The 144,179-nt window shown below is 39.2% G+C and overlaps 1 protein-coding gene and 3 long non-coding RNA genes across 7 annotated transcripts; 3 read left to right on the top strand and 1 right to left on the bottom strand.

Annotated features, from left to right (window-relative positions):
• Window positions 1-35,802: 35,802 nt before the first annotated feature.
• Window positions 35,803-103,622, bottom strand: kcnj10a (potassium inwardly rectifying channel subfamily J member 10a). Its single transcript, XM_023966268.2, has 6 exons — window positions 102,999-103,622; window positions 74,537-74,929; window positions 68,683-68,894; window positions 57,892-58,023; window positions 56,485-56,662; window positions 35,803-38,074 (listed from the first exon to the last, which is right to left on the bottom strand). The coding sequence occupies exons 2-6, from the start codon at window positions 74,919-74,921 to the stop codon at window positions 37,674-37,676; spliced, it is 1,308 nt and encodes a 435-aa protein (XP_023822036.1). The 5' UTR covers window positions 74,922-74,929; window positions 102,999-103,622; the 3' UTR covers window positions 35,803-37,673.
• On the top strand, window positions 78,502-83,435 carry LOC144987297 (uncharacterized). Of its 2 annotated transcripts, XR_013651175.1 has the most exons (3): window positions 78,502-78,664; window positions 78,771-78,855; window positions 83,070-83,435. It is a non-coding gene; the product is annotated as an uncharacterized LOC144987297 (long non-coding RNA). The 2 variants fall into 2 exon arrangements; XR_013651176.1 differs by lacking the exon at window positions 78,771-78,855.
• On the top strand, window positions 79,475-81,760 carry LOC144987298 (uncharacterized). 2 transcript variants are annotated; one of them, XR_013651178.1, is made up of 3 exons: window positions 79,475-80,492; window positions 80,871-80,924; window positions 81,565-81,760. It is a non-coding gene; the product is annotated as an uncharacterized LOC144987298 (long non-coding RNA). The 2 variants fall into 2 exon arrangements; XR_013651177.1 differs by having other exon boundaries at window positions 79,475-80,924.
• A 7,492-nt stretch (window positions 103,623-111,114) lies between the features above and the next one.
• On the top strand, window positions 111,115-112,994 carry LOC144987299 (uncharacterized). 2 transcript variants are annotated; one of them, XR_013651180.1, is made up of 4 exons: window positions 111,115-112,201; window positions 112,350-112,427; window positions 112,508-112,667; window positions 112,850-112,994. It is a non-coding gene; the product is annotated as an uncharacterized LOC144987299 (long non-coding RNA). The 2 variants fall into 2 exon arrangements; XR_013651179.1 differs by having other exon boundaries at window positions 111,127-112,427.
• Window positions 112,995-144,179: the final 31,185 nt, after the last annotated feature.

Here is a 144,179-nt window from a genome sequence, read left to right on the forward strand (position 1 = left end):
AGCCAAAAGTGTCAAAAAAGCATTTTGGTTGAAATTCTGACTGTTTTGACTATTCAACTTGAAATGTGACCAAAAAACAACACTTTTTTGAACTACAAATGAGATCTTTGGCTTTTGAGTCCATTTTGTATTTAAAAATCATTTTGTCACTAAAAAGAGCCAAAAGTGTCAAAAAAGCATTTTGAATCAAATTCTGACTGTTTTGACTATTCAACTTGAAATGTGACCAAAACACAACACTTTTTTGAACTTCAAAAGACATCTTTGCCTTTTGAGTGCATTTTGTATTTAAAAATCATTTTGTCACTAAAAAGAGCCAAAAGTGTCAAAAAAGCATTTTGGTTGAAATTCTGACTGTTTTCGCTTTGCAACTTGAAATGTGACCAAGACACCACACTTTTTTGAACTACGAATGACATCTTTGCATTTTGAGTGCATTTTGTATTTAAAAATCATTTTGTCACTAAATAGAAGCCAAAAGTGTCAAAGAAGCATTTTGAATCAAATTATGACTGTTTTGACTTTTCAACTTGAAATGTGACCAAAAAACAACACTTTTTTGAACTACAAATGAGATCTATGCCTTTTGAGTGCATTTTGTATTTAAAAATCATTTTGTCACTAAAAAGAGCCAAAAGTGTCAAAAAAGCATTTTGGTTGAAATTCTGACTGTTTTCACTTTGCAACTTGAAATGTGACCAAAAAACAACACTTTTTTGAACTACAAATGACATCTTTGCCTTTCGAGTGCATTTTGTATTTAAAAATCATTTTGTCACTAAAAAGAGCCAAAAGTGTCAAAAAAGCATTTTGACTCAAATTCTGACTTTTTTGACTATTCAACTTGAAATGTGACCAAGACACCACACTTTTTTGAACTACAAATGAAATCTATGCCTTTTGAGTGCATTTTGTATTTAAAAATCATTTTGTCACTAAATAGAAGCCAAAAGTGTCAAAAAAGCATTTTGACTCAAATTATGACTGTTTTGACTTTTCAACTTGAAATGTGACCAAGACACCACACTTTTTTGAACTACAAATGAAATCTATGCCTTTTGAGTGCATTTTGTATTTAAAAATCATTTTGTCACTAAAAAGAGCCAAAAGTGTCAAAAAAGCATTTTGGTTGAAATTCTGACTGTTTTCACTTTGCAACTTGAAATGTGACCAAAAAACAACACTTTTTTGAACTTCAAATGACATCTTTGCCTTTCGAGTGCATTTTGTATTTAAAAATCATTTTGTCACTAAAAAGAGCCAAAAGTGTCAAAAAAGCATTTTGACTCAAATTCTGACTTTTTTGACTATTCAACTTGAAATGTGACCAAGACACCACACTTTTTTGATCTACAAATGAGATCTTTGCCTTTTGAGTGCATTTTGTATTTAAAAATCATTTTGTCACTAAATAGAAGCCAAAAGTGTCAAAAAAGCATTTTGACTCAAATTATGACTGTTTTGACTATTCAACTTGAAATGTGACCAAAAAACAACACTTTTCTGAACTACAAATGAGATCTTTGCCTTTTGAGTCCATTTTGTATTTAAAAATCATTTTGTCACTAAAAAGAGCCAAACGTGTCAAAAAAGCATTTTGACTGAAATTATGACTGTTTTGACTTTTCAACTTGAAATGTGACAAAAAAACAACAATTTTTTGAACTACAAATGACATATTTGCCTTTTGAGTGCATTTTGTATTTAAAAATCATTTTGTCACTAAATAGAAGCCAAAAGTGTCAAAAAAGCATTTTGACTCAAATTATGACTGTTTTGACTTTTCAACTTGAAATGTGACCAAGACACCACACTTTTTTGAACTACAAATGAAATCTATGCCTTTTGAGTGCATTTTGTATTTAAAAATCATTTTGTCACTAAAAAGAGCCAAAAGTGTCAAAAAAGCATTTTGGTTGAAATTCTGACTGTTTTCACTTTGCAACTTGAAATGTGACCAAAAAACAACACTTTTTTGAACTTCAAATGACATCTTTGCCTTTCGAGTGCATTTTGTATTTAAAAATCATTTTGTCACTAAAAAGAGCCAAAAGTGTCAAAAAAGCATTTTGACTCAAATTCTGACTTTTTTGACTATTCAACTTGAAATGTGACCAAGACACCACACTTTTTTGATCTACAAATGAGATCTTTGCCTTTTGAGTGCATTTTGTATTTAAAAATCATTTTGACACTAAAAAGAGCCAAAAGTGTCAAAAAAGCATTTTGGTTGAAATTCTGACTGTTTTGACTATTCAACTTGAAATGTGACCAAAGAAACAATACTTTTTTGAACTACAAATGAGATCTTTGCCTATTGAGTGTATTTTGTTTTTAGAAATCATTTTGTCACTAAATAGAAGCCAAAAGTGTCAAAAAAGCATTTTGACTCAAATTCTGACTGTTTTGACTTTTCAACTTGAAATGTGACCAAAAAACAACACTTTTCTGAACTACAAATGAGATCTTTGCCTTTTGAGTCCATTTTGTATTTAAAAATCATTTTGTTACTAAAAAGAGCCAAACGTGTCAAAAAAGCATTTTGACTGAAATTATGACTGTTTTGACTATTCAACTTGAAATGTGACCAAGACACCACACTTTTTTGATCTACAAATGAGATCTTTGCATTTTGAGTGCATTTTGTATTTAAAAATCATTTTGTCACTAAATAGAAGCCAAAAGTGTCAAAGAAGCATTTTGAATCAAATTATGACTGTTTTGACTTTTCAACTTGAAATGTGACCAAGACACCACACTTTTCTGAACTACAAATGAGATCTTTGCCTTTTGAGTCCATTTTGTATTTAAAAATCATTTTGTTACTAAAAAGAGCCAAACGTGTCAAAAAAGCATTTTGACTGAAATTATGACTGTTTTGACTATTCAACTTGAAATGTGACCAAAAAACAACACTTTTTTGAACTATAAATGAGATCTATGCCTTTTGAGTGCATTTTGTATTTAAAAATCATTTTGTCACTAAAAAGAGCCAAAAGTGTCAAAAAAGCATTTTGGTTGAAATTCTGACTGTTTTGACTATTCAACTTGAAATGTGACCAAAAAACAACACTTTTTTGAACTACAAATGAGATCTTTGGCTTTTGAGTCCATTTTGTATTTAAAAATCATTTTGTCACTAAAAAGAGCCAAAAGTGTCAAAAAAGCATTTTGAATCAAATTCTGACTGTTTTGACTATTCAACTTGAAATGTGACCAAAACACAACACTTTTTTGAACTTCAAAAGACATCTTTGCCTTTTGAGTGCATTTTGTATTTAAAAATCATTTTGTCACTAAAAAGAGCCAAAAGTGTCAAAAAAGCATTTTGGTTGAAATTCTGACTGTTTTCGCTTTGCAACTTGAAATGTGACCAAGACACCACACTTTTTTGAACTACGAATGACATCTTTGCATTTTGAGTGCATTTTGTATTTAAAAATCATTTTGTCACTAAATAGAAGCCAAAAGTGTCAAAGAAGCATTTTGAATCAAATTATGACTGTTTTGACTTTTCAACTTGAAATGTGACCAAAAAACAACACTTTTTTGAACTACAAATGAGATCTATGCCTTTTGAGTGCATTTTGTATTTAAAAATCATTTTGTCACTAAAAAGAGCCAAAAGTGTCAAAAAAGCATTTTGGTTGAAATTCTGACTGTTTTCACTTTGCAACTTGAAATGTGACCAAAAAACAACACTTTTTTGAACTTCAAATGACATCTTTGCCTTTCGAGTGCATTTTGTATTTAAAAATCATTTTGACACTAAAAAGAGCCAAAAGTGTCAAAAAAGCATTTTGGTTGAAATTCTGACTGTTTTCGCTTTGCAACTTGAAATGTGACCAAGACACCACACTTTTTTGAACTACGAATGACATTTTTGCATTTTGAGTGCATTTTGTATTTAAAAATCATTTTGTCACTAAATAGAAGCCAAAAGTGTCAAAGAAGCATTTTGAATCAAATTATTACTGTTTTGACTTTTCAACTTGAAATGTGACCAAAAAACAACACTTTTTTGAACTACAAATGAGATATTTGCCTTTTGAGTGCATTTTGTATTTAAAAATCATTTTGTCACTAAAAAGAGCCAAAAGTGTCAAAAAAGCATTTTGGTTGAAATTCTGACTGTTTTCACTTTGCAACTTGAAATGTGACCAAAAAACAACACTTTTTTGAACTACAAATGAGATCTTTGCCTTTTGAGTGCATTTTGTATTTAAAAATCATTTTGTCACTAAAAAGAGCCAAAAGTGTCAAAAAAGCATTTTGACTCAGATTCTGACTGTTTTCACTTTGCAACTTGAAATGTGAGCAAAAAACAACACTTTTTTGAACTACAAATGACATCTTTGCCTATTGAGTGTATTTTGTTTTTAGAAATCATTTTGTCACTAAATAGAAGCCAAAAGAGTCAAAAAAGCATTTTGACTCAAATTCTGACTGTTTTCACTTTGCAACTTGAAATGTGACAAAAAACAACACTTTTCTGAACTACAAATGAGATCTTTGCCTTTTGAGTCCATTTTGTATTTAAAAATCATTTTGTCACTAAAAAGAAGCCCAAAAGTGTCAAAAAAGCATTTTGACTCAAATTATGACTGTTTTGACTTTTCAACTTGAAATGTGACAAAAAAACAACACTTTTTTGAACTACAAATGACATATTTGCCTTTTGAGTGCATTTTGTATTTAAAAATCATTTTGTCACTAAATAGAAGCCAAAAGTGTCAAAAAAGCATTTTGACTCAAATTATGACTGTTTTGACTTTTCAACTTGAAATGTGACCAAGACACCACACTTTTTTGAACTACAAATGAAATCTATGCCTTTTGAGTGCATTTTGTATTTAAAAATCATTTTGTCACTAAAAAGAGCCAAAAGTGTCAAAAAAGCATTTTGGTTGAAATTCTGACTGTTTTCACTTTGCAACTTGAAATGTGACCAAAAAACAACACTTTTTTGAACTTCAAATGACATCTTTGCCTTTCGAGTGCATTTTGTATTTAAAAATCATTTTGTCACTAAAAAGAGCCAAAAGTGTCAAAAAAGCATTTTGACTCAAATTCTGACTTTTTTGACTATTCAACTTGAAATGTGACCAAGACACCACACTTTTTTGATCTACAAATGAGATCTTTGCCTTTTGAGTGCATTTTGTATTTAAAAATCATTTTGAAACTAAAAAGAGCCAAAAGTGTCAAAAAAGCATTTTGGTTGAAATTCTGACTGTTTTGACTATTCAACTTGAAATGTGACCAAAGAAACAATACTTTTTTGAACTACAAATGAGATCTTTGCCTATTGAGTGTATTTTGTTTTTAGAAATCATTTTGTCACTAAATAGAAGCCAAAAGTGTCAAAAAAGCATTTTGACTCAAATTCTGACTGTTTTGACTTTTCAACTTGAAATGTGACCAAAAAACAACACTTTTTTGAACTATAAATGAGATCTTTGCCTTTTGAGTGCATTTTGTATTAAGAAATCATTTTGTCACTAAATAGAAGCCAAAAGTGTCAAAAAAGCAGTTTGACTCAAATTCTGACTGTTTTGACTTTTCAACTTGAAATGTGACAAAAAAACAACACTTTTCTGAACTACAAATGAGATCTTTGCCTTTTGAGTCCATTTTGTATTTAAAAATCATTTTGTCACTAAAAAGAGCCAAACGTGTCAAAAAAGCATTTTGACTGAAATTATGACTGTTTTGACTATTCAACTTGAAATGTGACCAAAAAACAACACTTTTTTGAACTATAAATGAGATCTATGCCTTTTGAGTGCATTTTGTATTTAAAAATCATTTTGTCACTAAAAAGAGCCAAAAGTGTCAAAAAAGCATTTTGGTTGAAATTCTGACTGTTTTGACTATTCAACTTGAAATGTGACCAAAAAACAACACTTTTTTGAACTACAAATGAGATCTTTGGCTTTTGAGTCCATTTTGTATTTAAAAATCATTTTGTCACTAAAAAGAGCCAAAAGTGTCAAAAAAGCATTTTGAATCAAATTCTGACTGTTTTGACTATTCAACTTGAAATGTGACCAAAACACAACACTTTTTTGAACTTCAAAAGACATCTTTGCCTTTTGAGTGCATTTTGTATTTAAAAATCATTTTGTCACTAAAAAGAGCCAAAAGTGTCAAAAAAGCTTTTTGGTTGAAATTCTGACTGTTTTCACTTTGCAACTTGAAATGAAAAAAACAACACTTTTTTGAACTACAAATGAAATCTATGCCTATTGAGTGTATTTTGTTTTTAGAAATCATTTTGTCACTAAATAGAAGCCAAAAGAGTCAAAAAAGCATTTTGACTCAAATTCTGACTGTTTTCACTTTGCAACTTGAAATGTGACCAAAAAACAACACTTTTTTGAACTACAAATGAAATCTATGCCTTTTGAGTGCATTTTGTATTTAAAAATCATTTTGTCACTAAAAAGAGCCAAAAGTGTCAAAAAAGCATTTTGACTGAAATTATGACTGTTTTGACTATTCAACTTGAAATATGACCAAAAAACAACACTTTTTTGAACTATAAATGAGATCTATGCCTTTTGAGTGCATTTTGTATTTAAAAATCATTTTGTCACCAAAAAGAGCCAAAAGTGTCAAAAAAGCATTTTGGTTGAAATTCTGACTGTTTTCACTTTGCAACTTGAAATGTGACCAAAAAACAACACTTTTTTGAACTTCAAATGACATCTTTGCCTTACGAGTGCATTTTGTATTTAAAAATCATTTTGTCACTAAAAAGAGCCAAAAGTGTCAAAAAAGCATTTTGACTCAAATTCTGACTTTTTTGACTATTCAACTTGAAATGTGACCAAAAAACAACACTTTTCTGAACTACAAATGAGATCTTTGCCTTTTGAGTCCATTTTGTATTTAAAAATCATTTTGTCACTAAAAAGAGCCAAACGTGTCAAAAAAGCATTTTGACTGAAATTATGACTGTTTTGACTTTTCAACTTGAAATGTGACAAAAAAACAACAATTTTTTGAACTACAAATGACATATTTGCCTTTTGAGTGCATTTTGTATTTAAAAATAATTTTGTCACTAAATAGAAGCCAAAAGTGTCAAAAAAGTATTTTGACTCAAATTATGACTGTTTTGACTTTTCAACTTGAAATGTGACCAAAAAACAACACTTTTTTGAACTACAAATGAGATCATTGCCTTTTGAGTGCATTTTGTATTTAAAAATCATTTTGTCACTAAAAAGAGCCAAAAGTGTCAAAAAAGCATTTTGGTTGAAATTCTGACTGTTTTCACTTTGCAACTTGAAATGTGACCAAAAAACAACACTTTTTTGAACTACAAATGACATCTTTGCCTATTGAGTGTATTTTGTTTTTAGAAATCATTTTGTCACTAAATAGAAGCCAAAAGAGTCAAAAAAGCATTTTGACTCAAATTCTGACTGTTTTGACTTTTCAACTTGAAATGTGACCAAAAAACAACACTTTTTTGAACTATAAATGAGATCTTTGCCTTTTGAGTGCATTTTGTATTTAGAAATCATTTTGTCACTAAATAGAAGCCAAAAGTGTCAAAAAAGCAGTTTGACTCAAATTCTGACTGTTTTGACTTTTCAACTTGAAATGTGACAAAAAAACAACACTTTTCTGAACTACAAATGAGATCTTTGCCTTTTGAGTCCATTTTGTATTTAAAAATCATTTTGTCACTAAAAAGAGCCAAACGTGTCAAAAAAGCATTTTGACTGAAATTATGACTGTTTTGACTATTCAACTTGAAATGTGACCAAAAAACAACACTTTTTTGAACTATAAATGAGATCTATGCCTTTTGAGTGCATTTTGTATTTAAAAATCATTTTGTCACTAAAAAGAGCCAAAAGTGTCAAAAAAGCATTTTGGTTGAAATTCTGACTGTTTTGACTATTCAACTTGAAATGTGACCAAAAAACAACACTTTTTTGAACTACAAATGAGATCTTTAGCTTTTGAGTCCATTTTGTATTTAAAAATCATTTTGTCACTAAAAAGAGCCAAAAGTGTCAAAAAAGCATTTTGAATCAAATTCTGACTGTTTTGACTATTCAACTTGAAATGTGACCAAAACACAACACTTTTTTGAACTTCAAAAGACATCTTTGCCTTTTGAGTGCATTTTGTATTTAAAAATCATTTTGTCACTAAAAAGAGCCAAAAGTGTCAAAAAAGCATTTTGGTTGAAATTCTGACTGTTTTCGCTTTGCAACTTGAAATGTGACCAAGACACCACACTTTTTTGAACTACGAATGACATCTTTGCATTTTGAGTGCATTTTGTATTTAAAAATCATTTTGTCACTAAATAGAAGCCAAAAGTGTCAAAGAAGCATTTTGAATCAAATTATGACTGTTTTGACTTCTCAACTTGAAATGTGACCAAAAAAAAACACTTTTTTGAACTACAAATGAGATCTTTGCCTTTTGAGTGCATTTTGTATTTAAAAATCATTTTGTCACTAAAAAGAGCCAAAAGTGTCAAAAAAGCTTTTTGGTTGAAATTCTGATTGTTTTCACTTTGCAACTTGAAATGTGACCAAAAAACAACACTTTTTTGAACTACAAATGAGATCTTTGCCTTTTGAGTGCATTTTGTATTTAAAAATCATTTTGTCACTAAAAAGAGCCAAAAGTGTCAAAAAAGCATTTTGACTCAAATTCTGACTGTTTTCACTTTGCAACTTGAAATGTGAGCAAAAAACAACACTTTTTTGAACTACAAATGACATCTTTGCCTATTGAGTGTATTTTGTTTTTAGAAATCATTTTGTCACTAAATAGAAGCCAAAAGAGTCAAAAAAGCATTTTGACTCAAATTCTGACTGTTTTCACTTTGCAACTTGAAATGTGACCAAAAAACAACACTTTTTTGAACTACAAATGAAATCTATGCCTTTTGAGTGCATTTTGTATTTAAAAATCATTTTGTCACTAAAAAGAGCCAAAAGTGTCAAAAAAGCATTTTGACTGAAATTATGACTGTTTTGACTATTCAACTTGAAATGTGACCAAAAAACAACACTTTTTTGAACTATAAATGAGATCATTGCCTTTTGAGTGCATTTTGTATTTAAAAATCATTTTGTCACTAAAAAGAGCCAAAAGTGTCAAAAAAGCATTTTGGTTGAAATTCTGACTGTTTTGACTATTCAACTTGAAATGTGACCAAAAAACAACACTTTTTTGAACTACAAATGAGATCTTTGGCTTTTGAGTCCATTTTGTATTTAAAAATCATTTTGTCACTAAAAAGAGCCAAAAGTGTCAAAAAAGCATTTTGGTTGAAATTCTGACTGTTTTCGCTTTGCAACTTGAAATGTGACCAAGACACCACACTTTTTTGAACTACGAATGACATCTTTGCATTTTGAGTGCATTTTGTATTTAAAAATCATTTTGTCACTAAATAGAAGCCAAAAGTGTCAAAGAAGCATTTTGAATCAAATTATGACTGTTTTGACTTTTCAACTTGAAATGTGACCAAAAAACAACACTTTTTTGAACTACAAATGAGATCTTTGCCTTTTGAGTGCATTTTGTATTTAAAAATCATTTTGTCACCAAAAAGAGCCAAAAGTGTCAAAAAAGCATTTTGGTTGAAATTCTGACTGTTTTCACTTTGCAACTTGAAATGTGACCAAAAAACAACACTTTTTTGAACTACAAATGAGATCTTTGCCTTTTGAGTGCATTTTGTATTTAAAAATCATTTTGTCACTAAAAAGAGCCAAAAGTGTCAAAAAAGCATTTTGACTCAAATTCTGACTTTTCTGACTATTCAACTTGAAATGTGACCAAGACACCACACTTTTTTGATCTACAAATGAGATCTTTTCCTTTTGAGTGCATTTTGTATTTAAAAATCATTTTGACACTAAAAAGAGCCAAAAGTGTCAAAAAAGCATTTTGGTTGAAATTCTGACTGTTTTGACTATTCAACTTGAAATGTGACCAAAAAACAACACTTTTCTGAACTACAAATGAGATCTTTGCCTTTTGAGTCCATTTTGTATTTAAAAATCATTTTGTCACTAAAAAGAGCCAAACGTGTCAAAAAAGCATTTTGACTGAAATTATGACTGTTTTGACTTTTCAACTTGAAATGTGACAAAAAAACAACACTTTTTTGAACTACAAATGACATATTTGCCTTTTGAGTGCATTTTGTATTTAAAAATCATTTTGTCACTAAATAGAAGCCAAAAGTGTCAAAAAAGCATTTTGACTCAAATTATGACTGTTTTGACTTTTCAACTTGAAATGTGACCAAGACACCACACTTTTTTGAACTACAAATGAAATCTATGCCTTTTGAGTGCATTTTGTATTTAAAAATCATTTTGTCACTAAAAAGAGCCAAAAGTGTCAAAAAAGCATTTTGGTTGAAATTCTGACTGTTTTCACTTTGCAACTTGAAATGTGACCAAAAAACAACACTTTTTTGAACTTCAAATGACATCTTTGCCTTTCGAGTGCATTTTGTATTTAAAAATCATTTTGTCACTAAAAAGAGCCAAAAGTGTCAAAAAAGCATTTTGACTCAAATTCTGACTTTTTTGACTATTCAACTTGAAATGTGACCAAAAAACAACACTTTTCTGAACTACAAATGAGATCTTTGCCTTTTGAGTCCATTTTGTATTTAAAAATCATTTTGTCACTAAAAAGAGCCAAACGTGTCAAAAAAGCATTTTGACTGAAATTATGACTGTTTTGACTTTTCAACTTGAAATGTGACAAAAAAACAACAATTTTTTTAACTACAAATGACATATTTGCCTTTTGAGTGCATTTTGTATTTAAAAATCATTTTGTCACTAAATAGAAGCCAAAAGTGTCAAAAAAGCATTTTGACTCAAATTATGACTGTTTTGACTTTTCAACTTGAAATGTGACCAAAAAACAACACTTTTTTGAACTACAAATGAGATCATTGCCTTTTGAGTGCATTTTGTATTTAAAAATCATTTTGTCACTAAAAAGAGCCAAAAGTGTCAAAAAAGCATTTTGGTTGAAATTCTGACTGTTTTCACTTTGCAACTTGAAATGTGACCAAAAAACAACACTTTTTTGAACTTCAAATGACATCTTTGCCTTTCGAGTGCATTTTGTATTTAAAAATCATTTTGTCACTAAAAAGAGCCAAAAGTGTCAAAAAAGCATTTTGACTCAAATTCTGACTTTTTTTGACTATTCAACTTGAAATGTGACCAAGACACCACACTTTTTTGATCTACAAATGAGATCTTTGCCTTTTGAGTGCATTTTGTATTTAAAAATCATTTTGACACTAAAAAGAGCCAAAAGTGTCAAAAAAGCATTTTGGTTGAAATTCTGACTGTTTTGACTATTCAACTTGAAATGTGACCAAAGAAACAATACTTTTTTGAACTACAAATGAGATCTTTGCCTATTGAGTGTATTTTGTTTTTAGAAAACATTTTGTCACTAAATAGAAGCCAAAAGTGTCAAAAAAGCATTTTGACTCAAATTCTGACTGTTTTGACTTTTCAACTTGAAATGTGACCAAAAAACAACACTTTTTTGAACTATAAATGAGATCTTTGCCTTTTGAGTGCATTTTGTATTAAGAAATCATTTTGTCACTAAATAGAAGCCAAAAGTGTCAAAAAAGCAGTTTGACTCAAATTCTGACTGTTTTGACTTTTCAACTTGAAATGTGACAAAAAAACAACACTTTTCTGAACTACAAATGAGATCTTTGCCTTTTGAGTCCATTTTGTATTTAAAAATCATTTTGTTACTAAAAAGAGCCAAACGTGTCAAAAAAGCATTTTGACTGAAATTATGACTGTTTTGACTATTCAACTTGAAATGTGACCAAAAAACAACACTTTTTTGAACTATAAATGAGATCTATGCCTTTTGAGTGCATTTTGTATTTAAAAATCATTTTGTCACTAAAAAGAGCCAAAAGTGTCAAAAAAGCATTTTGGTTGAAATTCTGACTGTTTTGACTATTCAACTTGAAATGTGACCAAAAAACAACACTTTTTTGAACTACAAATGAGATCTTTGGCTTTTGAGTCCATTTTGTATTTAAAAATCATTTTGTCACTAAAAAGAGCCAAAAGTGTCAAAAAAGCATTTTGAATCAAATTCTGACTGTTTTGACTATTCAACTTGAAATGTGACCAAAACACAACACTTTTTTGAACTTCAAAAGACATCTTTGCCTTTTGAGTGCATTTTGTATTTAAAAATCATTTTGTCACTAAAAAGAGCCAAAAGTGTCAAAAAAGCATTTTGGTTGAAATTCTGACTGTTTTCGCTTTGCAACTTGAAATGTGACCAAGACACCACACTTTTTTGAACTACGAATGACATCTTTGCATTTTGAGTGCATTTTGTATTTAAAAATCATTTTGTCACTAAATAGAAGCCAAAAGTGTCAAAGAAGCATTTTGAATCAAATTATGACTGTTTTGACTTTTCAACTTGAAATGTGACCAAAAAACAACACTTTTTTGAACTACAAATGAGATCTATGCCTTTTGAGTGCATTTTGTATTTAAAAATCATTTTGTCACTAAAAAGAGCCAAAAGTGTCAAAAAAGCATTTTGGTTGAAATTCTGACTGTTTTCACTTTGCAACTTGAAATGTGACCAAAAAACAACACTTTTTTGAACTACAAATGACATCTTTGCCTTTCGAGTGCATTTTGTATTTAAAAATCATTTTGTCACTAAAAAGAGCCAAAAGTGTCAAAAAAGCATTTTGACTCAAATTCTGACTTTTTTGACTATTCAACTTGAAATGTGACCAAGACACCACACTTTTTTGAACTACAAATGAAATCTATGCCTTTTGAGTGCATTTTGTATTTAAAAATCATTTTGTCACTAAATAGAAGCCAAAAGTGTCAAAAAAGCATTTTGACTCAAATTATGACTGTTTTGACTTTTCAACTTGAAATGTGACCAAGACACCACACTTTTTTGAACTACAAATGAAATCTATGCCTTTTGAGTGCATTTTGTATTTAAAAATCATTTTGTCACTAAATAGAAGCCAAAAGTGTCAAAAAAGCATTTTGGTTGAAATTCTGACTGTTTTCACTTTTCAACTTGAAATGTGACCAAAAAACAACACTTTTTTGAACTATAAATGAGATCTATGCCTTTTGAGTGCATTTTGTATTTAAAAATCATTTTGTCACTAAATAGAAGCCAAAAGTGTCAAAAAAGCATTTTGGTTGAAATTCTGACTGTTTTGACTATTCAACTTGAAATGTGACCAAACAACAACACTTTTTTGAACTACAAATGAGATCTTTGGCTTTTGAGTCCATTTTGTATTTAAAAATCATTTTGTCACTAAAAAGAAGCCAAAAGTGTCAAAAAAGCATTTTGAATCAAATTCTGACTGTTTTGACTATTCAACTTGAAATGTGACCAAGACACCACACTTTTTTGAACTACGAATGACATCTTTGCATTTTGAGTGCATTTTGTATTTAAAAATCATTTTGTCACTAAATAGAAGCCAAAAGTGTCAAAGAAGCATTTTGAATCAAATTATGACTGTTTTGACTTTTCAACTTGAAATGTGACCAAAAAACAACACTTTTTTGAACTACATATGAGATCTTTGCCTTTTGAGTGCATTTTGTATTTAAAAATCATTTTGTCACTAAAAAGAGCCAAAAGTGTCAAAAAAGCATTTTGACTCAAATTCTGACTTTTTTTGACTATTCAACTTGAAATGTGACCAAGACACCACACTTTTTTGATCTACAAATGAGATCTTTGCCTTTTGAGTGCATTTTGTATTTAAAAATCATTTTGACACTAAAAAGAGCCAAAAGTGTCAAAAAAGCATTTTGGTTGAAATTCTGACTGTTTTGACTATTCAACTTGAAATGTGACCAAAGAAACAATACTTTTTTGAACTACAAATGAGATCTTTGCCTATTGAGTGTATTTTGTTTTTAGAAAACATTTTGTCACTAAATAGAAGCCAAAAGTGTCAAAAAAGCATTTTGACTCAAATTCTGACTGTTTTGACTTTTCAACTTGAAATGTGACCAAAAAACAACACTTTTTTGAACTATAAATGAGATCTTTGCCTTTTGAGTGCATTTTGTATTAAGAAATCATTTTGTCACTAAATAGAAGCCAAAAGTGTCAAAAAAGCAGTTTGACTCAAATTCTGACTGTTTTGACTTTTCAACTTGAAATGTGACAAAAAAACAACACTTTTCTGAACTACAAATGAGATCTTTGCCTTTTGAGTCCATTTTGTATTTAAAAATCATTTTGTTACTAAAAAGAGCCAAACGTGTCAAAAAAGCATTTTGACTGAAATTATGACTGTTTTGACTATTCAACTTGAAATGTGACCAAAAAACAACACTTTTTTGAACTATAAATGAGATCTATGCCTTTTGAGTGCATTTTGTATTTAAAAATCATTTTGTCACTAAAAAGAGCCAAAAGTGTCAAAAAAGCATTTTGGTTGAAATTCTGACTGTTTTGACTATTCAACTTGAAATGTGACCAAAAAACAACACTTTTTTGAACTACAAATGAGATCTTTGGCTTTTGAGTCCATTTTGTATTTAAAAATCATTTTGTCACTAAAAAGAGCCAAAAGTGTCAAAAAAGCATTTTGAATCAAATTCTGACTGTTTTGACTATTCAACTTGAAATGTGACCAAAACACAACACTTTTTTGAACTTCAAAAGACATCTTTGCCTTTTGAGTGCATTTTGTATTTAAAAATCATTTTGTCACTAAAAAGAGCCAAAAGTGTCAAAAAAGCATTTTGGTTGAAATTCTGACTGTTTTCGCTTTGCAACTTGAAATGTGACCAAGACACCACACTTTTTTGAACTACGAATGACATCTTTGCATTTTGAGTGCATTTTGTATTTAAAAATCATTTTGTCACTAAATAGAAGCCAAAAGTGTCAAAGAAGCATTTTGAATCAAATTATGACTGTTTTGACTTTTCAACTTGAAATGTGACCAAAAAACAACACTTTTTTGAACTACAAATGAGATCTATGCCTTTTGAGTGCATTTTGTATTTAAAAATCATTTTGTCACTAAAAAGAGCCAAAAGTGTCAAAAAAGCATTTTGGTTGAAATTCTGACTGTTTTCACTTTGCAACTTGAAATGTGACCAAAAAACAACACTTTTTTGAACTACAAATGACATCTTTGCCTTTCGAGTGCATTTTGTATTTAAAAATCATTTTGTCACTAAAAAGAGCCAAAAGTGTCAAAAAAGCATTTTGACTCAAATTCTGACTTTTTTGACTATTCAACTTGAAATGTGACCAAGACACCACACTTTTTTGAACTACAAATGAAATCTATGCCTTTTGAGTGCATTTTGTATTTAAAAATCATTTTGTCACTAAATAGAAGCCAAAAGTGTCAAAAAAGCATTTTGACTCAAATTATGACTGTTTTGACTTTTCAACTTGAAATGTGACCAAGACACCACACTTTTTTGAACTACAAATGAAATCTATGCCTTTTGAGTGCATTTTGTATTTAAAAATCATTTTGTCACTAAATAGAAGCCAAAAGTGTCAAAAAAGCATTTTGGTTGAAATTCTGACTGTTTTCACTTTTCAACTTGAAATGTGACCAAAAAACAACACTTTTTTGAACTATAAATGAGATCTATGCCTTTTGAGTGCATTTTGTATTTAAAAATCATTTTGTCACTAAATAGAAGCCAAAAGTGTCAAAAAAGCATTTTGGTTGAAATTCTGACTGTTTTGACTATTCAACTTGAAATGTGACCAAACAACAACACTTTTTTGAACTACAAATGAGATCTTTGGCTTTTGAGTCCATTTTGTATTTAAAAATCATTTTGTCACTAAAAAGAAGCCAAAAGTGTCAAAAAAGCATTTTGAATCAAATTCTGACTGTTTTGACTATTCAACTTGAAATGTGACCAAGACACCACACTTTTTTGAACTACGAATGACATCTTTGCATTTTGAGTGCATTTTGTATTTAAAAATCATTTTGTCACTAAATAGAAGCCAAAAGTGTCAAAGAAGCATTTTGAATCAAATTATGACTGTTTTGACTTTTCAACTTGAAATGTGACCAAAAAACAACACTTTTTTGAACTACATATGAGATCTTTGCCTTTTGAGTGCATTTTGTATTTAAAAATCATTTTGTCACTAAAAAGAGACAAAAGTGTCAAAAAAGCATTTTGAATCAAATTATGACTGTTTTGACTTTTCAACTTGAAATGTGAGCAAAAAACAACACTTTTTTGAACTACAAATGACATCTTTGCCTATTGAGTGTATTTTGTTTTTAGAAATCATTTTGTCACTAAATAGAAGCCAAAAGAGTCAAAAAAGCATTTTGACTCAAATTCTGACTGTTTTCACTTTGCAACTTGAAATGTGACCAAAAAACAACACTTTTTTGAACTACAAATGAAATCTATGCCTTTTGAGTGCATTTTGTATTTAAAAATCATTTTGTCACTAAAAAGAGCAAAAAGTGTCAAAAAAGCATTTTGGTTGAAATTCTGACTGTTTTCACTTTGCAACTTGAAATGTGACCAAAAAACAACACTTTTTTGAACTACAAATGAGATCTTTGCCTTTTGAGTGCATTTTGTATTTAAAAATCATTTTGTCACTAAAAAGAGCCAAAAGTGACAAAAAAGCATTTTGACTCAAATTCTGACTGTTTTCACTTTGCAACTTGAAATGTGACCAAAAAACAACACTTTTTTGAACTACAAATGACATCTTTGCCTATTGAGTGTATTTTGTTTTTAGAAATCATTTTGTCACTAAATAGAAGCCAAAAGAGTCAAAAAAGCATTTTGACTCAAATTCTGACTGTTTTCACTTTGCAACTTGAAATGTGACCAAAAAACAACACTTTTTTGAACTACAAATGACATCTTTGCCTTTTGAGTGCATTTTGTATTTAAAAATCATTTTGTCACTAAATAGAAGCCAAAAGTGTCAAAAAAGCATTTTGACTCAAATTATGACTGTTTTGACTTTTCAACTTGAAATGTGACCAAGACACCACACTTTTTTGAACTACAAATGAGATCTTTGCCTTTTGAGTGCATTTTGTATTTAAAAATCATTTTGACACTAAAAAGAGCCAAAAGTGTCAAAAAAGCATTTTGACTCAAATTCTGACTTTTTTGACTATTCAACTTGAAATGTGACCAAGACACCACACTTTTTTGAACTACAAATGAGATCTTTGCCTTTTGAGTGCATTTTGTATTTAAAAATCGTTTTGTCACTAAAAAGAGCCAAAAGTGTCAAAAAAGCATTTTGGTTGAAATTCTGACTGTTTTCACTTTGCAACTTGAAATATGACCAAAAAACAACACTTTTTTGAACTACAAATGAGATCTTTGCCTTTTGAGTGCATTTTGTATTTAAAAATCATTTTGTCACTAAAAAGAGCCAAAAGTGTCAAAAAAGCATTTTGACTCAAATTCTGACTGTTTTCACTTTGCAACTTGAAATATGACCAAAAAACAACACTTTTTTGAACTACAAATGACATCTTTGCCTATTGAGTGTATTTTGTTTTTAGAAATCATTTGGCACTAAATAGAAGCCAAAAGAGTCAAAAAAGCATTTTGACTCAAATTCTGACTGTTTTCACTTTGCAACTTGAAATGTGACCAAAAAACAACACTTTTTTGAACTACAAATGAGATCTTTGCCTATTGAGTGTATTTTGTTTTTAGAAATCATTTTGTCACTAAATAGAAGCCAAAAGTGTCAAAAAAGCATTTTGACTCAAATTATGACTGTTTTGACTTTTCAACTTGAAATGTGACCAAAAAACAACACTTTTTTGAACTATAAATGAGATCTATGCCTTTGAGTGCATTTTGTATTTAAAAATCATTTTGTCACTAAATAGAAGCCAAAAGTGTCAAAAAAGCATTTTGGTTGAAATTCTGACTGTTTTGACTATTCAACTTGAAATGTGACCAAACAACAACACTTTTTTGAACTACAAATGAGATCTTTGGCTTTTGAGTCCATTTTGTATTTAAAAATCATTTTGTCACTAAAAAGAAGCCAAAAGTGTCAAAAAAGCATTTTGAATCAAATTCTGACTGTTTTGACTATTCAACTTGAAATGTGACCAAAACACAACACTTTTTTGAACTTCAAAAGACATCTTTGCCTTTTGAGTGCATTTTGTATTTAAAAATCATTTTGTCACTAAAAAGAGCCAAAAGTGTCAAAAAAGCATTTTGGTTGAAATTCTGACTGTTTTCGCTTTGCAACTTGAAATGTGACCAAGACACCACACTTTTTTGAACTACGAATGACATCTTTGCATTTTGAGTGCATTTTGTATTTAAAAATCATTTTGTCACTAAATAGAAGCCAAAAGTGTCAAAGAAGCATTTTGAATCAAATTATGACTGTTTTGACTTTGCAACTTGAAATGTGACCAAAAAACAACACTTTTTTGAACTTCAAATGACAACTTTGCCTTTCGAGTGCATTTTGTATTTAAAAATCATTTTGTCACTAAAAAGAGCCAAAAGTGTCAAAAAAGCATTTTGACTCAAATTCTGACTTTTTTGACTATTCAACTTGAAATGTGACCAAGACACCACACTTTTTTGATCTACAAATGAGATCTTTGCCTTTTGAGTGCATTTTGTATTTAAAAATCATTTTGACACCAAAAAGAGCCAAAAGTGTCAAAAAAGCATTTTGGTTGAAATTCTGACTGTTTTGACTATTCAACTTGAAATGTGACCAAAGAAACAATACTTTTTTGAACTATAAATGAGATCTATGCCTTTTGAGTGCATTTTGTATTTAAAAATCATTTTGTCACTAAATAGAAGCCAAAAGTGTCAAAAAAGCATTTTGGTTGAAATTCTGACTGTTTTGACTATTCAACTTGAAATGTGACCAAACAACAACACTTTTTTGAACTACAAATGAGATCTTTGGCTTTTGAGTCCATTTTGTATTTAAAAATCATTTTGTCACTAAAAAGAAGCCAAAAGTGTCAAAAAAGCATTTTGAATCAAATTCTGACTGTTTTGACTATTCAACTTGAAATGTGACCAAAACACAACACTTTTTTGAACTTCAAAAGACATCTTTGCCTTTTGAGTGCATTTTGTATTTAAAAATCATTTTGTCACTAAAAAGAGCCAAAAGTGTCAAAAAAGCATTTTGACTCAAATTCTGACTGTTTTCACTTTGCAACTTGAAATGTGACCAAAAAACAACACTTTTTTGAACTACAAATGAGATCTTTGCCTATTGAGTGTATTTTGTTTTTAGAAATCATTTTGTCACTAAATAGAAGCCAAAAGAGTCAAAAAAGCATTTTGACTCAAATTCTGACTGTTTTCACTTTGCAACTTGAAATGTGACCAAAAAACAACACTTTTTTGAACTACAAATGAAATCTATGCCTTTTGAGTGCATTTTGTATTTAAAAATCATTTTGTCACTAAAAAGAGCAAAAAGTGTCAAAAAAGCATTTTGGTTGAAATTCTGACTGTTTTCACTTTGCAACTTGAAATGTGACCAAAAAACAACACTTTTTTGAACTACAAATGAGATCTTTGCCTTTTGAGTGCATTTTGTATTTAAAAATCATTTTGTCACTAAAAAGAGCCAAAAGTGACAAAAAAGCATTTTGACTCAAACTCTGACTGTTTTCACTTTGCAACTTGAAATGTGACCAAAAAACAACACTTTTTTGAACTACAAATGACATCTTTGCCTATTGAGTGTATTTTGTTTTTAGAAATCATTTTGTCACTAAATAGAAGCCAAAAGAGTCAAAAAAGCATTTTGACTCAAATTCTGACTGTTTTCACTTTGCAACTTGAAATGTGACCAAAAAACAACACTTTTTTGAACTACAAATGACATCTTTGCCTTTTGAGTGCATTTTGTATTTAAAAATCATTTTGTCACTAAATAGAAGCCAAAAGTGTCAAAAAAGCATTTTGACTCAAATTATGACTGTTTTGACTTTTCAACTTGAAATGTGACCAAGACACCACACTTTTTTGAACTACAAATGAGATCTTTGCCTTTTGAGTGCATTTTGTATTTAAAAATCATTTTGACACTAAAAAGAGCCAAAAGTGTCAAAAAAGCATTTTGACTCAAATTCTGACTTTTTTGACTATTCAACTTGAAATGTGACCAAGACACCACACTTTTTTGAACTACAAATGAGATCTTTGCCTTTTGAGTGCATTTTGTATTTAAAAATCATTTTGTCACTAAAAAGAGCCAAAAGTGTCAAAAAAGCATTTTGGTTGAAATTCTGACTGTTTTCACTTTGCAACTTGAAATATGACCAAAAAACAACACTTTTTTGAACTACAAATGAGATCTTTGCCTTTTGAGTGCATTTTGTATTTAAAAATCATTTTGTCACTAAAAAGAGCCAAAAGTGTCAAAAAAGCATTTTGACTCAAATTCTGACTGTTTTCACTTTGCAACTTGAAATGTGACCAAAAAACAACACTTTTTTGAACTACAAATGACATCTTTGCCTATTGAGTGTATTTTGTTTTTAGAAATCATTTGGCACTAAATAGAAGCCAAAAGAGTCAAAAAAGCATTTTGACTCAAATTCTGACTGTTTTCACTTTGCAACTTGAAATGTGACCAAAAAACAACACTTTTTTGAACTACAAATGACATCTTTGCCTTTTGAGTGCATTTTGTATTTAAAAATCATTTTGTCACTAAATAGAAGCCAAAAGTGTCAAAAAAGCATTTTGACTCAAATTATGACTGTTTTGACTTTTCAACTTGAAATGTGACCAAGACACCACACTTTTTTGAACTACAAATGAGATCTTTGCCTTTTGAGTGCATTTTGTATTTAAAAATCATTTTGACACTAAAAAGAGCCAAAAGTGTCAAAAAAGCATTTTGGTTGAAATTCTGACTGTTTTGACTATTCAACTTGAAATGTGACGAAAGAAACAATACTTTTTTGAACTACAAATGAGATCTTTGCCTATTGAGTGTATTTTGTTTTTAGAAATCCTTTTGTCACTAAATAGAAGCCAAAAGTGTCAAAAAAGCATTTTGACTCAAATTATGACTGTTTTGACTTTTCAACTTGAAATGTGACCAAAAAACAACACTTTTTTGAACTATAAATGAGATCTTTGGCTTTTGAGTGCATTTTGTATTTAAAAATCATTTTGTGACTAAAAAGAGCCAAAAGTGTCAAAAAAGCATTTTGGTTGAAATTCTGACTGTTTTGACTATTCAACTTGAAATGTGACCAAAAAACAACACTTTTTTGAACTACAAATGAGATCATTGCCTTTTGAGTGCATTTTGTATTTAAAAATCATTTTGTCACTAAAAAGAAGCCAAAAGTGTCAAAAAAGCATTTTGACTCAAATTCTGACTTTTTTGACTATTCAACTTGAAATGTGACCAAAAAACAACACTTTTTTGAACTACAAATGAGATCTTTGCCTTTTGAGTGCATTTTGTATTTAAAAATCATTTTGTCACTAAAAAGAGCCAAAAGTGTCAAAAAAGCATTTTGAATCAAATTATGACTGTTTTGACTTTTCAACTTGAAATGTGAGCAAAAAACAACACTTTTTTGAACTACAAATGACATCTTTGCCTATTGAGTGTATTTTGTTTTTAGAAATCATTTTGTCACTAAATAGAAGCCAAAAGAGTCAAAAAAGCATTTTGACTCAAATTCTGACTGTTTTCACTTTGCAACTTGAAATGTGACCAAAAAACAACACTTTTTTGAACTACAAATGAAATCTATGCTTTTTGAGTGCATTTTGTATTTAAAAATCATTTTGTCACTAAAAAGAGCAAAAAGTGTCAAAAAAACATTTTGGTTGAAATTATGACTGTTTTGACTATTTAACTTGAAATGTGACCAAAGAAACAATACTTTTTTGAACTACAAATGAGATCTTTGCCTATTGAGTGTATTTTGTTTTTAGAAATCATTTTGTCACTAAATAGAAGCCAAAAGTGTCAAAAAAGCATTTTGACTCAAATTATGACTGTTTTGACTTTTCAACTTGAAATGTGACCAAAAAACAACACCTTTTTGAACTATAAATGAGATCTTTGCCTTTTGAGTGCATTTTGTATTTAGAAATCATTTTGTCACTAAATAGAAGCCAAAAGTGTCAAAAAAGCATTTTGACTCAAATTCTGACTGTTTTGACTTTTCAACTTGAAATGTGACAAGAAAACAACACTTTTCTGAACTACAAATGAGATATTTGCCTTTTGAGTCCATTTTGTATTAAAAAATCATTTTGTCACTAAAAAGAGCCAAAAGTGTCAAAAAAGCATTTTGACTGAAATTATGACTGTTTTGACTATTCAACTTGAAATGTGACCAAAAAACAACACTTTTTTGAACTATAAATGAGATCTATGCCTTTTGAGTGCATTTTGTATTTAAAAATCATTTTGTCACTAAATAGAAGCCAAAAGTGTCAAAAAAGCATTTTGGTTGAAATTCTGACTGTTTTGACTATTCAACTTGAAATGTGACCAAAAAACAACACTTTTTTGAACTACAAATGAGATCTTTGGCTTTTGAGTCCATTTTGTATTTAAAAATCATTTTGTCACTAAAAAGAGCCAAAAGTGTCAAAAAAGCATTTTGAATCAAATTCTGACTGTTTTGACTATTCAACTTGAAATGTGACCAAAACACAACACTTTTTTGAACTTCAAAAGACATCTTTGCCTTTTGAGTGCATTTTGTATTTAAAAATCATTTTGTCACTAAAAAGAGCCAAAAGTGTCAAAAAAGCATTTTGGTTGAAATTCTGACTGTTTTCGCTTTGCAACTTGAAATGTGACCAAGACACCACACTTTTTTGAACTACGAATGACATCTTTGCATTTTGAGTCCATTTTGTATTAAAAAATCATTTTGTCACTAAAAAGAGCCAAAAGTGTCAAAAAAGCATTTTGACTGAAATTATGACTGTTTTGACTATTCAACTTGAAATGTGACCAAAAAACAACACTTTTTTGAACTATAAATGAGATCTATGCCTTTTGAGTGCATTTTGTATTTAAAAATCATTTTGTCACTAAATAGAAGCCAAAAGTGTCAAAAAAGCATTTTGGTTGAAATTCTGACTGTTTTGACTATTCAACTTGAAATGTGACCAAAAAACAACACTTTTTTGAACTACAAATGAGATCTTTGGCTTTTGAGTCCATTTTGTATTTAAAAATCATTTTGTCACTAAAAAGAGCCAAAAGTGTCAATAAAGCATTTTGAATCAAATTCTGACTGTTTTGACTATTCAACTTGAAATGTGACCAAAAAACAACACTTTTTTGAACTACATATGAGATCTTTGCCTTTTGAGTGCATTTTGTATTTAAAAATCATTTTGTCACTAAAAAGAGCCAAAAGTGTCAAAAAAGCATTTTGAATCAAATTATGACTGTTTTGACTTTTCAACTTGAAATGTGAGCAAAAAACAACACTTTTTTGAACTACAAATGACATCTTTGCCTATTGAGTGTATTTTGTTTTTAGAAATCATTTTGTCACTAAATAGAAGCCAAAAGAGTCAAAAAAGCATTTTGACTCAAATTCTGACTGTTTTCACTTTGCAACTTGAAATGTGACCAAAAAACAACACTTTTTTGAACTACAAATGAAATCTATGCCTTTTGAGTGCATTTTGTATTTAAAAATCATTTTGTCACTAAAAAAAGCAAAAAGTGTCAAAAAAGCATTTTGGTTGAAATTCTGACTGTTTTCACTTTGCAACTTGAAATGTGACCAAAAAACAACACTTTTTTGAACTACAAATGAGATCTTTGCCTTTTGAGTGCATTTTGTATTTAAAAATCATTTTGTCAATAAAAAGAGCCAAAAGTGTCAAAAAAGCATTTTGACTCAAATTCTGACTGTTTTCACTTTGCAACTTGAAATGTGACCAAAAAACAACACTTTTTTGAACTACAAATGAAATCTATGCCTTTTGAGTGCATTTTGTATTTAAAAATCATTTTGTCACTAAAAAGAGCAAAAAGTGTCAAAAAAGCATTTTGGTTGAAATTCTGACTGTTTTCACTTTGCAACTTGAAATGTGACCAAAAAACAACACTTTTTTGAACTACAAATGACATCTTTGCCTTTTGAGTGCATTTTGTATTTAAAAATCATTTTGTCACTAAATAGAAGCCAAAAGTGTCAAAAAAGCATTTTGACTCAAGTTATGACTGTTTTGACTTTTCAACTTGAAATGTGACCAAGACACCACACTTTTTTGAACTACAAATGAGATCTTTGCCTTTTGAGTGCATTTTGTATTTAAAAATCATTTTGACACTAAAAAGAGCCAAAAGTGTCAAAAAAGCATTTCGACTCAAATTCTGACTTTTTTGACTATTCAACTTGAAATGTGACCAAGACACCACACTTTTTTGAACTACAAATGAGATCTTTGCCTTTTGAGTGCATTTTGTATTTAAAAATCATTTTGTCACTAAAAAGAGCCAAAAGTGTCAAAAAAGCATTTTGGTTGAAATTCTGACTGTTTTCACTTTGCAACTTGAAATATGACCAAAAAACAACACTTTTTTGAACTACAAATGAGATCTTTGCCTTTTGAGTGCATTTTGTATTTAAAAATCATTTTGTCACTAAAAAGAGCCAAAAGTGTCAAAAAAGCATTTTGACTCAAATTCTGACTGTTTTCACTTTGCAACTTGAAATGTGACCAAAAAACAACACTTTTTTGAACTACAAATGACATCTTTGCCTATTGAGTGTATTTTGTTTTTAGAAATCATTTTGTCACTAAATAGAAGCCAAAAGAGTCAAAAAAGCATTTTGACTCAAATTCTGACTGTTTTCACTTTAAACTTGAAATGTGACCAAAAAACAACACTTTTTTGAACTACAAATGACATCTTTGCCTTTTGAGTGCATTTTGTATTTAAAAATCATTTTGTCACTAAATAGAAGCCAAAAGTGTCAAAAAAGCATTTTGACTCAAATTATGACTGTTTTGACTTTTCAACTTGAAATGTGACCAAGACACCACACTTTTTTGAACTACAAATGAGATCTTTGCCTTTTGAGTGCATTTTGTATTTAAAAATCATTTTGACACTAAAAAGAGCCAAAAGTGTCAAAAAAGCATTTTGGTTGAAATTCTGACTGTTTTGACTATTCAACTTGAAATGTGACCAAAAAACAACACTTTTTTGAACTACAAATGAGATCTTTGCCTTTTGAGTGCATTTTGTATTTAAAAATCATTTTGTCAATAAAAAGAGCCAAAAGTGTCAAAAAAGCATTTTGACTCAAATTCTGACTGTTTTCACTTTGCAACTTGAAATGTGACCAAAAAACAACACTTTTTTGAACTACAAATGACATCTTTGCCTATTGAGTGTATTTTGTTTTTAGAAATCATTTTGTCACTAAATAGAAGCCAAAAGAGTCAAAAAAGCATTTTGACTCAAATTCTGACTGTTTTCACTTTGCAACTTGAAATGTGACCAAAAAACAACACTTTTTTGAACTACAAATGACATCTTTGCCTTTTGAGTGCATTTTGTATTTAAAAATCATTTTGTCACTAAATAGAAGCCAAAAGTGTCAAAAAAGCATTTTGACTCAAGTTATGACTGTTTTGACTTTTCAACTTGAAATGTGACCAAGACACCACACTTTTTTGAACTACAAATGAGATCTTTGCCTTTTGAGTGCATTTTGTATTTAAAAATCATTTTGACACTAAAAAGAGCCAAAAGTGTCAAAAAAGCATTTTGACTCAAATTCTGACTTTTTTGACTATTCAACTTGAAATGTGACCAAGACACCACACTTTTTTGAACTACAAATGAGATCTTTGCCTTTTGAGTGCATTTTGTATTTAAAAATCATTTTGTCACTAAAAAGAGCCAAAAGTGTCAAAAAAGCATTTTGGTTGAAATTCTGACTGTTTTCACTTTGCAACTTGAAATATGACCAAAAAACAACACTTTTTTGAACTACAAATGAGATCTTTGCCTTTTGAGTGCATTTTGTATTTAAAAATCATTTTGTCACTAAAAAGAGCCAAAAGTGTCAAAAAAGCATTTTGACTCAAATTCTGACTGTTTTCACTTTGCAACTTGAAATGTGACCAAAAAACAACACTTTTTTGAACTACAAATGACATCTTTGCCTATTGAGTGTATTTTGTTTTTAGAAATCATTTTGTCACTAAATAGAAGCCAAAAGAGTCAAAAAAGCATTTTGACTCAAATTCTGACTGTTTTCACTTTGCAACTTGAAATGTGACCAAAAAACAACACTTTTTTGAACTACAAATGACATCTTTGCCTTTTGAGTGCATTTTGTATTTAAAAATCATTTTGTCACTAAATAGAAGCCAAAAGTGTCAAAAAAGCATTTTGACTCAAATTATGACTGTTTTGACTTTTCAACTTGAAATGTGACCAAGACACCACACTTTTTTGAACTACAAATGAGATCTTTGCCTTTTGAGTGCATTTTGTATTTAAAAATCATTTTGACACTAAAAAGAGCCAAAAGTGTCAAAAAAGCATTTTGGTTGAAATTCTGACTGTTTTGACTATTCAACTTGAAATGTGACCAAAGAAACAATACTTTTTTGAACTACAAATGAGATCTTTGCCTATTGAGTGTATTTTGTTTTTAGAAATCATTTTGTCACTAAATAGAAGCCAAAAGTGTCAAAAAAGCATTTTGACTCAAATTATGACTGTTTTGACTTTTCAACTTGAAATGTGACCAAAAAACAACACTTTTTTGAACTATAAAGGAGATCTTTGCCTTTTGAGTGCATTTTGTATTTAAAAATCATTTTGTGACTAAAAAGAGCCAAAAGTGTCAAAAAACATTTTGGTTGAAATTCTGACTGTTTTGACTATTCAACTTGAAATGTGACCAAAAAACAACACTTTTTTGAACTACAAATGAGATCATTGCCTTTTGAGTGCATTTTGTATTTAAAAATCATTTTGTCACTAAAAAGAAGCCAAAAGTGTCAAAAAAGCATTTTGACTCAAATTCTGACTTTTTTGACTATTCAACTTGAAATGTGACCAAAAAACAACACTTTTTTGAACTACAAATGAGATCTTTGCCTTTTGAGTGCATTTTGTATTTAAAAATCATTTTGTCACTTAAAAGAGCCAAAAGTGTCAAAAAAGCATTTTGGTTGAAATTCTGACTGTTTTGACTATTCAACTTGAAATGTGACCAAAGAAACAATACTTTTTTGAACTACAAATGAGATCTTTGCCTATTGAGTGTATTTTGTTTTTAGAAATCATTTTGTCACTAAAAAGAGCCAAAAGTGTCAAAAAAGCATTTTGAATCAAATTATGACTGTTTTGACTTTTCAACTTGAAATGTGACCAAAAAACAGCACTTTTTTGAACTACAAATGAGATCTTTGCCTTTTGAGTGCATTTTGTATTTAAAAATCATTTTGTCACTAAAAAGAGCCAAAAGTGTCAAAAAAGCATTTTGAATCAAATTATGACTGTTTTGACTTTTCAACTTGAAATGTGAGCAAAAAACAACACTTTTTTGAACTACAAATGACATCTTTGCCTATTGAGTGTATTTTGTTTTTAGAAATCATTTTGTCACTAAATAGAAGCCAAAAGAGTCAAAAAAGCATTTTGACTCAAATTCTGACTGTTTTCACTTTGCAACTTGAAATGTGACCAAAAAACAACACTTTTTTGAACTACAAATGAAATCTATGCTTTTTGAGTGCATTTTGTATTTAAAAATCATTTTGGCACTAAAAAGAGCAAAAAGTGTCAAAAAAACATTTTGGTTGAAATTCTGACTGTTTTCACTTTGCAACTTGAAATGTGACCAAAAAAACAACACTTTTTTGAACTACAAATGAGATCTTTGCCTTTTGAGTGCATTTTGTATTTAAAAATCATTTTGTCACTAAAAAGAGCCAAAAGTGTCAAAAAAGCATTTTGACTCAAATTCTGACTGTTTTCACTTTGCAACTTGAAATGTGACCAAAAAACAACACTTTTTTGAACTACAAATGACATCTTTGCCTATTGAGTGTATTTTGTTTTTAGAAATCATTTTGTCACTAAATAGAAGCCAAAAGAGTCAAAAAAGCATTTTGACTCAAATTCTGACTGTTTTCACTTTGCAACTTGAAATGTGACCAAAAAACAACACTTTTTTGAACTACAAATGACATCTTTGCCTTTTGAGTGCATTTTGTATTTAAAAATCATTTTGTCACTAAATAGAAGCCAAAAGTGTCAAAAAAGCATTTTGACTCAAATTATGACTGTTTTGACTTTTCAACTTGAAATGTGACCAAGACACCACACTTTTTTGAACTACAAATGAGATCTTTGCCTTTTGAGTGCATTTTGTATTTAAAAATCATTTTGACACTAAAAAGAGCCAAAAGTGTCAAAAAAGCATTTTGACTCAAATTCTGACTTTTTTGACTATTCAACTTGAAATGTGACCAAGACACCACACTTTTTTGAACTACAAATGAGATCTTTGCCTTTTGAGTGCATTTTGTATTTAAAAATCATTTTGTCACTAAAAAGAGCCAAAAGTGTCAAAAAAGCATTTTGGTTGAAATTCTGACTGTTTTCACTTTGCAACTTGAAATATGACCAAAAAACAACACTTTTTTGAACTACAAATGAGATCTTTGCCTTTTGAGTGCATTTTGTATTTAAAAATCATTTTGTCACTAAAAAGAGCCAAAAGTGTCAAAAAAGCATTTTGACTCAAATTCTGACTGTTTTCACTTTGCAACTTGAAATGTGACCAAAAAACAACACTTTTTTGAACTACAAATGACATCTTTGCCTATTGAGTGTATTTTGTTTTTAGAAATCATTTTGTCACTAAATAGAAGCCAAAAGAGTCAAAAAAGCATTTTGACTCAAATTCTGACTGTTTTCACTTTGCAACTTGAAATGTGACCAAAAAACAACACTTTTTTGAACTACAAATGAGATCTTTGCCTTTTGAGTGCATTTTGTATTTAAAAATCATTTTGTCACTAAAAAGAGCCAAAAGTGTCAAAAAAGCATTTTGACTCAAATTATGACTGTTTTGACTTTTCAACTTGAAATGTGACCAAGACACCACACTTTTTTGAACTACAAATGAGATCTTTGCCTTTTGAGTGCATTTTGTATTTAAAAATCATTTTGACACTAAAAAGAGCCAAAAGTGTCAAAAAAGCATTTTGGTTGAAATTCTGACTGTTTTGACTATTCAACTTGAAATGTGACCAAAGAAACAATACTTTTTTGAACTACAAATGAGATCTTTGCCTATTGAGTGTATTTTGTTTTTAGAAATCATTTTGTCACTAAATAGAAGCCAAAAGTGTCAAAAAAGCATTTTGACTCAAATTATGACTGTTTTGACTTTTCAACTTGAAATGTGACCAAAAAACAACACTTTTTTGAACTATAAATGAGATTTTTGCCTTTTGAGTGCATTTTGTATTTAAAAATCATTTTGTGACTAAAAAGAGCCAAAAGTGTCAAAAAAGCATTTTGGTTGAAATTCTGACTGTTTTGACTATTCAACTTGAAATGTGACCAAAAAACAACACTTTTTTGAACTACAAATGAGATCATTGCCTTTTGAGTGCATTTTGTATTTAAAAATCATTTTGTCACTAAAAAGAAGCCAAAAGTGTCAAAAAAGCATTTTGACTCAAATTCTGACTTTTTTGACTATTCAACTTGAAATGAGACCAAAAAACAACACTTTTTTGAACTACAAATGAGATCTTTGCCTTTTGAGTGCATTTTGTATTTAAAAATCATTTTGTCACTAAAAAGAGCCAAAAGTGTCAAAAAAGCATTTTGGTTGAAATTCTGACTGTTTTGACTATTCAACTTGAAATGTGACCAAAGAAACAATACTTTTTTGAACTACAAATGAGATCTTTGCCTATTGAGTGTATTTTGTTTTTAGAAATCATTTTGTCACAAAAAGAGCCAAAAGTGTCAAAAAAGCATTTTGACTCAAATTATGACTGTTTTGACTTTTCAACTTGAAATGTGACCAAAAAACAACACTTTTTTGAACTATAAATGAGATCTTTGCCTTTTGAGTGCATTTTGTATTTAAAAATCATTTTGTCACTAAAAAGAGCCAAAAGTGTCAAAAAAGCATTTTGACTCAAATTATGACTGTTTTGACTTTTCAACTTGAAATGTGACCAAAAAACAACACTTTTTTGAACTACAAATGAGATCATTGCCTTTTGAGTGCATTTTGTATTTAAAAATCATTTTGTCACTAAAAAGAAGCCAAAAGTGTCAAAAAAGCAATTTGACTCAAATTCTGACTTTTTTGACTATTCAACTTGAAATGTGACCAAAAAACAACACTTTTTTGAACTATAAATGAGATCTTTGCCTTTTGAGTGCATTTTGTATTTAGAAATCATTTTGTCACTAAATAGAAGCCAAAAGTGTCAAAAAAGCAGTTTGACTCAAATTCTGACTGTTTTGACTTTTCAACTTGAAATGTGACAAAAAAACAACACTTTTCTGAACTACAAATGAGATCTTTGCCTTTTGAGTCCATTTTGTATTTAAAAATCATTTTGTCACTAAAAAGAGCCAAACGTGTCAAAAAAGCATTTTGACTGAAATTATGACTGTTTTGACTATTCAACTTGAAATGTGACCAAAAAACAACACTTTTTTGAACTATAAATGAGATCTATGCCTTTTGAGTGCATTTTGTATTTAAAAATCATTTTGTGACTAAAAAGAGCCAAAAGTGTCAAAAAAGCATTTTGGTTGAAATTCTGACTGTTTTGACTATTCAACTTGAAATGTGACCAAAAAACAACACTTTTTTGAACTACAAATGAGATCTTTGGCTTTTGAGTCCATTTTGTATTTAAAAATCATTTTTTCACTAAAAAAAGCCAAAAGTGTCAAAAAAGCATTTTGACTCAAATTCTGACTTTTTTGACTATTCAACTTGAAATGTGACCAAAAAACAACACTTTTTTGAACTATAAATGAGATCTTTGCCTTTTGAGTGCATTTTGTATTTAGAAATCATTTTGTCACTAAAAAGAGCCAAAAGTGTCAAAAAAGCATTTTGACTCAAATTCTGACTTTTTTGACTATTCAACTTGAAATGTGACCAAAAAACAACACTTTTTTGAACTATAAATGAGATCTTTGCCTTTTGAGTGCATTTTGTATTTAGAAATCATTTTGTCACTAAATAGAAGCCAAAAGTGTCAAAAAAGCAGTTTGACTCAAATTCTGACTGTTTTGACTTTTCAACTTGAAATGTGACAAAAAAACAACACTTTTCTGAACTACAAATGAGATTTTTGCCTTTTGAGTCCATTTTGTATTTAAAAATCATTTTGTCACTAAAAAGAGCCAAACGTGTCAAAAAAGCATTTTGACTGAAATTATGACTGTTTTGACTATTCAACTTGAAATGTGACCAAAAAACAACACTTTTTTGAACTACAAATGAGATCTTTGCCTTTTGAGTCCATTTTGTATTTAAAAATCATTTTGTCACTAAAAAGAGCCAAACGTGTCAAAAAAGCATTTTGACTGAAATTATGACTGTTTTGACTATTCAACTTGAAATGTGACCAAAAAACAACACTTTTTTGAACTATAAATGAGATCTATGCCTTTTGAGTGCATTTTGTATTTAAAAATCATTTTGTCACTAAAAAGAGCCAAAAGTGTCAAAAAAGCATTTTGGTTGAAATTCTGACTGTTTTGACTATTCAACTTGAAATGTGACCAAAAAACAACACTTTTCTGAACTACAAATGAGATCTTTGCCTTTTGAGTCCATTTTGTATTTAAAAATCATTTTGTCACTAAAAAGAGCCAAACGTGTCAAGCACAAGCACTCCTTGACCCAACGGAGCTTGAAGAAACAGGTGCAATAAAAAATCCACTCGTAATAAAATCTATCGAAAGCAAACTTCCTACAGTAATTAAACGAGAATGGTTGATGCACGTGGCGGACAGGAGAAATGCTGCGACGCCAGACAATGGTTTTGAACGCCTTTTGAGCTTCCTCAAAGATCAAGAAGTTATACATGAACAACTGGATCAACTGTGGGATGATGAGTCACTTAGGATGAAGACCGAGATTGAAATCAAACACACAAGAACAAGAGCAACTAATTATGACAGAACAAGAGCAACTAATTATGACCAAGTGCGTGGTTTGTGGCGACAGCAAACACAAAAGAAAACTCTACTTCTCCCAGCAGTTTCGACGTCTGAAAGTAGAAGAAAAAAAGGCGTCAGTTAAAAAATTGGGAGCATGCAGAAAGTGCTTGGAGGTCCATGATAATGACTCCTTCTGCAACCCCGCCTACTTGTGTAAAGATCAAGATTGCAAATTCAACAAAACGCCTGCCCATCATTTTTGCCTTTGTCCAAATGTTCCTCTCAGAAGGACTGAATCCAGCCAGAAGAGGAGCAAAGCGGAAAAAGAAAAAAGTCAGAGAAAATACACTCAGGAACAAGAGGAGTTCTTCAGCAATCTTTCACCGGAGCTAGCCCAACGATATCGAGATGTATTTTCAAATTCAGTCACAAGAGCACTTAATTCCAGAAAAGAATCGAGTTTGTTGGAAGAAAATGGACTGCAAGAATTTCCAGTAATCATGATGCTGCTGACAGTCACAGCAAATGCTGGGCAAAAAATTGGAGAAGAAATTAAATCTCAGAAGTGAGGAAATAATGCTTGTTGTTCATGGTGTTGGAGGGATGAAAGTCTGTGTGGAGACAAAATGATACCTCCTAAAAATCAGAGTACAAAATCCAAATGGCACCTTAAGAGCACATCAGCTGGTTTGTTATGGTCTAGACAATGTTGCAGACATTCAAAAGCCTGTCTCGGCAGGACAGCTGCAAAAGTTCTTTCCAGAGGTACAAGTCGCTGAGCTTGAAAGACCGAAGGAAATGCAGCTGCTCATATCTCACAGGGAAGGACAACTTGTATCTCAAAAAATCAAATCCGATGGAAATCTCGTTCTATGGGATGGACCTCTCGGAAAAACAGTGGGGGGAACCCATCCAAAGCTTTTTGAAGAACTGATACTCTCTGCTCATAAATCAAGGACACGTTTCGCAAGATCGATGAGGACCGCTGCTGTAAACTATAAGGAAGTGATCAATAGCAAATCCAATCAAGCGCTGCAGGATACCCACATGAAAATGGTGCCGCAAAGCTCGAGCACAGCAACTACCGCTCGTGACTTCCTCGATTGGTGGAGGTGGGAGAGCATCGGTGTTGCATGTGTTCCCAAATGTGGAGGATGCCGATGTGGAAATTGTCAACCTGGTGGGAAGGAAATGACACACAAGAGAGAGCTGCAAATAGTGAGAGAAGGCCTTACCTACGTCAAAGGTGACAGTCACAGCAATAGACCACACTGGGATGCCAAGTACCCTTGGATGGAAAATCCGTCGCTACTTCCAAACAACCGAGAAGTGGTCAAGGCCACATTTCTTAGAACGGAAAGACAGTTGGCCAGAGAACCAGAGTGGAAAATGGCTTACACAGCCCAAGTTCATGACATGATTACAGTGGCCCTGAAGTCCAAAGCATTCAACAAATCACTCGATACAGAAACATTTTTAAGATCACAAAAACAATTAAAAAAAAAAAAAAGTTAAAAAGCAGCATTACATTTTAGAAAACAAAACAAAATTTCAGAAACCAAAACTTAAAAAACAAAAATAAAAAAAAATAAAAAACATTTCAGAAAACAAAATTAATTTCCAGGAAAAAAAGAAATATAAAAAAATGAAAACATTTCAGAAAACAAAATTAATTTCCAGAAAAAAAATGAAATATTAAAAAATGAAAACATTTCAGAAAAAAATGAAATATTAAAAAATGAAAAACATTTCAGAACACAGAATTAATTTAATTTAATTTAATTTAATTAATAGCTGCAAAAGCATTTCCTAGACAGTCACTGGGGTCATCAACGCGAATATTAAAATCCCCTAGTATTATAGTTTGATCAGAATCTAAGACAATAGTCGATAGGAAGTCGGAAAACTCAGTTAAAAATTCTGAATATGGGCCAGGGGGCAATAAATAATTATGAATAAAACAGGTTTTCGAGTCTTCCTGTTCAGGTGATTAATAGACAATATGATACTTTCAAATGAGTTATAAACATTTTTAACTTTAGGGATGAGAAGTAAGTTAGACTGTGATATAGAAGACTAAGGTCATTATCATTGATTAACTCATTGACTAAGATGGACTTAGAGGAAATTGATAGAATGTTTAATAAACCACATTTAATGACATCATAATTCTGCATGTGGGTACTGCTGTCTGTCACTTGAAGGGTTCTGTGACGCGCTCCTTTCATTTGTCTTTCAGCACATAAGCTAAAGCTAGGACCTGCTTGACTTTCCCTACATGGATTTTGCACCAGCACTAACCCTAAAGGCCCATTCACACCGGGACGAATTTCGCCGGCGATTTTCGCCGACGTTTAACGCCTCGTGACTAAACAAAGGGCACCAATGAGAGTGTGCACACCGACGCGAAAAAACGCCACGCGTCAAAGCGTCAAAAAAAAAAACGCCTCGGGTTTGTTTGTTTTTTTTGACGCCTCCCGTCGAAATCTATTCGACCAATGAGAACGGCGCTTTTGCACACGTGTCTGGAGCTTCTGAAGTTACAGTAAAACACAACTTGGGGGCGCTCAAACAAAAACTGCCTTGCTGAGCACACATACCAGCGAAGAAGATAGACGCCAAGTAGCGTCTACACCTCCGCGAAGAAATAATGACGGACATTCTAAAATATCCCTGAACCAAGCACCAGTTGCTCCAACTGGTGCTTGAAATATTCATGTTTTCTTTGTATTATTCTGACAAGCGCGTAAATACTTGCTCTCTTCTTCTGAGTGAAAAGCGACTTTAAGAAGCGTAAAGTTGCGCAGCGCCACCTTGTGTACAGGAGTATTTCTGTTTACATTAAGCGCCATCTAATGTCAGGGAATGAAATTGCATGTTCGCTCGGCTCATCGTCAGCGAAAATCGCCTGGGTGTGAACACAAAAAACGTGGCGAAAAATGCTGGCGAATAACGCCTGGCGAATATTCGTCCCGGTGTGTACGGGCCTTAAGGGAGGCTCAGAGGAGCGTTTTACACTGCTGCTCTGCGCCCAGGTCTCGTCTCTGGGTTGTCAGGTTGTCAGACTAAGGCTAGTAGAAATGTTTCTAGAAAGAAGAGCGGCACCGTCCAGAGTAGGATGGACACCATCTCTCCGTATGAGACCGGGCTTCCCCCAAAACCCCCTCCAATTATCCACAAAACCAACGCCGTTTTCTGGGCACTATCTAGAAAGCCATCGCATCCTTTATTTGCCCGCCCCTGCCCGCTACAGCTGAGCAATACCTGCATGCCCCTCACAATAATTCTTCACACCTTATGTGCTGCCGCCGCTGTTTGCCTCTCATCAGCGCCTCATCTCCCCAGGAACCCCCGCATCAGTGATTCAATCTTCTGTTAATTACTGCTAGAATCTAGACAGTTGCAGTGAATCAGACTGATTGTTTAGTCTCAAAAGTTTTTCATCAAGGTTCCTTGATGATTATCAAGGTTAACAAACTCAATGCACAGTCATTTTAAGAAATAATATAAGAACTTGAGTATGCAGACCCAAGCTCCAGTCACAATAATTTTGACTTTTCTTTAAGTTTATTGTGAAACAAACCAGTGGCAGTTAATGTATTGTATTTAAGAGACAAAACATCAAATGTCAATGCATAAAGAAACAAATAAAAATTATCACACATATTTTACATAGATACATGTAATAATTCACTGTACAAAAACATAGGTCAAAGATTTATTCTTGAAGCACTGTTGTGCTCACACATGAAGTGTTTTTCAAGTAAACTCAGAAATATCAATTGTTGAATCATTTAATACATTGAGTTGGTTAAAGTATTTCTCATACATGAAATTCACATTTTTTCATGTTAAATTGCCTTAAGTTTTGTTAATCTTATATCCCAGCAGATAAATCACAGTTAATATCAAGAAGCATGTTTTGAGAGGAGACTGTCAGAGATCTTTACAAAAAAGAGACTTTTTAATAGAAAATCTAAAATAACATAAATACAGGATTTTGTGAAGTAGAAATATGTTCTAGGTAAAATTTATAGCTGGAAATATGTCAAAAGGGACCCCAAAAACATTTGAAGCTAGGTCTCTAAAATAGAGATATCAAGTAAGAATATGAGATTATAATCCAAAAAATTCCATTTTTCTTATCCTGCTTTCAGTCTCCAAAAATTATTTTGATGAAGACATCAAAATAATAATAATCAGTCAAGAACTTCTAAGGTAGAATGGATTTTTTTGGTCAAGATGTCCAATACTCAGAAATTTAAAATAAATTATATATATATATATATATATGGACATCTTGACCAAAACAAATCCATATATATGTATATATTTATAATCTTTTTTGCTTGGTGCTAATGTGACAGGCAACATCTAACCACATGAAATCAAACCATGTGTTTTAAGTACTTCTCCGGAATCTGAATGTGTTGCAGTGTGTACTATACTAAAATGACCTAAATAGTAGCAAAGTGGGTGATTGTTGCATTTCACACCAATCTTTAAGATGCATGTGTGTTTAGAGGAATATATATACATAGTGTATGTGTTTCACTAGCAAATTAAATGTGTTTTAAAGGTGTACTTATAAACTTTTGCAACTTTTGCTATGAAAAAAAACAGGTCTGTTGCAAAGTGAGAACTGAATTGCATCCCTTTGCCTAACAGATGAATATCATTAACAATGTAAACATATCATAAGGCAGAGATATAGTAAGTTTCAATTTTAAATCCCAGATAGTTTTGTAATTTTGAAAAATTTGAGCCTTTGTCGTGAAACGGAAATATCTTGAGCAGTTGATCATGGTTTATACAACACATTAAAACTTTTGAGAAAATAGATCAGTGAATTAGTTAGTTCAGTGATAAATATAATGTTTGTTTTCGTGGGTGAAACGCAGACACATTACCGAGGCCGACCCTAGGTCGACATCACGAAAGGGCAGCACCAACAAGGATTGAAAGCCTCTGTCTCAGAGATTGAGGCGTCCTACGTCTGGGTAGGAAAACGAGCTACGAAAATAATTTATATTTCATTAGAAATCGTTCTTTAGTGTGCCAAAACTAATATATTATCATATATATGTAGATAGTTTATTCTGAAAAACTTAATAAAAGGGTGACATAGGCCCTTTAAAAATTGATGCAATGTTTTGCCCTAATCACGTCTGTCGGTGACTCAGTTTAACAATCGCTCATTGTCTACACCAATATGTAGTTTTGTGCTCATATGGTGGGATGCTAGCGTGCCCACAAGTCTACTGTCCTGCTCTTGGATTGACTTTTCACACATGTAGGCAGTTTCATTTACAAGAGCAGACCTGTGAGAATTTATCTTAGCTTGTTTGTGATCATTTTTTTTTTCTTGTTTTGATGTTCTCTTGGTTTGACAACCATCTCTTCCTTTGCTTCCTGTCTCAGCTTCATCACACATTGCTGATGCACACACTCTGAGGACTTTTATCACTGATGCGACCCTTTTTTTGCCCTTTCTTGTCCCCCCTGTAACTGTCCTCCAGTCCCTTCTTCAACTTTTTTCCATCTTCTTCAATGCTGTGGTATCGGGGCCCATGTGACTGTTTGCTGGGTGACAGTGACTGTTTGAATGGGGGTGGAGATTTTGATTTGGTCACTTTATCGAAGAAGGCAAAATCAGCAACATATTTTCCTGATCGGGAAATGTAAACAACAGGAAGAAAATCGTATCCCCAGAGGATCTCGTCCGGAAGATAGGAGGTTCGAACCTGGCAGGTCGCAGAAGTCGGCTCAACTGTGGCGCTCAAGATCACCAGCAGCTCAAAATCAGCAAGTTCGGCCCAACCACCTCCTGGTGGACAAAAGATAATCAAACTTTAGAAAGCCATTTTTCAATGATGCTAAGTATCACAAAGTCTCATATGAAACCTTGCATTTTCCTAAATAACTTGAGTATTTAAGTTGTTTTTTTTTGCCTTTAAGACAAATGCAATTATACAAGGCATGATGAACTGCAGTGTAGCACAAAAACAGACTATAAAAACCAGAGGTGGGACCACGTCATTGTTTTGCAAGTCACAAGTAAGTCACAAGTCAAGGCCCAACCTGTCAGGGTTTTTTGATATGGACCCCAAGAAAAAGAACAGGCACAAAAGGTTTATATTTGGACTCTGGTAGAACAGGAAAAAGTAGCCTCTGGGAGCAACACGTTCATAGGCCAACAGGTGGACCGGCACTTTTTTCTGATGCAAGGGCAGCAGGAGTCCAAGGCAGAAGAGAAACTGAAGAACTGCCTGATGCTAGACCACAGACTGAGATTCGGGTGAGATTGGACTTGTTGGGGTTTCGCTTGACTTCTTGAACACACGTGGGGAACAAAACAGATTAACAACTCCAAATATTAACAGGCCAAATAAACTTGGAAGAGGAAGGCAGCTCAGAAGCATGAGACTTTCAGGGCTTGGCAACAAGACAGAAGCAAAGATGACCTGACACTGACTAAAGTCCTGCAGTTCCTTTTGAAGGCAGGCGAATAGGTGGAGTAAATCAGCTGAGAAGAGCTGTCGAGGTGAAATGGTTTAGGATAATGACAAAACACTCTCAAGTCACCTCCAAGTCATTGATTGTTTTAAGTCCTTTTCAACAACAAGTAATATTATTTACATAGACTATTTATGCTTTTAAGAACTGCATTTATTCATCAAAAATTTTCAATGACATTTAGTAAACTGCCTCTGCGCTCATGCATCCTAACTTTAGAAATCTAAAATGCTTTCTCAATAAAAAAAAAAAAAAGTTTACAGCATTTGCAATTGCTGGAGATGGCAAGGGAACAAAGGCAAAGTCTGAATATTACATAGCATACTACAGACCAATGATGTGCAGTTAAGTTTGTGGCTGATAAGGCACGGACTCTTTCGGAGTCAGCTTTACAAACATATAAGGCTACAAGCAAGTTCATGGTTCCAGTTTTTTGCTTCTTTTTCCAGTTTCACTCACTTTCTTTATTTTACATTTTTGTGTTGATGTAGTTTGTTGTTGTTGCGCCTGGGGGGTATTCCAGAAAGCAGGTTATGGTAGCTCCCACGGTAAATTTGAGGCTAAAGAAGTGTACAACCACCGCTTTCGGTTCCAGAAATGGAGGTATGTTTCAGGGTATGTCACGTTGCCATAGCAACTCATGCTCTGAACATAACCTGGACCGGAGCAGGTTTAGTTGAAGGTTAGTTTGTTTTCAGAGAGGTGAAGGAGCATGGAGTGTCCATTTGAAGATGATTTAGTGGATGAAGAAGCTCACACAATACTTTTTCCACCATGAGAGGGTGATAAGACCACGTTTGGATGTTGGAAAGATAAACATTTTACTTTGATCTAACTTAATTGGTTGCTTTAGTTAAGATAAATCAATTCTTCTTACTTAAGTCAGCTTAAAAATAACACATAGTTATCAGTTATTTTACTCTCATTCAAATTAATTCAATTAAGTAGGCATAACTTTGGTGCCGCTGTGAGATCGGACCGCAAGGAAAAGTGGGATACCATTCCCTTTGCCTGTCTGGACGGATTTGGGTTTAAGTGTGGGTTTTTGACCAAGTTATTTGTTCTGTTATATTTATTTATTTCTATACCATGAGTGAAAGGGAGGGAGTGGATGATGAGTTATATAGCACCCCTACTGTATAACAGTGTAATGATTAATTCAGAGATATGGTATATGCTACATGTTTCAAATCTGTTTAGTTTCATTCATTTTAATGTTATAAAAATGAGTATATCTGCAGGCTCAAATTTAGACATGAGAGTTCAAGAATTACATACAATAAATTAAGATGGAAAAAATGTAATTCAAAACAATGAGACTGTTTTGAATTGACCGAGGACTGAGGCCACGGTTGCAGCCGACAATAAGAAAAATGCAGACGCATATGCAGAAATATTCAACTGTTGGATGATAAAAGCCTGTCATTAATAATGAGGGATACGTCCGATAATGGAAGAGCTGCACTGAAAATTTTGAAAGGCTACTATGCAGGAAGAGGAAAACCCTGCATTATCAGCCTGTACACCACGCTGACTTCACTTCAGAAACGGAGCGACGAGACGGTTACTGATTACGTCATCAGAGCCGAGGCTGCCATTGCGGCACAGCGCGGGAGAGACATTAGCAGATGGCCTTCTGATTGCTATGGTTCTAAAAGGACTACCTGAAAGTTTTAAACCATTTGCAATACTTGTGATTCATAATAAGAATGACATGACATTTCCTGAGTTCAAAACAGAGTTGCGCAGTTATGAAGACACTGAGAAGTTAACTGTAGCAGAGTCAAATGACAATGTGATGAAGACAATGGCAAGAACAGGTCAAAAGCACATCAAGTCGAACGCACAGAGCAGAGACTACAGTGATGCAGATATTAAATGTTTTAAGTGCGGACTGAAGGGCCACCGAGCAAAAGCATGCAGGAGGAAAACGTGGTGCAACCATTGCAGGAGCAGCACACACAATTATACCACCTGTAGACACAAAGACAAACAGGATGGAGCAAGGAAAGTTGCAGATGAGAGCGACAACAGATCTGGAGCTACAGCTGTGGATTACGCTTTCTGGATTACTAATGCATACGTCAAAGGCCAGCAGCAACCTGCATGTCGCATTAAGGAGAAGGGCCTAATGGTCAACACCGGAGCTACTTCACACATCATTAATGATGTTGCCAAGTTCAAGAGCTTTGATGAGACTTTCAAACCGGGGATGCATGTTGTGGAGTTAGCAGATGGAACGATGAGCAAAGGAGTCACTCAACGAAGAGGAAATGCGGAAGTGTTCCTGATAGACAGTACAGGTCAACAACACAAAGCAACCCTGAGAGGAGCGTTGTTTATTCCATCATATCATCAAGACATTTTCTCTGTAAAGATGGCTACAGCATCAGGAGCGACAGTCACCTTTAAACAAGGGCAGGATGTGTTGACCCACAAAGACGGTACCAACTTTAATACTCATGTGCATGACAAGTTGCATTATTTGCAAACTGAAGTTGAAGACCATGATAAATGTAACACCTGTCACGATATGCAAACATGGCACGAGATCTTAGAACACTGCAACTATGAGGATATTCTAAGGTTGCAAAATGTGGTATCTGCCTATTAAGGGCAGAGCAGATACCACATTTAAGCCTGGCCACGATTGTGAGGTGTGTATTCAGGGGAAATTTACACAAACACGAAATAGGAATCCTGAGAGCAACAGCCCCCCTGCAGATGGTACACACAGACTTAGCAGGACCAATAGCAAATTAATCTATTAATGGGTACAAATATGGCAGTCATTCACTGATGACTACTCCAGCAAAGTATTTGTATATTTTTTGAAAGCGAAAAGTGATGCACTACACGCAACAGAGACATTTTTGGCCGACATTGCCCCTTTTGGAAAGGTAAAATCCATTTGATCTGATAACGGCATAGAGTTCAGATGCAGGGACTTTCAAACTTTGTTGAGGAAAAATGGTATTAAGCATGAAACATCAGCACCATATTCACCTCATCAGAACGGCACTGCCGAGAGAGGCTGGCGTACTCTTTTTGAGATGGGCAGATGTATGCTAATTGAAAGTCATTCACCCTAAAAGCCTACGGAACTATGCTGTTCAAACAGCAGCCGTAGTGCGAAACAGATGCTTTAATAAGCGAACAGGAAAGACCCCTTTCCAAATGCTAACAGGAAGAAAGCCAGACCTGTCAAAAATTTGGATATGTGTGTTGTACATACAAACAGGACAGAGGAAAGCTCGATTCAAAGTGTGAGCAAGGATTTTTTGTTGGTTACGACAAAAACAGCCCAGTCTATTTTGTCTATAATCCTGAGAAAAAGTCCAGAAACATTGCCTTGTCAAATTTGTGAGGAAAATGAGCGCAGAGCAGTGTGTGGTATCCCAAAAACATTCAAAGAAGCTGTGGAGTCAGATAAAGCAAAACACTGGATTAAAGCCATGGATGCAGAAATTCAGTCATTGAGAGAGAACAACACCTTTACTCTCACTAGTCTGCCAAAGGGCAAGAGAACAGTAAATGGGTCAGTTCTGTGAAAAGTGACAGTGATGGTAATGACAAGTACAAAGCCAGATTTGTGGAGAAGGGCTACAGCCAGGAGAAAGGAATAGATTACAGTGAAATCTTTTCACCAACAACTAACTTGACAAGCATAAGAGTTTTGCTACAAAAAGCAGCTCAAGAGAACTTGTTACTTCATCAGATGGACGTAACAACAGCTTACTTGCACGCTCCCATAGATTATGAGATCTACACTGACCAAACCAAAGATTTGGTTTGTAAGCTAGAAAAATCACTTTACGGCTTGAAACAGTCTGGTCGAAACTGGAACTGAGGTATGCATGACTGTAAAGGATTTTGTACAAAACCCAGCCGACCACTTTGTTTACACGGAAGAAACAACCAGTGATAAAACAATAATAATAATCTTGGTTGATGACATGATAATTGCAACAAGCAATGAAAATGTCATAAGAAATATGAAAGAGATTCTTTCAGCAAAGTTCAGGATGAAGGATTTGGGGAAACTTAAGCATTTTCTCGGAATTGATTTTGTCCAGTCTGATGGATGTGTGAAAATGTCACAAGAAACATATGTCAACAAGATAATGACACGGTTCAATTTGCAAAAAATGCAAGGCCAGGGAAACTCCCTGTGACCAGAAACTATGCTACACAGAAGATGCTGTTAAGATGAAGGATGTGAAGATGTACAGAGAGGCTGTGGGTAGCCCAATATATCTTACAACATGTATGCGTCCACACCTATGTTTCATGGTGAGCAAGTTATCACAATATTTGCGTGAATCAACAGGAGAACGATGGGTTACAGTAAAACGTGTTTTCAGATATCTCAAGGGAACTACAAACAAGGAGATGTGTTTCAGGAGAAACGACACTGAAGGGTTGGGCATAGTGGCTTATAGTGATGCTGACTAGGCAGGTGACACTGCAGGCGACAGGGGGAGCACTACAGGTTGCTGTGTAAGTTAGAGTAAAAACAGTTCTTTAGTTTCATGGAAAACTAAGAAACAACGTACAGTAGCGCTTTCTACCTGTGAGGCAGAATACACGGCTCTAGCCTCTATGATGCAGGAGTGCAGGTATCTACAGCAGTTATTAGAAGGCATTGATGACTACAAATACACACAGACAGTAGTGTATGAAGACAACCAGGGAACAATCGCTGTAGCTAAAAACCCTGTGAACCGGCAGCGATGCAAACATGTGTGCATCAAGTATCATTTTGTGAGATCGATTGTAAATGAAGGAAAAATGTGTCTATTATACTGCACTACTGATGAGATGATTGCTGATGTTATGACCAAACCAGCTTCTAAGCTAAAACTAAGGGAGTTTACAAACAGTATGTTTGGTGTTTAAAGAAGTGGGAACATCCACAACTGTACCGTAGTTTACGGTATTATTTTTGTTTGTGTATGCAACCTGAGTACAAGTGGGGTGTTGAGATATCTTTTATTTATGAACTCTATTTGTGAATTTATTTTATGTACCTTTAAGAAGCAGTATTTCATCCCCGCCGCTAGGAGGCGCAAGTTTTTGTTTGTAGAGTCTAAGAAAAGAAAAGACAACGTGTTGTTGTATGGACATGCGGTTCCTGTGAGCAGTTCAAAAAATAAAAACCTCAAGTGAAAAAGTTGAAGTGCCTCCGTAATTTTCTTCCCTTCATGTTCAACGCAGTGGTGCTGCAATAATCCAACATTAACTCAATTACTTGTTACCAATTGAATTAATTTAAGTTGGATAAGTTATATATATATGCGTCACAATGAAAATGGAAATAAGATCAGAAACACGTGCGTTTACTTCGTCCGTTCTTTTTCTCCAAGCAGAAACTCTTTCTTTTGATGATGCAGCAGTATTACTTTTTTGATGGGCGTATAGTCTTCATTATGGAAGCGATTTTGTAGCATAATTAAAAATAAAAGTCAAAACCAGAATTGCTTTTTCATTTTCAAAATGAAGCTGCATTTTTTGACTCAAAATTAAAATGAAAAAGTAATCCATCAAAATGCTTTTTCCTTTTTCTCCTTCAACATCGCTTATTCTGTCACTTAATTAAAATGATAATGAAAATGGTATTTGACATTTCTTTTTTAAAAAGTTCTCTGGTAAATGTGTAGCAAAATTCATTTAGAAATGTCTAATTTGACAATTAAAATGAAATAACAGAAATGCTTTTTCATTTTCAAAATGTAACTGCATCAAATAACTCAAAATTAAAATGAAAAATCAATACTTCAAAATGCTTTTTTATTTCTACTTAAAAAACGCTTATTCTGTGTCATGTTTGTTTCATAGGACTGGATGTTATTATCCCTGAATAATTACTAAGGCAGCGATGAGACACTGTGGCAAGCAGATGAATGGTGACATCTCTTGGGTTTTCAAATGGGCGCCCTCCTTCTTCAGTGTTTCGCTGATAGGCCCACAACACCTCCAGAGGGTTCAGCAGTGAATCCCAGCGTCCCAGGTTCACCCCCATCAGTCACCAGACATTTGGAGGCCCAGGTCAGTTCCTTCCTCTTGATCCACAGCCACTGACTCCCCTTCTCAGCTATCTGGGCGAGGTCTTTAACTATCTGCCTTTGAGCCTTCCCTCGCACTCCCATCTCCCTGAGTAGCCTGGGTGTTGAGGTGGCCACAAAACCCCTGCAGCCTACTTCCACTGGGCGTACCTTCACACTCCAGCTTTGCTCTTTGGTGTCTGCTGCGAGTTCGGCGTACCACAGCATCTTCCTTTCATAATTGCACTCTGCCAGGTACTGTGAGCTCTATGATGTAAACGAGCTTGAGCGTAGATGACCACAGTACAAGGTCTGGTCGAAGGTTGGTGGATGCAAGCAGAGTTTTTTGTCCAGGTCCGCCAGCATTTTCCAGTCCCGTGCTCTACCCAGCTGTCCAATGTCAGCTGCACTGGTGGTGTTGAAGGTGGCCTGACCCTCTCGGACGAAGGGTATTAGCTGCCAATGAGATGTTGCCTGAGGAAGGGCATTCACGCTTGTTCTCTGTCTTTCCAGCACTGTTGCCAGACACCTTAGAACCACATTGTGTCGCCAGGTGTAACGGCCTTGACTGAGGCTGATCTTGCATCCCACCAAGATGTGCTTCAATGTTGCTGGGCTTTGACATAAAGGGCATGGGGGGTCTTCGCCAAACCACTGTTTAGGTTTGGAGGAGAAGGCAAGACATCATGGATAGCCCTAATTATAAAGCTTGCCCTGGATGCCTCCATCTCCCACAGATCTTTCCAGGAGAACTTCCTCTTCTCCACGCCTTGCCATCCCATCCACTGACCTTGTTTTGCTTGGGCCATGGCTTGAGCACACCTTGCTGCTTCCTCTTCCCGGCGTATCTCCTGGACCACCAGTCTATGCATCTCAGCTGGGTTGACTTCCTCCAGGAAGGTGCGCTAGATGAGAGACCAAGACCACTCCTCCTCTCCTGCACACATCCCACAATGTCTTTGTGTCTAAGTGCTGCCTTGGCCAGAATGGTTGCTGCCTTAGGGGCCCACTTCCTCACAGTGGCCAAGATGGGAGCTTCTTGGGAAACCAGTGAGTCACAGGTCTCTTGGAGTGTCATCTCTAACCTGACCTTGGCACACTTGTACTCCTCTACCAAACTGGATATGGGTAGTTCTAACATCCCCCTGCCATAGAGTCCAATGGTACTGAGGCACCTGGGAAGGCCAAGCCACTTTCTGGCATAGGCATTGATCAGCCTCTCCAACTTTTTCACTTTTGACAGTGGCACTTCATACAGGGTTAATGGCCAGAGAAGTCGTGGGATTTAACCATACTGCATGCACCAAAGCCTCAGTTTGCCTGGGAGCAGGGTTCTGTTGATGTTCTCTAGGCCGCCAGCTATGTCCTTTCTGAGCTGCTCTACTTGCTCTTTAACTTTGAGGGAAGCATCATACCAGCGGCCTAAGCTTTTCACTGGTTTTTCAGAAACTGTTGGGATAGGTTCCTTGCCAATGTGGAAGTGGTGGTCTGACAGCTTCCCCTTGACGATGGAGATACTTCTGGACTTGGCTAGATCTTCATCTGTGCCAACTCGATGTTCTTGTGAAGCTTTCCCAACAGCCGTACTGTGCAAGCCTTGGGCGTAGTCAGAGTAGTCAGGTCTAACCCATCCATGTAGGCCCTGACCGGTGGAAGCCTCAGCCCAGGTCTTATTCGTTGCCCACCAACCCATTGAGAAGCCCGTATGATGACTTCTGTGGCCAGGGTGAATGCCAGTGGGGAGATTGTGCAGCCAGCCATGATTCCCACTTCCAGGTGTTGCCACGCTGTACTATACTCTGCCGTCGTCACACACAGTTGGATATTCTGGAAGTAGGCTTTTACCGGGGTTGTAAGAGCTGGTGGGACTCTGAAATAATCAAAGGCTTTCCACAGGGTCCACAGGAACTTGTGGGGGACAAAACCAAATGCGTTTTCAAGGTCCAGGAAGACCACATGGAGATCTTTTCTTTCTTTCTTGGCAAGCTGAATCTGATGCCAGATAACACTAGTGTGTTCTACACATCCTGAGAAGCCTGGAATCCCTGATTTTTGGATTGATGGGTCAATCAAGTTGTTTCTGTGCAGGTAGTTTGTTAGCCTATGAACCACTACACTGAAGAATATTTTTCCCTCAACATTTAAGAGACCGATCTGGCGGAACTGGCAGAGATCTGAGGAGTCCTTCTCCTTGGGGATAAGGATCCCTCCATCTCTCCGCCAGGATATTGGAATCTCCTTCTTTATCCACACAACTTTTATCAGTTTCCAGAAGAATTGCAGGACGCCTGCGGCATTTTTGTAGAGCCTATATGGAATTCCATTGGGGCCTGTTGCAGATGCGGCCCTTGCCCTACGCACAATTTTGACCACTTCACTCCACCTAGGTGGACTCGTGTCAAGCTGGTATTCTGGTGTGCTCACTGGTGGCATGTCAGGTGGGAGTGAGACCTCTTCATGGAGTCGGTCATCCGTAGAGGTTTTTTTTAAGATTTTCTTCCAGGACAGCCTTTGATGCAGAGAGACTTCCACTTTTTTCTTTTGTAAATAGACTCTTTACAAATTTTAAGGGATCTTTATAGAAGCGTGATCTTGTTTTGCTCCTTCCTTCTGTGTTTTCAGGAGGTTTTCTGCTCTTCTCAGTGTGGACAACCTACCCTTGATCTCTTCCTGCAGAACGTTTATTCCCTCCTTTTCCTCTTCTGTGGCCTTCCTCCACTGTTTCTTCAGCTACCACCTCTCCTTAACTAGCAGGTCTATTTCTTTTTGCCTTCAGGGTTTGGTGTGGATTGTCGGAGTAGATCGTTTGCCCTCGACAACTGTTCCAATCTGTATGTGAAGATGAGGTTCCCCATTCTCTCCAATTTCTTCATGGTGTTGCCTCTGACCCCTTCAAGGATATTGCAGAGATCGTTGTTGACCTCCATCCACAGTGTCTTGTCGCAGGACTTCGGCCACTTGACTAATGGCCTTCGCCCCAAGATCTTCTTCTCAATTGAGGGGTGCGACGTGTTGGCTTCTGGTTGTTCTCCTGTGCCTAGTTCTTCCTCCTCGGGGACAGGAGTGTTGATGTCCTGCAGACTGTGTTGTGTGTTTTGCTGCTGAAATTCAATCGACTGATTCAACCTACTTTTTAAAAAGTACTTATCGATGCGACGCCCCTGTTGTCCCTTCGTTAGGCACTTTTTCCTGCCCTAGTGTATCTGCAGGCCATGAGTAGTGGTAACTTTTGTCCAACCACATACACACTTCTGGAGCTTGCTTCCTGCTATAACTATCGGAGCCTCAGGTGTGCTAATCTTTAATCTGGTAGTCTGTTCCGTTCCCATGTTTGTTACCGGGTTGGCAGTCAGTGAGCCATCTTCCGCCCCCGCTTTCGCAGGCTCTAGGGGTGTTTTCCTTGAATTCTTTGTAGCAAAATTGGGGTGGGACCCATACACCACTCGTGCTGTATTCCACCAACATTGGTAGCTGGCCCATGGTGGCCCCGGTGGGGTCTATTCCCTCCTGTCAGATGTTTTTCCATGCTGTCACAAGGTCTTTCCCTTGTTATCAGCTGCGCTTCCACATCAGTCACTGGTTCACCAGATGATCATGTCTGTTTTATAGGACTAGATGTGGTTAGAGCCCCTGTGGTTAGGGGGTCGTAAAGAACACTACCAACGTATTCCCTGCGTGTCGTAAAAGGCGACTAAAAGGGACGGAGCGAGAGGACTGGGAATCCTCTCCCCTGTAAGTACATTCCTAACTACGGACAGGGCAGAATTGGGAAGGGGAGATTACCTCCCCAAACCCTTAAGATTGGGTCGTTGAATGTGCGGGGGTGTAGTACGGACGGAAGCAAAAGAGATCTGATTGGAAGGATGTTTGGAAGGAGGGGAATGAGCGTGTTAGCACTGAGTGAGACAAAGATGAAAGGGAAGGGTGAGTGTGTGTTTGGAAGTGTGAGTGGGAGAATGTCTGGTGTAGAGAGCGGGAGAGCAGTAGAAGGTGTGGCTTTGCTGGTGAGCTGTGAGGTGAGACGATGTGTGGTTGAATGGAAGGAGGTTTCACCAAGACTGATATGGGTGAAAGTGAAATTTCGGAAGGAGCTGTGGGTGTTTGTGAGTGCATATGGTCCTGGCAGTGAGAGGAATGAAGAGGAGAGAGTGACCTTCTGGAACGACTTGGATGAGTGCTTGCCATGATTTTGAGGAAATGTGAATGTAGTGCTGATGGGAGATCTGAATGCTAGAGTGGGTGATGAGAAAATTGAGGGTGTTGTTGGCGTGCATGGTGTTCCTGGAAAGAATGATAATGGTGAGAGACTGATAGGAATGTGCACTGAAAGAGAGATGGTGATCGGGAATACATGGTTCAGAAAGAAAGAGATCCATAAGTATACGTGGGTGAGGCAGAGTGGTGGAAGAGTGATTGACAAAGCACTGATGGATTATGTGGTGGTTTCAAAGGTTGCATGCAGTAGATTGCTGGATGTAAGTGTGAGGAGGGGAGAGTGTGGAGGTATGTCTGATCACTATTTGGTGGAAGGAAGGTTGCGTGTGGGTGTGCGCCATGGGTGAGATCGAGAAAGAGTGGGGAGGCAAGAAAAGTTCTGAGAGTGAGTGTTTTGAAGAACAGAGAGAAAATGTGTGAGTATCAGAGGGAATTAGGTGGCAAGTGGAATATGGTGAAGGAGCAAATGCTTGTTGGAATGGAGGAAGAATGGCAACAGTTCAAGAGTGCAGTGGTTGGAAGTGCAGAGGAAGTGTGTGGTGTGAGACGTGTTGGGGGTGGTCTAAGAAAGGGAAGTGAATGATGGTGCGAGGATGTAAGGTTGGCTGTAGCTGAGAAGAGTGTACGAAGTATGGCTGCAGAGAAAGGACAGGGAGTCATATGAGTGTTATAAGGAGAAGAAAAGGGATGCTAAGAGAGCTGTGCGTGAGGCAAGAGCGGCTGCGGACGAAAGGTGGGGCAGACAGTTGACTGATAATTTTCGAGAGAACAAGAAAATGATTTGGAAGGAGGTGAAGAGGGTGCGAAAGGGAGTGTCGGGGAGGGAGGAGAAAGTAAAAACAGAGGATGGAAGGATGTTGAATGAGGGGAATGCAGTAAGAAAAAGATGGGCAGAGTATTTCGAGAGGCTGCTGAATGTGGAGGAAGATCGGGATGCTGTGATTGGGATGGATGGAAGGGAAAGTAGACTGAATGTATTAGAAGAGTTGAATGAAGCGTTGATTACAGGAGAGGAAGTTGAGCAAGCTGTGGGAAAGTTGAAAGTAGGAAAGGCTGCAGGTGTGGATGGGTGTGCTGTGGAATGCCTGAAGTGTGGTGTAGAGATCGTGATTGAGTGGTTAGTGAGATTGTTGAATGTGTGTTTTGCAAATGGGCAGGTGCCACTTGATTGGATGAGTGCGTGTGTGGTTCCCCTGTACAAGGGCAAGGGTGATAAGTATGAATGTGGTAGCTTTAGGGGTATTAGTCTGTTGAGTGTTGTAGGCAAAGTGTATGGGAGAGTGTTGATTAATAGGGTAGTGGAGGGAACTGAGTGTATGATTGGTGAAGAGCAGTGTGGTTTCAGGAGAGGTAGAGGGTGTGTGGATCAGGTGTTTGTTGTGAGACAGGTGTGTGAAAAGTTTTTGGCTAAGGGGAGGGAGGTGTTTTGGGCATTCATGGATTTAGAGAAGGCGTATGATAGGATTGATAGAGAGGCGTTGTGGGTTGTGTTGAGTATGTATGGTATTGATGGTAGATTGTTGGAAGGTGTGAAGAGTTTTTATAGAAACAGTAGAGCGTGTGTGAGAGTGGGAAATAGCACGAGTGAGTGGTTTCCTGTGAGGGTTGGTCTGCTCAGGAATGCGTGATGTCTCCGTGGTTGTTTAACGTGTATATGGATGGTGTGGTAAAAGAGGTGAATGAAAGGGTGTCGGGTACGGGTGTGAGCATGATAAATACTGACGGCAGCGAATGGAGTGTGAATCAGTTGCTGTTTGTAGATGATACTGCACTAGTGGCTGACTCAGAAGAGAACTTGGCACCAGTGGCGGTTCTACACTAACTTACTCCCTGAGCGAGTAACCCCACCAGCGCCCCCCCCCCCCCCCCCCCGCACACATACAAAATTTTGACGACATACCGTTGTGTTCCCTATCTTCTATTTAGCCATTTTACACAAAAAATGCATGAATTTTCTAGACTCGTATTACAGGGGGGTCAAACTCAGTCATACAGGGGCCTAAGTTAAAAACACGCTTAAGGGCCGAAGAAGATCAACATTTACTGAACACACTAAAGCTAAACTTTTAAACTTAAACTTTAAATTAAAAGCTCCAAGCTTCCTCTTTGAATGTAGTAACACATTACGTGTAACGCATCGGGCACGGCAAATGCCGCCCCCTATGAAGTGCCGCCCTGGGCGACCGCCCACATCGCCCATATCAAAAACCGCCACTGCTTGGCACGTCTGGTTGAGGAGTTTGGAAGGGTGTGCGACAGAAGGAAGTTGAGAGTGAATGTGGAAAAGAGTAAGGTGATGAGGTGTACGAGGTTAAAAGGTGAACGTAGATTGAATGTGGCATTAAATGGGGAGTTGTTGGAAGAGGTAGAGTGTTTTCAGTATTTGGGGTCGTGTGTCTGTGTGGATGGTGGAATGGGGGGAGAGGTAGAGTTTAGAATGAATGAAGTACGAAAGGTATGGGGGGGAATGAAGAGAGTGTTTGAATGTAGGTCACTGGGAAAGGATGCAAAAAGGAGATTGTATGAGTGGTGCCTGCAGCGTTATATGGAGCTGAAACGTGGAGTCTGAAACTGGCGGAAAAGAGGAAGCTGAATGTAGTTGAGATGAGATGTTTGAGGAGTATGTGTGGTATGACCCGTATGGATCGTGTGAGAAATGAAGTTATCCGAGAGAGAACTGGTGTGACGCGAGAGTTGGCTGATAGAGCAGAGCAAAAGGCACTGGGATGGTTTGGACATGTTGAAAGAATGGGAAGGGAGCGATTGGTGAAAAGGGTATACAAATCTGATGTGAGTGGAGTGAGAATGAGAGGAAGACCGCGAATGGGATGGACAGAGGGTGTAAGAAGAGCGTTGAATGCAAGAGGGATGACTGTGGTGCAGGGGAGAGAGGCTGCTCAGGACAGGGATGGGTGGAGAGAGCTTGTGTATGGATGAATGGATGGTTGTGGTAGAGGTCTGGTCTTGGGATGAAGCGGCAAGGGGAAACCAGCCTTGGCTGAGGCCCTGCTGTGGAGGTGCCCACACTGGAGTGTGCAGCTGACCCTGGTGCAGTGTGGTGTGGCTTAGACCAGGCCTCAGACCAGTCACACGCACATACACACACACGCACTCACACACTGAAGGAGGAGGGTTTGGGGAAGAGACAGAGGGAGCTAAAATTGTGTGCCTTGTCTAGGCTACCCCACCTTGGTGGGACACAGCCTTGGTAAATAAAATAAAAAAATAGATGTTATTATCCCTGAATAATTACTAAGGCCCAGATGAGACACTGTGGCAAGCAGATTAATGGTAATAATTATAATGAAAATGCAAAGAGGGGATTGCATTTTCATTTTAACATCCACAAGCCCATTTAGAAGATAGTCTCCTGCAGCTTTGCACTGATTTTGCTGTTCGATGACAGCTGGAGTCCCATCAACAGCTATAGCAGATTTCGCCATGCTAAACGTTTACTGGTAGGACCAACAAGCACTCAGCACGAAGCTGAGCGCATGTTGGTCCAACCATCTATCTATCTTCTAAATGTGCTTTTATTGTTGTGATTATTATTAAAGGCCTGATCACTCATATTTTTTAAAATCCGTGCGGTCAGTGCTTTTTTCTTCGCTGCAAGGAGCACCCGAAAGAAGACGGGTTACCATTATGCTAATATGTGCTTCAAACATTAGCCGTGGAGGTACTTAATAGTCAGAACAGGCAATGAGCATTGAAAGACTTTATATTTTTGTGGTCCTTATTTCTCTTAGGCTTTTTATCTTATCTTTATTTCGTTGAAGGTTCTCTTTCAGGTTTACTGTGTGTGGTTCCCGTCCTTTTAATTTTAAAGGGACTTCCTGAACATTGCATATGTAAAGAGGTTTTAATGCTGCAGCTCCAAACTCATCCCCCTTCAGGAGAAACAGTCTTTGATCTTCTAAGACCATCTGGAAGGCTTGGCTGTAGGTCTGACATGGACCAGAAATAAATTGCCTCTAGGATCCGATTCAATGTGTGGGAACCTCTGAAGGTGCCAACTCACATGTGAAGGACAAAGAGTTGAGACTGACTGCCTGCGGAGAAGGATCCGGGCGACTGTGCTGGACCCCATGGGGACATAGTTGGTGGTCGGACAGATGTCCGTCTGTGAAGTAACCCCTTGGACGTCTGAAGCGGGAATTGGATGCTGTGATTCCAAATATGGACTGAAGGAAGTGGGCAGACCTTTCGGCCAGCCAATCCGAGCGTCCAGAGGAGGAGTGTAGCAGCCATATTGTTTTCCTGAGGAGGGGGCTGAATGCACCGGATAAAAACACCTGGATGAATAGGAGCCTTTTGTTGTCACAACAGGCTGGCATGTTAAGACGCTGTTAACTTTGCGCTTTGCAAGCTCTGGAACTTTGGGAACCCGGACGTCTGTTTTTATTTTGTTTTACTCTGTTTTAGAAATATTGTTAGGGAATAAATTTGTTAATCTTAATCCAGCCGAATCCAGTGGTTTTCTTCTTCTCGACTTTTTTGAACACGCAAGGAAAATAACCTCAAAGCCACAGATTATTTCCAACAGCCTCTTGGATGTAAATATGTGGGAATTACATCATCCTTTATTTTGTTCTAGACACCACTGGAAACAAAAATTCATATGACGGTTTCCTCAGAGATCGTAGCAGCACATCCGCCTTCGGCGATCGGGAGCTTCTGGCCGTGGGGCTTGGCGCTCCGCTGCGCGAAGGCGGCTACCGGTCCGAAGAAAAAAAGCTTGTCGGGGGTTTCGACGACCCGCGGTGCTTCCGCAGAAGGCGGAAATGCTGCTACGTAGTCCTGAGAAGCTGTGTGCAATCATCAGAAGTTCACAACCGTCACAAAGCACTCTTCTCTGCCGCTAACACAAAGCTCCACTGCTCCTAGCATGAGTCTGTTAGCAGCCGGACAGACGGAGATAGCACTGACGTCATCGCCCCGCCTCCAGTCTGGAAATGCTTATTCGAATTGAATATTGCGACAATGTTCGCAGGGTGGATGTTAAAATGAAAATGCAATCCCCTCTTTGCATTTTCATTATAATTATGACACAGAATAAGCGTTTTTTAAGTAGAAATGAAAAAGCATTTTGAAGTATTGATTTTTCATTTTAACTTTGAGTTATTTGATACAGTCACATTTTGAAAATGAAAAAGCATTTCTGTTATTCCATTTTAATTGTCAAATTAGACATTTCTAAATTAATTTTGCTACACATTTACCAGAGAACTTTTTAAAAAAGAAATGTCAAATATCATTTTCATTATCATTTTAATTAAGTGACAGAATAAGCGATGTTGAAGGAGAAAAAGGAAAAAGCATTTTGATGGATTATTTTTTCATTTTAATTTTAAGTCAAAAAATGCAGCTTCATTTTGAAAATGAAAAAGCAATTCTGGTTTTGACTTTTATTTTTAATTATGCTACAGAATCGCTTCCACATTTCATACGCCGTCATCAAAATTTCCGACTCCGTCTCACTGAAGTATAGCTCTCTCTTTTTTTCTCCACCCGTTTCCATGGTGACTCTGGAAATTGGTGATCCATTGAGAATGTCTCCATGTACCGCAAGGAATTATGGGATACCATTTCCTTTGGCTGTCTGGACGGATTCGGATTTAAGTGTGGGTTTTTGACCAAATGTGTTTAGTTGTTTAGCTGTTTTACTGTGTATTGCCTAGTTATTTTGTCCTGTTATGTTTAATTCTTTCTGCAGCATGAGTAAGAGGGAGAAAGAGGATGATGAGTTTATTTAGCACCACTACTATTTAGTAGTGTAATGTTAAAGATCGAGAAATGGTAATTGAGTTCAGGCTGTAAATCTATTTTGTTTCATTCATTTTATTGTTATAAAAATGAGGATATCTGCAGGCTCAAACTTAAACATATGAGAGTTCAAGAAGTACAATAAATTAAGATGGAAAAATATTTAATTGAATTGGAGTAATATGACATTTAGTTAGATAAATTTGCACATTTGAGTTGGATAGACTTACGAAATTAGGTTGAATAAATGTAACTTAATTACTTGTTACCAATAGAAGTAATTTATTTAAGTTGGCAAAGTTGGATAAGTTATATATGTATATGCGTCACAATGAAAATGGAAATGAGATAGAAACTTATGTGTTTACTTTGTCCATTCTTTTTCTCCAAGCAGAAACTCTTTCTTTTGCTGATGAGGCCGTATCACTTTTTTGATGGCCGTATAATCTTCATTAGCTGTCATTAAAATCACCGACTCCGTCTCACTGAAGTATAGTACTCTCTTTTTTTTCCCCACGCGTTTCCATGGTGACTCTGGAAATCGGCGATCCATTGAGAATGTCTTTATGTACTTGCCGTGCACGCGCATTAACCCAGGGTTCCCAAGTTGAGCGTAAATACGTTAACTTTTGGAACTTGCTTATTCTGGGTATGTGCCCAGAATAAGCATGTTCAGGCGGACTTCAGCCAGAGTTCAGGGTTAAAGTCAGGGTTGTTTAAACATACTTTCTGGAATACTCCCCAGTGCTTCAGCTCCAGTGTTGACATACCTTTGACTATCATAACTCTTCTACTGTTTGTGCAATTTACGTAATTCCAACTGATCCTGAAGTAGAGAAAAGCAGCCTATTACAGTAGTGAAGTACACTTTACATTCATAAAGTACTCACGCAATCAAGATAAATCAGCTGATTCTGATGAGGAGAAAAGTAGCTTTGTGCCATTTTTTTGTTGCATACCGTATTGGTGCAAAGCCAATATGAAAAGCTGCTTTTATCCGCTTTACAATTTGCTGATTTGCATTGATTGCGTAAACTAGGGATGTCCAAACTTTTTGCAAAGAGGGCCAGATTTAGAGAGGTGAGGGCCAACCATTAGACCAGCACTCGTTAATTATTTTAATGATATGACATGCCAATGGACTGTTTAAAATTAATATTTTTATTGTAGTAGTATTTTGATTTCTTCACATAAAACAAAAACAAATCTAAATACATTTAAACCAAAATGTCTGTGAATCCCACATTTGAAGACTAGAAATTAGATTAAGAAAAACTGTCTGTAAAATAAGTGTGAACATATGAAATCTGGTGACGTTAAAGTTTACAGAATAAAGGTGAAGTTATACTTTTATGGAATAGGGGAAAGAAATTAGTGATTAATTGTCCTAGAGGTGGGGGCTCTAACGGTCGTCTGATGGGAGGCTGGTTTACTGGTTTTGAGGCCTGGGGTGATTAGGACCCCCAAACTCAGTGTTCGAGGTGGTGGCTCCAACAGTTCTCTGACGGAAGGCTGATTTACTGGGTTTGAAGGCCGGGGAGGTGAGGTCCCATTCTGTGCTACATGATGTAAATGTACGATCTTTCAAAAGCTGCAGGTCCCTATTGAGGTCCCATGATTTTTTTTTATTGTATTGACTACAATTAAACAATTGACTACAAATTGTTTCAACTAAAAACAACACACTAAGCCCTACCTTTTGCTGCCCAAGCTCTGAGGGGGCTGTTTTCATCAATGACATGATAGTAGGTGAGCGGTATAACAAGGAAGGGGCTGTCAGTGGACATATCTACTTGGAAAGGCACGTTGCGCTGGTCCAGACGAACCGTCTCACCCTCCTTTGTTAGGGAAGTCTGAAGCAACTTTCCTGTCACCTGTGACACAAGACAGACTCAGTTTATGTTGCCAAGGTGTTTGACACGCTAAAACCTTCCATGATGTATTACCAATGTTGTACACTAGGTTCTTGTTTCATGACCCCAAAACTGGCGAGAACAAAAGAGGTTTTGTGAAAATAACAAAACAACTTTGCAGTTTTTTCCAATGAATTGACTTATTGTTTTTTTTATCAGACACAAGTTATGTTTGACACATGCGTGACATGTTGCAACGAATGTATTCCGTCTTCGTCATAGTTGTCATCAGATTTGAATGAATTTCAATTATTAGCAACCATGTATTTTTTTAAGTTAAAAATATCCAAACCATGGAGAGAAATTGCTGCACTCTGCAACAATATTTCAAAAACATTTAAATGTGAACTTAGCTTTTAATAAAACTAGATGAACATATTAGTTATAATAAAACCTCTGGAAAAGAGACATACCGGGGTGTAACATAACAGAGTCATCTGACCAGTTTTGTTTACCAGAAAGCGCTTATAAACTTCTGACTGGGATGTTGGGAAATACCACACTGATGTTAAAAATCTAGGAAATGTTGATAAATCTTGCAGTATGTGCTGCATGGATCTATCTGCATCCACTTCTCTTAGTTTTTGTGTTTTGTCAGAGACACCCATATATTTAACAAAGGAAAACAGGCTAATTAAATTGTGTTTATCATTTCCCCTCTTTTACAGCCTGCAATCCTCCAGCACTCTGTTGATAAATTTTAGTGCAACACATTTCTGTGTTTGCATGTTATTCACATGGAACCCTCTGGTAAATCCGGCCCCATAGAAAAAAAGAGTTTCTTTTACAGCATGTTCCAAATGATTATTCAAATGATATTTTTGTACGATTTTTCTAAATACTCAATGGGAATGACAGTCAGAATTATTTTCTAGTCACTAACCAATATATTCGTTTTCTGTATCTTTAAAATGCACTGTTCCATATTATTATTCACAACTATGCACAGAGTTCTACAACATTTTATAGATGGTATAGAACTGAAAATGATAATTTGTTGAATTAGCTGCATTAGGAGGTCATCTTAACTAAAATCAAAGCTCCAAGTTATTTTTACAAAAAGATCTTAATAGGTCGAGTTACATTTTAACATAAGACCCCAGAATGAGATGCTGCAAATCAATGACGTTCAGTTGAAAATAAATAAATTAAAGCACCTACAACTGATAACAACCTCTATGGTGCATCACCTGGCATCCCAGTAGTAGGCTTTTCCTCATGTTTGCCACCCGGATCATGACGCATGGTTGACCCTCGTGACTTGATACAACAGCATGTTGACTGAACTTGACCGTCTCACCTCTCTTCTTGGGTCGAGCAACCTGCATGAGGAAGTCAACAAGTCAATGATTGGGAATTCCTGTTAGAAGATAATGTATTGCTCATATTTAAAAAATAGATGTGTCTAGCAAAAAAGGAAGCAATGGCTCGCATGTTAAATAAATAACTAGTGAATAACAAAAAAATGGGTGCTATTAACCCTATATAACCACTCACATCCTTTTTGATAAACAAGTTTCTATCTCATTAAAATGATTGATACTTTCTTTGAAAACCCATTCCATAGAACTAAGTCCATGTTTGCTGCCCTGCAGTGCATCCTCATTCCGCTAGAGGCAGTAAAAGGGCTTTTTTTTTTTTGCTCATTTTAGAATGGTTGCTTCCATAAAATCTAAAAAATGCGTTTTTACTAATTTCCAAAACTTCATGTTGAGAACAGCTTATCTATTGTTATTCATTTTTAAATGACCACTGGCTGTATCGAAAGAATGAGAATGTGTTAAGAAACCCTTTTTTATAATCCAGTTACAACAATTTTTTAAAAAGATTTATTTATTTATTCGATACATGGACAGCGCATTTTAATAAACATTCCTGTCAACATGCCAGAGTTGGCCAAAGGTATATTTTTCTTCTGCAGTCTCTTGGTAGATGTTAAAATCAGCCTAAAGGATCAAAATAAGATTACATGTTTACATTACATTGTGTATATCGAACAATACATTAAGTAAAATTAGCAGTTAACCTAAAAGTAAATTAGCAATAAAACAATCCAAATCAGACAAATGCATGAACATATACACACATAACGGGCGGCAGTGGCTCAGGCAGTTGAGCATTTCGTCCAAAGATCGAAGGATCGGCGGTTCGATCCCCGCTCCCCCCAGCCAACTGTCGTTGTGTCCTTGGGCAAGACACTTCACTCTCCTTGCCCGCAGTGTCGCTCCACTGGTGTGTGAATGTGTATGAATGTCCCGGTGATGGTCAGAGGGGTGCGAACTGGCATCCACGCCTCTGTCAGTCTGCCCCAGGGCAACTGTGGCTACAACAGTAGCTTACCATCACCAAGTATGAATGAGGAGTGAATGAATAATGGACACATTGTAAGCGCTTTGAGCGTATGGAAAAGTGCAGAGAAATGTAATCCATTATAATTATTATTATTACATACAAAACAAGATGGTACCGGGGATCGGTGAGAGGTCTACTTAGTGTTGACAGCTCTGATTGACAATGAGCCATTTCTTTAAAATGGTCTTAAATGTCTGTTTTAAATGAATTACATGTGTTTCAATTTCTGATAGGTAACCCTTGTGCTATCCTAGGCACTTTAAAATTGGCAGTTGGGTCATCTAGACCCACTAAACAGTGCTCTGAACCTTTTTTCTTCAATGATTTGTGATCTTCACTGGTGTCCATGGATTACATGAAATCTCTCCACCTTTATCCACCTTTGTCATGGTAGGGAGAACACATCAATGTAAGGGTGGGGTCATCTAAGATAACACAAGGGATTTGGGGGGGTTAGGTTCCACTCAGTAGCAGCTCTAACAGAAAAAGGAATATGACCATGAACACTTTTTCTAAAGGGAATGATTCAGTCTCCTCTGACTGCACTCCGAGTTCTGTTGTATTCAGCTGTCCAAATGTCAACAAACTGGGGAAGAGGAGGGGATGATGGGCCATGAATAATTTTGTACATGACACAGAGATTTAAAAATTTGAGTGTCAAGGAACGAAGACGTGGACACAAGATGCAGGACGACATAAGTTGTGAAACACAAGGATTTTAATCCTGAGGAAGGCTCTGAGACTCGTACACTAGTAACCGTCATAAGAGAACGATCCGGTGATAAGTGAGGAGGAACACAAGGTATATATAAACACACACACACAACAGTGATTGACAACAGGTGAGTAAACAGGTGCTGGCGATGAAGAAGTCAAGTCAACAGAAGCACAACAGAACACCGAACCGGAACCTAACAAAATAAAAGCCCCAACCCGGAAGTGAAGGTGAACCTAACCGCCCTGGCCCCCGGTACCCGACAGTAACCCTCCCTCAAGGGGCGCCTCTGGGCGCACCATCGGGCTTGTCAGGATGGCGGCGGTGGAACTCACGGAGCATGTCCTTGTCCAGCATCCTTGATGTCGGCTCCCAGGACCTCTCCTCGGGCCCGTACCCCTTCCAATCCACCAGGTACTGCAGACCCCGACCCCGCCACCTGACGTCCATGATGCGTCTGATGGTCCATGCAGGCTGACCGTCGATGATACGAGGAGGTGGCGGTTGGGAGGGAGAAGGCTGGAGAGGACTCGTAACGTGTGGCTTGAGCTGAGAGACGTGAAAGACTGGATGAACACGCATAGTACGAGGAAGGCGCAGTCGGACCGCCACAGGGTTGATGACCCTCTCCACCTCGAAAGGCCCGATGTACTTGGGAGACAGCTTCCTCGACTCCGTCCGCAGCTTGATGTTAGCTGTTGATAGGAGAACCAACTGACCTGGTGTGTAGGTGGGTGCAGGTACCCTATGCCGATCGGCCAGTCTCTTGTTAGCTGCGGACGAGCGAAGAAGAGCAGCGCGTGCCTCCCTCCAGATGCGCCTGCAGCAGCGGTAGAGGTGTTGAACCGACGGGACCGTCGCCTCCTGCTCCGGAAACAACGGAGGTTGGTAGCCCAGGGAACTCTCAAAGGGGACATACCTGAAGCAGATGATGTCATAGAGTTGTGGGCATACTCAACCCACGGCAGCAGGGTGCTCCAAGATGCCTGGTTACGGGAACAGACGCATCGGAGAGCCACCTCAAGGTCCTGATTGGTCCTCTCGGCCTGCCCGTTGGACTGTGGATGGAACCCCGAAGAGAAACTGACCGTGGGACCAAAGGCTGCACAGAAAGTCTTCAATAATTGTGAAATGAACTGAGGACCGCGGTCAGAGACGATATCCACCGGAATGCCGTGCAGCCGGAACACATGTTCAATGACGAGTCTGGCGGTCTCAACGGCCGAAGGCAGCTTTCTCAGGGGCACGAAGTGGGCTGCCTTGGAAAACAGGTCCACGATCGTCATGATTGCAGTCTTCCCAGAGGAGGATGGCAGACCGGTCACAAAGTCCAGGGCGATGTGGGACCACGGACGGCTCGGAACAGGTAAGGGGAGTAACAGACCTGCTGGTGGTCGATTGCTGACCTTGTTCTGGGCGCAGATCGTGCAGGCCAAAACAAACTCTCGGGCGTCCTTCGCCAAGCTGGGCCACCAGAAACAGCGACGCAGGAAGGAGACAGTTCTGTGTACACCGGGGTGACAAGTGATGCGAGTAGCGTGAGCCCATTAAAGGGCATGACTCTTTACGGCCCTGGGTACATAGAGTCTTTTAGGTGGCCCACCACCAGGGTCCGGTTCCCGGGTCTGGGCAGCTTTGATATCCCTCTCCAGCTGCCAGGAGAGGGCACCCAGAACACAGGAGGCAGGTATCACAGTCTTAGGTTGCTGACTCTCCACCACTGGTTCCTGTTGCCGAGAAAGAGCGTCTGGTTTGACGTTCTTGGAGCCAGGGCGGTAAGACACCACAAAATCAAAACGAGCAAAAAACAGTGACCACCGTGCCTGTCTAGAGTTAAGCCGTTTTGCGGTCCGGATACAGGACAAGTTCTTATGATCAGTCCAGACCACAAAAGGCTGACCCACCCCCTCCAACCAGTGCCTCCACTCCTCCAACGCCAACTTGATAGCCAGAAGCTCCTTGTCACCCACATCATAGTTGGTCTCCGCCGGATTAAGCCGGCGGGAGAAGAAGGCGCAAGGATGAAGCTTGCTGTCCGCACCCTTACGCTGGGACAACACAGCTCCAACCCCAGTGTCCGAAGCGTCGACCTCCACAACGAACTGGGCGGAGGGATCAGGTTGGACAAGAACCGGCGCCGTGGTGAAAAGGCGTTTGAGGTCCCGAAAAGCACCCTCGGCGGCCTCCGTCCAATAAAAAGGCGAGGAAGTGGAGGTCAGACCCGTAAGGGGGGCTGCGACTGAGCTGTAATTCCGGATGAAACGGCGAAGATAGTTGGCAAACCCCAAAAACCGTTGGAGCTGTTTGCGAGTGGCAGGGGTGGGCCAATCCACCACCGCACTGACCTTAGCCGGATCAGGTCGCACCTCCCCTCCTGTGATTGCAAAACCCAAAAACGATACACTAGAGGAGTGGAAATCACATTTCTCGGCCTTCACAAACAGTTTATTCTCCAGGAGCCGTTGGAGAACCAGACGAACATGCCGCCTATGTTCGCTGGGGGTCCTGGAGAAGATGAGAATATCATCCAGGTACACAAACACGAAATGATGGATGTAATCTCGTAGCACATCGTTAATCATGCCCTGAAAGACAGCCGGAGCGTTGGACAAACCAAACGGCATCACCAGATACTCATAGTGTCCAAGATGTGTGTTGAAAGCGGTCTTCCACTCGTCACCCTCCCTCAAACGCACCAAGTGGTACGCATTCCTTAAGTCCAATTTAGTGAAGATACGGGCCTCCTGCAAAGACTCAAATGCAGTGTTCATGAGGGGAAGAGGATAACGGTTCTTAATAGTGATGGCGTTTAACCCACGAAAATCAATGCATGGCCGTAAAGAACCGTCCTTCTTCCCTACAAAGAAAAACCCCGCTCCCACAGGGGACGAAGAGGGTCTGATAAGGCCCACCCGAAGAGAGTCAGTCACATACTGCTCCATGGCCTCCCTCTCAGGCTTAGACAGACTGTAAAGATGAGTCCTGGGGAGTGTAGCACCAGCCTGCAACTCTATGGAGCAGTCATAAGGCCTGTGAGGAGGTAATGAGAGAGCCCGGGATTTCGAAAACACCTCCCCCAGATCGTGGTATTCAGAGGGCACCTTGGAGAGGTCGGGTGAGGACGGCTGTCCTACTGGGTCAGCGGAATCAGCCCCTGGATGCCGAGCTGAGCGTAAGCAGACTTCGTGACAGTGATTACTCCAACTGTTTATACGGTTGTTAGGCCAGTCAATGACTGGATTATGGGCCAGGAGCCAAGGAAACCCCAGAACCACCGGATTATGTGGTGAGTCAAACAGAAAAAAACAAGTATGCTCGTGATGGTTCCCAGACAGTATGAGGTGAACGGGTTCAGTGATCTGGTCAATCGTGGCGACAACCTCTCCATTAAGGGAGATAACCTGCCAAGAGCGGGGAAGTAACTCTGTCTTTAGTCCGACCCGTTTGGCTGGCTCGGCATCCATGAGGTTCTGTTCAGCCCCTGAGTCCAATAAGGCCTGAACAGGAAACCCCCCACCCCTAGACATGACATGACCCTCCAGAAAACAGGAGGTGGATTTCGAACAGGTGGGCGCTCGCCCTCCGTTCGTCAGCGTGCCCACTCTTAATGACGAACGGAGACATTTGGGCAGTGCTTACAGAAATGTCCCCGCTGACCACAGTAAAGACACTCACCCGCCGCTATCCGTCGTCTGCGCTCAGAGGGGGATAAACGACCACGGCCCAGCTGCATGGGTTCCTCCAACGGAACTACAGGAGAGTCTGTGGAAGCAACAGAAGAAGGATGAGAAGAGGGCGGGTCGTAGTCGTCAGTGCGTCCGCAGGAAAAGGAAGCGTTCGACCGGCGCCCCCGTCGGCGATCCTGCAGTCGATTGTCAATCCTGATGACTAGAGCGATGAGAGGCTCCAGAGAAGATGGCAACTACAAAGGAGCTAGGTGGTCCTTCAGCACCTCGGACAGCCCCTCCAGGAAAGCGTCTACGAGCGCGGCGGGATTCCATCCGCTCTCAGCAGCGAGAGTCCGGAACTCGATAGCGTAGTCTGTCACCCGACGATTTCCCAGCGTCAACCGCATCAGCGCCCGGCTGCCTCTCGACCGGGTTTCGTGTGCTGAAAAACTTGGGTGAAAGCGTCGAGAAAAACAGAAAGAGAAGCGCAGGTTGCTCCCCCACTTTGCCACTCCGCGGTGGCCCACGCTCCGGCTCTGCCGGTGAGGTGAGAAATAATAAACGCCACCTTGGCACGATCCGTGGGAAAACTGGCAGCCTGCAGCTCGAAATGGAGTTCACACTGTGTGACAAACGCCTGGCAGTCCCCAGAGTCGCCAGAAAACCTCTCCGGTCGGGCCAGCTGAACCGCTGGGGCGGGAGACGTCTGGACCGGAACTATCGGTGCGGATGCGGCAGAGGAGGGATGGAGCGGATGAGGTGTCAGCGGCTGCTGAACCTGTCTTGCCAGGGTGTCGATGCGATCGCAGATCGCAGTCAGCTGTTTCTCCTGGCGATCGGCCATCTCCAGCATACCTCGGCGGAGGCAGTTCAGCTGTTCCTCCTGGTGGCGGATGACCCACTCCTGGCTGCTGGTGTTTGCTCGAGAAGCTTCTGCGTCTGCTGCGTCCATGGTGACCGGATCGTAATGTCAAGGAACGAAGACGTGGACACAAGATGCAGGACGACAGAAGTTGTGAAACACAAGGATTTTAATCCTGAGGAAGGCTCTGAGACTCGTACACTAGTAACCGTCATAAGAGAACGATCCGGTGATAAGTGAGGAGGAACACAAGGTATATATACACACACACACACAACAGTGATTGACAACAGGTGAGTAAACAGGTGCTGGCGATGAAGAAGTCAAGTCAACAGAAGCACAACAGAACACCGAACCGGAACCAAACAAAATAAAAGCCCCAACCCGGAAGTGAAGGTGAACCTAACCGCCCTGGCCCCCGGTACCCGACATTGAGCTTGTTTTCTCAACTCAGTAATCCATGTTTTTTGTCATATTGGACAATGGTAAATAAACAATGTTGGGTATCTTATCCATATTTTAACAGTTTGTTTGTTTAATGTTTGCAGAGGTTTTTAAGATGTATTACAAGCCTGTGATCAGACAGTAGGTGATATGTGAGAAAACCATGGAGTGCATGTACATTATTACTGACTGTGTGGACATCTGATCGTGAATGTGTCTGAAATTACTGAGGTTTAATTTGATTTTATTGCAGACACTTTTGATGTGTAATTTTAAAGACAGGTTTGAATCCAATATAATACCTATATATTTGGATTCTGACACAATCTGCAGCCTCTCTCTTAAAACAAAAACATTTGGTTCAGCAGTGAAATTATTATTGGACTTGCTGAAAAACATTGCAATTATTTTAGATGTGTTTAACTGCAAGCAATAGTGCTTTAACCAAGCTGTGATGTTAACCATGGCATTGGTGAGCTTCTGAGTGTGGCGTTTCATCGCTACCATAAAGTGAAAGGTCAGTGTCTGCACAGAGACAATGGGACATATGGATGGAAGGTCAATCATGTATAGTGAAAATAACAAAGGTCACAAAATTGATCCTTAAGGAAGACCAGTTGGCAGACTGAGAGCTGCAGATTTAAATGACTGTACTCTGACATGTTGGGAGTGGTCAGTGAGTCAATCCATTGCAGTGTGTCAGAAGAAAAGTTAAAATTACATAATTTTGACAGTAAGATTTTGTGATTAACAGTGTCAAAAGCCTTCTTGAGATCCAGGAAAACGGCACCGACAACCTCCCTTGGTCCAGCAAAATCCTGATATTTTTAGTAAAAAAGCAGGTAGCAGTCTCTGTGGAATAATTGGCTCTAAAGCCAAGCTGCATACAATTGAGAGAATAGAGTGTGGTGTTGAGGTGGTTTATAATTTGTTTAGCTACCAGAAGAATGCTAATGGGTCTGTAGTTGGACATGGAATAAAGGTCTCCACTCTTAAAAATAGAAGAGACAAGAGCTGGTTTCCAAATGCTCGGTAACATATTTTGTGAGAAGGACAGATTGATGGTTTTGGTAATGGGGCCAGTGATGAACAGAGGTACTTGAACATCATTGTTTCCAAAAATAAAAATGTCTTTGCATCTGGATGGTTTGAGTGAATTGATGGTCTTTGATACATCTGAGTCTGTGATGTTTATTAAAGTGGTCGTAGAAGTCCATGTCAAATATGTGTGCATCAAATATGAGTAAGTGCAAAAAAGTGCATATTTTCCTGAGCACTCAAATCGATATTTTCGCATCCTAAACTAGCATTGTGGTCAAAAACTTACTAAAATCCATCAATATCTCATAATTGATAAAAGATATCTCATTAAAAAAAGAATATTGCAATTTCTTGTGGATTTAATCGAAGGGTTTGAACATTTTCTACCCAAATCTTTTTTTTCTTTTTTTTTTCTTTAAATTCTTTGATGTAATGTAAGCTATGACCATTGTGGTGTTTGTTAATATATTTTTTGTCTTTTGTATTTTGTGCATTGTTGTTATGGCTGTGGCCATATTAAGTTTTGTCTTTCTTTTTATTCTGTGCTTTGTGTATTTTATTTCTGCATCAGGGTGGGACCTCTTTTGTTTTTGTGGATCCCCATGTGTCTGTCTATTTCAGGTGTGGTGCTGAGAAGGTGTGGCTCCCATTGAATCCAAGCTGATGGAGGCAACCTTTAACCCTTGTGCTATCTTAAATGACCCAACCCTTACATTGACGTGTTCTCCCTGCCATGACAAAGGTGGATAAAGGTGGTAAGATTTCATGTAATCCATGGACAGTGAAGATCACAACTCATTGAAGAAAAAAGGTTCAGCGCACTATCGGTCTAGATCAGTGTTTTTCAACCTTTTCTGAGCCACGGCACACTTTAACCTTAAAAAAAAACCTGCGGCACACCAGGATCCAAAAATTAAAAAAAAACAAAAAAAACGGAGAAACTCAGTCTGTATTGATCTACAGCCCATCCACAATCTTACATGCATTTTTGAGATAATTGTGGCAGAAAAAGCTTGAAACTGCAGCTGTTTTTTTCTAAAAGATGCAATAAAAGTTAAGTTAGAAGATGTAAAAACAGTTTGATGTGTGTTCGTTGATTTCAAGACGTTTAACAACAGATCTCCTTGAGCGCTGTCACTCTCACAACCCAATGCATCATGGGAGATGTAGTGCATTAAACGGCCGGCGGAGATCGCGTCTCTGAGCTTCCTTGTTTTGTTCACTTGTTCCACGGTCTGACATCGGATTCTGTGGAAAGCTGCACCGATAAAGACGAGCTTTAGCTGGTATTTTTGTTAGAACTGAGCGACTTTACGAGCTAAATCGGGACAAGGAAGTGAAGACTTTAACCACTTCTGATTGGTCAGACTGATGACATGTGATTAAGCTCCCCAAGAATGATTGGTGGAGACAGTTAAAAGGACGGGACTTTTCCAAAATACAGCCGGAGTTGCAGCTGAATCGCGGTACGTCATTCTTATCAAAATGTCTTTAATAAAATAAAATAAACGCAAAGAAAAAGTATTTTACGATCTTCTATATTCCTAACTCCTCAGTGTTTTATCAGGGCCTGTTTGGATGATAAGAGAGCTGAAATCCTGGAGATGGGAAATGTTTAATTTTTAAGTTAATGAGGGCAATTTCCCACGGCACACTTGACCATCTCCCACGGCACACTAGTGTGCCGCGGCACACTGATTGAAAAACACTGGTCTAGATGACCCAACTCCCAATTTTAAAGTGCCTAGGATAGCACAAGGGTTACAAGCACTACGTGGACCTCTAGCCTGCGAGATTGGAGCTTTGCTGCAACCTGTCTCCACTGCAGCCTGGCGCTCTTCTCCACCTGTTCTGTACGGTGGCCCAGAAGGGTCACAACACAACACATTAACTTTACACACAACACATTAACTTTACACACAACTGTAGTTTGTGTTGCAATTTGAAGATCTTTGTGGGTTTTTGTGGTTTTGTGTTCAGGCCCACTCTATGTAGTCTTTGTTTAGTGTAGTTATGTTAAAGTGGCAAACTGTGTAGTTATGTTAAAGTGGCAAACTGAGATTGATGTAATTCATCCAAAGAGCCCAGAGACACAATATCATTCACAAGTATAATCAATTAAATTATTGAAAAACAATGAATTTCTTTTTACACTTAAATACACTTTGCATAATAACTTGGCACACACTGTATTCTAACCGCTGATTAAGTGTAAACGCTGAAAACGTCACATGCTGGACATGTTGTGTCCCTGATTGTTTGACATGATGAGGCAATCTCACCAAAGTCAAAATATTTTAACGCCGGCCACACCGCCCAAATTGCACCTTGCCACTCAAATTGCGCTGCCAACCACTGCGCCGTACCCGTCATTCAAATCACACCACTGGACATCAGTTTGCGGCTGTACCACTGACTTAAAACTAAAACTGGCTGCCCTTGATGCAACATTCTTGAATAGCATTTGGTGTCAACGCAGCTTTAAACTGTAGTTGCAAAGAAGTAGGGGTGAACTGCCATTTTGTTTGTGTGACTGTTTGCACCTGTTTTGTTAGTTTCAGGAAGATTGATCAGGCTCTCACATTTATTTTCTTTTTTGTTTGTAGAGGTCAAAAAGAGTTCTGTTTTGTTTTTTTTGTTGGCCTTGGCTTAACCTAAATGCCTCATTTTTTGTTTATCTTTGCATTTAAGACAATAAACCATTTTGTTATTGGTATGGTCAATTGTCTTGCCAGTTTTAAGTCTTTTTTTTTTTTGGTTTGAGGGCTTACTTTTTTCCTTCTTTCTTTTTATTTATGCCCTGCACCCCTCGAAAGACAGTGCAAAGCAAGGGCTTTACAGGGTCAACCAGAAACTATTAAAACGTTGAATTTTTATATTAATTAAAGATCACAAATACCTTTGCGAGGAAAGTGCCAGTGATGAAGATCTCCATTACCATGGTGATGACCAGCTGAGTGATGAGTAGCACAATTGCCACAGGACACTCTTCTGTGATGCACCGGAAACCATAACCAATGGTGGTCTGGGACTCCAGAGAAAAGAGGAACGCCCCTGTGAGTGTTTTTACCTCCATTACACATGGCGTGTGGTTGGAGGGGGGGTCAAACTCTGGAGGAAGACAAGATGAATAGCTGATGTGTTTGGTTCAGACAATTTGCTAGGATTCAGTGTTCACTTCACGTGTTTGGCCAGGTTTTCGATTTTAGTTTATCTAGTAAAAAATGTGAATTTGTCCACCTTTCATCATGATCATTTACTGGTAAAAGGTGCTGGAGAGACTGATTATGGCAAAAACTGAAAGACAGAATGACCATCTTTCTCTAATCATTTATAAACTGCGTTTCCATTACACGTATGCGCAAAACTTTATCAAAATTCTACAAATGTTGAAAAAACACAATTTCGCAGTTACACTGTTTCCACTAAATCATAAATGCGAATACACCCAAACCAACTCCTGCAATCAGTGATTTAAAAACATGGCAACGGATGTCAACAATGCTTTGATTTACAGCAGATACATTCAAATTTCTGCCACAACACTAGTGCTAATGATCAATGCCACAGTCACTGCAGAATGTGATACTTACTACTGACGTCACCCAAGACAAGAATTTTATGTCCGTACTGCAATCGCACCATTTAACCTGTATTTAATTCAAGCGACTAGAGCGGGGGTCGGCAACCCGCGGCTCAGGAGCCGCATGCATCTAGTGGCTCCCTGGAGGATTTTCAAAAATGTAAAAAGAATGGGGAGAGAAATATATTTTTTGTTTTAATATGGTTTCTGTAGGAGGAAAAACAAGACACAAACATTCTTAATGTTTTCCAATGCTGTGAGATTGTGTAGAATAAATATTGTAACGCTCACCAGGTACGTCACTTGCTCAAGAAATATGGGAGCCAAGCTGTCAGCAAGTTGAGCTGTCAATCAACTGACTGCGCTGGAGAACTGTCCCTATCCCATATACCGCACGACTCCGAACAGTCTCAGAGAGGAGGAAGCTTTTAGCGGACCGCTAGGCAGGTGGCTGATGTAAATCGAACCACCGTCAGTTCCGTGCATTGCTTGATGAAGTTTAAAGCGAATATTCTGATCTCCTGCTAGAAAACAAAGTCAGATGGCTGTCCAAGGGTGACGCTTTGCGTCGCTTTGTCGTCTGTTTCGAACACGTGAAAACATTCTTGAAAAGCAAAGACCTGAAGTTGAACAACCCGCAACTGGAAGATACTGTGGCTCGAAAAGCTGCTGTTTTGGTGGATATGACTGTGACAAGCCACCTAAACGAGCTGAATGAAAGTCTCCAGGCGCCGCAAATGCTTGAAGCTGTGCTGTCATTCGAGCGCAAGCTGGCTGTCATGGGGCATGCACGTTCCATTTTATTGTTTTTTGTTCGAATCCTCAAAATAAAAATGACTTAAAAAATCTGATTTCTTTATTTCATTTCTTTAATTTTATCAAAGCAATGAAACATAATTCATTGATATTGTAATGAAGTCAAACGTGCACCACAGAGCAGTCACGTGATGCGTCGTTCTCCGCAGAATGCACTGCAGGGCAAATAAACATTTAATCATTAATGCTCATTATGTATTTGTAGCAACTTAGTCATTTTGATAGTAGGCTAATATAGTTAATATAGATATATATTGCATGTGTTGCCTTCATTATAAGGCTTAAATAGGGCTTTTAATATTTTGCGGCTCCAGACATATTTGTTTTTTTAGTCCAATTTGGCTCTTTCAATATTTTGGGTTGCCGACCCCTGGACTAGAGAATGCAATTACAGAACAACTCTCTCCATAAAAATGTCTTTTTAACACTGAATGTGATGAAAACTTAAACAAAGTTAAAGGAAATACCTGATTTCAAGAACTAACACAGAGAAAGAGATGAGGGCAGATAAATTAAAAAATAAAGACGGGTACAGCAATCGTATAATGGCAGATATTTTAACTCCTACAACTAGGGCAGGAGCACTCCACCCACCCAAGGAGGGCAAACTACCTTTCTCCGGTTGAGAACCATTTCCTCAGTGGTGCTGACCCTCATCCCAGCTGTTTTACACTCGGTCGCAAACTACCCCAATGCACGCTGGAGGTCCTGGCTCGATGAATCCAACAGGACAACATTATCTGGAAAGAGCAGAAAGGTGATCCTGTGGTCCCCAAACCAGATCCCCTCCAGCCCTTGGCTGCACCTAGAAGTTCTTTCCATAAGGAGAATGAACAGAACCGGTGATAAAGGGGGGACTCATTGGACTCCAGCAGAGGCCAACGTGCAACGGGAAGAGGTCTAACTTACTGCCAACTATGCAAACCAAGCTCCTGCTCCGGTCATATAGAGTTTGGACAGCCCTCAGTAAGGCTATAATCTCATATAGATATGTCTCATATTTTGCACCATATAATGCAATTTGCCTCTTCTTTTTTCACAACTGTATTGCCTGTTTCTGCTTAGTGGAAAAACACTGCATCAACATGTTCTGATGCAGTAAATTGAACAGGATGTCGTTTGTGTTATAAGTAAATTCTGGAGACGATCACATCACTTGAAGAGTGTAAACGCCACTGAGAACAGTCACGGACAGTCACAAGCAAAACCAAGCAACATAATGCTGCATTCCCACCGGATGTGATTCACACATCAAATTCGGCCCTTGATGCCCCAGCCACGGAGCAACCGCCAACGTTTTTCTGGACTTTATCTGTTGTCACATCATGGAAAACATGGATGATGTTGAGCGAGTAGCTTAGGTTTACATGTTTTGGCGAGCTCTACAGAGGTGCCGCCTACCATGTCGCCATAACTGAGTTCACCAGATCATTACGAGTCTCAACGGGTGTGGTGTAATTCGTTACTGCAGCACGAGCTGCACTTGGGTTACGGCGGTTTAAACGTTACTTCAGTCTGTTTGTTGCCCAGTTAAAGCATGGAGCTAGAGCGATAGCGCCCGATAAGACGGCACCCTCAGTGGCTCTCTGTTAGGCAGCCTGCCGCTGCCAGTCCCTGGGCAATATCTAAATGTGGTAAAATTCATTTTCATTCATTCATCTTCTTAACCATTTATTCCCTTTCGGGGTCACGGGGTTGCCGGAGCCTATCCCGGCCACTTGGGCGTAGGCAAGGGATACCCTGGACTGGTCGCCAGTCTGTCGCAGGGTGGAATATCCTCAATCACACACCCTTTCACTCTCAAACTCACACCTATGGACAATTTAGAGTTGCCAATCAACCTATGTAGCATGTTTTTGGACGGTGGGAGGAAGCCGGAGATCCCGGAGAAAACCCACGCATGCACGGGGAGAACATGCAAACTCCACACAGAAAGGTCCCCCATTGATGTTGTGTTTTTCATGTCCCCCAGCCGGGACTTGAAACGGGGGCCTGCTTGCTGTGAGGCAAGAGCGCTAACCACTGCGCCACCGTGCAACCTAAAATTCATTTTGCGTAGTTATTTCTGTAGCACAATGTAAACCCGACTACAATGATGGGTTCTATGACTAACATTTTAGGACTTTTTCTGGGGGGGAAAAAAAACGTTATCTGCATATGATTCAAGTGTTGACGCTGGAGTGGGGTCAATAGCCGCGGTTAAATGTGCAAAATGTTTTGATCGGATCAAAGATCTGATTAGAATTCAACCGTGTACGTGGGCCACGAAAAACTTTTTCCGATTATAACAAACGTTTACATGGGGCACACTTTCGGTGGGAATAAATGAATTGCTCTTATTTGCTCTTATTCTCTTTAAAATACCGGAAAAGGAAATAAGTCCTGCTGTAAACAAGCGGTAATGTACAAGATGATCTTCTAAACGTGCTTTTATTATTATTATGGTTATTATAAAGCGCCTGTTCGCTCATCATTTTATTTTTAATCCGTGTGGTGGGTGCTTTTTTTGTGCCGGAACGGAGCTGGAAGAAGCCAGGGTTGGGAGAAGGCTAACACGGGCTAACAACATTAACCTTTGATGAACTTAAAATCCACGCGGTAAATGCTGCAATTTGCACCTTGGCTGTAGGAATAATATGTAGGAATAACATCAGCCCCGTGTGGCATTGGGGGTTCCGGCTGCCGCTGCTGCTGCGGCGGTGGTCTTGGTGTGGGGATGGCTGGGCACTCTCCTTCCTTCTTTTCACATTCCACCGTCCATTTTAGAAAAACATAAACACTCACCTGAGCACAGGTGTTAGCTCACCTTTGCACTAACAGGTTGCATGATTGAATGACTGAAATATTTCACACTAGTTGGTTTAAAGGCATAAGTATGGGTGTGTGAACACTATCGGTTTTGTGAACATGTTGACATGTGGACATTTTTTTCAGCCTGCAGGTGTGTTGATAACATTTGAGTGTGTGTGGACAGGCCCCGCCCTTTTTGTACTACATTTGAACCTTACCGTAATGATAAACAACCAGTAAACTTGTTGCTTTATGCTGCTTCATGGTCATACCCCCCCCCCTCCTATTATCACCCTCTTACCCCCCCCCCCTCCCCCTACATCCCTCGCTCTTCTTCCCTTCTTTCCTTTTCCGTCCGGTCCAACACCAAAGATTTTCAAACATGATTGAAATTAATGAAGTTTGGCCTCAATTACAAAAGGGGTTTATTCAGACGTACCTTTGGTTTGTCTGAAGATTAATAACCCCCCTTGTTAAAGTAAAATATGTCCAACACAAGAGGCCGTCAGCTCTCATCTGCCTGCCCAGCTATTGGACAGGACAAGTAAAAAAAAAAAAAAAGGAATAACATCAGCCTTTATTTTGTCTGGACCCAACTGGAAACACAAATTCACGTGATTGTTTGAACGGTTTCTAATGACTGAGCTGCATTTCTGCTTTGAAAAGCTCACAAAGCCGCTGTGTGAGCTGGCGGTCTGAGCTCTGCTCGGAGAAATAGTTCTACGGGGAGACATGGTTGTCCTGAGTCCGGCAGATCGCTAACCCAGAGCGGTGGAACGGATTGCAGTTCGAAGCGTACCACACGTAACAAAGCATCCTCCCCTCTCCTCAAAAACAGAATTACAAGTCCGGCTAATCTGCTCAGAGACACTGTCCGCTCGGTCCGCCGGCAGCCGAGCCCGGACACACGGGGGGGGTCGAATGCGCTCCTCCCTGGCACCCCCTCGTGAGGGGTGTAAGAGAAGGGAGAGGTGAGGAGCCCACGGGGCGAGGCCGGAGCGCAGAGGCGTCCGCGCTTCGCACAGGGCGTCCGTATTTCAAAAATACGGATAGCTGAAATAATGTCAACACTTGAGCTAAAGCTGTGGTGTTAAAGGGTTAAAGATCACACAAAATAAACTAGATGGACTAAAGTTTACACAAACAGCAACAGCTGTAATCGCAGCTTCAAAGGTGTATTGAAGCCACATTACAGCACACTCAACTTAATAACTTTTTATGTCAACGCACCTTTTGAAACAAGAGGCAAGTCATTATACAGTAGAGGGTAAACTTCTTAGATCATCTTAAGAAAAAATGTTGTTGTTTGCTGGCTGTCGTTTTCAAGATACGTTAGCTCCAACTAAAGCAACCAGGTATGTGCTCCCATCTAGTGGCTGTGGCTGTAATTACAGCAAGCAAATAACACCATAGGAGAAAATCATACCTGTTGGAGCTGCTTAAAGTCAGCGTCTCTTTTCATGTAACTTTACAATTTTACCTATATAAGTTATTTTTAATTCATATATTCTTTTTTTTTATTATGGATCATGCATTTTTAACATCATCAATCTTTTCTCCTTACCAATCAGGTCTCCGTGCAGTAGGGCCACCAGGTACCACAGAACTCCAAACAGGAACCAGGTCCCAGCAAAGGTAGCAGAGAACAGGAAGAACTTGTAGCGCCACTGCATGTCCAGGAAAGTCGTCCAGAGGTCCCTGAGGTATAGCGTCCCTCTGCCACGGACATGCTCAATGCGCACATTGCTTCGACCATCTTTGGAGAGGACTCTTCGCCTCCTGTGAAGGGCAATGGGTCCTCCAGCTGCTGCTGCTCCTCCACCACCATTCCCACCTGTGATGGCCAGCAGCGGCTTTGTGATGTCAGTTTGCGTCTGGGAGTGGCACATTTTCTGAGGGGAGGAGCCTTCAGAGGATGGGGGCGTGACAGGGGGCATGGCCGAAGTCATGGCTGGTACTGCAAAGAATGTAAATGTGAGGAAACAAGGAAATTCAAATAAAAGACAAAGATGTCAGTCTGGAAGCTGTCCCAAACTGCCCTCTTTCCTCTTACATCAACCTATTAGGGGGACAATGGGGGTTTAAACCTGCGATACACCTTTGGAGTGGGGCTACTTGGTATAGTGGCCCCCCATTCCATTGGTTGCTGCACGGATTGGGCCCCTCTTCTCTCTGTTTTAAATGCACCTTAAACATTTCCCTTGGTGGGAAGGTGCGTGGACATCAACGTGATCAATCACAACATGTCCTCGTAGTGCCCTACCCGCCAAAATTAACAGCACCTTAGACATGTAGGGCCGCTTGGTGGCAAGGTGCCTGGACATCACTGTGAGGAATTGGGACATGTCATTGCAGTGTCCTACCTACCAATTTTTTTTTCTTTTTTTAACTTGTCCTGTCCAACAGTTGGGCAGACAGAAGAGAACTGAGGGCCTCTTGTGTTGGACATATTTTACTTTACTTTACTACTAACAACAGGGGTTATTAATCTTCAGACAAACCAGAGGTATGTCTGAATAAACCCCTTTTGTAATTGAGGCCAAACTTTATTAATTTCAATCATATCTGAAAATCTTTGGTGTTGGACCGGACGGAAAAGGAAAGGAGGGAAGAAGAGAGAGGGATGTTAGAGAAAGGCATCCCCCCGCCCCAACCCCAGGTACGAGCCCGGACCCCCCAAGGGAGACCCGCTCCGCACTCCAGGCAGCCACCCACCCGGCCAGCGGTTGGTCCAGGATGGAGCAAGGCAGGGGCCAGCCGCCCCCGCCCAGGAGGGGAGCAGCCCAGGGAAAAGGGGGGCCCACAAGGGGTGTTGTAAACATGGCCCGACCAGGCTCGGCCACAGTTGGAAATTTGGTGGGCCCCAGCGCTCAGGGGCAAGGACCAGAACCCACCCCACAGGGATACAGACACCCCCGACTCAGGTGTAATGTGAACCCCCTCCCCGCGCAGAGAGAGCACCGCCGGGCCCAGGAAACCGGCACCCAGGGGACACGGCCGCCGTTGCTAAGGGCCCAGTACCCCCCACCCTAACCCCCTACCAAGGGCCCTACATGTCTAAGGTGCAAATTAAACCGAGAGAGGGGGGGCCCATTCCATAGGGCAACCATGGAAGGGGGACCACTGCCAAGTAGTCCCCCCCCCCCCAAAAGGGACATCGCAGGCTAAACCCCCCACCCCCTCATCCTAATATGAGATTATAAGAGGAAGGGGGTAAATTGGGGACAGCTGGTAGACTGTCCCCCGGTGGTCAAACAGCTGTCCCCCAGCCCCCTCCAGCATAGGGGCCCGGTCCCCTAAGCCCAGCGCCAACACTCCAGGCCCAGCACCACCCACCCCACAAAGAGAGAGAGGAGCCAGAAAGCTCGGCCCCCCGGAGCAATTCCAGGCCCCCACACCCAAGCGCCTGCCCTGGGAGAGCTCTGGTCAGGCCTCGACGGGACTTAGGCAGCCAACCGGCCGGGGTTACCGCCGATTGCTTCAGCGGAGACCCCGACCCGTCAACCCCCCAAGGTCCTGTACCAATAGTGCCCCCCCCCAGAAAGCCCCCCCACAGGACAGGGCCGACAAGCCCCCCCACCCCACCCCACCCCACCCCAGACCCCGCAGCCGCAGCGGATGACACCCAGAGCGACCGGAGGTCCCAAGAGGGTTGTCCCGTCCCAGAGCCAGGGAAGGGTCGTCCCACCCCCAGGTGTAGATGGGCAGCCCATCCAGCGCCGCAGGACACCCGCCAACCCCCCCCCCCCCCCCCCCCCCCCCCCAGCACAGGCAAAGGGACCACCCCCCCAAGCCAAACCCGACCACCGCTCCACCCCCCCCACACCCACACCCAAGCCCAGAAGACCGCGCAGCGCCCCGGCCCTCCCCACCCAGGCACTGGACCCGACCCCCCGACCAACGGAGCCCCCATCGCCCCCCTACCGGGCATCGGAGGCCCCGACCCCCACCCCGAACCACGGCAGTAAGGCAAGGAGCAGCGACGACCAGGCCCCCCACCCCCTAAGTCATGGAGTTAGCTGTGGGAGACCAGAGAGACTGAGTTCTTTCAAAGTTACTTGAACTTTGGACTGACATTTTTTCCAAGCTGATATGATCAAGCAGCAGATTTCTGTGTTGACTTATATTAATATTTTTCTTGTTTTTCCAATTTATTAAAATAGTTTTTTTAGCAATACAAATAGTTATGAAAATGATAGATATTAATCCTTCTTCTATAGCGATGGCACTCATGTCACCAAGCACACAAATTGATGGTGAAGCCGTGATTGAAACCTTAAGCCAGACTGATAGATCGGCACATACCTGCTGCCAGAGAGCCTGGACAGGCGTGCAGAACCACAGTGCATGCATGTAACTGTCGGGTAGATTACTGTCACAGTGCTCACAACTGTCTGAGTTACTGAGACCCATCTTGAACATCCTCTGTCCAGTGTAGTAAATTCTGTGTAGAGTTTTGAAATGGATGAGCTGCAGATTTGGACTTTTTGTCAGTTTAAAGGTGTTTAAACACCCCCCCCCCCCCCCACACACACACACACACACCACCACCACCACCACCATCAGCGTTCAGGTAGTTTATCTAAACGAGCACAATGTGCAATAAAATGTACCTAGAGCCTTCGATTATGTTTAGCCCAAGTTGAAACTCAGCAAAATTGTGTGTTTTGGTTGTCAGGCACAAATTTCAACCTAATAAATCAAGGGCATAGTGCATAGTAGTAAAAATGATTTCCCATCTGTTTAAATGTCTGATAGAAAATGCTATCATAGCCAGCAGCCCTTTTATGTACAAGCTCCGACATTAAAACAATCTAATTTTTTTTACTCTTTGTTTTTCCATTAGTAAAATTACCTCCTCTGGTAAGTACGGTGGCCCTGAAGTGCAAAGCATTCAACAAATCACTCGATACAAAAACATTTTTAAGATTACAGCAACAATTTAAGAAGCAGTATTACATTTTAGAAAACAAAACAAAATTTCAGAAACCAAAACATGAAAAAAAATAAAAAAATAAAAAAATTAATTTCCAGAAAACAAAATGAAATACAAAAAAAATGAAAACATTTCAGAAAAACAAAATGAAATATTAAAAAATGAAAAACATTTCAGAAAAAAAATGAAATATTAAAAAATGAAAAACATTTCAGAACACAGAATTAATTTCCAGAAAACAAAACGAAATCTTCAAAAATGAAAAACATTTCCAAACCGGAAGAAGCAGGTACTATGGGACAACGCTGATTGGATGATGATGTTTGTCAATCATTTGAACTGAAAAGTATTTTAAATGAAGCGATGACGGATTTTATCGTCCAAACAACAATGTACTATAATAATCCACGTATTTCCCATTTACATATTAAATCAAAAATGCAGCAAACAGATAATGAAGGTTTAAATTATTTTTTGAATATTTCGTCTGAAGCAGAACGGTCACCCGGAAGTAGTTTGTGTGTATGACGTCCGTTCTGCAGGTAAACAAAGAAAGGGACGGTAAAACGTTAACATAAACATAAACGATATTTAGCGGATGTGATGACAGAACGCACGCAGAAATATCAACACCAACCAGGTTTACAAATGTTTCAAAATGTCGTGAGAGGATTCTGTCTGAAGCAGCAGTTGCGAAGAAACAGGTGTTAAAGACGGCGCACATCAGGAAATGCAGTCCCGCCATCCACAGATAAGGTATGGAGGCACATTTGTTTGATCTAATAAATGTAGCGTTAAACGTGATTTCTAGGTGGGTGTTTACAGACAGATCCAAGATCCTTCAGTCTTACGTTAATGACAGGTTACCTCATCAGCTGGAGAGGGGGGTCACGTGGGCAGGATTCTCAGACAGGTGTACCAGCCGCATAAATCAGCAAAGCTGTCAGGTAAACTGCAGCAGTTTGTGTCTCAGAATAACATTTATGAATGCTTCTTATTCACACTATTAAGATCTGTGACTTTAGAGTGTGTCAGTGCACAGAAACATGACAGTAAATGACTGGATGTGCACATCATCAGACACGTCCAGGTGTGTAACTAAAGGTGGCAAAGTCTGTAGTGTAAAATAAATTGGTAACACTTCCTTTTACAGTACAGTACTTACAGTGTACTTAAGTGGTATTTACATGGTACTTATAGTGTAACTACTGGGTACTTACATGGTACTTTTTATGGAATTTACTGGGTACTTACAGTGTGTTTACATGGTACTTTCTATGGGACTTTACTAGGTACTTTCATGGTACTTTTTGTGTCTACTCTGTACTTACATGGTACATACTGTGTATTTATATGGTACTATTTGGTTCATACCTATGTGGTACATACTGGGTATTTATAATATTCTTACTGGGTATTTACATGTTGTGCAAAGGTGTCTTTTATGGTACTTACCACATGTAAGAACAAGGTAAGTACAAATAAAGTACTTTGACCTTTAGGTCTGCACTCGCTGCACCACTCTATTACATGGTACTTTCAGTAGTAAGTGCTGGGTATGTTCACTTGAATATTACTTGGTACTTACCCCTTAAGTACAATGAAACTGTAACTGTAAAAGAAAGTCAGCCCTATTTCCACTCTATTACATGGTACTTTCAGTAGTAAATGCTGGGTATGTACACGTATTACCTTCCCGTACAGTGTACATACACACTTGGTCTTCTGACCTCACCAAATGAGACAATGCTAACCTGTTGGTAAGGGTAAAGTAACTACATTGTAAAAACATATTCTGGCCTGATTACTTCTTGTAACATGAGGCAAGTTTAAAGAGAAACAAGACAGCAGTGAAAACAACAATCTTTAATATGATACATGTCTGCAGCATACAAAGTGTCATCACAATGAAATAGGTTTTAAGTACAAAACAGTGCAAAGGAGAATTCTAAAAAACACATTATTGGCCTGAGGGTCGTGCTTTTTGTCCATCAAAATTCTTTCAGCAGAGTTTGGTAACGGTGCAGGACTTCTTCAGGGTTTGTAACTGCAAGAAAATTCACAATATGAGCTCAAGTGAACATAAAAAGCAGAACGACTTTGATGAAGTACAAAATATATTTTACTTATTTAATCATTTCTGTAATGAGTTTGATAAATCTCTATGATTTTTTTATCGCTTTGACTGTAATGCTTGAAATTAATCAATTATCCTCATTTAAAAACATGATAATAAATTATTCAAAACTTAACTTTTTTTTAAATATTGTTCTAAAAATGAACTTGTTTTAATATATATTATATAATGTCAGGAAAATATGTAAAACAACAAGGCTAAAAATGAACTTGTTTTAATATATATTATATAATGTCAGGAAAATATGTAAAACAACAAGGCTAAATATTTACTTTTAATACTAAAAACACCCCGAGTGTGTGTTTTTGTTAACTAGGTCGGGGCAAGTAACGTTGCAAATTCCCAGCGCACTTGAATGCAGCACAACTACCCCCAAAGTGAACGTGCAGATTAATCCGGAGAGCCTCGAGGCGCGCGCAACAGTTTGAATTTCTCTTCATCTGGCAGGTAAGCCAGTGTTTTTGTTTTTTTAAAATATTGGATAAATTACATGCAAATATTTAAACTGATCAAACTTTATAAAGAAGCTAACCTCGTGATTTCAAGCCACTATCTCTGTGTTTGAAACGTGACGTAAGAGCATGTCTACCTTACTCCAATAATTTCAGTTATTTCATGTATACATTTTCAAAGTTTGTAATGAAAATCTACAAACATTGTTGTTACTTACCAGGAGAGAGGCACCTGTAAAACAAACACGTAGCCTAAATGATAAAGTCTGTTGTTCTGTGCTCGTTTGACTGAGCGCACGTCTTTCTGGGAAAATCAAAGAAAGGCGTTTATTTAAAATAATGATGACGTACTTCCGTCTTTTTACCGCTTTAGATCAGCTATGGTGAACAAGACATTCCAGACGAATCCACAGGAGAGTAAGCTAAAGTAAGTTAAATCCACCAAGTGGACATATTATTTACATTAATGAAGAGTTTAACTGCATTTTCCCCATTTTCTTTTCTTTCGCCGTTTTTATTTTATTTTTATTTATTTATTTTCAAATATGAGAGAGATACAATACCACCCAACACAGTGAATGTAACTGTTTGAAAATTAAAACATATTTTTGTGAATAACTGTGTTGAATTTGAAATTGCCTATTTATTTCTTTTTTCCTTTTCTTTTACACTGCAATGTTTTTCATGCTAATGCAAATAGTAGGTGCGAATAATATTTATAAAGAAGAAATACACACAGCAATTGCCAATTAAAACATTGCTTTTGTCATTCTTTGTCTAAACAAATTAGATTTTTTTATGGCAATTTTGATTTTTTTTCTTTGATTTCTTTTTTGTTGTTCTTGTTTATGTAACTTAAATATAAAGTTGTGAATAATTTATTGTCATGTTCATAAATGAGGATAATTGATTAATTTCAAGCATTACAGTCAAAGCGAAAAATAATTCACAGAAATTTATCAAACTCATTACAGAAATGATTAAATAAGTAAAATATATTTTGTACTTCATCAAAGTCGTTCTGCTTTTTATGTTCACTTGAGCTCATGTTGTGAATTTTCTTGCAGTTACAAACCCTGAAGAAGTCCTGCACCGTTACCAAACTCTGCTGAAAGAATTTTGATGGACAAAAAGCACGACCCTCAGGCCAATAATGTGTTTTTTAGAATTCTCCTTTGCACTGTTTTGTACTTAAAACCTATTTCATTGTGATGACACTTTGTATGCTGCAGACATGTATCATATTAAAGATTGTTGTTTTCACTGCTGTCTTGTTTCTCTTTAAACTTGCCTCATGTTACAAGAAGTAATCAGGCCAGAATATGTTTTTACAATGTAGTTACTTTACCTTTACCAACAGGTTAGCATTGTCTCATGTGGTGAGGTCAGAAGACCAAGTGTGTATGTACACTGTACGGGATGGTAATACGTGTACATACCCAGCATTTACTACTGAAAGTACCATGTAATAGAGTGGAAATAGGGCTGACTTTCTTTTACAGTTACAGTTTCATTGTACTTAAGGGGTAAGTACCAAGTAATATTCAAGTGAACATACCCAGCACTTACTACTGAAAGTACCATGTAATAGAGTGGAAATAGGGCTGACTTTCTTTTACAGTTACAGTTTCATTGTACTTAAGGGGTAAGTACCAAGTAATATTCAAGTGAACATACCCAGCACTTACTACTGAAAGTACCATGTAATAGAGTGGAAATAGGGCTGACTTTCTTTTACAGTTACAGTTTCATTGTACTTAAGGGGTATGTACCAAGTAATATTCAAGTGAACATACCCAGTATTTAGGAATGAAAGTACCATGTAGTTGAGTGGAAATAGGGCTGACTTTCTTTTACAGTTACAGTTTCAGTGTACTTAAGGGGTAGTTTCTGTGGTAAATTCATGGTAAATACCATGAAACATGCAGCGAGTGCAGACCTAAAGGTCAAAGTACTTTATTTGTACTTACCTTGTTCTTACATGTGGTAAGTACCATAAAAGACACCTTTGCACAACATGTAAATACCCAGTAAGAATATTATAAATACCCAGTATGTACCACATAGGTATGAACCAAATAGTACCATATAAATACACAGTATGTACCATGTAAGTACAGAGTAGACACAAAAAGTACCATGAAAGTACCCAGTAAAGTACCATAGAAAGTACCATGTAAACACACTGTAAGTACCCAGTAAATTCCATAAAAAGTACCATGTAAGTACCCTGAAAGTACCCAGTAGTTACACTATAAGTACCATGTAAATACCAATTAAGTACACTGTAAGTACTGTACTGTAAAAGGAAGCGTTACCTAAATCTTAAAAAAAAACGTTTTAGTCTTTCAGGCAGAGGAGGAATACCAAATTGTTTTAGAATGTATTTTTTATAAGACTGAAATAATGTATTTTATTCTGAGTTTGGTGTTTTGACCCCTCCCTAATGAATTTCTGGTTTAACCCATTTTCTCCTCATTTTGATGAACTCAACTTTTTCCTGAATGAAAGATGAACGGCAGCCGATGTTTTTCTGTCAGGGATTTTTAATTTATTAATTTATCTCTGTCAGGGATTTCAATGGAGCTGGAGTCCAGTGCAGAGGAAGCTGCAAGCATGTACGAGCAGGAACTGGGGTCCCTTACCTGTGCATCTTCCTCTGGATGTGATGCTGAGCAGCAATGTGGGCAAAACTTCCCTGACATGACTCTTTTTGATATAGTTGTTAAGCACAAATAGACTTTCCCAGATGCATTTTTTCCTCTAATAAATGTGACTGACAGGTACGCTGAGTAAATGCTGATTGTAAGCGCAACATTTGATTGACTGCATGAAGAAGCCCATAAAGGAAAATCCACAACTGTTTTATTTGTTTCTGTTACTGAATAACATATTCATGTTAAGTTTTCAATAAATATACTGCATTGCTATGAAACAAGTTTGTTTATTTTCATATCCATTATTACAATCCTCACATCAGCATTCAGTTTTTTCATTGACAAAAAACATTTCTAAACAACAGCTTTGAAAATCAAACATCATCTTTGTTAATAAAGCTTTAAAACCTAAAATGGTAAACATGGAAAAACTCCTAAATGAAGCAAGCCTAATATGAACATTTTAAACTGGAGTTTTGTTTAAAGGAACATTAAGTTGTTTGGAGTTGTACAAGTGTTTGATGCGATTCCTCAGATGTGATTTCCAGATCATCAGCCCGACGCTAAAGCCAGGAATTGTGCTTCGTTTTTAACTCCCCACTGCACCATTTACAACTAATCAGGCTTATGTAGCAGGTTAAAGACTTTTTTTTAAAGGACCTGCAATTTAAAAAAAAAAAATTAGATATTAAGGTTAAATAATATTTATTGATTACATTCACATAAATCATGGTGACTTATCTGTACACTGCACAATGATATGAATGACTTTAGTCTTCTTGTATTCCCATGTAGAGCTGCCATCTGTTCTTCTGCAGCACAAACCTTTCTGGAACTTCGCTTTGAGAAACTTCACCTGCAGAAATATCACATGTTAATTCAATTAAGTATTTTATAAACTTTTAAAGTTCATTTTTAAGTTTCAGTATATGTGTATATGCATGGTTCAAAAATATACAATGCACTTAAATATTATTTCCCATAAGAACTTGTTTACTGATTTCAGTCTTAAAGTCGATTTTTAGCAACACTGATGCCATATAATTACTGTAATTACTGTATAAATCACAGAATCAGGCTGGCTCGGAGCTTTTTCTCTCATGTTGTCAACGAAAACGGGAACGGGTATCATGTGAAGACGGTTCGTCTCCATCGGGTTCCTTTTGCGCATGCGCAAGATAAAAAGAAATTATCTTTTCAAAGCAGCACTTTAACATCCTAAAATTAACATCCTTAGAGACATGTGACTGACAAAAGAAAAGATCACAGAATTGATTCTTACCTAAAGATGATTGACAGCGTGAACCTCGCAGCCGTAGACATTAGCGCACAGCGTTCAAAGTAAAAGTGCTCACAAACTACTTCCGGGTGACCGTGTGTCAGGCGAAATGTTAAAAAAATAATTTTAAAGTTCATTAACAGTTTGCTGCATTTTTTATTTGATATATAAATGGGAAATACGTGGATTATTATAGTACATTGTTGTTTGGACGATAAAATCCGGCATCGCTTCATTTAAAATACTTTTCAGTTCAAATGATTGACAAAAATCATCATCCAATCAGCGTTGTCCCATAGTACCTGCCTCTTCCGGTTTGGAAATGTTTTTCATTTTTGAAGATTTCGTTTTGTTTTCTGGAAATTAATTCTGTGTTCTGAAATGTTTTTCATTTTTTAATATTTCATTTTTTTTCTGAAATGTTTTTCATTTTTTAATATTTCATTTTTTTTCTGGAATTTTTTTTTGTTTTCTGAAATGTTTTTTTTTTTGTCATTTTTGTTTTTCAAGTTTTGGTTTCTGAAATTTTGTTTTCTTTTCTAAAATGTAATGCTGCTTTTTAAATTTTTTTTTTTTTTTTTTTAATTGTTGTGATCTTAAAAATGTTGAATGCTTTGCACTTCAGGGCCACCGTAGGTAAGCCTTGATCATGCAAAAGATATTTGGGGGTGGACATTTTCTTTAGTTTCATGCAGGGCATGTACAACTCAGCAGTTAATTATTCTGAGTCAGAATTAACCATTCCAAATCTTACTCTTGGTTTTTAAAATTTTAAATGGTCTGGCACCTCCTTATCTTTCTGAGCTCCTGCAGAGCCATTGTCCTCGTAGAGCTCTGCGATCCATAGACCAGATGCTCTTAGACGTTCCAAGGACTCGACTGGTGACCAAGGGGGACAGAGCGTTTTCAGTGGTTGCTCCCAAACTCTGGAATCGTCTCCCCCTGTCTATGAGATCTGCCAGATCCTTAAACGATTTTAAATCTCTGCTAAAAACTCATCTTTTTACATTGGCTTTTAAAACCAGAGAGAATGATAATTAGACAGTTTTTTTTTTTTTTTGTGTGTGTGTGTTTTCTTTTATTGATGATTTTATTATCATTTTACTGTGTTTCTTTGAATTTTACCTATGGTTTTAGTGTAGTTATACGTGTGCAGCACTTTGGATGTCTGGTAGATGTGAAAGTGCTATATAAATAAAGATTTGATTGATTGATTGATTCCTCTTTTCTTTTTTTTTCCATGGCCTTAATCCTATTCCGTACATCTTTGCCTCAGTCATTTGATTTTTACTTTCCTTATTCCTAGATTCCAGTGTTTTTTTTCTGTATCTGTTTTCTTTGTTGTTGTTTTTTGCTTCAGTGGGAGATTCAGTCTTTCCTTTTTCTTTCCCTCCTAGTGTGTAGATTGGATTCCACAGTGTCCGGAGCATCTGATTGACTGTGGACTTCCAGCAGCAGCTTCAAAAACTGCCACATCATCTGTTGGAACCCCCCTCTCTCTCCAGCTGGCAGCACCAGAGCGTTTGATAGATATTGTTAGAGGCTTTGGTCCTTGTTATTTGGGTTTGGTGGTTTTTATGTAGTTTAGAGTTTTTCATCGTAAATAAATTCCCAGCTTAATTTCAGCCTGGGTCTCCTGACAGTTTTTGAGTCATCGGTAAAATTAGTTTTTCCTTTTTACCTTTATGTTACACCCATTTACAAACCCCTAGACGGGGGTGTAACACCACACACCTGCTCTAATTGATACCCACACAGTGCAGCGATACACACGACAGCGCTCATCACACACGCAGTGCACTTGCAAAAGGTGGCGGGGCCTGCAACGTCAGAGACCTGCCTGCAGCTAACGGCATGGATCTGGAAGCCTTAGCAGAGACTGTGTCCCAAAGATTGTGGAGCTTCCAGCTGGACCAACCAAGAGGTGTGTGCACAGACAAAAATCTCATTTGGAAATGTTGTGATCAAACAAATAACAGAAACTGTGGACAATTTAATCGATGATGAAGAGGAGGATGTTGCAAACTGTTACCTCCGTAGGATGATGAAAACAGCTGACCAAATCCTTAGTATTGAAGAATTACATCTCATGAAGAAGAAATAAGGGAAAATACCCAAGACACTCAGCCAGCAGCTTCAGAAAGCACTTTAACAGACAAGTACACCCAGCTTCAGCAGAGCAGCCAACTTTACTGGAGGAAGTTAACAAGTTAAAAGAACAAGTTGACCGAGCATCTCCAGTAAAAACGCCAGTTTTGTATGAAGGTAAAAATGTGTCTAAAAGAACGCACTTGTAGATTTGATGTGAGAACTTGTAATATAGAATGTGAAAACTTGTGCATCAAAAATCTGCATCTGTGTGTACAAATCTTGTGCTGTGAACTGACAAATTTCCATTTGCATGTGTTCATTTAGAGTTACAACTTCAAATCTGGGATTACAACTGCTCAAATGTAAGCAAGCGTTGAAAGAGAAAGGCAGTCGAAACAGAGGAAGAGCGTCAGCAGTAGGAGCCCCAAAGTCAGTGAAATAGTCTGAAAACCTGACTGGTCAGTAGAGTCAAGGGGTAAAAGAGGCCCGAGTGAAAGTTCAGGAACAGACATCTGAGGTGGTGAAACCTAAAAACCGCAGACCGGCTGCTGTAGCCAGAGCTGCTGAGTCAGAGCTTGCTGAAACAGTTACTTAGAGAAGAGATGGAAGAAATTAAGAGAAGTTTAGCTAACCCTCAGCCAGTACAAAAGTAAGAAGGGGTGTTAGGAGAAGATGTCGAGTATGCAGAAAGCCGGGCAAGGCTGACCAATGTGAATACAGTTTTAAATGCGGGCATAAAGGAATTTCTCTAGAGGCTGCAGAGTAGAGGCAGAAAAACCAAATCGGATGACAGTAAATGTTCAGACTGCAGCTTTCCCAAACCTAATGGAAGAAGACAGCAAGGTACAAGAGTTGCTTTTTGATCTAATTAGACAGCTAGAAGTACAGTTGGGTAAGGACAGAAAACAGGAAGAAACTGTAGGACGCACCTATGCCAGTCATTTGTCCTTAAAAAATAAGGCGAAGCTGAAGGTTCTGATGGGAAGAAAGTGCATGATGGATTGTCTCTTGTGGCCCATGTGACCATAGACAGCCAGAACTAGATCAAATGAAATTTGGATTCCTCCAGTTGCATTCAACCACTTGAGCTCAGACCAACAAGAAAAAGTGAAATTAAAGCCACAAGTGGCGTTGTATGGCCCGCAGGCGCTACCCGGTCACGCCGCCCGCCTCTAAGCACCACCGACCTTACCGCCCACCTTTGAGCAATTAGTCAAAACTGGTTATGGTAATTATGCTAACTATGCTAGTCATGCTAATGTGGCTAAAATTGCTAGTATAGCGATTAGAATCATCATCTGACTCAGAAAAATACATTGCTTAAGCCAAATTATGCCAACCATGGTAGTTATGTTAATGTGGCTAAAAGTGCTAGCTTAGTGATCAGCATCATCAATTGAAAACACATTGCTGTATTGGTGAGAGCTATCTGTCATAAGTTGATAAAAAAATTCACTTTTTTCAAAATGGCAGCTTTTCTGTTGATTTTATCTCCATAGCAACCATTTTATTATTGTCTTTCCTCTGGCTCCTTCTGTGTCAGCCCTTCCCAAGGCTTTTTTTTCCTGTCTGCCCCAGGAGCTGCTTTATTTAATCTTGTACAACTACTGCTTTTTTCACTCTGAAAATGGATCTGATCAGCTGGCCTCTGAATTAGATCGACAAAGTTTTTTCCACACTAAGGAACGGGAAACTGACCCTTCCAGCCCAGATAGCATCAATGCGGCTGGATACACCATCGATCCATGGGGCAAGCGGAGGCTGGTGTGCCTGGCCCAGCTGTCTGTGGAAGACATCGAGGATTTCTAATTTATCAGGCGATCTGGGAGCGGAAGACGGAAAAAGGCGATTTGTGAAAGTTTCTCGTTCTGAGTCTCTCCTCCCCGAAGAACCCTTCCCAGGAGCCTTGACAGATCGCCTTTCCTTTCTCCTCCTTCTTTTTTTGAGAGTCAAACGCTCCTCTTCGGTCTCCTGGCTGGGCCTTTTCCACTTGGCAAAGAAACTTTCCAAAGACGTTTGTTTTTTATTCATTTTGCTAGTTCCTGGGTTTTATTTTAGCGGTATCCTATCACATGACCGAGACGAGCGAATTGGCCTGCGTCAAGAGTGACATAGAGGCATGTAACAGAGAATCGGGCAATTTTTCAAAATAAAACATCTTTCAGATTAAACAAGTGATCTCAAGCTAGAAAAAGGGGAAACAGAACAAAACAGATCAGTTACTATCAAGCACACCAATCAATTGGACCAAGCAGCATCAAGATGTGTTTTGTGAACTACTTGAATACCTGGTTTGTCCCCCTTTGCTAGGATAACCAGATTTTGAGAAGCCGTTTATTTTGCACTGCGATGCCTCTCAGGAAGATCTTGGTGCAGTACTGTAGCAAAGGCTGGAGGGAAAACTGGTTGTCATTGGCTATGGCTCAAGAACGCTAACTGCTCCAGAGAATAATTACTACCTGCATTCTGGAAAGTTGGAGTTTTTTAGCAATGAAATGAGCAATTTGTGACAGGTTCAGAGAGTAACTGTACTATGCACCATCATTTGTTGTATACACCACAGCAAAGCTAAATGCTACTTTTTTTTTCTTTTTACATTTTTTAAACTGTATTTATCCCACAGTGGGAAATTTGTTCTCTGCATTTTTCCTCTGATGAGCTGCAGCCAAACCGTGCTTGGGCAGTAGTGTAAACAGGCTTGCTCAAGGGCCCTCACCGGGTGATGTTAATTGCTCGCCATTGATATGGTCATTGTCCTAGTACCATTCCCTTCAGGAATCAAACCCTGGTTTCCTGCGTGATAGTCTCTCACGTTACCAACCAAGCTACCCAGCCGTTTCCATGGACAAATGGATCACACAGTTAACTGATTTCAACTTTTCAATAAAGTGCCACTTGACATGGAAAAGCACATGCTCACCTGCTCACAAGAAATGGACCCAGAGACACTTTCATCAATTACACAGGCAGTGCAAATGAAAATCGCAAGAGTTGTTTTGTGTTCAGCAACAATCAGGACAGCATGTAGTGATGGAGGGTATGAGAAAACATTGAGATCAGTGGCAGAAATTCCATTGGAAACGATAAAAAAAGAGCACAAGAAGAAGACCCAGTGATTGGCAAAGTGAAAGACTATGTTATGAAAGGATAGTGACCCCGTTTTAACAAGAGAAACTGGCGGGATGATATCTCTGTGCAAACACGAAAAATAAAAAAGTTGTTTGTTGATGAAGAAGGCATCCTGTAAAGAAAACCAGCAACTAAAGTTCAACTCGTGCTACCTAAGGTATTCCATCAAGTGGTCTTTAAAGAATTACATAAAGAAATGGGACACTTGGGGGTTGAAAGGACACTTGGATTAATCCGTAACAGGTTCTACTAGCCTTTTATGAAAAGAGACACAGATCACTATGTGACAAAGGTCAATGTAATCCCTAGGTGGTGCTGCTGTGTCTGACAGCTCTAAATAACTTCAAATGGAGTTACTCTAAGTCTAGGTTCAATGAGGAGATTGTTTACTGTCAAATATTCCAGTATTTAGCTAGGAATATTCCACCCCAAAGAAGTTGTATCATTTACAGTTGAACCAGAAAAAAGAATACTTAGTTTAGGCAATATAATAACACAAAATAACAGTCAACAGAACAGTGAATTTCTTATATTTAACACTTCACAACAAAACAAGTGGCCACTGACATGAAAAGGAAGTTCAAATAAAATTGAGATCTCAAAAAGAAAACTTAAATCTGAGTCCAACTTTCTCTGTTCTTTAGAATAAAATAAATAACCCTTTGAGTGCACTCAAAAAAAAATAAAGGTAACCCACTTAATGTCCAAACAGTAGATGAGATGAGATGAACCAAGGAGGTAAGATGACGGAATGATGATGGACTGGAGTAGATGAGTTGACCGAAGGAAGGTCGGGGATCCAGATGTACACCAAGGAAAAAAAACAGTCGAGGTAACGTATTTCTCCACAAAGTTATCAAAGTCCAACGTAGCTCTTTAACCAGATTTCTCTTCCTGGGTACACTAACTCGCTCAAGTCTTTTTTTCCTCTGACGCTGTACTTTGAGAAAAGTTGAAAAGACGTCAAAGATAAAAACAATGACAGGATGATCACTCCTGGCAAATCCAAAAAAAAACAACATTTAAAATGTTGACTGCCACCAGTGGCGAAACTGAAAATTACACTAAATAAAAGAGAAAAAATAACTAAGTAACTTAAGCGGGTTACATCAACATAGTCACTACATACCCGTTTGAGATGGTTTCGATTGACTATTTGCACTTAGAGAGCTGCAAAGAAGGCTACGAGTATATCTTGATGTTCATTGATCATTTTACCCGTGTCATCCAGGCATGTGCATGCACAAACAAATCAGCATAACAGCTGCTGAATAGATCTTTGGAGATTTTGCTCTCAAGTTTGGATTTCCTACAAAATTGCACCATGATCAAGGCAAGGAGCTGGACAAGAGACTCTTCTCTGAGCTTGAAAAGTACAGTGGAATCCAAGGTTCTTGCGCAACACCATATAATGCTGCGGGAAATGGTCAAGCGCAGAGATTTAACAGGACACTCCAGTCCATGCTGCGAAACTTAACAGGACAAGCCAAGTCAGACTGGAAGACCTCATTAGCCAAAGTCGTTCATGCCTACAATTGTACGCGGAATGAAGTGACAGGATATGCACCATATTATCTTCTTTTCAACATTTTCTTTGGAGGGGAAAGTGTGGGGTACCACAGATGACCACATGTGAACTTATGTGATTTAAGAATGTAAAGCGCAGGAATTGCAAGATTCAGGCAGTTTTGGACAGCTAAAGGGTCCTGAATGAGGTCCTGAGATGTTTTTGTGTGTGTGAGCGCTAGGGACAGTAGAGAGAGAGTGACAGAAGAAGCACATAGGTGATGGCGAAAATTGTGGGGTTCGAGCAAAGATTGTAGAAGACAGAGGGATTAAAGCAAGTTCTAAAAACTCATGTACGCCTGAATTATCATCATTTAAGAGTGTGCAACATTTGTCATAGTTCAATACCTTGATTAACTTTTATTATGAGTTTAAAGCACAATGTATATTGTGTGTTTATTTTGCTTTAAAAAAAAGTGATGGTGATGGTAGTTGTACCCCCTCCCCCTCCCAAACTACCAACCTCCAGGTGCCTTTTACATTCATTAGCGGCAGTTACACGGGCAGAATATCTTGATCGGATCAATGGTCGGTTTAAAATTCACCCGTGCACATGGGATCAGAAAACCTCTTGACGATTAGAACAAACGTTCCCATGGCTCACATTTTCGGTCGGAATGAATCATTTGGGCATGCGCAGTAGTGCTTCATAAACCCGGATGAGGAAATAAGTCGCGTTCTAAACAAACAGCTGCCACAGACATTTATTTTATGCAGCAGCTTGGTAATTTACGAGACGATCTTTCAAACGTGCTTTTATTACTGTCATGAATAGTATGAAGCGCCTGTTCGCTCATCGTTTTATTTAATCCGTGTGGTCAGTGTTTTTTTTGTGGAAGAATTGAGCTGGAAGAAGGGTTGGGACAGGCTATAAACACAGGCTAACAACATTAACCTGACGGACACAAAATCCAGGACCATAAAACGCTGCAATCTGCATCTTGGCTGCACGTAAATGTCTGGGAATAACATCAGTTTTTATTTTGTCGGGACACAACTGGAAACACAAATCCATGTGATTGTTTGAACAGTTTCTAAGGACTGAGCGACATTTATTTCTTCTCTGAAAAGTTCACACACATCGTCCCAAAGCCGCAGTGTGCTGGCGGTTCCTCCCGGGTCCTGCAGCCGCTAACCCAGAGCGGCGGGATGGCTCGCAGTCTGAATTCTCCCACACATAACAAAACAACAAAACGCACACGTAAAAAAGCATCCTCCTTCCACTCAGACACAAAGTTATTAATCCGGCTCCTCTGCCCAATCGGGTGCCAGTGGACCGAGTGAGCGTCGAGGGGCACGAAGCGCTCCTGCCCCGCATCTCCCTCAAGAGGGGTGAAAGAGAGGGGAGAGCCAGCGGGGCGAGAGCGGAGCGGTGCTTTTCACGGGGCGTCCGCAGAGCAGCTGGTCGGTCCCGTATGCGCTCCAAAGCTTTCTCTCAGCGAAACACCATCTATGCATGACGTAAACCAGAGCAGTAGTGACACACGATCGGAGTGACCGTTTACATGCTCCACGATTGGATAAGCAATCGGTATAACCCACCTATCTCGATCAGAAAGAAATTCTGATCTGAACGAGTCTGATAGGGGCAGACAATTCCGAACGGCGCGTTTACATGACGCATTTTCTTTCCGATCAGGCATTCTTTCTGAATTACTTTTGCCAATGTAAACGCAGCTAGTGTCTCATCATGTGCTGCCCTCTGTACATTCCTAACAGTTTCACCCCTCATCTGAGATGCAGTTTGCTTTTCACCCCTTCCTCCGTCTTTTCTACCCTTTTGCCGTTTAGTAAACAGTCCTTTGTTTCAGGCTGCCTCTGCTCTCCAGATCAAATAGAACTACCGTAATTTCCGGACTACAAGCCGCTACTTTTTTCCTGCGCTTACAGCCCTGCGGCTTTTTAAGTGACGCGGCTAATTTATGGATTTAATTATCGGCCGCCATGTACGTATTTTCGAACTCAGTGAATAGTTTGAATTCTCTATCTCACACCAAGCTCAAGGCATTTTTATTCAACACACCTCTTAGCAGCCAAACAGCATGGACTTGACTTCAGGTCTTAGACACTTCAGTCATGGTTCAACAAAACGAAACACGCATGCCCGGCCGCATCCCAGAATCCTTTGGGGCCATTAGACCCAACGTGCACCAGATCGCCGCTACAATATGATGAAGCTTTCAAGTTAAAAGCAATCGTTAAAAGCAGCGTAAAAAAGTCCACCGTCACCAACGGGTTTGGAAAAGCCGGTTTGCTGCGTGACGGAGAGAACAGCGCATGGAGTGAATGTACACTCAGTTTACGGTTTCTAAGGAAACCGTAAAAGCGGAATTTTGCTTTGAAAAACTCACAGCCTCCGTGTGAGCTGGAGACATCTTCTCCTGCTGATTGAGCTGCGGGGCCGATGGCAGTCTGATGGCTCCCACACGTAACAACGCACCCACCCCTCATACACAAAACGTACAGTATTAAGTCCGATTGCTTTGCACAGAAACGATTTGCTCCATCCACCGGCGCAACGGGGACGAAGTGCTCCTCCTTGAAGCCGCGCTGGCCAGAGGTGTCGGAGTAGATAGGAAGGGGAGACAAGGAGCGCGCGGGGCGGGAGCGGAGCGCAGAGGCGTCGGCGGAGTGCAGAGGCTTCTGAATTCTGACGCACGCGCCGCACTGAGGCGCGCGTATCGCGCTGAAGCGCGCGCTTTTCAGTCGCCGCTGCTTTATTTTACCGTTGTGTTTTCTAACCAGTCCTGTTACTCCCATAACGCTGCTGCGACACAAGCGGAAGGAGAGCTTTTCCCGTTCACCCCTCCATGCACTGCTGCTACTTGCTCATTCTTAAACACGTACAACAGAATGGCGAGCCGGGCGTTGGCCCCGCCTTTAGCCCCTAAGACTCATGGGAAATGTGGAATCGCGGATGTAAATTTCCTCATTATAACTGAGGGATGTAATGTTGATTATATGGTTACTGTTTGTAATTTTATGTTAGATACCTAGATTGTCAATAAGTAAAAAAAAAAATGAAATAAAAACACCATAACTGAGGGACTTGTGAACAGAATATAGGTCCATGCTGTTTGTCAGATGTCGATACACTCAAATACGTGACCCAGAGGCAAAATTGGCACCACCCACAATGTGCTAATGTATTGCACTCACTCTGGGATGCTGGGCGTGATCTGTCAGGATGACAATATCGGCTATCACATGTGCGGCTTGTACTCTGACGCGGCTTGTATATGTATAAAAGCAGTCAAACACGTGAATATGGGTGGGTGCGGCTTGTAATCGGGTGCGCTTTGTAGTCCGGAATTTACGGTACATGAAAAACAGCACAACATAAATTAAAGGCAAAAAGCCCACTGATCTGATATAGTCTGTCCTTTCTTTTCCCTTCTGAGTCTTGTCTCGCCTTTTTTCATGCTGAAGCTCATACTAAGTCAATGAATAGAGATCTGTGTACAGCTCTGTGCCATGAATGCTAAGATGTGGAGGGGGAGAAGAGGGAGGAAGGCGTGGTCATCAGCAGGAGCATGTGATCGGACTTCATTATCTGCAGCTGAACCCTGAATGAACCTCAACAGAGGTGCTGCCCTCGTGTACAATAAAAGTGCACTTGTTTCAGACCAGGGGCCTGTTTCAGAAAGGAGGTTCAACCAACTCTGAGGTTGAACTTGAACTCTTAGTTGGTCAATCGGGAGATTAACAACTCTGAGTTTTCTGTTTCAGAGAAGCTGATCCGAGTTAGATCAATCAACTCTGAGTGGACTGATTCGGAGGTGAGCGTGCGCACCGCGACTATAAGAAGCCATTATCAATGGAGCGTAGATATCACGAGTCACCATGGCAACCGTGAAAAAAAGAGGTCTGCGTATTTTTCTCCAGCTGAATTTGACGTGCTGCTGCAGAGTTACAGTGAATATGAGCACATATTCCAGAAGACAAGCAACACCGCTGCATCTGCAAAACAGAGACAGTTAGCGTGGGAAAACATAGCTGCTCAAGTTAATGCCTAAGTTTGCATTTAAATCATTGTTATAAAATATTGACTGTAATAACTTTTTAAATAGCGTAAGGTGTGAAATAAAAAAATGGCGATATTAAGGTGTACTTTTGAACCAATCGTACAGAACCAATCTGGGGGGGGGGAATGCATTTAACGTCGGTAATGTTTAGAGGACTTTTTTGTTAACTTTCCCCTCTTGCAAACGTTGGTCAGTTTAATATTAATACATGCAATTGTGTATTTAAAAGTGAACTTTTGTCTACTGTTGAACCTTTCGCTGCGCGAAGACTTCTCCTTTCTTTTCTCTCGTCTTTCCGACCGTGGTCAGAAGCGCAGGGGAGATTTCCTTCAGGGCCGAAGGGAATTCTCCTTCGGGGTTCACTTCCCGTTGGAAACCCTCAACCTCCAGAGCGGATTAAGAATGACTCCAAAACAGTTATTCTGGGAATGACACCTTCTCTTTATTGAACTAAGTGCTCCGTCCTCCGAACACACAATATATACCACGCACACACCTCCGCTCCGTGCTCACACCCCCCCCATCTGCACCTGCACTCGCACCACGCTCAGCACACACACGCTGCAACACTACCCTTGTATTGATCAAGTGGTATAGGTTTATATGGGATTAAGAAAGTAAGCAGTGCTAGCAAATTGTGTTTCCAAAAAGTAATTGTTACATTAATCTAATTCAATGTCCCTGATTTCATTTTCATGTAGATGCAATCCTGCAGGAATTAAAAGAACATGGCAGCAGCTAAAAATGAAGTATAAAAACATAATTCAATCAGGTCAAATTTGAACATGTCATGGATGTAGGCTTTGTTGACAATATTTGACATATGAAACATCTACATAGCAATACATATCTAATGTTGTTTTCATTGTATATATGTAATTGACTGCAACGAAAAACGGTAACGCTCAAACAAAAACGTATGGGGAATGACAAAAAATTGAGTCTTCTCAAAATCCTCGTACGAGGTAAATATAATTCTCTATGAATTAATGCAGCCTCCTCGTCTATTGGGTCCTCCAAAAAAGGACAAGCCATTCTTGTCACTGGTTCACAGCATAAGTAACCATGGATACTGACTCCGAGTAAAAGTTACCTCTCTTTCAGAAACGGGTTTGACTTACTCTGCTTTCTCTGGTTTAACAAACCTCCCATTCTGAAACGGAAAACCCAGGGTTTCCCTGATTTCAGAGTTAATGCACTCAGAGTTTACACTTAACCTCCTTTCTGAAACAGGCCCCTGTCTACCAACAAGAAAAAACAACAACAATGTCCAAAAATGTCTACATTTGTTCTGTTTTAACCATTGTATTGTCAATTCTAAAACAATTTATTTCAAGAACAACAGAAAAAAATGCAAATTGTACCCTAAAATTGAAGATTATTTCATTTTCAAAAACCTTCTCTAATGAAACATGTAAGTGTAGTTAGCAAAATTTTGTTGGCACAATTGAACTGCTTTAACTGCGTTAACAGTTACAATAAAGTCTATTCTTTTCTATAATTAATGCAGACTTTGCTGTTATTCTAATGATTGTGTGCTGCAGAGATCAGTCAGAACAGAGAAAAAACTGAGAGAAGAAATGTAAACTTGAACCTCCAATGTTAAATCTTCAGCTAAAATGATGTAATGGGAAGAGCGAGTCATGAAATACTTTTTTTTTGTTTTTTTTATTTATTTATTTTTTTTATTGAGCAACAGGAGTACAGAACATGTACAAAAACAAGGTCACATGTCAGGCACTATACAAACAATCCTCTTTTTTTTGTAAACAAGACAAACACACAGCTGAACCCCACTCCCATCCCACAGAACATGAGAGACGTCAGAAAAATAAAGATAATAATTCAAAAAGTAATATATATATATATATATATATATATATATATATATATATATATATATATATATATATATATATATATGAAAAATATGATAATAGAAAATAAAAATTATAATTAAAATGTGATTACATCAAGAGATATAAGCAGGGGGGTATTCCAGGAAGCATGTTTAAACTAGCCTGACTTTGAGCCTGAACTCTGGCTGAAATCCGCCTGAACTTGCTTACTCTGGGTATGTCGGTTCCAAAAGACCGGATATGAGTTAGTGTAATTACGCTCGACTTCGTAACCCTGGGTTAACGCACGGTACATAAAGACATTCTCAATAGATCGCCGATTTCTGGAGTCACCATGGAAACGCGTGGAGAAAAAAAAAAGAAAGCGCGACACTTGAGACGGAAGTGAGACGGAGTCTGAAATCTTTTTTTTTTTTTTTTTTTTTTTTTTTTTTTTTTTTTAACTTGTCCTGTCCAACAGCTAGGCAAACAGATGAGAGCTGAGGGCCTCTTGTGTTGGACATATTTTATTTTAACAAGAGGGGTTATTCATCTTCAGACAAACCAAAGGTATGTCTGAATAAACCCCTTTTGTAATTGAGGCCAAAATTTATTAATTTCAATCATGTTTGAAAATCTTTGGTGTTGGACCGGACGGAAAAGGAAAGAGGGGAAGAAGAGAGAGGGACGTTAGAGAGAGGGGGGGGTAGGAGGGTGATAATAGGAGGGGAAGGGGGGTAAGACCATGAAGCAGCATAGAGCAGACAGGTTTACTGGTTGTTTATCGTTACGGTACGGTTCAAATGTAGTACAAAAAGGGCGGGGCCTGTTCACACACACTCAAATATTATCAACACACCTGCTAGCCGCAAAAATGTCCACATGTCAACATGCACACAAAACAGATAGTGTTCACGAACGCATACCTATGCCTTTAAACCAACTAGTGTGAAATCTTTCATTCATTCAATCATGCAAACTATTAGTGCAAAGGTGAGCTAACACCTGTGCTCAGGTGAGTGTTTATGTTCTTCTAAAATGGATGGTGGAATGTGAAAAGAAGGAGGAGGAGCGCCCAGCCACCCCCACACCCATACCCCCGCCGCAGCAGCAGCGGCAGCCGGAATTCCCCCAACGCCACACGGGAACAGGCAGGGAACAACCGCCCCCCGGGCGACCAAGACCGCCACCCAGGCCAGGGCCAGCCGGACCGCCGCGAGGCCCCCAGAGCCAGAGAGCAGGGAGGCGCAGAGGGAAAGAGAGCGCCGCCCCAGCCCAGCCAGGAAAGCAGCCCCCCGCCGCGCCGGAAGAGCCCAACGCAGGGCCCCACCGGAGAGGGACGCCCACAGCCCCAGACGAGCACCCCACCACCACCCAGGAGTTCCGGGCATCCCCCCGCCCCGACCCCAGGTACGAACCAGGACCCCCCAAGGGAGACCCGCTCCGCACTCCAGGCAGCCACCCACCCGGCCCACGGTTGGTCCAGGTAGGAGCAAGGCAGGGGCCCGCCGCCCCCGCCCAGGAGGGGGGATACCCGGGGAAAAAAGGGCGGCCCACAAGGGATGTTATAAATATGGCCCGACCAGGCTCGGCCATGTTGGAAGTTTGGCGGGGCCCAGCGCCCAGGGGCAAGGACCAGGACCCACCCCCCAGGGACACGAACACCCCCGGCTCAGGTGTAATATGAACCCCCCCACCGTGCGGAGAGAGCACCGCCGGGCCCAGGGAGCCGGCACCCAAGGGACACGGCCGCCATCGCCAAGGGGCCCGCACCCCCCACCAGGGAAGGGGTAGGGGACAGATGGACCCAGGTCCCACCTTCCTTGTAAAATGTGTGTGCGTGTATGGGTGTTTGAGAGGGTGTTTGTGTGCATGTGTGTGTGTTTATGTTTGAATGTATATATTGAAGGGGGAGGGGTGTGTGTACTAAGGGGGGTGCAGTTAAAATTGGCGAGTAGGGCACTAAGGGGACATCTCCTGATTACTCACAGTGATGTCCCCTCACCCTCCACACCAAGGGGCCCTAAATGTCTAAGGTGCGGTTAAAATTGGCGGGTAGGGTGCCAGGAAAAAATCCGAATTGTTTGCTAGACCGTTCACGTTTCCAAGTAAATCCGAACTTTTGTGATCTCCAGTGTGACCGTGACACGACCCAAATAAGACCCGCATGCGCAGAAGCCAGAAGAATACTCAACGGTGAACGACGTCACTTGTTGTTTGCGGAGCCAACGTTAACAATGGATGTCAACAACAGTGTTGTCAAAAGCAGAGCTCTTTTTGTAATATTAAATTTATTTTCACGAAGGAGCAGCACAATTACAATCTTCTCATTTTAAGAAGGCATTGGAGTCGGGATCGTCTGTACCCACTGTAGTGGAAGAGGAATGTGTATGTGTTGGGGCCGCGCCCCCGCGTGTGTGTGTGTGTGCAAGCGCGTGCCGCGATAGAGAATAGGGGGGGGGGGGGGGGGGGGGGCAGTGTGGGCGCGGATTCATGTTGTGTGTTACGGAGGACGGTAATAAAAGAAGGTTTCCCCCAAAATAAATGCTATGGACTCTTTATTAACCCGTTCTGGAGAATCTAAGGATCAGAACAGGGAGGAGGAGGAGGATCGCCTCGGGTCCCCCACGCTTGAGCACGGTCGGAAAGGGGAGAAAGAAAAAAAAGTTATCGCGGGAAAGGTTCAACACCACGCTCTGCCATTTAGCTGGAATTTTTTTTCAAAAACCGCCCAGTTGCGATAAGAGCCCTGGAGTTTGGCTTGAAAAGAGCGATCACCCCAAATATTAATCCAATCAGTGACCTCCCTTCCCTTCCACTGACTGGTCTCAGCAGCATCGTCCACCATGGTTGATGTTTACGTTCTCGTTCCCGCCTACTTCAACGCAAAATGATGACGTTTGTTGCGTGTCGATGACGTACAGTTCTGAATCAAGTCGCCTGGCCGGTCAGACGGCGGTCGCAATTGAAAAGAACGGCTACAATTCGGAATCAGGACGGCAAGTCCACGGGGCCTGGGTCGCAATTGAAAAGATCGGATCTGTGTCATTCAGACTGTCATGAAAAGATCGGAATTGGGCCGCTTAGGGGCAAAAAATTCGGAATTGGGTCGTTTCAGCCTGCAGTGTGAACGTAGCCTACAAGTGTCACGATAAGGATGTTGGGGGTTGGGGAATAAAGACGCAAGTTGAACAGCAACACAGTGTGGTCTTTGTCTTACTAGAGATTCAACTTTTGGCAATGAGGATGTCTGAATTTGCTTTGCCTCCACTGCCGCCTTTCTTACCTGTGGTGCAGTGGGATCGATGGCTGCCATCATTTGAGGTTTATTTGCTTGCTTTGGGCCACACAGATTTGGCCAAAGCGCGGAGATTGATGTTATTCCCACATATTTACAGCCAAGATGCACATTGCCTGCACGGAGTTTAAATGCATCCAAAGCTAAATATTGTTGGCACGTATTAGCCTAACCCTTCTCCTGAACCTTGTGATATATTTTTATTTTTAGCGAGAACTCTCATCGGAACTCCAACAGCCACCCAGCCTAACATAGTTCACTACTATATTTTCATAAGGAAATAAAAACCACTGAACTGACCCAAATCGCTCAAAGCCATTTTTACCCGCAAATCTAGAACCAAAATTGCCCAATCTGGCAACACTGTTTGCTGGGAGGGCAAACAGCACAGTAGAACAGTGAGCACTAACGCCATCGCCCCACATCTCTCCTGGAAATGTTGATTGGAATTGAATTAAGCTATACTTTTCACACGATGGGATGTGAAAACAAAAGTGCAATCCCCTCTTTCGCTTTAACTATGTCACGGGCTGGGGCATGGCTATTTGACCACCGGGGGACAGTCTACTAGCTGTCCCCAACTTACCCCCTTCTTCATAAAATCTCATAATAGGGTGAGGGGGTGGGGGGCTTAGCCTGCAATGCACCTTGGGGGGGGAGCTACTTGGCAGGGGTCCCCCTCTCTCGGTTTTATTTGCACCTTAGACATGTAGGGCCCTTGGTAGGAGGGGTGCTTGGATATCACTGTTAGTAAGCAGGAAATGTCCCCTCAGTGCCCTACCCGCCAATTTTTTTTTTTTTTTCAACTTGTCCTGTCCAACAGCTGGGCGGGCAGATGAGAACTGAGGGCCTCTTGTGTTGGACATATTTTACTTTAACAACAGGGGTTATTAATCTTCAGACAAACCAAAGGTACGTCTGAATAAACCCCTTTTGTAATTGAGGCCAAACTTCATTAATTTCAATCATGTTTGAAAATCTTTGGTGTTGGACCGGACGGAAAAGGAAAGAAGGGAAGAAGAGAGAGGGGGGGGGGGGGGGTAAGAGGGTGATAATAGGAGGGGGGGGGTAAGACCATGAAGCAGCATAGAGCAGCAAGTTTACTGGTTGTTTATCATTACGGTACGGTTCAAATGTAGTACAAAAAGTGCGGGGCCTGTCCATACACACACTCAAATGTTATCAACACACTTGCTGGCTACAAAAATGTCCACATGTCAACATGTACACAATACAGATAGTGTTCACACATGCATACTTATGCCTTCAAGACAACTAGTGTGAGATATTTCATTTAATCAATCACGCAAACTATTAGTGCAAAGGTGTGCTAACACCTGTGCTTAAGTGAGTGTTTATGTTCTTCTAAAATGGATGGTGGAATGTGAAAAGAAGAAGGGAGAGTGCCCAGCCACCCCCACACCAAGACCCCCGCCGCAGCAGCCGTGGCAGCCAGAACTCCCAAGGCCACACGGCAGCAGGCAGAGAACAACCGCCCCCCGGGCGACCACATCCGCCACCCAGGCCAGGGCCAGCAGGACCGCCGCAAGGCCCCCAGAGCCACAGAGCAGGGAGGCATGGGGGGAAAGAGAGCGCTGCCCCAGCCCAACCAGGAGAGCAGCACCCCCCTAAACCAGTGGTCCCCTAAACCAGTGGTCCAATGGCTGCACCCCCCTAAACCAGTGGTACCGATCCGCGGGACACTTGGCACCGGGTACCAGGCCGAGGGAAATTTTGGCACCGGGACGCACAGAAAGAAAAATTAATTTCCATTTTATTGTTTTTTTCAAAAAAAAACGTTTTATTTTGAAAAGTGACCGGATTCTCTCTGTTACATCCGTCACACTTGACGCACGTCAAAGTCGCGACACCAAACATCACGTGATACACCCCGATGTTGCTCATGTGATGTTCTGTTGTTGGTGTGACGTTACGAGGACACCACTAATAAAGTTGCACATGATTACACAGTGGATTTACGTTAATTATTATTATTGTTATAATTATTACTAAAGAGAAAATACCACCCCCGGTCTGCAGTAAACGTGCCTTGAGTTGTACCGGTCCGCGGTGACAAAAAGGTTGGGAAATATTTTATATAGGAAATATTTATCTAAACAGACAGCTTCCTGTGTGGGATGTTGTGTGGTCTGAAGAGTAGGAATGCCCTTATACCTTTCCCTTTCTTTGGTTGTCTTGAACTTTATGTTAACTTCATCTAAATGAAAGCATGAGAATAAATGTACAAACTTTTTGCAAACAAACGTTTTTATGATTTAAAATAAATAACCATTTTTCTGTTGTTGTTTTTATTTCTGTTTTGTTGCTACAAAAGCTCTCAGCTTTGCGAAAACCAGAAAGCAGGTGCATCTGGACTGAGCAGCTGTTTTTTTGCTTTCCTTAAGATGGAAAGTTACTTTGGCACATCCAGTCTAAGGAATGCAAAGTCAGAGATGCAAGGTTTCTCATATTTAGTTTTTAATAGGGCTTTAGCTGACCTTGTAGAAAGCACAATATAAAAAATCAACAATTAAACTTTTAAAATAAACAGATTTTTCTTTCATTCTAACCAGACAAACTATATAAATTGTAACAATATAAATTTAAATATTTCTTACCTTTCTGTTGTCTTGTAACACAAGTTCACTGTGGCCGCAGCTTGGAAATGTTACGGATTTCTTAGGTTTCTTAATGTCCGGCAAGCATGTGGAAAGACAGAAAATTTGATCTGTCTTTGGAGAAGAAGGAAGAAGAGCAAACTTCAGGGGTAGTCGCACTGTTGAGTTAATATCCGTTTCAGTTAGCTGTCATGCTGGCATTACATTGCTTTATTTTTGCATCTCAGAATAACGGAGAGAAAAAGTATGAAAGACAGTCGATGAAGATCACCCTGGGTCAGTGGGTGTGTCCCTGCACACTGGCACTGTCAGCACCGGTTCAGACTCACTGTTACTGGGTCATTATGTAATCGGATGAGCACAGCTTGCACTTTTTCTTCTCACATATAAAGCAGCACAAGAGAGAGAGCGCCCTGTGTGTCCACACTAAACAATGTTAAAGGACCCCGGCCAGTGCTGTCCACAACTTCAGGGCCCCCCAGCATGCCGCTTTATATAAACCCAAAGGTTTGTCAGTCAGCCACTGATTCTGGACATTTTTAATTAATTAATTCAACTCTCCACCCAGCTTCTCCTCCTACCCTGCCAGTCCCTGACGGAACGCTGTGAAAAGGCCTCTTTGTTGCTGAACCTCCGCCACTGCTTCAGCCTTTGTCAACTTTCTAGTGTAAAGCGCAATCGTTTGATGTTTATAAGATACAACCCTGGAAGTTGTTGGACTAAATAGGAAGCATTTCAAATCAAAGTGATTAAAAAAAATTGTCTTTTTTTTGTTCTTGGCTTCCTGCACTTTCGCATTGGCAGAACGAATAAAGAATTGAGGCTGTGCCATGTCCGCTTGCAAGAAGGGGGACCTGGTGCAGAGGCAGTGACGCTGTTGTGAATGAAAATGCTCTCGGTCAATTAATTCATTAAAGCAGGCAACATTTATGTCATGACGTACCAATTTGAAATGTTCTCATTGACAACTCTGTCATTTCCAACTACAATACACAGTGTTCTAAAACATTTCCAATATATCTGAAATTTTATATAATTTACTAAAAGCATGTCAAATAGCTTTTTGTTAACATATAATCTGGTCTTGCTGGGTTATTATTTAGTAAACTGAATTTTTAATTTCATAAATGTCAGCCGATGCAATGCCAAAACCATGACCAAAAAATCCACCTGGGCAGTCGTAAAAGTGTGCTACAGCTCCCAGAACAGCTTTCACGCTTTTCCCACTAACTCATTCACGTGCTCACAGACACTCATATCGCCACACCTGTCATCTCACCGGCAATCAAATTCCCTGCGTCCCACTGTCTTTCCCTCCGCGTGCCAAGTGTGGTACCTAAGGCTGCCAACCCCTGCATTAAAGTAACAACCACTGGATTCTGATACAGGCCCTGTACAATATGCACATTCATCTTTTCAAAAGTTTGTATGTTGTTTGTTTTCATGGGTGAAACGCAGGTAAGCTGCTGAAGCCGACCCTAGCTTGACATCATGAAATGTGCGGCATGTACAGTACAAGAGGCAAAAGCCGGTGCCTCAGAGGTCGAGTTGTCTTATTTCCGGGTTGGAAAAAAACTCAGGAAAATAACTAATAAAAATCATTTTTTTTGTACCAAAGGTAAAATACCATCATATATGATTTAAGCTTAAAAATAGCATGGTGTTGACACTGTAACCCTTGTGCTATCCTATGGGGTCAAGATGACCATTGACGTGTTATCCCTACCATGACAAAGGTGGATAAAGGTGGAGAAGATTTCATGTAAACCATGGAAACCAGTAAAGATCACAAATCCTGGAAGAAAAAAGTTCAGTGCATTGTCTTGTGGGGTCCAAATGACCCAACTCCCAATGTCAAAGTGCCTAGGATAGCTCAAGGGTTACAGACTCACTCTGATAAGAACTGTGTTTTTGGTGTTTTTAATATGTTCTTGGGGACTCTTTTTTATCGGTGAACCGAGTGCACCCTCGTATCTCTTCACCCTTCTGAAGCCGCTGCTTTTCTGCACTCTGAAAATGGATCTGATCAGCTGGTCTCTAAATTCGATCGACAAAGTGTTTTCCACACTAAGGAACGGGAAAGCGGACCCTTCCTGCCCAGACGGCACCCACGCGGCTGGATACACCATCGATCCATGGGGCAAGTGGAGGCTGGTGTGTCTGGCCCAGCTGTCTGTGGAGGATGTCGAGGACGTGTACCTATTTGGATTTCTGATAATTGGATTCCTCCTAATTGGGATCGGAGGATTTCTAATTTATCAGGTGGTCTGGGAGCAGAAGATGGAGAGAGGCAATCAATCAAAGCTCCTGGGAAAGATTTTTCGGGGAGGAGAGACTCAGAATGAGAAACTTTCACCAACGGATCAAAAGCTCTGTGCTTGTCTTGCCCACTTGAGCAGATTGCTTGAGACCCCTGAACTTGTGCGGAAGATGGATGCCACCTTGGAGCAAGTTTCTGCCCGGATTTGAGGGAAGACTGGGCTAAATTCACCCACTTCTCATTCGGATTAAACTCTGCCTCACACAAAGCGAAGAGCCAGTCAAGGACTTTGCCGGCAGAACAAACAACCTGCTGGCGCCCAAAAGTATTTTATCTAATCAGACTCCCCGAAGGAGCTGTGGACAACTGTCCTTGGCTCCACCAAAACAAAGATCTACAGATGGGACTACAGCAGCTGTTCTTGAGGGTTGATAACTGCAACTCACCCCCTCCCTGCTTGTCCTCGGCTTCCCAACCCCCTCCCTCCTCTGTGTGCTGCCCGGAAGATGTGCCTGGCTCACAGAGCTGCACCTGATGGACAGACTCATGGGGGGCCCCCCACTCCCGTCCACCACCGTTCCCCCCCTGAGCCTCATGTACTGTGTCTTTGTCTGAATATGTGCTATTTGTGTTTAAACGGTGTAGCTTTTTTCTTGTATCAACACATTGTACGCAGTGTAGGGATACGACTTTTTTTGTCACCAAATCCAACCCCGGCCCTATTCGTGGTCCATCTGCATGCTATACAAAGGTGCGCCGGCGCAGGTCATCTAAGGCTGCATTGACCTCAGTAACCTCTCGAGATGTGTGTGTATCCTGTGTTGCCGTTTGTCTGACCTTCTTCATCGAGATGTACTGGAACTGAGTTTCTCCTTGTTGGGATTAATAAAGTTTTCATTCATCTGGTCCGACGGCAGGGATGAGCGAATCCAAAGGCTGATACTCCAGCTATTGGCCAGAGAAAGCAGGCGGGCTATCGGCTGACGAATCAGAGCGACCAGGGGAGGAGATTCGGCTGCCATCATGCTTCCGGAGAAGGACTTTCAAAACACATGTTAAAAAGACTGTTTTGGTAGTTTTCTGTTATTCTCAAGAATATCTACGAGTAATTCGCATGTAACTTATTCATCTGTAGGTCTTTTAACTTGAGAATCCAGATATCTGGAACAATGTGTTTTAATCTGTTTTAGGGCTATTGTCAGGGCAATAAACTTCATGTATTTTTAATCCGGTTGAATCCTTGGTTTGCTTTAACTCTCTCGACTATTGAACATGCATGGATGGAAGGATCTGAAAAGCGAAAAGATTCTTTCCTACATGGTATACAGACCACCAAAACCAAGCTATGTTTTTATTGAGGAGTTTTCTGAGTTCTTAGAAGCTGTCCACACTTCCTTTAACATGATTTTAATAACAGGTGATTATAACCTGCATATAGACAGTAAGTCAGACTATTGCACCAATCAGTTCTTGGACTTGCTCTCCTCTCTTGATTTTAAACAACACGTCATCTAGCCGACTTACAACAGGGGGCACACTCTTGACCTCGTCATCAGCCGTGGTTTACCTACCAGTGTGTCCACTGTTGTGGACCTGGCTATATCTGACCATTACTGTGTGCTTTTTAACATTACTGGTTTTATAAAACAAGAGACCTCTGTGAGAATGGTGAAGGAACGCTACTATACTCCTGAAGTAGTCGAAAAGTTTATTAAATCTTTTCACTCCAACCCTCCACCTGCCTTACCAGCCCCCTGTGATCTTCTTGTTGACAGTTTTAACAGTAAATTAAAATCCAGTCTCGACTTAGTTGCTCCTCTAAAATCTAAGAAGATAAGAATCAAACCCACTCCCCCCTGGAGAATTGAGGAAATTAAAGAATTGAAAAGACGTTGTAGATCTGCCGAAAGACTTTGGAGAAAACACAAACTTGAAATATACTATCAACTATACCAAAACCAACTCAAACAGTAAAACAGACCAGAAATTCCTACTTCGCGAACATCATTTCTGTGAATAAAAATAACCACAGAGTCCCCTTCACTACAATTGAATCTTTAATCTACTCAAATGTGAACAAACATACAATGCCAGAGTCCGCCTCATTGTGTGAGGACTTTGTAGACCACTTCAGGAGCAAGATTGATTCTGTCAGATCGAACATCATAAAAGGAGAGAAACAGACTTTTTACTGGTAATGATGGGTTTATCTTACCTGAGGAAGCACTGGACAGTTTTGACCTGGTTGGAGCTGCAACACTTGGTCGAGTTTTCTCCCAAGTTAATCCAACGACCTGTTTTTTAGATCCCATCCCTACTTCACTTTTTAAATCATTTTACGGGTCTTTTGAGAGTGAGATTTTGAATGTTATATAATATTTATTTATTTATCCATTTTATCTTGTTTTATGAACTTGAACTAGACTTTTAACGCATTATTTTAATTTACCTTATTTCAATTTTTTTTTGTTTTCATCAACATGTTTACTTTTTGATTCTCATTTTCATTCATTTTTTATTTCCGGTGCTTCCCCAGCTGGAACCTCTCCCTCTGGGTCGGCTACTGTTCAGCCACTGCAGCCCTAGATGGGAACCTGCATCACCACTTAGCTGTGGTGGAGCGGCCCCCGCCTGTGATGCTGCATTTGGCTGTCTATGCGGCTGTTCACAGAGGGGGAGGTTCCAATTATCAGTGTTTCCAGCATCTTGTTTTTGTGCTCAGCCTATTTCTCATTGTCTTTTCCTATCAGTTAGGGGGTGGGAGGTGTGAAAGGAGTGGGGGGCTAGGTACCGGGAGGGGGGCCCTATTTATTTATTTATTTACTTTTATTTATTTTTTAATCATCATGCTTGTTTTTATATTTTGTTGTGTTTCAATGTAAAGCACTTTATGTTATATTTTTATATGAAAAGTGCTTTATAAATAAAGTTTGATTTGATTTGATTTGAACGGCGTGTTTACATGACACATTTTTCTTCCGATCAGGCGTTCTTTCCGATTACTTTTGCCCATGTAAAAACAGCAATTATTTATCATTTACCTCCCCCACATGGGGCGAGGCATCAAGCTTTAAGGAATACAATTTTGAACAGGCAGAGTGGGGCAGCAAACCCTCAACAAGTTAGCTTCCGATTCACAGCTTCCGATTCGCGAGTGCACTAAAGGAGCATTCCACTGTTTTTTTGCACTAAGATCTCCTTAGATCGGGTCCTGTTCAAAAACCGCCGGACCTAGACTGCTCAAACCTGCATTAAATTAGGATTTAGATACTGAAAAACACATTAAACACAGTTTCTGATTTGTGAAACCTTCCTCTGATTTGTGAAAATGTGAAATAGGTTGATTTTTAGCGCATTTTACGCACTGAGTCCATTTCAGACCAGGTCCTGTTCAAAAACCACGGGACCTGGACTGCTCAAACCTGGATTAAATTATAATTTTGACACTAAAGATCACATTAAACACAGTTTCTGATTTGTGAAACCTTCCTCTGATTTGTGAAAATGTAAAATAGGATGATTTTGACCGCAATTTGTGAATTGAGTCCACCTTATACCGGGTCCTGTTCAAAAACCGCCAGACGTAGACTGCTCAAACCTGCATTAAATTAGGATTTAGATACTAAAGAACACAATAAACACAGTTTCTGATTTGTGAAACCTTCTTCTGATTTGTGAACATGTGAAATAGGTTGATTTTTATCCCATTTTACGCACTGAGTCCATTTCAGACCAGGTCCTGTGCAAAAACTGCTGGAACTGGACTGCTCAAACCTGGATTATATTATGCATTAGATAATAAAGAACACAATAAACACAGTTTCTGATTTGTGAAACCTTCCTCTGATTTGTGAAAATGTGAAATAGGTTGATTTTTAGCGCATTTTACGCACTGAGTCCATTTCAGACCAGGTCCTGTTCAAAAACCACTGGACCTGGACTGCTCAAACCTGCATTAAATTAGGATTTAGATACTAAAGAACACAATAAACACAGTTTCTGATATGTGAAACCTTCCTCTGATTTGTCTTCTTCTTTCTCTTTCGGCTTTTCCCATCAGGGGTCGCCACAGCGAATCATCCTTTTCCACCTCACTCTATCATGGACATCTTCTACCCTAACATTAGCCAACTTCATGTCCTCTGTTAAGACATCCATGTATCTCCTCTTTGGCCGTCCTCTTGCCCTCCTGCCAGGCAGCTCCATCTCCAACATCCTTCTACCAATATATCCACTATCCCTCCTCTGAACATGTCCAAACCATCTCAGTCTGGCTTCTCTGACTTTGTCGCTGACACAGGCAACATGAGCCGTCCCTCTGATGTACTCGTTCCTTATCCTGTCTAACCTGGTCACTCCTAAGGAGAACCTCAACATCTTCATCTCCGCTACCTCCATCTCAGCCTCTTGTCTCTGTCTCACTGCTACCGTCTCTAACCCATAGAGCAGAGCTGGTCTCACCACTGTCTTGTACACCTTTCCTTTGAGTCTTGCTGGCACTCTTCTGTCACACAACACTCCTGACACTTTCCTCCAACCGCTCCAACCTGCCTGCACTCGCCTCTTCACCTCTTTTCCACAATCCCCATCACACTGAACTGTTGACCCCAAGTACTTAAACTCCTGCACCTTCTTCACCTCAGTCCCCTGTAACCTAACGCTTCTACCTTGATCCCTCTCGTTCAGACACATGTATTCTGTCTTACTACGACTGACCTTCATACCTCTTCTTTCCAGAGCAAACCTCCACCTCTCTAGCTGTTCCTCCACCTGCTCTCTACTCTCACTGCAAATTACAATGTCATCCGCAAACATCATTGTCCAGGGAGATTCCTGTCTTACCTCGTCTGTCAGCCTGTCCATCAGCATAGCAAACAAAAAAGGACTCAAAGCTGATCCTTGGTGTAGTCCCACCTCCACCTTGAACTCCTCTGTCTGACCTACAGCACATCTCACCACCGTCATACTTCTCTCATACATGTCCTGAACTACTCTGACATACTTTTCTGCCACTCCAGACGACCTCATACAGTACCACAGCTCCTCCCTCGGCACCCTGTCATACGCCTTCTCTAAATCTAAGAACACACAATGCAGCTCCTTCTGACCTTCTCTGTACTTTTCCATCAACATTCTCAAAGCAAAAATGGCATCAGTGGTGCTCTTACGGGGCATGAAACCATACTGCTGCTCACAAATCTCCACCTTCTTCCTAAGCCTGGCTTCCACTACTCTTTCCCACAGCTTCATTGTGTGGCTCATCAACTTTATTCCTCTATAGTTGCTGCAGTTCTGCGTGTCACCCTTGTTCTTAAAGATTGGGACCAGAACGCTTCTCCTCCATTCCTCAGGCATCTTCTCACTCTCTAAAATCCTATTGAACAACCTTGTTAGAAATTCCACTGCTGTCTCTCCTAGGCACTTCCATACCTCCACAGGTACGTCATCAGGACCAACGGCCTTTCCGCTTTTCATCCTTTTCAGAGCCTTCCTAACCTCATCCTTTCCAATCTCTGCTACTTCCTGCTCCACAACAACCACATCTTCCTCCCTTCTTTCCCTGTCATTTTCCTCGTTCATCAGCTCCTCAAAATACTCCTTCCATCTTTTCTGTACACTCTCTTGGGTTGTTAGCACCTTTCCATCTCTGTCCTTAATCACCCTTATCTGTTGCACGTCCTTCCCATCTCTGTATCTCTGTCTGGCTAGCCTGTACAAGTCCTTCTCTCCTTCCTTTGTGTCTAACCTGTCATATAGCTCATCGTAAGCTTTCTGTTTGGCCTTTGCCACCTCTCTCTTCACTTTACGCTGCGCTTCCTTGTACTCCTGTCTACCTTCCTCTGATTTGTGAAAATGTGAAATAGGTTGATTTTTATCCCATTTTACGCACTGAGTCCATTTCAGACCAGGTCCTGTGCAAAAACTGTTGGAACTGGACTGCTCAAACCTGGATTAAATTATGCATTAGATAATAAAGAACACAATAAACACAGTTTCTGATTTGTGAAACCTTCCTCTGATTTGTGAAAATGTGAAATAGGTTGATTTTTAGCGCATTTTACGCACTGAGTCCACCTTAGACCAGGTCCTGTTCAAAAACCACTGGACCTGGACTGCTCAAACCTGGATTAAATTATAATTTTGACACTAAAGAACACATTATACACAGTTTCTGATTTGTGAAACCTTCCTCTGATTTGTGAAAATGTGAAATAGGTTGATTTTTAACGCATTTTACGCACTGAGTCCACCTTAAACCGGGTCCTGTTCAAAAACCGCCGGACCTAGACTGCTCAAACCTGCATTAAATTAGGATTTAGATACTGAAGAACACATTAAACACAGTTTCTGATTTGTGAAACCTTCCTCTGATTTGTGAAAATGTGAAATAGGTTGATTTTTAGCGCATTTTACGCACTGAGTCCACCTTAGGCCAGGTCCTGTTCAAAAACCGCCGGACCTGGACTGCTCAAACCTGGATTAAATTAGGATTTAGATACTAAAGAACACATTGCCCGACCCTGAATTAAAAAAAAAAAAAGTGATCGTGTCCCCAGTGGGGAGGAAAGGCAGTTATTGAACAAAAAACCATTACAATGACAAACACTTTTTCAGCTGACAAGCTCCTTTACACAATTTATCTGGCAATTATAAACAAGCCAGGGATACAAAATGAGCTACAAAAACTATCAGAGTGTGATAGATGGATATCAACTTTACTCCATATCTTCAACCTTTTTGAGAATGAGGAGTGGGCACAGGGAAAAGCATTGTGGCTCAATGAGTTAGGTAGATTCACAGGATCAACCTGGGATGCTTTTGGGGCAGAGGAGGACATGGTCACATGTAGACTTGAATTCCTTAACAGTACAGAAGTTGTACAAACATGTCTTAATCCAGCCTGTCCAACTGCAAAAAGAAGATACAACTCAATAGATATTGTGTAAGTACATTGTAATTATTGATACAACTTTTACATACACTTATTTAACAAACTGTTTGCTTGTTTTTACTGTTATTGTAAGAGAAACAATAGTTTATGTAACATGTAGCCATACAAGTTATTTATTTATTTTAAATTTTGTTGCAAGGTGTGAAGACCTCACTAAGTTGCAGGCTGACGTTGACAAGTGGTCCAATGAGATTATCGTACTACTTCCATGCAAAAGGTATGTATGAAGTAGCATATATATATGTTTCAAAATATTTGAAACAAATTGTGGACTTTCTAACTTTTTAAAATTTTCAGAGGTGCAGGGCCATGCACAGAACAAAAACAGAACATCAAGACGTACCTTTGTGCACGGGTTGCCATGTCTTGTACTGGTATCAATCTTTCACAAAAACGCTTTGACTAAGAACCAGCATCCAACAGCGTTGCCACATCAGATCGAACTTCTTGGTGAAAAGTAAGGCGTAAATTGCAGAACTAATGTAGAAATTTATAGCATTGGGTTAAATTTAATTAGCATCATGTGTTTTTTTTGCTACGATTGAATTTTTGAGGGAAAAAATAAATCATTAAATCACTGACATTTTTTCTATTTTTATTTTTTTATACTGGATTGTACTATTGTATTTGTTTACACAGGTACGAGCCGGTGGCCATAACATATCACCTGAGTGCGCAAAGTCATTTTGTTGCATTCCACCGACTGGGAACAGACAAAAGCTGGCACTTTTATGATGGACTACAGGAATCCAAGAAGGCTGGAAGAGGCGATATAAAAATCTCAGACATCAACATACAAAAGAAACTGGGAAACAGATGTCAGATTGGACACATAGTTATGGTCAGGGTTAGCATGAGCCCCTGACTTAAATTTTAGTTTTTTTTGTTCAACATTTCTTGGTTTGTTTCCTAATTTACTTTAAAATTCCTGTTTTGGTGTTTTGCTTCAGGTTGTCCTTCCCTTGTCCCCATTACCTTTGAATTGCATAAAATCAAATACGGTGTATAATATATTCTTCAGTATCTAAATCCTTATTTAATGCAGGTTTGAGCAGTCTAGGTCCGGCGGTTTTTGAACAGGACCTGGTCTAATGTGGACTCAATTCACAAATTGCGGTCAAAATCATCCTATTTTACATTTTCACAAATCAGAGGAAGGTTTCACAAATCAGAAACTGTGTATAATGTGTTCTTTACTATCTAATGCATAATTTAATCCAGGTTTGAGCAGTCCAGTTCCAGCAGTTTTTGCACAGGACCTGGTCTGAAATGGACTCAGTGCGCAAAATGCGCTAAAAATCAACCTATTTCACATTTTCACAAATCAGAGGAAGGTTTCACAAATCAGAAACTGTGTTTATTGTGTTCTTTATTATCTAATGCATAATATAATCCAGGTTTGAGCAGTCCAGTTCCAGCAGTTTTTGCACAGGACCTGGTCTGAAATGGACTCAGTGCGTAAAATGCGCTAAAAATCAACCTATTTCACATTTTCACAAATCAGAGGAAGGTTTCACAAATCAGAAACTGTGTTTATTGTGTTCTTTATTATCTAATGCATAATATAATCCAGGTTTGAGCAGTCCAGTTCCAGCAGTTTTTGCACAGGACCTGGTCTGAAATGGACTCAGTGCGTAAAATGCGCTAAAAATCAACCTATTTCACATTTTCACAAATCAGAGGAAGGTTTCACAAATCAGAAACTGTGTATAATGTGTTCTTTACTATCTAATGCATAATTTAATCCAGGTTTGAGCAGTCCAGTTCCAGCAGTTTTTGCACAGGACCTGGTCTGAAATGGACTCAGTGCGTAAAATGCGCTAAAAATCAACCTATTTCACATTTTCACAAATCAGAGGAAGGTTTCACAAATCAGAAACTGTGTTTATTGTGTTCTTTATTATCTAATGCATAATATAATCCAGGTTTGAGCAGTCCAGTTCCAGCAGTTTTTGCACAGGACCTGGTCTGAAATGGACTCAGTGCGTAAAATGCGCTAAAAATCAACCTATTTCACATTTTCACAAATCAGAGGAAGGTTTCACAAATCAGAAACTGTGTATAATGTGTTCTTTACTATCTAATGCATAATTTAATCCAGGTTTGAGCAGTCCAGTTCCAGCAGTTTTTGCACAGGACCTGGTCTGAAATGGACTCAGTGCGTAAAATGCGCTAAAAATCAACCTATTTCACATTTTCACAAATCAGAGGAAGGTTTCACAAATCAGAAACTGTGTTTATTGTGTTTTTTATTATCTGATGCATAATATAATCCAGGTTTGAGCAATCCAGGTCCAGTGGTTTTTGAACAGGACCTGGTCTAAGGTGGACTCAGTGCGTAAAATGCGCTAAAAATCAACCTATTTCACATTTTCACAAATCAGAGGAAGGTTTCACAAATCAGAAACTGTGTTTAATGTGTTCTTTAGTGTCAAAATTATAATTTAATCCAGGTTTGAGCAGTCCAGGTCCAGTGGTTTTTGAACAGGACCCGGTCTAAGGTGGACTCAGTGCGTAAAATGCGATAAAAATCAACCTATTTCACATTTTCACAAATCAGAGGAAGGTTTCACAAATCAGAAACTGTGTTTAATGTATTCTTCAGTATCTAAATCATAATTTAATCCAGGTTTGAGCAGTCTAGGTCCAGCGGTTTTTGAACCGGACCCCATCTAAGGAGATCTTAGTGCAAAAAAAACAGTGGAATGCTCCTTTAGTGCACTCGCAAATCGGAAGCTGTGAATCGGAAGCTAACTTCAGCGTCGTCAACAACAGGTTATATGACAGAGACCAGGGGCCTGTTTCAGAAAGGAGGTTAAGTGTAAACTCTGAGTGCGTTAACCCTGAAATCAGGGAAACCCTGGGTTTTCCGTTTCAGAATGGGAGGTTTGTTAAACCAGAGAAAGCAGAGTAAGTCAAACCCGTTTCTGAAAGAGAGGTAACTTATACTCGGAGTCAGTGTCCATGGTTACTTACGCTGTGAACCTAACCTGGTCGGGAGCAGGTTTTATTCCCTAAACTCAAGGTTTCTGCCGGTCCCCTCCCCTTTTTAAAGACGAAGCGGTATTTTTCGCTTTAACCTTCATTGCCCAAATTTCCGTCACACAGAGACGGTCTAAGTGACAACAATGGCTTGTCCTTTTTTGGAGGACCCAATAGACGAGGAGGCTGCATTAATTCCTAGAGAATTACATTTACGTCGTGCGAGGATTTTGAGAAGACTCGATTTTTTGTCATTTCCCCATACGTTTTTGTTTGAGCGTTACCGTTTTTCGTTGCAGTCAATTACATATATACAATGAAAACAACATTAGGGATTGCTATGTAGATGTTTCATATGTCAAATATTGTCAACAAAGCCTACATCCATGACATGCTCATATTTGACCTGATTGAATTATGTTTTTATACTTCATTTTTAGCTGCTGCCATGTTCTTTTAATTCCTGCAGGATTGCGTCTACATGAAAATTAAATCAGGGATATTGAATTAGATTAATGTAACAATTACTTTTTGGAAACACAATTTGCTAGTACTGCTTACTTTCTTAATCCCATATAAACCTATCCCACTTGACCAATACAAGGGTAGTGTTGCAGCGTGTGTGTGCTGAGCGGGGTGCAGGTGCGAGTGCAGGTGCAGATGGGGGGGGGGGGGGGGTGAGCACGGAGCGGAGGTGTGTGCGTGGAATATATTGTGTGTTCGGAGGACGGAGCACTTAGTTAAATAAAGAGAAGGTGTCATTCCCAGAATAACTGTTTTGGAGTCATTCTTTATCCGCTCTGGAGGTTGAGGGTTTCGAACGGGAAGTGAACCCCGAAGGAGAATTCCCTTCGGCCCTGAAGGAAATCTCCCCTGCGCTTCTGACCACGGTCGGTCGGAAAGACGAGAGAAAAGAAAGGAGAAGTCTTCGCGCAGCGAAAGGTTCAACAGTAGACAAAAGTTCACTTTTAAAAACACAATTGCATGTATTAATATTAAACTGACCAACGTTTGCAAGAGGGGAAGGTTAACAAAAAACACTGCTCTAAACATTACCGACGTTAAATGCATTTTCCCCCCAGATTGGTTCTGTACACTATGCAGCATTTCATGCAATTACACCAGGAATAACACTTCAAAAGTACACCTAAATATCGCCATTTTTTATTTCACTCCTTACGCTATTTAAAAAGTTATTACAGCCAATATTTTATAACAATGATTTAAATGCAAACTTAGGCATTAACTTGAGCAGCTATGTTTTCCCACGCTAACTGTCTCTGTTTTGCAGATGCAGCGGTGTTGCTTTTCTTCTGGAATATGTGCTCATATTCACTGTAACTCTGCAGCAGCACATCAAGTTCAGCTGGCGAAAAATACGCAGACCTCTTTTTTTCACGGTTGCCATGGTGACTCGTGATATCTGCGCTCCATTGATAATGGCTTCTCATAGTCGCGGTGCCCACGCTCACCTCCGAATCAGTCCACTCAGAGTTGATTGACCTAACTCGGACCAGCTTCTCTGAAACAGAAAACTCAGAGTTGTTAATCTCCCGATTGACCAACTCAGAGTTCAAGTTCAACCTCAGAGTTGGTTGAACCTCCTTTCTGAAACAGGCCCCTGGTCCTAGACTTCCCAGGTCCCCTACACCACAGTCATGTCATTTTTGATGTATTTTTTGATGTTATTTATTGTTGCTGCCACAGATAAATGAATTTCCCCATCACGGGATAAATAAAGTCATCTAATCTAATCTAAGAAGTCAATGGGCCTGTTTCAGAAAGGAGGTTAAGTGTAAACTCTGAGTGCGTTAACCCTGGAATCAGGGAAACCCTGGGTTTTCCGTTTCAGAATGGGAGGTTTGTTAAACCAGAGAAAGCAGAGTAAGTCAAACCCGTTCCTGAAAGAGAGGTAACTTATACTCGGAGTCAGTGTCCATGGTTACTTATGCTGTGAACCTAACCTGGTCGGGAGCAGGTTTTATCCGCTAAACTCAAGGTTTCTGCCGGTAGACGAAGCAGTATTTTTCGCTTTAACCTTCATTGCCCAAATTTCCATCACACAGAGACTGTCTAAGTGACAAGAATGGCTTGTCCTTTTTGGAGGACCCAATAGACGAGGAGGCTGCATTAATTCATAGAGAATTACATTGACCTCGTACGAGGATGTTGAGAAGACTTTTTTGTCATTGCTCCATACGTTTTTGTTTGAGCGTTACCGTTTTTCGTTGCAGTCATATGCAGTCATCCTTTCTGAAACAGGCCCCAGGGGCCCCAGGGGCCTGTTTCAGAAAGGAGGTTCAACCAACTCTGAGGTTGAACTTGAACTCTGAGTTGGTCAATCGGGAGATTAACAACTCTGAGTTTTCTGTTTCAGAGAAGCTGGTCCGAGTTAGGTCAATCAACTCTGAGTGGACTGATTCGGAGGTGAGCGTGGGCACCGCGACTATGAGAAGCCATTATCAATGGAGCGCAGATATCACGAGTCACCATGGCAACCGTGAAAAAAAAGAGGTCTGCGTATTTTTCGCCAGCTGAACTTGACGTGCTGCTGCAGAGTTACAGTGAATATGAACACATATTCTGGAAGACAAGCAACACCGCTGCATCTGCAAAACAGAGACAGCGTGGGAAAACATAGCTGCTCCAGTTAATGCCTAAGTTTGCATTTAAATCATTGTTATAAAATATTGTCTGTAATAACTTTCTAAATAGCGTAAGGTGTGAAATAAAAAATGGCGATATTTAGGTGTAGTTTTGAAGTGTTATCCCTGGTGTAATTGCATGAAATGCTGCATAGTGTACAGAACCAATCGGGGGGGAATGCATTTAACGTCGGTAATTATAGGACTTTTTTGTTAACCTTCCCCTCTTGCAAACGTTGGTCAGTTTAATATTAATACATGCAATTGTGTTTTTAAAAGTGAACTTTTGTCTACTGTTGTGTTGAACCTTTCGCTGCGCGAAGACTTCTCCTTTCTTTTCTCTCGTCTTTCCGACCGACCGTGGTCAGAAGCGCAGGGGAGATTTCCTTCAGGGCCGAAGGGAATTCTCCTTCGGGGTTCACTTCCCGTTCGAAACCCTCAACCTCCAGAGCGGATTAAGAATGACTCCAAAACAGTTATTCTGGGAATGACACCTTCTCTTTATTTAACTAAGTGCTCCGTCCTCCGAACACACAATATATTCCACGCACACACCTCCGCTCCGTGCTCACCCCCCCCCCCATCTGCACCTGCACTCGCACCCCGCTCAGCACACACACACTGCAACACTATCCTTGTATTGGTCAAGTGGGATAGGTTTATATGGGATTAAGAAAGTAAGCAGTACTAGCAAATTGTGTTTCCAAAAAGTAATTGTTACATAAATCTAATTCAAAGTCCCTGTTTTCATTTTCATATAGATGCAATCCTACAGGAATTAAAAGAACATGGCAACAGCTAAAAATGAAGTATAAAAACATAATTCAATCAGGTCAAATTAGAGCATGTCATGGATGTAGGCTTTGTTGACAATATTTGACATATGAAACATCTACAAAGCAATACATATCTAATGTTGTTTTCATTGTATATATGTAATTGACTGCAACGAAAAACGGTAAAACTCAAACAAAAATGTATGGGGAAATGACAAAAAATCGAGTCTTCTCAAAATCCTCGTACGAGGTAAATGTAATTCTCTATGAATTAATGCAGCCTCCTCGTCTATTGGGTCCTCCAAAAAGGACAAGCAATTCTTGTCACTTAGACAGTCTCTGTGTGACGGAAATGTGGGCAATGAAGGTTAAAGCGAAAAATACCGCTTCGTCTTTAAAAAGGGGAGGGGACCGGCAGAAACCTTGAGTTTAGCGGATAAAACCTGCTCCCGACCAGGTTAGGTTCACAGCATAAGTAACCATGGACACTGACTCCGAGTATAAGTTACCTCTCTTTCAGGAACGGGTTTAACTTACTCTGCTTTCTCTGGTTTAACAAACCTCCCATTCTGAAACGGAAAACCCAGGGTTTCCCTGATTTCAGGGTTAACGCACTCAGAGTTTAAACTTAACCTCCTTTCTGAAACAGGCCCCAGGTTTAGTTGAAGCTTAGTTTGTTTTCAGAGAGGTGAGGCAGCATGACGTGTCCATTTGAAGATAATTTAGTGGATGAAGAAGCTCAGATAATCCTTTTCCACCGTGAGAGGGTGATAAGACCACATATGGATGTTTGAAAGATACAAATTTTTACATTGTTGATCTAACTTAATTATTTGCTTCAGTGAAGATAATTAAAAATATTTTTTTTTGTTAAGTCAGTTTAAAAATAACACGTAGTTTTCAGACAGTTATTTTACTTTCATTCAAATTAATTCAATTAAGTAAGTCTAACTTTGGTGCTGCTGTTAGATCGGCACCACAAGGGATTGTGGGATACCATTCCCTTTGCCTGTCTGGACGGATTTGGGTTTAAGTGTGGCTTTTTGACCAAAGGTGTTTAGTTGTTTAGCTGTTTTACTATGTTTTGCCGAGTTATTTTGTCCTACTTTGCTTAAGTCTCTGCACCATGAGTGAGAGGGAGGGAGAGGATGATGAGTTTATATAGCACCCCTACAATCTACTGTTGTAATGGTAATGTGGAAAATTCTTAAATGGAGGTGCGGATTATTGCGTTTTTTTAATTCTTGTAAAAATGAGTATATCTGCCGGCTCAAACTAAGACATTTGAGAGTTCAAGAATTATAATTCATTAAGATGGAAAAAATATTAATTGAATTGGAGTAGTATGACATTTAGTTAAATAAATATGTAAATTTGAGTTGTATAAACAATTATTGAGTTTTATAGATGTAAGAAATTAGGTTGAATAAATAATTAACTAAATTACTTGTTACCAATAGAAGTAATTCATTTAAGGTGGCAAGATTGGATAAGTTATATATATATGCGTCACAAGGAAAATGGAAATAAGATCAGAAACTCGTGCATTTACTTTGTCTGTTCTTCTACTACAAGCAGAAACTATTTCTTTTGCTGATGATGAAGCCGTATTCCTTTTTTGATGGTCGTATAATCTTCATATGCCGTCTTTAATCTCTGACTCCGTCTCACTGAAGTATAGCGCTCTCTTTTTTTCACCACGCGTTTCCATGGTGACTTTGGAAATCGGCGATCCATTGAAAATGTCTTTATGTACTTGACGTGCACGCTCATTAACCCAGGGTTACCAAGTCGAGCGTAATTACGCCAACTCATATCCGGTCTTTTGGAACCGACATACCCCGAGTAACCAAGTTCAGGCGGATTTCAGCCGCCTGAACTTGGTTACAGGGTTAAATTCAGGGTAGTTTAAACATGCTTCCTGGAATACCCTCCTGTGCTGCTACTCCAGTGTTTGGATTCTGAATTTGACTGCTCAATTTTTGTTTTTTATGAAACATTGGCATTTAAGGCCACCTACATTATTTTTTAGCCAACTTGATATACAATTAGTCCATTCAGGGAAATGGAATATAAAGAGAATATAATTGTTCAATCAACAAGTCATTATTTAAATCAAATAAGTATGAATCTTGTGATCTTGTTTTATTAGAGCCCTAAATTTTCTGTGAATAACAGCAATCAAAGAAAAGAAGAATACTCTTTTCCATAAAAAAAAGGAAAACAAAACTACTGGAAAGTAGCATCAGGCGTGTGGCAACATATCTGGGCAGCTCTATCCTTTTGTGCTCCTTACTTTGCGTTTTTTAATATTTTCTTCCACCTTATGTGTGTTTTTTGTATTTTATTAATATAAAATAATATTGATTCTGCAACAAAGGACAGGAACATCATTACTTTTGATTTTTTTGTTTTATTATCCGTGTTAGCTGTTGGCCGAGCTGAGATTCTCCTCGCTGGAAAGCCAGATTTTCCAGCTGAAATATGGAGGATACAACGAGGCTGCAGAGCTGGAGTTAAACGACGGGAGAGAAGACGGAGGTACAAGCCATATTTACCATCTGTTATTATGGGAAACGTCCGCTCTCTCTCTAACAAGCTGGACGACCTAATGGAGGGACAGTAAAATTCTGGACCTTTCCATATGCTAATGTCAAAAATGCATATACATCTGCCCCCCTACCCCCTTTAGGACGCTCTGATCACAATCTGGTCCATCTCTCCTCTGCTTACACTCCAGTGGTGAAACAGCAGAAACCGCAGGTCACAGATCTGGACTGAGGAGGTAACAGAGCGACAAAAGGACTGTTTCAACACCACAGACTGGGATGTTCTCTGCAGTCCACATGGGGAGGACATTGACAGTCTCACCAACTGCATCACGGACTATGTTAATTTTTGTGCGGAAAACACAGTGCCAACAAAAACAGTGCAGTGTTTTTCCTACAATAAGCCCTGGGTCACTCCTGAGCTGAAGACCCTCCTAAAAGAAAAGAAGAGGGCTATTCTCTCTGGGGACAAGGAGGAGCTGCGCAGAGTACAGAGGGACCAGAAATACAAGATCAGAAGGTGCAAAGACTGCAACAGGAAGAAGCTGGAGCAGCGCCTGGAACAGAACAATGTCCGTGATGTGTGCAGAGGTCACATCTCAGGCTACGGTGAGGCTGGAAATGGTCGCCAGGTGACAGGTGACCAAGCAAATGAACTGAATCCGAATTTGTTCTTTAACAGGTTTGTTTCTGCCCAGACCCCAGTCTCCACCAACACGGCCCCCTCTTCACACCTTTTCAGCTCAGGCGTCTCCTCCCAGCTGCAGCTGTGACCATCTCCCAAGCAGTCCACTCTGCCCTTCTTCCAACTGGAACAAAGGGACCTCCCCAACAACTTACAGCTCCAGACCAGCCTCCGTCCAACCACCCACTAACCCCCCTCTGCGTCACCCTGAACCAGGTTAGGATGGAGTTAAGGAGAACAAAGGCCAGGAAGGCAACAGGCCCTGACAACATCACCTCCAGGCTCTTCAGGGAGAGGCAGACCAGCTCTGTGAGGTGGTGCAGAAAGTACCAGTCCTCTGGAGGACTTCCTGCTTGGTTCCGGTTCCAAAAGTACCTTGTCCTATGGAACCGAACTACTTCAGACTTGTCGCCTTAACCTCCCACCTGATGAAGGCTATGGAGAGGATCATCCTCAGCCACCTCCAGCTCAGCACTGGACCCGCTGCAGTCCACCAGGCATTGGGCTGGATGACGCCATCATCTACCTGCAGCATCGGGCCCTGTCTCACCTGGAGGCCCCTGGGAGCACTGTGAGAGTAATGTTTTTTTATTTCTCCAGTGCTTTCAACACCATCCAGCCTTCACTACTGAGGAGGAAGCTGGAGGTTGCAGGTGTGGACCAACATCTTACTGCTTGGACCATCAGCTACCTCACAAACAGGTCACAGTTTGTGAGGCTGCGTGACTGTGTGTCGGATGTGGTGGTCTGCAGGACGGGGGCACCTCAAGGGACTATGCTCTCCCCACTCCTGTTCACCCTGTACACATCGGACTACACCTACAACTCCCACCACTGTCATCTGCAGAATTTCTCAGAAGACAGTGCCATTGTTTGTAGTTTGCCATCTCTCGGTCGGTGGAGTGTCCTTGCCCCTGGTGGAGGAGTTTAAATACCTTGGGGTCTTGTTCACGAGTGAGGGAAGATCGGAGCGTGAGATTGACAGGCGGATTGGAGCGGCGTCCGTAGTTATGCGGTCGCTCTATCGGTCCGTTGTGGTGAAGAGAGAGCTGAGCGGAAAAGCAAAGCTCTCAATTTACCGGTCGATCTACGTTCCAATACTCACCTATGGTCATGAGCTATGGGTCATGACCGAAAGAACGAGGTCCCGAATACAAGCGGCTGAAATGAGCTTCCTCCGTAGGGTGGCTGGGCGCTCCCTTAGAGATAGGGTGAGAAGCTCGGTCACCCGCGGGGAGCTTGGAGTAGAACCGCTTCTCCTCCACATCGAAAGGAGCCAGCTGAGGTGGCTCGGGCATCTAGTCCGGATGCCCCCTGGACGCCTCCCTGGAGAGGTGTTCCGGGCAAGTCCCACTGGGCGGAGGCCCCGGGGAAGACCCAGGACACGCTGGAGAGACTACGTCTCTCGGCTGGCCTGGGCACGCCTCGGGGTCCCCCCAGAGGAGCTGGAGGAAGTGGCTGGGGTGAGGGAAGTCTGGGCATCTCTGCTCAGTCTGCTGCCCCCGCGACCCGGTCCCGGATAAGCGGAGGAAGATGGATGGATGGATGGACATTGTGGGCTGTGTATCGGGAGGGGGGGGGGGGGAGGGGGGGGCAAGCAGGAGTACAGGGGGGTCATCACTGACTTCGTGGGCTGGTGTGAAGTTAACCACCTGCTGCTAAACACCAGCAAGACGAAGGAGCTGGGGCCTGTTTCAGAAAGGAGGTTAAGTTTAAACTCTGAGTGCGTTAACCCTGAAATCAGGGAAACCCTGGGTTTTCCGTTTCAGAATGGGAAGTTTGTTAAACCAGAGAAAGCAGAGTAAGTCAAACCCGTTTCTGAAAGAGAGGTAACTTATACTCGGAGTCAGTGTCCATGGTTACTTACGCTGTGAACCTAACCTGGTCGGGAGCAGGTTTTATTCCCTAAACTCAAGGTTTCTGCCGGTCCCCTCCCCTTTTTAAAGACGAAGTGGTATTTTTTGCTATAACCTTCATTGCCCAAATTTCCGTCACACAGACAGAGACGGTCTAAGTGACAAGAATGGCTTGTCCTTTTTTGGAGGACCCAATAGACGAGGAGGCTGCATTAATTCGTAGAGTATTATATTTACCTTGTACGAGGATTTTGAGAAGACTCAATGTTTTGTCATTGCTCCATACGTTTTTGTTTGAGCGTTACCGTTTTTCGTTGCAGTCAATTACATATATACAATGAAAACAACATTAGATAGGTATTGCTATGTAGATGTTTCATATGTCAAATATTGTCAACAAAGCCTACATCCATGACATGCTCATATTTGACCTGATTGAATTATGTTTTTATACTTCATTTTTAGCTGCTGCCATGTTCTTTTAATTCCTGCAGGATTGCAACTACATGAAAATGAAATCAGGGACATTGAATTAGATTAATGTAACAATTAATTTTTGGAAACACAATTTGCTAGCACTGCTTACTTTCTTAATCCCATATAAACCTATACCACTTGACCAATACAAGGGTAGTGTTGCAGCGTGTGTGTGCTGAGCGGGGTGCGAGTGCAGGTGCAGATGGGGGGGGTGTGAGCACGGAGCGGAGGTGTGTGCGTGCTATATATTGTGTGTTCGGAGGACGGAGCACTTAGTTAAATAAAGAGAAGGTGTCATTCCCAGAATAACTGTTTTGGAGTCATTCTTAATCCGCTCTGGAGGTTGAGGGTTTCGAACGGGAAGTGAACCCCGAAGGAGAATTCCCTTCGGCCCTGAAGGAAATCTCCCCTGCGCTTCTGACCACGGTCGGTCGGAAGACGAGAGAAAAAAAGGAGAAGTCTTCGCGCAGCGAAAGGTTCAACAGTAGACAAAAGTTCACTTTTAAAAACACAATTGCATGTATTAATATTAAACTGACCAATGTTTGCAAGAGGGGGAGGTTAACAAAAAAGTCCTCTAAACATTATCAACATTAAATGCATTTTCCCCCCAGATTGGTTCTGTACACTATGCAGCATTTCATGCATTTACACCAGGAATAACACTTCAAAAGTACACCTAAATATCGCCATTTTTTTATTTCACTCCTTACGCTATTTAAAAAGTTATTACAGTCAATATTTTATAACAATGATTTAAATGCAAACTTAGGCATTAACTTGAGCAGCTATGTTTTCCACGCTAACTGTCTCTGTTTTGCAGATGCAGCGGTGTTGCTTTTCTTCTGGAACATGTGCTCATATTCACTGTAACTTAACTCTGCAGCAGCACGTCAAGTTCAGCTGGCGAAAAATACGCAGACCTCTTTTTTTCACGGTTGCCATGGTGACTCGTGATATCTGCGCTCCATTGATAATGGCTTCTCATAGTCGCGGTGCCCACACTCACCTCCGAATCAGTCCACTCAGAGTTGATTGACCTAACTCGGACCAGCTTCTCTGAAACAGAAAACTCAGAGTTGTTAATCTCCCGATTGACCAACTCAGATTTCAAGTTCAACCTCAGACTTGGTTGAACCTCCTTTCTGAAACAGGCCCCTGGTCCTAGACTTCCCAGGTCCCCTACACCACAGTCATGTCATTTTTGATGTATTTTTTGATGTTATTTATTGTTGCTGCCACAGATAAATGAATTTCCCCATCACGGGATAAATAAAGTCATCTAATCTAATCTAAGAAGTCAATGGGCCTGTTTCAGAAAGGAGGTTCAACCAACTGTGAGGTTAAACTTGAACTCTGAGTTGGTCAATCGGGAGATTAACAACTCTGAGTTTTCTGTTTCAGAGAAGCTGATCCGAGTTAGGTCAATCAACTCTGAGTGGACTGATTCAGAGTTAAGCGTGCGCACCGCGACTATAAGAAGCCATTATCAATGGAGCGCAGATATCACGAGTCACCATGGCAACCGTGAAAAAAAAAGAGGTCTGCGTGTTTTTCGCCAGCTGAACTTGACGTGCTGCTGCAGAGTTACAGTGAATATGAACACATATTCCGGAAGAAAAGCAACGCCGCTGCATCTGCAAAACAGAGACAGTTAGCGTGGAAAACATAGCTGCTCAAGTTAATGCCTAAGTTTGCATTTAAATCATTGTTATAAAATATTGACTGTAATAACTTTTTTAATAGCGTAAGGTGTGAAATAAAAAATGGCGATATTTAGGTGTACTTTTGAAGTGTTATTCCTGGTGTAAATGCATGAAATGCTGCATAGTGTACAGAACCAATCTGGGGGAAAATGCATTTAACGTCGGTAATGTTTAGAGGACTTTTTTGTTAACCTTCCCCTCTTGCAAACGTTGGTCAGTTTAATATTAATACATTCAATTGTGTTTTTAAAAGTGAACTTTTGTCTACTGTTGAACCTTTCGCTGCGCGAAGACTTCTTTCTTTTCTCTCGTCTTTCCGACCGACCGTGGTCAGAAGCGCAGGGGAGATTTCCTTCAGGGCCGAAGGGAATTCTCCTTCGGGGTTCACTTCCCGTTCGAAACCCTCAACCTCCAGAGCGGATTAAGAATGACTCCAAAACAGTTATTCTGGGAATGACACCTTCTCTTTATTTAACTAACTTAGTGCTCCGTCCTCCGAACACAAAATATATTCCACGCACACACCTCCGCTCCGTGCTCACACACCCCCCATATGCACCTGCACTCGCACCCCGCTCAGCACACACACACTGCAACACTACCCTTGTATTGGTCAAGTGGTATAGGTTTATATGGGATTAAGAAAGTAAGCAGTGCTAGCAAATTGTGTTTCCAAAAATTAATTGTTACATTAATCTAATTCAATGTCCCTGATTTCATTTTCATGTAGACGCAATCCTGCAGGAATTAAAAGAACATGGCAGCAGCTAAAAATGAAGTATAAAAACATAATTCAATCAGGTCAAATATGAGCATGTCATGGATGTAGGCTTTGTTGACAATATTTGACATATGAAGCATCTACATAGCAAGACCTAATGTTGTTTTCATTTTGTATATGTAATTGACTGCAATGAAAAACGGTAACGCTCAAACAAAAACGTATGGAGAAATGACAAAATATTGAGTCTTCTCAAAATCCTCGTACGAGGTAAATATAATTCTCTACGAATTAATGCAGCCTCCTCGTCTATTGGGTCCTCCAAAAAAGAACAAGCCATTCTTCTCACTTAGACCGTCTCTGTGTGACGGAAATTTGGGCAATGAAGGTTAAAGCGAAAAATACAGCTTCGTCTTTAAAAAGGGGAGGGGAGGGGACCGGCAGAAACCTTGAGTTTGGAGAATAAAACCTGCTCCCGACCAGGTTAGGTTCACAGCATAAGTAACCATGGATACTGACTCCGAGTATAAGTTACCTCTCTTTCAGAAACGGGTTTGACTTACTCTGCTTTCTCTGGTTTAACAAACCTCCCATTCTGAAACAGAAAACCCAGGGTTTCCCTGATTTCAGGGTTAACGCACTCAGAGTTTACACTTAACCTCCTTTCTGAAACAGGCCCAATATTTGCTGGTTGTAAGCAATCAAAAAGAAACTGAAACCAGATTGAATGTGTTGCAATAGGATACATATAGGGTCTGTTAAAGAATGATTTGGTTTGGTTTAGAGAATTGTATTTTGTGAAACTTACTTTTTTTCTTCCAACGTACTTAAAAAGGCTTCAGGTATCATCCTTCTGCATTTTAGAAGAAAAAAATGCATGCTTATTTTAACCTTTGACAATAAAAGAATAAAAATTTCACACAGCACTTATTTCCTTTTGTGACATCTTTAAGGAAATATTGATCATCAATCAAACGTAAATGTATGTGTTAAGAGATTATTTGCAGACAAGAAGTCTAACCCCAGCAAATCAAATTGAAATCACATCCATTTTCAATTGATTATTCTGGAGCAGCATGATCAGAGTGTGACTGAAAAGGCAATGTGAGGTGGAGCTGGAGAGGGGGACTTGTACATGTGACTGAGGCCCAGCTAAAGTTGTGGAACCTAAAATGAATGTTTTGTTTTTTCAACATTAACACTTCATTAATATAGAGAAACTTTATGCCTGCATCAGAGACAGAAAGACCTGGATAAAAGTTAATTAACTCATCCTAAACCCAGAAGAAACTGAGGTCATTATACTAGGTCCTAAATACCTGAGAGATGCTCTGTCTGATCAGATGGTCTCCCTGGATGGTGTAAGTATAGCTTCCAGTTCCACAGTTGGAAACCTAGGGGTTTTTGTTTACCAGGATTTATCATTGAAGGCTCACATGTCTCAGGCTTGTAAAACTGCATTTTTTCACCTGCTTGCGCATCTAAGCTCTGAAATATACTAATTAAAAGTCATGGTGAAAAGCTCATCCATGCATTTGTCACATCTAGGCTGGATAACTGTAACTCTTTGTTAGCAGCGTGTGTGAAAAATTCCTGTAAGAAGTCTCCCGCTTGTTCAGAATGCAGCAGCAAGATTGTTAGCAGGAACTAGTAGAAAAGAATACATCACTGCTGTGTTAGTTTCACTTCACTGGCTCCCAGTTGATTCTAGAATTGAGTTCAAAATCCTCCAGCTAACCTATAAGGCCTTACATGTTGTGACCCCATTGTGACAACGAGCAGTTGTCACATTAAAGAAACAGGCAGAAAAGGTTAACTTACAGAGTTTATTAGTTTAATGCAGTTAAAGTGAAGCAGCAGCAGCAATGTTCTTCTAGGTCAGGAGTACCTGTGAAAGCACATAGATTTAAATATTTGTTTACACCTGCTGCATGTATGGCATGCCTTGTCTGATTGTGGTGACTCACCTCTTCTTTCTATATCAGGAATGGTCCGCCAGCAAAAGAGGTCCCTAAGGGTACAAGGACCTTATATTGGTTCCAGGGAGGGAACCAAAATCATTGCAAAGTTAACAGGGGAGATTTAGATGGAGTGAATTATTGAAATGTTTTAGGAACAGTCTGTGAATTCTATTTTTGCATGGGGAAATTATCTATTTTTATAGGGGTTGGGGAAACTTTGAATGTACATATTTTAATATTTTGTGTAAATAGATTATCTGTGGGAACCTTGGTGAATGGTAGCTCCCAAAGGTGAAATCCTATAAAGGTGGGAGTTGTAACCATTGGGAGGTTGTTGTTGGTTAGCAGTTAGAGCTCGGGGCATGACTGTTAGATGCCAGTTGAAGAAATTGGAAATAAAGTTTGAGCTAAAACCAAGTCCTGAGACTCCGCCAGTGCTTCTACCATGAGGATGGCCTCCGAGACTACGAGCTGAACGTGACACCCATCCTATATCAAAGACCTCATAGGGCCTTACCCCCCAAACAGAACCCCTCACTCACAAAATGCAGGACTGCTTGTGGTTCCTAGAATTTGTAAAAGCACGGTTGGAGGTAGAGCGTTTAGCCACCTAACCCCTGTTTTATGGAATAAGCTCCCAGCTCATGTAAGAGAGGCCGACACAGTTTCTACATTCAAAGTTAGGCTTGAAACCTTCCTCTTTGGACAGGCTTATTGCCAGACTAGCTAGTAATCAAAGAATTACTCTGATTATATTACTGTTAATTTTTTTAAATTAAACTTCACAATAACAATAATCCATTTATTTTAATTGTCAAATTAGACATTTCTAAATGAATTTCTCTACACATTTACCAGAGAGCTTTTTGAAAATGAAATGTCAAATACCATTTTCTTTATCATTTTAATTAAGTGACAGAATAAGCAGTGTTGAAGACTAAAATGAAAATGCATTTTGAACGATTGCTTTTTCATTTTAATTTTGAGTCAAAAAATGCAGTTTCATTTTGTAAATGAAAAAGCATTTCTGGTTTTGACTTTTATTTTTAAGAAACGCTTCCATAAAAATGGGACTATGGAACTTAATTGCTTTTAATGTAAAATGTATTAACAACCCTTTTAAGAGGAAAAAACATCTGAGGCAGTTAAAAACGTTGCAATGCGCTGTGCTCCGAGAAACACATCTTTTAGGAACAGAGCACCTCAAGCTAAAAAGTGAATGGGTGGACCAAGTTAATTACAGCTTCTGTCAAAACCATAGAAAATGAGGGGTTGCCATTTTGTTTAGAGATGTGTGTATTCTAACTGTGAAAAAGTATTTCAAGACAGAGAGGGACAATGCATACTTCATACTTCAATTAGAGAGGAAATACGGTCAGCAGAATATTTTCATTTTAATGATATTGGAACGGTCTCACCCTCGGTCAATGGGATGCAGCAAAAGCTACCATACGGGGAAAATTATTCTCCTTAGGTTCTAAATTAAAGAGAGATAGGCTTCAGAAACAGTACAAATTGAAACTGAAATAAAAATAAAAATTGGAGTTTGAACACAAACAACAGAGAAAACAAGCGATTCTTGACAAACTTAAAGAAAATAGAACTAAACTTGACGAGGTATGAACTTATAAGGTAGAAGGTAGCCTTCGATTTGGAAATAAAGCCAGTCGATTATTATCATTTCAGTTAAAAAAAAACACAGACAAGCTGCATAGTTCCTAAAATTAAACAATCCAATACCAAAATTGTAACTAATCTTAGAACTATATCAGAGATGTTTGCAAAATATTATAAACAACTATATAAAAACCAAGTCTTAGACCTTGTGCTATCCTAGGCACTTCAACATTGGGAGTTGGGTCATCTAGACCAACTAGACAGTGCGCTGAACCTTTTTTCTTCAATGATTTGTGAACCTCACTGGTGTCTATGGATTACATGAAATCTTTCCACCTTTATCCACCTTTGTCATGGTAGGGAAAACATGTCAATGTAAGGGTGGGTTCATCTAAGATAGCACAAGGGTTAAATGGAAAACGAGAGAAAATCGAGGAGTTTTTGACAAAGTCTCAATGACCAAATTAACACCAGAAGAGGCCTCTAGATTGATAGAACCTATTGGAGAAGAAGAAATTAGAGTAACATTAGGCAAAGTAAAACAAAACAAGTCACCTGGAACGGATGGGTTTGCTGGAGAATTCTATAAAATATATGTAAATGAGCTGACTCCCGTACTATGTAAACTATATGTTTTAGATTCTGCGAGCCCTCCAGAGTCATGGTCTGAAGCTATCATCACGGTTTTACATAAGGAGGCAAAAGATCCACTGCAGTGTTCAAGTTATCGAGTATCGAGGTAGTAAAATGGATTAACCCTTGTGCTATCTTAGATGACCCCACCCTTACATTGATGTGTTATTCATACCATGACAAAGGTGGATAAAGGTGTGGAAATATTTCATGGAATCAATGGACACCATTGAAGATCACAAATCATTGAAGAAAAAAAGTTCAGCACACTGTCTAGTGGGTCTAGATGACCCAACTCCCAACGTTAAAGTGCCTAGGATAGCACAAGGGTTACAGTGGAACAAGGTGAAACTAAAAGGGTCTACTCTTCCATTTATTGACCTAAAATCCGTCAGCATAATTAGAATTGGATATAACTGGATCAAACATACTCTAAAGATTTGGACTGTAGTTAAAAAAATTCCTTGACACAGGGTAAATTTCCAAACCAATGATTACTGTTAGTAATATAGGCTTTCCGCCTTCAACGTGGGACCACGACTTTATGACATGGGCCACTAAAGGCCTTAAAACTCTTAACCAGCTGTTCAATGGAACAGAATTTGAGTCCTTTTCACAGCTTCAAGGACAGTTTGGTCTTCTGCCGAATGATTTTTATAAATATCTACAAATCAGGCATTACATCACGTTTTCCAACTTGCATAAGAGACTAAACTGCTGCCAGATAGAATACATATAATATCAAAGAAAAGTGGGAATTAGAATCCAACTGCATTATAGAAGACGAACAACGGGACACATTGTGTGAGGACAGTCATAAAGGAATTAAACGCCAACTATGGAAAAAATTTAACTGGAAAATCAAAATGCGGTTCTTTCACACCCCTCTGATGACCTCTAATTTTACCAGGGGTTTAACCAAAGCCCAATGCTGGATGCGACGTGGAAAAACTGGAGATCATACACGTATTTTCTTTGACTGCCCAGTTATTAGTGAATTTTTGAAAAATATTAAGACGGAGATTGAAACAATTGTAAATCATGACATTCCTTTGAGTACCCTATCATATTTGCTTGGTGTATTCCCACTTTGATCCCGATCAAATATATATACTATATATATATTTACTATTGGTCGCTAAAAAACCATAACAGGAAATTTAAAAAATGTAACATCACCGTCTGTAATGGAATGTAAACAAATAATCAAATACATTTAGTCGATGGAAAAAATGAAAGCACCCCTACAACTAAATACAGATGTCTTTGAACGTAGATGGCACACGGTAAAACTTTATTTGGGGTTGTGACTGTTCTTTGTACCTTTATTCATGGTTGTACAAGTATCTTTTTAATTGAACTACATGCCTCATCTTGCCCCGATGCAGTTTTTTTGCTTTAACTAGAAAACTTACAGTACACTATATTGGATGTGGACTTATGGTTGAATGTGTCTCAGGGAATTGTTGTTCGTTATGTGTTGTGATGAGAAAACAAAAATAAAAAGTTCAAAAAAAACATATATAGTTGAATTTAATTGAATTTAATTAAAATCCAGCAATCCAAAATGTGCTGCTTCATAGTTTCTTGAGGTACATTTGTAAATCACCTGTGCCATTAAACCTGCTGATTCCTTTATAAGTTCATCACGTGTCTAAAGCTGGTGGGAACATGCAGAGGTTTTGTGACCATAAAAGAGTCAGTATAAACAAAGCACTCTTTCTGGTGTTTGAATTGGATTGAAGTATTACACAGAACCAGAGTCATTGTCAGAGTCTTCACCCATCACCAGATTGTATTCACTCCATCAACCCCTTGACCCTGAAGTGAAATTTGTGGGGATGGAAAATGGATGGAGGGCAAAGTCAATCCCGCCCTTCCAAGTCCCGCTGTAGTTGCCCACTAGGAGGAGAATAGAGTACACCAATGCGGTACATTCCAGTGCCACTCCAAGAGACACCAATAAGGCCAGGTACTTCGAACTGCAGTTCAGCCTGTAGGCCAAAAACATAGTCAGAGACCCTGGGTGCCAGAAAGAAGGGGTAAAGGTAACTGATTCTAGGGGCCCAGACTGAGGGGGAGGCCATAGAGGCCCTTAACGATGATGAACTGATAAAAGTGAAAAAATAATTTCAGTGAGACATTAATTAATACATAAGTTAAAATATTTGATTTTCAGTGTCATGATAACACATTATTTGTTTTGGAAACAGTAACTTCTGCAGGGCTCCCACTTTACACCCCATATTTATTTTAAAATGGTTCAGTCCGACTGGATTACACTTTCGCCGGAAGCGCAAGCACGCTGTTTGTGACAGGGCCACAGTGTGTGAGGTAGAGAAGACATGCCTCAAAATCAGGATGCCAAAAAGGAGGGAAAACAACTTAAAAGAGTAAAAGTAGTTGAAGAAAATACAGTGTTCCTCCGCTTTTTTCCATTTCAATATTCGCAGATTTTTTTCCAGTCACGGGACTCCTCATCACAATAGCTCAGACAACTCAAGACGCTCGTATGAGATTTTTGCGTCCGGGGAGGTGCTGCTGGAATTTCTGAGGGGAACAGAGATGAAGAGCACGCCGGACCATCTGTAGCTAAAGAATATTTCACACCAAGCAACAGCTGGTTCCACCAATTCTTGAATTGGTATAACTGAAGTTTATGTCCCTGCATGGAGAAATGTTATCAGCTGACTCAAAAGTGGCCAGAAAATATCCTGATACGCTAAGGAGAATAATCGTGGAGAATAACTATCATCCCGATGAAATCGGCCTTTTCTGGAAGAAGCGATGCTCAAAACACGCTGGTGTCGGACTGTTGCGCAAAGCACAATATTTCTCAGTTGCCAATTTGTTTTCGCGCCATTCTGAAATCCTGTTTTTGAGTTCGGTTTGATTTTAAAAAAGTCGCTTTTATTTTTTACGGTTTTGATTCTAAAACCTGTTGACACGTAAAGTCCGCGACACGTCAATCCAGGGGAGGGGAGGTGGGACATCCCCGACATCCAGTAGCTCATTGGTTACCGAAGAACTCTGAGTCTTACGTCAGAATTGTACTTTTTTTTTTTTTTTAAATAGGGATGAACTTACAGCAATGTGTTGCCATGTTCAATTCCCTGTGTAATCCCTAAGGAAATGTTGAGAAATCTTACAAGTTACACGTTAATGTACTTCTTGAAAAAATAATTTTGATTAATCCTAGTGACAATTCACGGGCTATTATTCCCAGGTTTGACAAGACCGATCCTGACACTGTAGTAAAATATCGACTTTGTTTAATCCGTAAAAGCCATGAAATGAGCCGGAAACCCCGCTAGCATTGAGCTAGCTAGCATGGCTAGCACAGGAGAACATTGTTTACAATGAATGCGATAGTTTTACATGCAACATCTTACTTTCTAACACCTTTTTTCACTAGCAGCTACTGGTGGAGCTCACCTGACTATGCTGGCGGGCTCTGGTTACATAAAGTACACGTTTGATCGTTTAATATAGTAAAAGATTTAAAAACATGAAAAACTCACCTTCTAAACTGGTATGTTGACGTTAGACTCCGAGTCATTCGGTAGCCAATGAGCCACTGGATATTGGGAATGTCCCGCCTTCCCTCCCCTTGACTGAGCGTGTCACTGATTTTACGTGTCGACAGGTTTTAGAATCAAAACCGCCAAAAATTAAAGCGCAACTCAAAAAGACAATTTCAAAATAAAACTGCATGAAACAAGATTTTAGAATAGCGAAAAAACAAATCGGCAACTAAGAAATATGATCGTGCTTTGGGTTATAGCTTTTGGTTGCAAATTATAGGTTTTGGTTCTCAATTTATGCATTTTGATTTGCAGATTTGGGGTTTTGATGCACGGTTTTATGGTTTGATGCACAATACTTTAGGCACTGAATTGACACCATACACGGGCTCCTGCAGGAACAGTGGGACAGAGTGCCACTCTTAATGTGCGTTATGAAGTATTCTATGGTGCAGTATATTGCTCTGAATAAAAAAAAATTCTATGCTGAGCGATGTTCCAATGTTGTTTAATAAGTGTTTCACAAAGTATCAGAAGTATATTAACTTTGTCCCTTTAAGTTAGCTCATTTTTCTTAATATGATAGCTCAACAAAAAATAATTTTTACATTTCAGTATTGTATTAGTTAAAAAATCAATCCTTTCAAACATTTATCAAGCTGTTCTTATTCAATAATAGTTGGTGTCAAAATCTTTCTGAACATTCTGAACAGTCAAGTGCACCAGCTTCAGCAGCTGCAGCATCCGTCTGTCAGTTGCCCCTCCCCCTGAACCTGAAATTTAAGAAGGTTGGTAACACTTTATATTAAGATTCCTTAACAAGCTTTGTTAACACATTAACAAGCATTATAAATGAATTTATAGGGTGTTAGTAAGACATTTATTAGTACAATAAGTCTAATAAGGTTTATTAAATTACTTAGTTAACACATTTACAAGCATTATTATTAGGATGTTTTCAAGATGCTTATGATGCATTTACTGATATTATTAGTGCCTAACAAATGTGTCAGTGTTAATAAGCTTAATAAGATTTATTAACAACCTTTGTTAACAAATTAAAAGTATTATTATTGTTTGGGGTTCTAGTAAGATATTTATTAGCATTATAGATGTCTCACACAAGCCTAAGTGTTCATAAGCTTAATAAGTTTTATCAACTAACTTAACAAATTAATAGGCTTTATTAATGTGTCAGATGCTAGTAAGATATTTATTAGCATTATAGATGTCTTGCAAATACCTGAAAGTGTTAATAAGATTTATTAACGTCTAAAGTCAGACCATTGTCTTCTAAATCCATATTACTAAACTGCTTATAAGCTTTACAAATGTATTAATTAACTCTGTTAACAGTTTATTAATTGTTTTGCAGCACCTCATCTAAAGTGTGGACGTATTTTACCACAAACAACCACAAAGCATAAAGATTGTAAAAAGAACTTTATGACATTAAAACAGACTAAACATACACAAATCGTTCTGTAAAAGATATAATAATTTAATTCAGACAAATGAATTTTTTGGTTAAAAACATATATACTGGTGTTGGATGACTAGCATCATAGCTAATAAGGATAAAGTATTAGCATCTATCCTGAGTGAAACATTCATTGCAAATCCCATCACCAGGAGACAGTTCTCTGCATTCAAGGCCAACTGCCTTCAACCACTGTTGCCTTGCTTCAAAGTCCACAAGAAAGTTGCACAAGCCAGTGATTTTTGAAGAACGAAGACAAAAAACCTACAGGAGCCATGCTAAAGCTAACACGCTAACGACCGACCGGTAAAGAATCAAAGATGGGCGGGGCTTTTTTCGTCACCTGTGTGAAAGCAAAGCCTAAGAGGCCATTCAATTGGCTGTAAGTGAGCATGCCTGTTTTGCTGATAAGTTTGATTGACAGATTCATTAGCCAATGGGGACATTAGTTAACCTGCCCATCTTTGATTCTTTTCATAATCAAAGGTGGGCAGGTTAGCGTGTTAGCTTTAGCACGGCTCCTGTAGGTTTATTGTCTTCGTTCTTCAAAAATGACTGGCTTGTGCAACTTTCTTGTGGACTTTGAAGCAAGGCAACAGTGGTTGAAGGCAGAGAACTGTCTCCTGGTGATGGGATTTGCAATGAATGTTTCACTCAGGATAGATGCTAATACTTTATCCTTATAGCTATGATGCTAGAGTCAGCCAACACTAGTCTATATGTTTTTTAAAAATTTTTATTTGTCTGAATTAAATTGTTATATATCTTTTACAGAACGATTTGTGTATGTTTAGTCTGTTTTAATGTCATAAAGTTCTTTTTACAATCTTTATGCTTTGTGGTTGTTTGTGGTAAAATACGTCCACACTTTAGATGAGGTGCTGCAAAACAATTAATAAACTGTTAACAGAGTTAATTAATACATTTGTAAAGCTTATAAGCAGTTTAGTGATATGGATTTAGAAGACAATGGTCTGACTTTAGATGTTAATAAATCTTATTAACACTTTCAGGTATTTGCAAGACATCTATAATGCTAATAAATATCTTACTAGCATCTGACACATTAATGAAGCCTACTAATTTGTTAAGTTAGTTAATAAAACTTATTAAGCTTATGAAAACTTAGGCTTGTGTGAGACATCTATAATGCTAATAAATATCTTACTAGCATCTGACACATTAATAAAGCCTATTAATTGGTTAAGTTAGTTAATAAAACTTATTAAGCTTACGAACACTTAGGCTTGTGTGAGACATCTATAATGCTAATAAATATCTTACTAGAACCCCAAACAATAATAATACTTCTTAATTTGTTAACAAAGGTTGTTAATAAATCTTATTAAGCTTATTAACACTGACACATTTGTTAGGCACTAATAATATCAGTAAATGCATCATAAGCATCTTGAAAACATCCTAATAATAATGCTTGTAAATGTGTTAACTAAGTAATTTAATAAACCTTATTAGACTTATTGTACTAATAAATGTCTTACTAACACCCTATAAATTCATTTATAATGCTTGTTAATGTGTTAACAAAGCTTGTTAAGGAATCTTAATATAAAGTGTTACCAGAAGGTTTTATTGATTGTATTGTATTGATTGATTGTATGGATTTCTTAATCTTTGTCAATAATGTTATAACATTACCCGCGGTTACATGGGCAAAATATCTTGATCGGATCAATGGTTGGATTAGATTTCATCTGTGTACATGGGCCCAGAAAAACCTTTTCCGATTAGAACAAACGTTCACATGGGTCAGGTCGGAATAAATCATTTGGTCATGCGCAGCAGTGTTGAAAATACCGGAAGAGGAAATGAATTCCACAGTAAATTAAGTGAGCTGCCACATACATTCATGCAGCAGCTTTGTAATATACAAGATGATCTTTAAATGTGCTTTTATTAATGTTATGAATTTTGTGAAGCGCCTGTTCACTCATCATTTTATTATTAATCCGTGTGGTCCGTGCTTTTTTTCTGGAAGAACAGAGCCAGAAGAAGCCAGGTTTGGGAGTGGGCTAACACGCGCTAACAATATTAGCCTTGTTTGATGAACACAAAATCCATGCGGGAAATGCCGCAATCTGCATCTTGGCTGTTTGTTTGAACGGTTTTAAGGACTGAGCGGCATTTCTGCTTTGAAAACCTCACATACACACCCCAAAGCCGGTGTGTGTGAGCTGGCGGTCCGACCTCTGCTTGGACACACAGTCCTCCTGAGTCTGGCAGCCGTATGTGCTCCAAAGCCTTCTCTGAAGCACTGCACCTTCTGTGCATGACGTAAACCAGAGCAGTAGTGACACACGATCGGAATGAGCTGTTTACATGGAACTAGATCGGATAAACAATCGGCACAACCCACCTATCTCAATCGGAAAGTAATTTTGATCCATAACGAGTCTGATAGGGCCAGAGTATTCCGAACGGCGTGTTTACATGACACATTTTTCTTCCGATCAGGCGTTCTTTCTGATTACTTTTGTCCATGTAGAGGCTAGTGACTAATTGACTAAGAAATTGGGGGGAAAGTATGAAGGAAGAAAGCTCTGCCATCCAATGCACACGAAATTAGCTGCGTTGATTGCCCTTCGGGCAACGCCAATCTGGTTGACGTAGTGAAATCTTGCAGTATTTTTATCATAAAGGGGTTTCCTAATCGCTCTTTGGCTCGTCACCCAGGAGCTGTCTACCACTGTAGACACCACAATGGGCAAAAGCCCCAGATAGCTTAGCTCTTGGGATAGGTCTCAAACCCCTCCACCACATTAAGGCGGCGGTTCACTGAGAGGCTATCGTTACCTATGCAACAAAAATGGCAGTATTGCAACATTTTTTCTGCAGCAACTGTTAAAAGGACAAATATCAAAGACAAGCTCTACGTAAGAATAACTCTCTCTTGCAAAGCCTGCTGAGTTTCATTCATTTGCATGCTGCTGACAGCATTTATTTCATATATGAAAATATTTTCCATGTTACTACAGGAAGAACATATTTTACTGTCCTGTCAGTCACCAGCAGAAACAGTAAATAAGATCTTGTATGCTTATGTCCATAAGTCGGTTGGTCTCAGCTCATTGGCTTAGCCAAAGGCGTGTGAGCTGTATAACAAGAGGAGGGGTGGAAAGGTCAACAGGTCAAAGTCCTTTGTATTTATCAAATAAACCACCTACCATCAAGAGAATGAGAAATGTGAGGATGTCACAACACAAACAGAGGGGTGGTCACCTCTGAGGAGAAAAACAACTGTCATGGTGGAGCTTTGGAAGTGAAACAACTGCTGAAGAATCATCAGAATGAGACTGAAACTTTTTTGTGTCTGGTATATGTCCTGAAAATGACTTACGTAAACCTACAAAGGTTATCTGAAGCAAAGTAAATGTTGACTGATTTGCACTTGCAAAGGAATTACAGTTTCACTTCCATGTGAGGCACTTTTGCTGTTTGTACAAGAATATACAGTACAGAAAATTGAACAAGAACATTTACTTAGTAATCCTTTCAAGTGAAAAGTTTTGTATGTAATTAGACTGTTAATTGACTTCAGATAATTCAATTACCTTTGCTGCTATCTGATTTTGAGGTATCACATCAATTTTGATCCTTCCTTTATGAATTTTTGTTCTAAAATATAGATGGTAACTCAATGCAAAAAGACTATGTCCTCTGTCTTTGCTGGGAAAAACAATTTAATATTAATAAAATTAGCTTTTTAGCCACACATTCCATGTACTGAAGCAGACATAATATGGACACATCTGCCAACTTGTTATGTAATTTGGCTCCCATATGACACAAACATTCATGATGCACGTATCTTAAAACTAATCATCAGCTCCAAATGCTTCAAAATGCAATTACAATATTATTTTTGATGTTTTAACTCGTTCCTATGCAAGAATAAGATAATAAAAATGAATGCCATTAGACCTACTGTAATAAAAATTGTTTTTTGGTGTTTTTAACTTGTCCTGTCTAACAGCTGATCAAATAGATAGGAGTTAAAGGGCTCTTGTGTTGAACAGATTTACTGTCACAACAGGGGTTATACATTGTCTGATGCAAAAGGTTTATATTTATAAAACCCTTTTTGTAATTTAGACTAAACTTTATATCATTTAGATCTTTTTTTGTTTTTTTGTTGGACAGAATCGAACAGAAAAGAGAGTGGGATGTTAGAGACAGGGGATATAGGTACAAAAGATAGGGGATGAAAGAGGAGGAAATAAAGAGGGGGATGGGTTAAGGACGTTGTAGGATAAATAAGGAATGGAGGGTGGGGTGGGATAGAATCATAGGTTTAACTGTTCAGATGTTAGTCAAAAGGTGTGGGGCCTATCCACACATACACACACACAAATGTTGCCAACATTCCTTCCTGTTGTCTACAAAAAATCTTCACATTAAAACATGTCAACACGTACACAATACAACTACATTTTTGCATACAAACAAACACATGTAAAGAATTTCATTCTGTCACGCATAATATTTGTGCAAAGGTGAGATGGCATCTGTGCTTAGGTGAGTGTTTGACTGTGGTGAATGATGGAATGTAAGAAGAGATGGAATGCCCGGTCACACAAGACTCCGCCTGGCAATCACGTGGGCTACCCACACTTAGACCAGCAGGATCGCCACAGCCCCCCCCCCCCCCTATACCGTAGAGCCGGGGGGCACAGAAGCACAGAGAGTGCAAGCTCAAGCCCAGCCAGAAGAGTAGCCCTACCACTGCGCCAGGGCCCCACGTACAGGTCTTCACCCCAGCGAGCCCCCCAACCCCCAGACAAGCACCCCAATTCTGAATATCCCCCAGCCCAACCCCAGGCACAAGCCAAGGCCCACCAGGACTCTGATGTGATGCAAAGGCTTTCAGGCCAGGCTCACAGACATCTCCTTTTAACTGAAATAGGTTTTATAATCGAAACCGGAAAAAATAAAAGCACGAGGCAAAAAATAAAAGCGCGACTCAAAAAGACTATTTCAGAATAAAAGCGCAACTTAAAACGACGATTTCAGAATGGTGAGAAAACAAATCGGCAGTTGAGAAATATGATTGTGCTTTGGGTTATATCTTTTGGTTGCAAATTAAGATAAGATCAGATGAGAATAGATATGTTTTTTTTCTGTATGAAAATAGTTTCTTCTGTACCCTTTTTCAGGTAGGCAGTGATTTTTTTCTGATGGCTGCACTTTATCTCATTTGAGCCACTCATCGTACAATCATACTGAGCCCGTGTCCTGACATTAAGATATAAAAATATATCTTGTTCCCACAGATTAATATCTTGTTCCCACAGGTCTAACAACAAGACCAATCATTGGTCTTGTTGTTAGACCTTGGTCACAGGGACACGGTGATTGGCCAATGATTGCAGCAAAGCATTCTGGGAAACGTGACGTACTGCTATTGTTGTTATGCTACAAGCTAAAGGTAAGTGTTTAGGCGAAGCAGCCAGTTTAATATGATATTTTTCAGATTTTCATCGAGACAATAACAGATCGACCATTCTTGCTTTTATTTTTACCCCTATTGAATGCTCACAGAGACACGGAAGTAGCGGCAGGAAGCGGCTTTTGCAGCAAGATGACCGGAATACGATGGATGCTTTTGTGCTTTTTAAAATAAATAAATCTGTTCTCTAAACATCCTGCGTGTCTTCAATGCAATGTAATGAGACACACACAGACAGAAATGTGAAGGTATCTGCTGTAAATCTATGACGTAAATGAATAACAGGATCAATGATCGGCTAGTCAGTTAGCATGTATCCTTATAGCCTTCGAATGTAAAGCAACTGACTGCTAAAGTTAATAAAAGACAAGTCCTGAATATTATTATTCCTATTCGACCCTAAACTACAATATCAGCTGTCTGTGAACCGACCAGCCAGTTGCCCAAATGCCGGCATACATCAGAGAGCTCTGCGGCGGAGCTAGTAGTAGCCTAGCAGGAGCTATCGTATGCCAAAGCAGCCTAGTTATCATAAATCTTTTGATATATTTCTTATATTCATTAAGACAGTAATAAAGTGATCATTTTTGTTTTTCATGTTCCTTTTTTGAACGAATATGGGTCACAGAGACACGGAAGTCACCGCTGAAAGCGGCTTAGTTTTGCCGGCGTACAGAGAGCATATCCGCGTGAATGACTTATGACGTGAATAATTACTGCGTTCGAACGGATTAATTATTGCGTTCGAACGACATAATTATTGCGTTCGCACGAGTTAATCATTTCGAGGGAATAGAATAGTATTTTGAGGGAACGCAATAATATCTTGTGGGAACGGAATAGTATCTTGTGGGAACGGAATAGTATTTCGTGCGAACAACATAACCTGTGGGAACAAGATATTAATCTGTGGGAACAAGATATATTTTTATATCTTAATGTCAGGACACGGGCTCCGTACAAATACAAACATTGCGTTTGCCGTCTCACTGAGACCATTGTCATCTGGACAAAGCAGGTACTGAAATAAAATTTATTTTTTAATGATCTTGATTGCTCTGTTTAGGAAAAAATGTTTGCAGGAAAATGTTACAGATTGAGTCCTGACTTCTGTGAAAGAATGTTTCTGTACCCGTCAAGTCAGAGCCTAAAAACTAAAAGGAATAAAGAAGTCACTGAAAGAACAAGGGTTTAGGCCACTGAAGACACAATAACTAGAATCCAATCTCACAGGAATCAGTTAAAAAAGGCTCTTTCACTACATTGGCCAGACTTCAAAGAAATCATTTATCAAAGTTTGATCATAAAACACTTTTTCCAAATATACAAAATTGTTTTTATCCAACATATTTATCAGTGTACTCTACAATTGTACTAAAAACAACTTTACTTCAAATAAAGTGTCGATTTATTTAAAAATATTCTAAAAAATAATGGAACAAACAGTTTTCCCAGTCTGAATACATCCTTAGTTTCCATTGATGTCCATTCATGAAGCCAATAGAAATTGTCTGACTTAATTACAGTAATTCATAATTTGTGTCAGGGTTGTTTTCAGCTGAAGAAAAAAAGTGTAACATTTTACCAGAAACAGCCAGCCTTCAAAAAGAAAACATTAACTGATGCATGTCAAGTGTCAACTAACTTACAAACTATATCTCAATTGTGAATTCAACTACACAAGTATATTTTGCTAAAATGAATAATAAAGTAAATCAAATAATAGTTTGTTCCTATGTTTGTTTGTATGTATGCAGGCTTTGACTTATGGGGGTGGGGCATGAATGGGGTTGGAGAAACACCATCCAGCGTTTTTCCCAGGACGGCAAACTAACCAGGACCGCCTCTGTCTCCAGAGAAAGATTAATTATCTTGTCTTTTAACCCTTGTGCTATCTTAGATGACCCCATCCTTACTTTGACGTGTTATTCCTTCCATGACAAAGGTGGATAAAGGTGGAAAGATGTCATGGAATCCATGGACACCAGTGAAGATCACAAATCATTGAAGAAAAGAGGTTCAGAGCACTGTCTAGTGGGTTTAGATAACCCAACTCCAAATCTTAAAGTGCCTAGGATAGCACAAGGGTTAATGTCTCTTTTGCGCTCTCACACATTCATTAATGCATGTCATTGTTCCATTTCACATTTATTATGGAAAATGTATTACTAGTTATTCAGTCAAGGTGACCTTCCTCATGATTGCATGCGGATTAAAGTGTAATCATGATTCAGCAGATGTTCTTTTTTTTTTACATCCTGATAAACTAAATGTTCTCAATTATAATACAAACGTTATGTGCAGGTGCCAATGACGTTTAATTCAGGAACACAAGCACACACGTGAGGCAAGCGTACACATGATAGAACAAAACATCATAAACACACCTTGTAGCAAAACATTATCTGAAATGGATCAAAGGGTTATTGAGGAAGCAGCTTTTGTGCTAGACGTATTACAGGGAAAAATCATCATGCAAAACTTAATTAAAAAAAAAACATTTTTATTTAACATTCAAAAAATTAACCCAGACATTTTCCACAAGTCATCTGGATCACCTTCCTCGAGAAATAGCTGATATACTTTGTAAAGGAGGCTCACATTTTATTTATTTTTAACTTTTTATTTTTGTTTTCTCATCACAACACAAAACAAACATAACAATTCCCTGAAACAAGTTTGACCGTAAGTCCACATTTTATATTTTAAAGTATTTAGTAACTGCTTTAAGAAAACATCCCAACATGTTATTGTAATATATATTTTGTGTGCACCTTGTGTTATTTTCCTGAAAAGTTAATAAAGTTTAATTACAAAAACATTTTTAAAAGTTTATAATCATGTAAAAATTTATCATGGAACCTTTCAGTGTTTATATGTTTATTCTTGT

This window comes from Oryzias latipes, chromosome 18 (genome assembly GCF_053564925.1).
Source record: "Oryzias latipes strain Hd-rR chromosome 18, Olatipes_Hd-rR_3.1".
Lineage (NCBI taxonomy): Eukaryota > Metazoa > Chordata > Actinopteri > Beloniformes > Adrianichthyidae > Oryzias > Oryzias latipes.

What these genes read in the sequence shown, in the direction of transcription:
- kcnj10a (XM_023966268.2), bottom strand. Translation starts at nt 74,921, where the DNA reads ATGACTTCGGCCATGCCCCCTGTCACGCCCCCATCCTCTGAAGGCTCC. An exon ending in GCCTACTACTGGGATGCCAG is followed by an intron (nt 56,663 to 57,891) that starts GTGATGCACCAT and finishes CTTGTGTCACAG; the next exon opens with GTGACAGGAAAGTTGCTTCA. An exon ending in CAGAGCTTGGGCAGCAAAAG is followed by an intron (nt 38,075 to 56,484) that starts GTAGGGCTTAGT and finishes TTTGTCCACCAG; the next exon opens with GAGGTGGTTGGGCCGAACTT.